The sequence below is a fragment of the Diabrotica undecimpunctata genome, chromosome 4, assembly GCF_040954645.1.
Source record: "Diabrotica undecimpunctata isolate CICGRU chromosome 4, icDiaUnde3, whole genome shotgun sequence".
Lineage (NCBI taxonomy): Eukaryota > Metazoa > Arthropoda > Insecta > Coleoptera > Chrysomelidae > Diabrotica > Diabrotica undecimpunctata.
Genome location: NC_092806.1, coordinates 19,217,686 through 19,361,864, shown reverse-complemented (window position 1 = coordinate 19,361,864; position 144,179 = coordinate 19,217,686). Strand labels below are relative to the sequence as shown.

The following is a 144,179-nucleotide window of genomic DNA, read 5'->3' as shown; positions in this document are numbered from 1 at the left end:
TTATAAAATTATTTAAAAGAGCTTGAAAAGACGTTTAAAATAAAAGGTGGTCCTTTGCACCAACTGTACGTGAGATACGATCAAAAAACGATGGTTTTCTCAAATTTTTGTAAAAAAAAACGCAATAAAACTAACGTCATGTTCACTAGGATTGAAATAAATTGTTTTCCTTATAGAATTCACTTTATTTTGGTTCTTTTTGTATGATCCAGAAGTTTAGACACTTTAGAATATCCAGTTTTTGAAAAAAGTATGATTACATTTTTTTTTGTAAATATTAAAAAAAAATCTTTTTTTTATAACAACTTTAAAACTGTAAAAGATACGTTAAAGATGATGGAACACAAAAAATAGGTTTTTTTTCAACAAAAATTTTAGTTTTATAATTTTTTTTGTAGCTTAAAAAATAACGGAGATATTTGGTTGAAATTTACTTTATAGCGCATGAACCACTGGTTTCGAACCCTTTGACTCTTCATCCTTTAAACATGAAGGACTTTAGAATATTTTAACATTCCTATACTTATAGCCCGTTAAAGTACCTGTAAAATCGTTTTTTTTTTATGCATGTTGTAGCATCAAAATTAACCGAGTTATTGTAATAAAACCAATAGTACTTTTTAGAATAAATTTTGGAGCATGGAAAATTTTTATTAATTTTATATAAATATTATTTATTTTTAGTTTTTTGGAAAATAAAAAATTTTAATATATTATAAACTAGATTTTTTCTATTTATGTCCATGTCTAAGTTGAGGATTTAAGGATTTTATTTTCATCAAAAGGGGTGCTTGTAAGGGTTGAAAAAAGTAGTCTCATTTTATAAGTAAAAAATTAATTTTTGTCTACAAACAATGCACTCTAAAAATGTTTCAAATCTTTAAAAATTTTTGACAAAGGGGGTGGTTGTGAGGGTTGAAATGTTGAAATTATAATAAAATGTTATTTTATAAGCAAGAAATTAATTTTTGTTTAATAAAATGCACTCAAGAAATGTTTCAGACCAATAAAAATATATTAAATTAATTTCAAACTCAAGAAATGTTTCAGACCAATAAAAATATATTAAATTCATTTTTTAAAAATGGGGTTGGTTGTGAGGGTTGAAATGTTGAAATTATATTAAAAAGTTATTTTATATGCAAAAAATTAATTTTAGTTAAATAAAATGCACTCAAGAAATGTTTCAAACTGATAAAAATATATTTTAATTCATTTTTAATTCATTTTTGTCATAAGGGTGGTTGTAAGGGTTGAAAATTTCCAATAAATAAAATATTATTGCATAGCTAGGGTATTAATTTTTATTTGTATTTAAATACATAATTGAAATGTCTCAAGCTGCTACGACTTTTTTTTCATATTATTTTTATAAAAAGTATTAGCTTTTAAGTGTTTTTAAAGGGTTTTAAAGGTTGAAAATTGTGAATAATTAATTTTCATATTAGAAAACACATTACAATATTTACCTTATGCGAATAAACAAGATTTAAGTGCATAAAATAATTAAATCCGTGTTTTTCCCAGTTTCTTCAATAAGGGGTAGTTTTCACCCCTTAAAAACAAAAAGCGCACCTAGAGCGTATATAACTTTTGAAGTGGAGGGTAAGATAAGCCTAATTTAAAATTTTCAAGGAAATCGGTGCAGTTATAAAAAATTCGGAGGTATTACCATATTTTAAGCCTCAGTAACTGGACTATTAGGAGGACCTAACATCTACAACACTCAAGCAGCCCATCGAAGTATCACTAATTGTTGTTAAACTTTGGCAGGGTGGATTATTGTTTTTTTTTATTCTTTTTAATAAATATGTTTATTTAAAATTTGTTTCATTTGCTATCAGCCAAGAGTTCGGGTTCAATCCCCAGTATAAGACAAGATGAACTCACACTTGAGATACTGAGCTAATCAAGGCATAGGCGATAAGCTCCCATGGTTGATTGAGGTATTATTTTAATAATAGTACTTTAATTCTCTTTGGTGGTCTTATCGTTACACATTGGCGCCCCACGTTGGGGGCGCTAGAGTGTTACATTTTAGCAATTCACTAGGTAAGTTCTCTGGTTCTGGTGACATTATTTTTAGCTGACTAGTGCAATTTCTGACTTTCTCAATGTTAATTACGTCTTTATGTAATTAAATACTCATTGGATTGGACATTGTACTAGTTTTAAAATTGGCAGTATTATTACTTCATTATTTCTTCTACATTCCTAACTACCGTCATCCGACGATACCTATATTTTTAAATTGGGATGTACCGATTGTGATCAAATTTTAACATAATAGGTTAGATAAGCTTTAAAGTTGACAGGAGTTGAATACAGGTTACTTTGAGTGGACAACTAGGTACGTTATGTACTCAAAGTAAAACAAAAGGAAGAGAAGATCTAAAAAATATTTTAGAGGGATTATAAAAATTTAAAAACAATTAATTAATTTAAATAAAATTACATTTAATGTTTACAAAAGTGTTACATCATTTTATATATTTTAAACATTTTCTACATGTTCAATTTCCTCAGAATCTTCAAATGTTTCGTCGTCGCCGTTATAATCGCTGATTGCACTACAGCAAGTGCATGATTTTCGATAAGCAACTTTAAAATATTTGTTTTTGCTACCCAAATAAATAAAAATTACAATGAGGCTTCCAAATGCTAAATAAAATGGTACAAAAGAGGTAACTTGTATAATGAATATCATGATATAATGATTTACCATCATGGTACTTAAAATGTCGTAACAATACAGGGGAATCCAAGAGAATACAAACAAATTTATTACAGATAACAAGTAAGAATCTTTGGCTTTCAACTTTTTCTTTTGAATATTACAGTAAATGACAAATACAAATAAAACAAAAAGTAAAACGTGTTCTATATAATTATAGCGAACATAATATGTATAGTGGCAAACAATGTAGTCAAGAAGAAGTTTCATAATACACAGCAAATAAATAATAAGTATAGAATGTTCATAAAGCTTTTGTACAAAAGGTTTCATATTAGTCTTATTCGCTACTAAAAGCCATTCCAGGCCAATACCGAACATACACAAAAACATACCCATTACGCCGGTAACCTGAGCCTGCCTTTCAGCACAGAAAATTTCCCAACTGTCTAACTGGTATACTTTAAAAATTGTCATAATATTAAATATTGGCACCATAATCCACATGAAGAGATTAAATATAGAACAGTGCATTAAGTACCTATTTGCTTTGATTATTTTTAAATTTTTGTTTCTGCAAACTATTACTATAAAATAAATATTTATTCCAAGTACGCTTAAAATGAAGAAGAATCTAATGATATCTATAATAAACATAAAAATGGAAACTTTTGACATTAATCTGTCGAATTTTTCGAAATCTGTTATATCTTCATTTTCAAATACATTATCTATTGGCTCGTCATAGCTGAAGCTTGATAAAGGTGTAGCCATTTTAGATAAAGTGCCTAAAATAAATTTTTGATTATTATTGAGAGTGAAATTGATAATTTCAGAATAATTAAAATCTCGGTAATTAAAAATTATTGTGAAAATAACAAGTTGAGCCCAGTGGCGGCTCGTAACCTCAGTATGCGGTTAGGATGCAACACATATACCTTATGTATATATACAGGGTGGCGCACCGAAAACGAAACAGATGCATTTACTGGCAGATGATTCCTTTAAAAAAAAACGCTTGGACCCGTCGATTTTGTTATCGAGGGGGAAACAAAATTGGCATAAAATCACATTAACATTTGCAGCCCCCTAAGCGGGGGTGGCACCATCCCTAAAATCTTAAATGGAAAGGGGGGTCGAATGATCCATCATTTAAAAGGTCTTTCAACTCCCTTTACAATGATGTAAAATTCATGTAGTTCAATTCAGTAGTTTTGGAGATTTATTGATTTAAAGTTTAAATACATCATCGTAAGAGGAGATCAATACATAGCAGCAAAGTTGTTAAAAAATAAAGAATGAACTGACCTGTCAGCCGAGTAAATGTTGAAAATGACCACCATTACTTTCCATGCAATAATAAAGATTTTGCTAAAAACGTTGCCGGACATTTTGCAATATTTGAGGAGTAATTTGATGGCACTCATTCACAATTCTTTGTCGTAAATCTTCTAAGGATGTTGGCTGAGTAGCATAGATTTTGCTTTTTAAGTAACCCCACAAAAAGAAATTCAAAGGTGATAAATCTGGCGATCTTGGGGGCCATTCAACGGCACCTCTTCTACCAATCCATTGACCTGGAAAGGTCTGATCTAAATAATGCCGAACTCTTAATGCGTAATGTGGTGGGGCACCATCCTGTTGGAACATCAACATATTCTCAACGTATCGACCATCATTCTGATTTTCAATTATATCTGTTAGCGCAGGATCTATGGCATTTTGCAGTAATTCCAAATACATTTCACCAGTCAAATTTCCAGGTAAGAAAAAAGGACCAACCAAATGATCGCCAAAAATGCCAGCCCAAACATTTAATTTTTGTGGCTGCTGTGTGTGTACCTCATGGTAAATTCTGGGATTAGGGTCCGACCAATATCGACAATTATGACGATTTACTTCGCCATTTAAAAAAAAGGAACATTCGTCGGAAAAGCAAATGTTAAATAAAAATTGTTCATCGTTTGTAATTCGTTCACTCATAACTTCACAAAATTCTAATCGCTTATCAAAATCGTCTTCATTAAGTTCTTGTACAAGGTGAATTTTATACGGATGAAAATTATGGGCCTTTAGAATCCGTTGGATAGTACGTCGACTAATACCACACGAGGTTTGCAATTTGCGGGTACTTAATGTAGGATCTACAATAACTTGCCCTAAAACCCCCACTTCTGTTGCTTCGTTCCTTATAGGATTTTCAATATTACGTTTTTTATTGGCGACTGATCCAGTTTCCCGAAATTTAGCTACAAGTTCTAGAACATATTTTCGGTGCACATTATTGTTCTCATGTCGCTCATTAAAAATTTGTGCTGTTCTATTAGTGCACTGATTATTTCCGAAAAATATTTCAATAATTTCAACCCTTTCTGCCGTGAAATATATCATAGTTAATTTATGTATAAAGCAATAAATGATATTTTAACAACAAAGGTTGGTCAAATCAATCGCAAACTAATGTACTATTTCCTATTTAAAATAAGTACGTGGCATTCTCTACTTATCTTTATTCAAGAAACAACTTTTTTTGTCACAAAGGACACTTCAATTGCTATTTTTATTATTAATAAACCATGGGCGTAGTAAATAAAAGCATTGACTTATCAAGAAAATGCTTTTACTCAAATTTCTTCTGAAAGAAGTACAAACTAATTTGATGTACCTATTAAAGTCTACTTTAAACTTTAAATCAATAAATCTCCAAAACTACTGAATTCAATACATGAATTTTACATCATTATAAAGGGAGTTGAAAGACCTTTCAAATAATGGATCATTCGACCCCCCTTTTCATTTAAGATTTTAGGGATGATGCCACCCCCGCTTAAGGGGCTGCAATTAAAGTGATTTTATGCCAATTTTGTGTCCCCCTCGAAAACAAAATCAAATGCCTCTGTTTCGTTTTCGGTGCGCCACACTGTATATATATATATATATATATATATATATATATATATATATATATATATATATATATTGTCGTACTTCTTTTTCTCAGCCAAAGAGAAAAATAAAAATAAATAAATAGACCATTTAAATAAATTTTAGGAGAGAAAATTTTTTAAATTTTTGTTTACCAGGAAGACATCCTGGTAAACAAAATTTATGTATTATATTAAGATAAGATTAGATTAACGGAAAGTTTTGCCTGTCAACAAATGATTTTTAAACACTCGCAGGTAAAATCTTTTTACATAGAATTAGAAAGCCCATACTCATTATAATCTTTTCATTGCTTGTATATGACATAGGATTAAGATATTGTAATTAACCTTGTGTTATAGGAATGAATTATGTATTTGAAACCAAAGGGAAAGGGTTTTAAAGCAAAAATTTTAGTTTCTCTGGAAACAGTAATGGGGTTTTTTCTTAATGATTGTAAACAAAATAAAGCTTTTTGATTGGACAGTTTTTTTTGAATGGGAGAATTGATAGTCGATGTATGAGAGTGTAACGAAATATTTTACCTGCCACATGGGATATTACTATTAGGGATAGAAAATTGGGGACAAAAACTATGGGGGTGGAGAAAGGGAGAGCAAAATAAACGCTACTTGTGCGAACGGCACTTGGGGTTTGTTAGGAGAGCTGGGGTCCTGGATAAGTAAATGACAAGAGGTTTGGATTGGGGCAACTACAAAAATATGAAACAAAAGGTCATGAATCTCTTGGGACAAACAAAACAAAAAGAAACAGGAAACACCTTTAGAAATTTAAAAAGGGCGCCGCTTCGAGGTGCCAAATTATAACCATTACAACAGCTAGTTGTAACTATCGAAATAATTATTAGAAATGTAAAATATATCTTGTTTAAATAAAACTCAAAAAAGGGTTAGTTAAAAAAATAAAGAAAATGAAAAACAAATTAAACATTTATTGTTGTGTCTCCACAAACAGTTACAAAAATAAGACAATGCAAAAATATTACATCAATAGTTGCAAAATACAAAAATACAAAAAAACTTACATGCCATCCATTTACAAACTCTAGGAGTTGGAGATACTACATAAACTTACAAAAAAATTGTTACTGCAAGAGAGGTTAACCTTTTTTTTAAACCGAAACAAACTAATAAAAAATAATAAAGCTAGCTGTCATACGTTCACATTAAATTTAAACAGCTATAACAAATAAAATAACAACTAAAGTCAAAACCCAAAATTTACATTATTTACATTACAATTTTTAAATTTTAAAGAAAGCAAAATATTATTTAAGAAAAATGTCTGTCTTTACTTTAAATTTAAACACAAAAAAGTTACCTTAATTCACCAAAAAATTGCACTAAAATTTCTGGAATCGTAACTGGAACTATAACTGGGGGTAGACATGGGCTTCACTCTCTGTGCAACGAACACACGAACAAATTTATGTCTATACTGCCAAAAAGGGGTGACAACCAGGAAGAAACAAAACGAGGATGGAAACGACTATTCTTCCAATCCTCACTTAAAAATTTAATTAAACCATTAACTTCACACTGCTACACATTTTCTATGAAAAGGAGCAAAAACAGAAAACTTTACAAATTCGACGTGAATTTGGACATAACGCTGAAGACCACCGCTCTTCGTGGCTCCAACGAGAGTGCTGATATTGTCTTTAAAATTAATTCACATGAGTTGGAATAAACAAGACGCTGGGTATAAACAAAACACAACGAAAATTAAGACGTAAATTATTACTTTGAAAACGCAGTATCGGGCGGTTTGAACAAAGAAATATCGAGGAACATACGCAGCTGCGAAATAAGTAAACAACTTTAAGATGGTTTATATTAACTCGAGCCGACCTAAGAAGAAATTGAAAATACTTTTTGCGTATTTTAACTTGTAAGATAGGAACTGAGAAACATTAAAAATATTCTTCGATTTTTCAAACATATTTATGGGGATTTCGATTTATCACATATACGAGGGGATTCCAATATAATACATATACGAGGGGATTTCAAAATACAAATCAAAGTGCAAATCAAAAGTACAAATCAAAATTCAATTCAAAATACAAATTTCCTTCAAGGAAAATGCAAATGCTACAAGAGAAAGTATCAGTTATCAGTTGATCATCGAAAGAAAAGGTCGCGTCTCGATAGAGGGTGTGTTCGTGAGTTTGGAAACCGGCATTGTGAAAGGAAGTTAGAAAAATTGTGGAAGGAGATTACAAGTCGATGAAAAGATATCCTTGGATTTAAAGTGAGCAGATTCTGGAATACGTAGGAAATAGTTTGGCGGCACCAAGTTGACAGAAAGAGCTCCTTGTGTCATTGAGAAGTAGTTGAGTGTTTTGAATAATCAAATTTAAAGTGTAAATTGTTGGAGAATTGAGTCAGGTGTTTCGTATAATTGCTGTAGGAGGATTGCAGATACGAAAAGAAGAAAGCCGAAGCGAATAGTGGCAGATCACATTGCTGTGGAGCGTGGACGATTCTGGGTATGGTCCAAATGCAATCTACGAAGGAAAGGTCAGTGATTTTCTGTTCAGAATTAAAAATTTTGTAACTGTGAATGAAGTTTGTTGACATCATTGTCACTACCATTTTAACTCAAGGGTAGACTTCATTTGTAAAATGTTTTAAATTTTGTTTTTGCAATAAAGTAAACATTGAAAATCAGATAGATAAAAAGTTTTAAAGATATTCATTGAAATTGGCTTTAAATTGGTTTTGTCTTCAAGAAGACTTAAAATATTCTTTTTGTGTAAATTTTATTGTATTCATTTAAGCTGATTGATAAGATAACGGCAAAATTTGATAATTGTTTTATTCTTCTTTAAATAAAAAAAAGAATACCAATTTTTTGTAACATACTATTTTTATTATTATCCTTTTTTCTCTATCCCGATAAGGGACAACTAGGAAATCTTTGGACCCACAACACATAGGTTAATATAAGGAGATTTTTCACCCTGAGAACAATTAAGTTATGTTTTTGATTTGCTCAATTAATCAAGTAAAAAAAATAATAGCACTTCGTGTCCATATTTACGTATCAATTCATCTACAATATATATATATATATATATATATATATATATATATATATATATATATATATATATATATATATATATATATATATATATATAATCTTGTCGATTCATTTGTCTTGGCCAATTGTAACAATTCTGGTTTTAAGTGATGTTCATCAAAATTACCATTGTATTTCTTTAACCAATCTACAATGTCTGATTTTAACCATTTAGCGGAAGGTTCTTTATCTTTATTTTACATCAAAAAATTTTACATCAAAAAGTGGTATTAACACTATTTTGTTAAAAATTGGATAGATAATAATTCTTTTCAAAAAGGGAGGCAAATCGGACACAAAAAATTACAGAGGGATTAATTTATTAAAACAACACTAAAATTAACAACCAAAGTGATAACAAATAAACTGAATGAAATTATAACACTAGCAGAAGAACAACTAGGTTTTAGGTCGGGAAGATCACGCACCGACGCTATTTATAATGAGGCAAGTGCAAGTAATATCATTAGAATATAACAAACTGAAGACTTAATGGACGTTATCCACTCATTATACGTAAGAGAGGTACCTTTACGAATAATCAAAACAATCGAAAATATCTACCAAAACAACACAATAAAAGTAAAAGTAGAAGAAAAACTAACCGACCCTATTGAAGCTGACAATGAGATAAGACAGATGAGATAAAAACAACTTAAAATAAGCTTAAAGTGAAGATGATTTTCAACGTATGCTGCACCAATTCAATATAACCGTCAGAAATTTTAACATATTAATTCCCCCAAAAAAGACAAAATGCATGGTTATAACAGCAAAATTACTAAGATGTAAATTGGAGCTAAAAGGTGAGTTAATAGAACAAGTGATGGAGTTTAAATATCTAGGCGTCACATTATCTAGCTACGGAAAGCTCGAAACTAAAGTGGAAGATCAAGTAAATAGAGCAAACAGAGCCGCAGCTTGCCTGAATGAAACAATATGGAGAAATAAAAATATTGGGAAAGAAATGAAAATAAGAAACAAGACCTGACATAGAGAGGACAAAAAGGATATTAGAAACAGCAGAGATGAAACCACTTAGAACAATTGATGTTAAAACACTATGGGACAGAGCTAGAAGTATAGATATACGACGTATATGGAAGGTGGAGAACATCAAGGGCTGGGTAAGAAATAGAAGAGTAGAATGGAACGATCATATAAGCCAAATGAATAATAAATGGAGTAAGTAGTAAAGACGACAAGAGACAGTTTCCCAATAGGAAGACGATCAGTAGGAAGACCACGTAGACGATGGAACGATAACTTACTGGAGGAATATTGAAAACCAGATAGAGTAATGACTACAGAAAAAGAACAAGAAGAAGAAAAAGAAGAAGAGCATTAATATTTAATGTATTCTATGCTTTTAACGTATTATAATTTTAATACTATTTAAATCATCGAGTATTTAAATGCAACTGTTATTTATAATAAAATAAAAGTTTTCGATTAATGTTTATAATATAAAAATATACAATAAAAATAATATTGTATGCTTTGAAACTAATATTTATATAATTATAAACTTACCAAATTTCTTCAAATTATGTTAAAGCAGTGAATTGCTAAATGCACTTGCTAAATGATTAATTTGCTTATAGGATATGGCTCAATTGCAAACTAATTTCTTAGTTATATAATAACATTTAACTGAAATAGAATACGAATTGAATGCAGACACCCTATATGGGCAAAGCAATGTGCTGATTTGTTATTTGATACTGCAGCGATAAGAAGGATGCATTTGCAAAAATGTAGTGCCGATAGTAAACTAAAACTGTATAACGCATAAAGAAGTGATATAATTCGCGGAGGAGTTCAAACAACGAAAAACAAAACAAACATCAGTCGTATCACACTGAAATTACATAATGTATGTACTACAATTACACCAAAGATACGTTTCAACGATAAATATATTAAAACTATAGGTAAGAAAGGGGGTAAGGTGGCGAACTTAAAGCTAATATCCAAACTACGCTTCGTTTTCGAAATTAAAAATATTTATTTATTGATATTTTGAACTCTACTTGTCACAGTAATCAACCTACAAAATAACATAGCTATCCGTTCTGTGCAGCTGACGGTAGGGGATATACGTCACGTTTAAAGAATTAGTTAAAGTCACAATTACAGATTTAGTATGAAAAATGTGGGTTTGTGTTTGCAACTATCTTAATTTTAATTAGCATGTAGGCATCTTCTTCTTCAAGGGCCATCTCCGCGGCGGAGGTCGGCAATCATCATAGCTATTCGGACTTTTAAGACGGCTGCTCTGAAAATTCATTTGATGTACATCCGTACCACTCTCTCAGGTTGGGCAGCCATGACATTCTACGCCTCCCTATGCTTCTCTTTCCTTGGATCTTTCCCTGGATAATTAGTTGGAGCAAGGTGTATTTCTCTCCACGTGTAATATGTCCGAGATATTCCAATTTTCTTGTTTTAATTGTGTTTAAAATTTCTATTTCTTTATTCATCCTTCTCAGAATCTCTTTGTTTGTGACGTGTTCTGTCCATGATATTTTCAGAATTTTTCTATACACCCACAGCTCGAATGATTCCAGTTTTTTCATTGATGTCGCATTCAAGGTCCACGATTCCATTCCATAAAACAAAGTCGAAAAAATATAGCACCTCGCCAACCTAACTCTTAGTTCCAATTTAAAATCCCTTGTACATAGCACTCTTCTCATTTTGTTGAAATTTGCTCTAGCCTTTTCTATTCTGATTTTGATCTCCCGAATGTAATCATTTGTGGAGCTAATCATTGTTCCCAGATATGCATATTTGTCCACTTGTTCGACGTTGGTTCCGTTTATTAGAAGATTTTCGTTATTACTTTGAGTTTTCGATATTCTCATAAATTTCGTCTTCTTGACGTTTATTGTTAGACCGTAGTCTTTTCCATACTCCGGAATTCTGGTCACCAGTCTCTGAAGATCTTTAATATTTTCGGCTAGGCATACGCTCTACTAATTTTGCATTGATAACGTAACAATGAAGTTTGTTTTATGATTAGAGTAAACAAAACACATAGGCAAATAATGATGTCGAAAAAGAAGTTATAATTATGTAGTACAGTAGCTTTCATTGTAATAATGATCCTTAAGAAAAAAAATCATACACTTAAAAAAAAGCGTTTATGCAAAGGAATATTAAATGTATTGAATAAAGAATTATTAGTAGGTAGAAGAACATTTGGCATATACAAACTTCTACGAATTAATAATAATTTGTTTAAAAATTGTTACGACCATTTGAGAATAACTTCACTTTTAAACCCTATTCATTCTACAAATTCCCAATCGTCGATAGAACCACGTGTAAGCCAAACAGGGTCGTACTGATGTACGACCTATGTATCAAATGATTTTTAAAAATATTTACTTTTGAAACTGTTAGTGTAAGAATTTCTTGAAATTTAATCATTATATCACAATTAAACTAAACTCTAAAAAATAACACGACCAGTAAATAACTTAACAATAACTATAACATAAATATAACACAATATTAACGATTAACTTAAAAATCAACACGATACAATTAGAATTTAAAATGATGGCAAGTTGGGATCTGTAACATGAGAATCTGTCTCGCTTACGGTAATAAATTTTATTTTATAGCCTCTTGACGAATGAGACGGCGAATATCAACACGTGCTCATGTTTACTGATGGGAATTTGGTAAACGAATAAACTTTAGTTAATATTTAACATTAAGTCAGAATCTATGGAGAAGCTATGAGCATATTAACGTGTACAATACTCTTGTTTTTCTTTGCACTTTTAGGTTCATAACAACGTTATGCAGTCAAATAAAGCAAAAGGAAGATGAGGAGATCTAAAAAAATGTTTTGGAGGGATTATAGAGACACAGAAAAAGACATTAGTTTTATTGAATAAAATTTATTGTATATGTTTACAAAACTGCTGCATTATTAGACATATTTTCTACATTTTCCACATGTTCACTTTCCTCAGAATCTTCAAAGGTTTCATCGTCGCCGCTATAATCGGTTATTGCCCTACAGCACTTGCAACAGCTGCATGATTTTCGATAAGCAACTCTAAAATATTTGTTTATTCTGCCCAACCAAATAAAAACTAGAATGGGGCTTCCGTACGCTAAATACTCTGGTATAAAAGAGGTTATCCTTAAAATGAATCTCATGGTAAAATTACTTCCCGTAAACTCTTCTAAAATGTCATAACAATACAGAGGAATCCAAGAGAAAATGAACAAGTTTATTACAGATATCAAGTAAGTATTTTTGGCTTTCAAATCTTTCTTTTTAATGTTGCAATAAATAACGAATACAAGTAAAGCAAAAAGTATAACGTGGTCTATATAATTGTATGAAATATCATATGTACGGGAGCAAACAATATAGTCAATAATAGTTTTGATAATACAGAGCAAATAAATAATAAGAATAGAATGGTCATAAACCTTTTGTATAAAAGGTTTCATGTTTGTTTTATTTACCGCTAAAAGATATTCTAAACCAACACCGAACGTACACAAAAACATACCAATCACACTGGTTGTCTCAAACTCCCTTTGAACACAGTACATTCCCCAACCGAAATAAGAATATAATCTAAACAGTGACATTATAATTGCATATACTGGCTCCGTCAACCACATAAAGATATTAAATATACAACAATGCATTAAGTACCTATTTGCTTTGATTGTTTTTAAATTTTTGTTTCTACAAACAATCACTATAAAATAAATAAGTATTACAAGCGCGCCTAAAATCAAAAAGAATTTAGTGATATCTGTAATCATGAAAAAAACAGAAGCCTTTGTCATCCATCTGTAGAATCTTTCGTACTCAGCTTCATCATCATCTTCAAATACGTTATCGTCATACGGCTCGTCATAGCTGAAGTTTGATAAAGGTGTAGCCATTTTAGATAAAGTGCCTAAAATAAATTATTGAAACTAGTTTATACAATTTAAAAATAATTTCCGAATCATTAAATCTGAGTAATTAAAAATTAATTAGAATGACAAATTGTGCCTATGCAGATAAGGCTCATTAGTAGATTTAGGCAAATATGCAAATTGTCAAATGTCAAATTTTACATATTTTTATAAAAGTGAGCATAAAATGCATATAATTTGAAAATTTGGTGTTAACTATATATTTTTATATTCAAATTTACAGATAGCATGAAAATGCCAATACTTAATTTTGTTTTATAATCACTTGGTATTCAAATTCTTGGTATAGTAACTAATAAAAGACAGCGGCTTATAGTTTTGTCACGTTTTGTCCTGGAATTAAGGGTTTGTGTTTGCCAGTTTATGTCTCTAAGTAAAAATTTTTATTTTGACGGTCCATTTTCGCTTGGTTTCTCTTTTGTTGTAAAATTGGAGACGTAAACAACGTGTATTTCTAATTTTGAATAATTATTGTGCTTTGAAAATGCCGAAAATAAGCAATGTTTCAACTTGGATAAAACCTCACAAAGCGCTATCTATGGATATGAATAAAGTTTATTGCTCATGTTGTGGCAATACCGTAAGTACATACGTATTATTTTTTATTTTATTTTAAAAATTTACACGGTGGTACAAACAAAGATTTTAAAATTGGAGATTATGTTTAAGAAAAGTACCGACACAAGGCTAGTTCGCAAAAAATCGATATATTTTTTCTTTTTTCAAGCATTTTTTAAACTCCTTGTGATAAAAAATAGGATACCTATTTAAAATACAAATCATTCAATAGTCTACTGAAAGGTCGCTAACATTTTTTTCTAACAATAGCATAGTTTGCTTTAATTTTGCTGAAAACAAAAACATATCATATCATCATCATCATCATTGGTGCTACAGCCCTATAAAAGAGCCTCGACCTTTCCAAGTCTATTACGCTAGTCAGTTCTATCCATTGCCAACTGTTGCCAGTTTGCTGCGCCTATTTTTCTACCATCCTCATTGGCCCTGTCCATTGTCGGATGTTTCTAAGCCACGATAGTCTTTTCCTTCCTAGGCCTCTCTTTCCCTCGATTTTTCCTTTCACTATAAGTTGGGCATATTGGAAGAGGGGTAACAGTAGAGAAAAAGAAAGATCTAATATCATTGTTGTACGTGTTGAAGTACGCGTCTCCTATCCACCACGATTATTTTAAAACTCTCAAGTGTACCAATCATATAGATACAGGTCTAGCATAGATTCAAGAGGAAGAGGAAGAGACGGAGTAATACTTTTTTTTTCCGGTCAAAATATTTTTTAGTTTTGTTAGTGCGAAAAACGCCTATACAACATTTTTTTTCTTTTTTCTTTAAAAATATAGCTAATTTTGAAATAATTTTTTTTTTGCTTTATTTTACCTGAATTATTTTAGTTTCTCCTATACAAAAACCCCAAAATGTATTTATGTTACTTTAGAAATTTAGAAATTTATATAACCGATTAACTTTACCCTCAATTATCTCAAAAGTGTGAATTTGTTGTATAGCATGCACAAGTCTTGATGCACAAGACCGACAAGAGTGGAGAAAAATAGTAAACGCAGCTAAGACTCACTTAGAGTTATAGATCCAAGAAAGAAGAAGAAGATTATAGAGATACAGAGAGGACATTAATTTTAGCAAATAAAATTTATTGTATAATATTATGTTTACAAAAGTGTTGCATTATTGGACATATTTTCAACATTTTCCATAGGTTCAATTTCCCCAGAATCCACAAAAGTTTCATCACCGCCGCTGTACTCGATGATTACCCTGCAGCAAGTGCAACAGCTGCATGATTTTTGATAGGCAGCTTTAAAATATTTGTTTATTCTGCCCAACCAAATAAAAATTACAATGGGGCTTCCGTACGCTAAATACTCTGGTATAAACTTGGTTACCCTTAAAATGACATTTATGGTAACATAAGATCTCGATTCTGGTAGTAAAATGTCGTAACAATACACGGGAATCCAAGAAAATACAAACACGTTTATTACAGATAACAAGTACGAATTTTTGGCTTTCAACTTCTTCTTTTTAATATTACAGTAAATTACAAATACAAACAAAGCAAAAAGTAAAACGTGTTCTATAAAATTATAGCGAATATAATATGCACTATTGCAAACAATATAGTCCATAATCATTTTGATAATACACAGCAAATAAATAATAAGGATAGAACTATCATAAAGCCGTTGTGTAAAAGGTTTCATGTTGATCTTGTTTACCACCAAAAGCCATTCTATACCAATACCTAACATACACAAAAACATACCAATCATTCCAGTAGTCTCAAACTCCCTTTCAACACAGTACATTCTCCAACCTAAATATGGATATAATCTAAGAACTGTCATTATATTTGCATAAATTGGTTCCGTCATCCACATAAAGAGATTAAATATAGAACAGTGCATTAAGTACCTATTTGCTTTGATTGTTTTTAAATTTTTGTTTTTACAAATTATTGCTATAAAATAAATATTTATTCCAAGTACGCCCAAAATTAAAAAGGATTTAATGACTTGTGTAATCATTATAAAAGGAGTAACTGTTTCCATCCATATGATGAATCTTTGGAAATCAGCTTCATCAAATTCATCATCAAATACGTTATCTATTGGCTCGTCATAGCTGAGGTTTGATAAAGGTGTAGCCATTTTAGATAAAGTGCCTAAAATAAATTATTGAAACCAGTTTTAATTTTTATACAAAATTAAAAAGTAATTTCGGAATCATTAAAATCCGAGTATAAATTAATCATTATTAATTAATTAATTAATTAAAATAACTAGCTGTGAATATGCGGATAAGGCGATAACCTCAATTTATTTGATCCAATTGCAAAAATCAACTTTTTTTTGCCCAACCAATTCCCTGTACTATTTGTTTGTGTTTTTGGTTCATTCTGAATTAAAAAGTCTCCAAGTTAATTTTCTCCGAAGGTGATACTTTTAAAATATCGAGCCAATATAACAAGACTCAGTAACAGAAAAATTATTCTTTTTGAGTTTAGCCCAAACGCAAGTCCAAGCATTATTTTATTAAGTACAGATAAGTATTTTGTTTTTCTCTATTTTGTTTTTGATTCTCTATTTTGTTTTTGCGTGTGTTCTATGGTGGGTGTGCTTGCTTTAAGGAGATCCCAGTTTGATTTTTTTAGGACGCGTATTTTGCATGAAAGATGTAGGCACCGATGCTTTGCTTTTTTATGACTGGTGGCGGTTGTTCCGGTGTTCTACGGAAGAGGTATGAAGAGTAGAAAACAGAGGGCATACAGGTATAAAAATGCACGCGGCTTCCTATCCATGTGGAAAGCTAGAAGTAAGTTTATTACCTATGACGTTAAAAAAGTAGAATTTCCTTCAGGATTTTTCTGTAAGTCAGGTAGTTTGGCACTGAGAGAGGTCAGCAATGTGTTTAGGAAAGTGAAGAAGTTTGTTTCTCAGGTAACTAACGAATACATTGCCGAAAGATGTGTAGGCAGCTTTTAGGATGTTTAGGGCTCGGATATTTCGGTGACGGATGATTTTTTTGGTTAACTCGTGGTCAAAGATGAAAACCTCTAGTGTATGGTTGAAAAATTTGTTAATTTGTGTATTTGACAGGAGAAAAAGTCTCCTCTTGTTTGTACTTTGCTATACGTACAACAATACTTCCCAAAGTTAGTGGAATAAGTGCGAATCGTGACTAAGTACAGATTAAATGTTTGCTCTACAGTCAATAAGGGGACGTATACACGTTTTGTATTGTGATTAGTGATTTAGCTTGAATTTGTCTGAATTGGCCCCATAAAACATTGAGGAGGTTAACTCTTCGTCTTACTTTATCTAGAGTTGCTCTTAGATCAGGACTCGTAATGTAGATACGAGAGCAATGTCGCTTGTGTAAAGTATTGTCGTTGTGTTAGTCCGTCTATGGTTAGGAAAGTCGCTGTTGTAAATGGTATATAATGTCTTTGCAGGATTGACACTTTGGAATACTCCAGCTATAGGAGTCAAAGTGATGAAAGACTAGTACAACAGTGCAGAAACCTAAAGAAAAGGTCTTGGCGGAGAAAGGTGTAAAACAGCTGAATAGTTGTACTAGCGGTGGAAGGGGTATTCTTATTACCACATAATGTGTCGTTATATATGCGAATACTACATTTCTGGCCCCTAACATGGTTTTTTTTAGGTAAATAATAATATTTACTAAGCATATGACACAAGGAGCTCCACCTGGCATACTGGATGGAGCACATCCAAGTGGATGAATAAATAGCGAGCTGTTGGTCGATGTTATAAAACACTTCATCAAGTTTAGCATCAGTTCAATTGAAAACCCTTCTATACTGATATACGACAATCACGAGAGTCATATATCACGTTGTTGAACTGGCAAAGGATAATGGTGTTATAATACTTGATCCCTTAAAGCGTATTAAAATGCCGCTATAGACTCATTGCTCCTGAGCCATCCTAGTAAACCTACTTCAATATACCAGATAGGTATATTAAAGGTAACATCTACTAATATTCTGTCAGGTTTTAATAAAACGGGAACTTTTCCCTTTAATAGAGATATTTTTTCTGAAGCTGACTTCACAACCAGAGCCGACAAAAAGTCTATTGTGGTTTCCAAGTTATACCATCCTCATCGAAGACACCAAAATCTCAAGTAGTATTGCCAGCAAGAACAGCTGAAAAACTAATAATGTCTCAAAGCTCAAAGTCAATAGTATCATCTGCGAATTCAAGTACTTATGTTCATCTTCACTCACGAGTTTAAAGGATTTTCAAAAGCAGAAAAGAGAAAAGATGTGAAAACAAGAAAATCTACAGCACGAAAACAGAAAAAAAATAAACAAAGTGATATCACTTCATCTAAGGAGAGTGAAGAACTAATCAATGTGGATGATTCTTCTGGCGATGAATGTGAAAATTTACAGTTGGAAGATGATTATCGTATTGATGCTAGTACCAAAATTGTCATTGATAGTTTTGTATTAGTGAAATTTGAAATTTGTATTTTTCCTTTAGTTGAAGATATTGCTACAGTAGCAAGGTCAGACGTTGTATCAGTTTTACCAAAACCAAAAAATGTAGATTAACATAACAAGCGCCTTGCAAATTTGATGTAAAGTTTGACAGTATTAACAATACAGTTTGACAGTAGTAAACAAAATGTCACTGTAGCGCCTTCTGTCGAGAAATAGCAAGCGTTCACTACGACAGAGTGTTAGTTTACATTGTTTTCTTCTTATCTTATAGCGCTGATAGTTATCAGTTCGACCAAAGCAACAGCAGGTACAACTTTGAAAGCAAGGTTACGCCTTTGTCTGGAAGAGCGGTACACATGGTGGCTTTTACCACAAGACAAATAAAATTAAAATTTCATTTGTTAGCAGTGCTTATTATACTCAAACGTGTAGTTGTGAGTGTAAGTTATTGTATTTTCAACAAATTTTATCAAGTTTACTGAAATTGTAGATTACATAAATTAGGTAAGTTAGGTGTCCTCGTTTGAGGCCACTGGGCGGAAGTAGTCTATATAAAATACATGTGATCATTTTTGCAATACCTATTTTTATTTCAGTTTGTTGTGCAACCAGAACATTTAGCACCAATATCTCCAAAAAGGTTTTATGTAAGTAAGTATCGTCATTTAGACTCTGCTTTAAAAGATTTGCTACAGCAAATATTGAACATGAAGTAGACATTGTTATTATACCGCCCGATGCTGACCTACAGACCGATGAAGAGGACTTGGAAGAAAATGATTTAGAAGATGTCGAAAATATATTTCCTACAGACGTAGTCGCTTGAAATATAGTTGCATAAACAGCAATGGTGAAGAAGAAAGTGAGGAGGAAGACAGCTTGCCGCTGTCTGAAAGGTTAAACAACTTGAAATCAAAACAGACCAAAAAATTAAAGATCAGTCAAAAATGGACTAAAAATTTTGTTGACACTAGTATGCCAGCAACTTCCGGTTGGGCTGACAGTTGGGAAATTCTAAAAAATGAATCATCGGAAAACTGTATTCCAGTTTAAATATTTAAAAAGTTGTTCGATGACAAAATTTTAGACCATTTGGTTCATCAAACAAATTTGTATAATTTATCACAAAAAAATAGACACGTCTTCTTTGTTTCAAAAGCTGATCTCAAAATTTTTGTGGCAATTTTACTCCTAACAGGCTATCATAAACTACGAAGCGAACGTAATTATTGAAGTCGTGATGAAGATCTTGGAGTTCCTGTGGTCGCAAAAATTATGTCAAAGAACCGATTCCAGGAAATCGAAAGGTATATTCACTTAGTAAGTAACGATCATCTGGATACCCATGATAAAATTGCTAATTTGCGCCCACTAATGTCTCTTTTAAATCAAAGATTTCAACAGTGGGACGTTTTACATGAAAACTTGTCAATCGACGAAGCCATGGTAAAATTTTATGGTCGGCAATCCAGTAAACAATATATAAAGGGAAAACCAGTGCGCTTTGGTTATAAGCACTGGATGCTGTACAGTTCCACAGGATATTGTTATGCCTTTGATAATTATTGTGGTGCTACAGGAAATCCTCAAGTTTACGATTTACCCTTAGGATCTCGGGCAGTTCTTGATCTTCTCAAAATTGTTATAGTGCCCTCTGATCATGTAATTTTCTTCGACAACTATTTTAGTAGCCATGGTTTACTAAAAATGCTAAGACATGAAGGTTATCGTGCCACTGGTACGATAAGAGAAAACCGAACTCAAAAATGTCCGATGACAAAAGTACAAATATTCAAAAAGAAACAGAGACGATCTTTTAAACACTATTATGATAGTGAGTCAGCGCTTTTTTTATTAGGTGGTAGAACACTGTCTCAATTGTTACCAACTATGACAAACTGCAACCTATTAGTACGGTCAAGCGCTGGTCATCAGTAGCCCAACAGAAAGTAGATGTGCAACAGCCACATATTTTCAGTATGTATTATAAATGCATGGGTGGCCTAAATCAACTCGACCAGGCCGTAAGCAACTACAGGATTTAGAGGTAAAAAATGGTGGTGGGTGCTGTTTACAAACATGATCAACATGACTGTTGTCAATGCCTGGAGATTTTAGAGTTTGATCGAATTATAGTGCACTCTTATTTACCTTGCAATAAAATATCGACAAACCGAAAAACCGACCTGCTGCGCAATTACCACCAACTGTACGACGTCATGAGGGAGGTCATTTTCCAAAGAAAAAAATAGATCAACAACGACGGTGTACCCAGTGTCACAAAAAAGCTAGGTGGAGTTGCTCAAAATGCACAGTGACCCTTTGCATTGAACGAGACTGTTTTAGGTTTATAATTTACGATAATATAATTCTATTAGTGGCTAAAGGCTAAAGTGAAGAGGTTTAAAACCAGAGGCAGACCACGGAAAACCTGGGATGACGAAGTAGGGCAGATTTTGAAAAGTAGGGGAATAGAACGGTCAAAAGCTCAAAATAAGGCAAAAAACAAGAAAGAATGGACAAAATTCGTGCACAGAATAGAATAGAATAAAAAAAAAAATTCTGTATTTTCATTGGATTTGAGATGTAATGTATATCTGTACTCGTATTTGTATTTACCTTACACCTTAGGGTAGAGAGGTGTTCGATTATATATATATATATATATATATATATATATATATATATATATATATATATATAAAGTTTTATGGACCTACTATATTTAAAGCTACCATGGGGTTAAAACAATTCAAAAATTTGCTAAGATTTTTTCGATTTGACGTTAAGGACACGAGGTCTGAACTAAGAAGGAACAACAAAATAGCAGCAATATGTGATGTGTGGAATCAAGTCAACCAAAACTTTCAGCAATACTATTTACCAGGAAAAAACATAACGGCATATAAGCAACTTGTTCCGTATCGAGGTATGAAAATATTTTTCTTCTTTTCTCGGAAACATATTACCCTTTAGGTGGAATACTATATACAGGAAAAAACGAAAACACAGTAGCTAAAGGTCTTGCATCTCAAGTTGTAAAGCAACTGGTTGAGCCTTATTACGAGGGTGGATTGATATAAAACTAGCCTTTGATAGAAAAAACAAGTTTTTTGGAATTAACTCGATTTATTTCTCAACATAGTCCCCTTTTAGCTCGATACACTTAGTAAGACGATGTTCCAATTTTTTTTCCGAATAGTACTTTTACTCGAACTCTTCATAATAGGCCTAAGTTTCAGCGTCGACTTATACGGTGGGTGTTCAACCAACTCATAGCCCAATTCGAGTAATTTTGCCATGGCGACGGCCGATCGGTGAGCTGGTGCATTGTCTTGGTGAAAGAGAACTTTTTTGCGTTCCAAACCGCGGCGTTTTCGACGCAATTCGGCATCGAATCGATCTAATAATGCTGCATAGTACTCACCATTGTTTGTTTTCCCTTTTTCCAAGTAGTCGATGTAGATAATGATGATTTTCGCATCCCAGAAAACAGTCGCCATCACTTTTCCGGCCTAACGTGCACTCTTTGCCTTCTTCGGCGCCCCTTCGCCGCGTTTGCGCCACTGTTTCGACTGTTCTTTGGTTTCCGGTGTGTAATAATGCACCCAAGTTTCATTAACGGTGATAAATCGGCGAAAAAAATCCTTCGGATCGCGCCGTATCATCACCAAAAGCGTCTCCGAAGTGGTCACACGTTTTTTCATTTGGTTGATTGTCAGCAAACGCGGCACCCATCGCGCGGATAGCTTTTTCATGTCCAAATGATGGTGAATGATGTTATGTACGCGTTCGTAGGAAATGTCTAGGACCTCTATTAACTCGCGGAGCTTAATTCGACGATCTGCCATAATCATGTCATGGACTTTGTTGATCATTTCCGGCGTGGTGACTTCATTTGGTCTCCCGGGACGCCCATCATCAAAAACACTCGTACGACCACGAACAAATTCAGCTTTCCAAAATTTTACTGTTGCTAACGAAGGTGCAACCTCACCATAAACTTCGTCCAGGTCGGCTTTAATTTGCACATTCGTTTTACCCTTTTTGTGGAGGAACCTAATCACCGAACTATACTCGACTTTTTCCATTTCTCCGAAAACACAAAATTTGCTTGCTTTTGACGGCTGTAAAAACCAAACTAATTGTTTTTAAAACTTAAAATTTTGACAGACGTCATGTCATGAATGGCAAATGTCAACACCGAAACCAATTCGGTATCAAGTGGCGCCATCTATCAAAAGCTAGTTTAATATCAATTTATCCTCATATAATTCCAAGAGGAATGTGACTTGCGATAACTATTTCACTGATCTTGCTCTTGCACATGAATTACTGGCAAATTCACTAGCTCTTGTGTGTACAGTGGAAAAAAATAAAGAGATTTGTTCCTCGGGAGTTTTTACCAAACAAGAACCGTTTAGAGAAATCTTCAATTTTCGGATTAACTCCAAAAGCATCTCTTGTTTTTTACGTTCCGACAAAACAAAAAAGTGTCCTAGTCCTGTCTACCATGCATCACCATGCTTATTGTGCAGATGATGTTGACAAAAAACCAGATATGATACTCTATTATAATAGTACCAAATGTGGTATCGATACGCTAGACCAAATGGTTCATAAATATATGTGCAAATTTTGCACCTATGCTCATGGAATGAAGGAATTAGAAGAGCGATGGAATCCAGAGGTTTGGAGAAGGATGCCTTGGACCGGGAGGATTGACGAAGGAGAACGGGAATACGGCGATAGCCGTATCCAAAATGTATTGTATTTACAAGCTGGATTAATGTCAAACGTCAATAAACTTATTTTAACCTTCAATTGTGGCGTATTCCCATTAAAATAGTAATTACTTTAAAATTCTACAAGAAAATAGCTTCATAACAATAGATAAGATCTAGATAAGAGAAGGGCGTGTTCCAAAAATGTCGTCAGCCTTACAGCGGCCACCCCACTTTCGGAGTACGCTACATGCGACAGTCAACTGCGCACAAGTAAGAGGGGTTTGTTTTAGTTGGTGTAGGCAGGATAATAGATACCTGAAGCTTTGGCACTGCTATCTTTAGTACTTTAAATTAAACTAAAACCTAAATTTTAGGGACTCAAAATGGAGGTAGCATAAAAAAAATTCAAACCCCTCCCTCAGACAAATTCAGGGTGCGCCATTGGTGCAAAAGATGAACTAACCGTTGGCCTTTTGTATTTTTTATGAATATTTTAGACGTGGCTGGGGTAGCCTCATTTATTACTTGGACAAATTTACATTCAAAGTGGAAAGAAAACAAAAATAAAAAGCGAAGATTGGTTTCTTACGACAGCAGAACAACTAGTGTGGCCTCAAATTTTGAGAAGGAAATCAAGGGGACTACAATGGGAAACAAAACAGTGTATTGAAAAATGCTTATAGGAAGTTGAACCAGACAATAAAAAGCAAAAACTAGAAAAATCTCCAGTTTTAACAAGGAAAAGGTGTCACATGTGCCCAACAAAAAAGGATAGGAAACAAAAACAAATTTGTGAAATATGCAGTAGAAATGTGTGTAACGATCATTGTATAATTAAAAAAGTTTGTAAATATTGCAATAAAGAAAAATAAATGACTAATCTATAGTTTTTTTTATTTTATTGTTTTGTTTTAACCCAATACTTAATGTTAATTTAATTTGTCATATTAATTTGCTATTCTAGTTGGGAATAAGCTAATCTTGTGGCTTAGTCCCAACTAAAATAGTAAATTGATATGACAAAGTATTAATTTGTAAAAGTAAAATAATAATACTCTTTTGACTTATGCTTTTTATTCATTTTGTAAAGATTGTTTTTATCGGTACTTTATACATGAGCTGCTAATTACCATAATCTTTTCTAAGAAGGGTTTTCATATAATAATGAAAGGCAACAACACCGTAATCTTTTTCCAGGGCAACCCCTCTTTTCAAATAAAATCGCTTGGTATATTTACAAAAGTTTTTATTTATTTATTAACTAAGTCTTTATTTGAGTCTCCAAATGTTTATTACTTATATGTTTTCTTACAAAAATTTTCTTGTATTTCATTATTTTGTGCAAATCCTTCAGGTAGATCGCACCCTCAAAGTAGACCGCATACATAGTAGCACCTATTTTTTAATCTAGACAATTTAAATTTAACTTTAATAAAAAATAAAAAAAAATTATTAGAAGTAGATGGGTAAATATGAATTGTACATTCAAGAACAGTGGTGGGCCCAACGGGCCCGAGTTGCCCGGTTACGTAAGTAAAATGTGTTGCCCGGATAAGGGTTAAAAACAATTTCCGCAGTGAAAATCTAAACGTCCAAATTTTTTAGTCAAAAATGTAAATGTCATTACAATCAAATATGATAATAATAATCTATATACCTATAAACCCAATATTTATTATTTTAGTGATATCATATTTAGTCTAAACTATTTTCATGATTTTCTTATTTACAACAAGAATATTTAATATTTTCCATGTATTTATTATGAGTTCCTATTTAATTGTAAACACTGTTCAATAAAAATTTTCGATTAAATATCTATAATATACAATTACACAATAAAATTAATAGTTTATGCTCTAAAACTAATATTTATAATATAAACTTACCAAAATTGTTCAAATTATATTAAAATAGTATTTAAAAACAGCCAAACAATTATAGGTACTCCCTAAATAATTCATTTACTTATATGGTGTGGTTTAATTGACAACTAATTTCTTAGTTGTAGAATAACATTTAACTGAAATCGAATACGATTTGGATGTAGACTCCCTAAGCAGACAAAGCAATGTGCTGATTTGTTATTTAATACTGTAGTGATAAGGATCCATTTGCTCACCCAAAAAATTTAGTGTAGATTGGGGTGACCAAATTATAAAATTATAAAATTGAAAAAACGGCGACACATTCAAGTAGAGGCACACATGGCCTCTAGCTAAAAGGCGGTCAAGAGGGAACTCCGTCGAGACGTAATTATTAAAGCATGTTCTTTTTATCCAATTTGGGATCTATAAATGTTTTTGAATTTACCTATAAAAATGTAATTTAATTTTAATTCTAAGGCGTATAATAAATGAAAACAACAATTTTGCGATAAATACTTATTTAGTAATATATTTTTACGTAGGAGAGACCGGGGCTTGTTAACTAAAAGGGTTAGTTCAGGGCTTCCCAAACGTATTCGTACTGTGACGCCCAATTTTTTTATTAGAAATTAAGAACGAAATCAAAACATAGGCACACAAATGAAAAGGGATATTTATTTATGTAACTGGCTGGTGGATGTGAGGGATGCGCCTGCTTTTTTGAGCACAGCTTATGAAACCGGGGCTCCAGTTTGGAACTTGCCACTCTCATTTCGTTTTGTAAGTTTATGATTGACCTGTACTTGTTTTTAATTACTGCAACTGCAGAAAAGCTCGTTTCGCACAAGTACAAAGTTGCAAATGGTAATAAAAATTTTAATGCAGCAGTGCTGATGGCATGATATTCATGAGAAAGTGAGCTCCAAAATTCAAACAGTTTGTTCCTGTCGTATTGAAGCTTTAGGCTGGAATCACAGGACAATTCTGTTAGTTGCTCTTCTTCCACTGTTGAACGTGTCGATGGCGTGGATGACAGGAGAGGGTTTCTAACCCAGTCGTATTGCTCCATATCTTCCGGAAAATATTTCCCAAAGTGTTCGCTCAATGATAACATGTGTTGTGTAAACATATTTTTTAAAGAGGAATCAAGGATTTCTTTTTTCTTGTAGAATACCTTATAACGTCTAAATCTTATTAAGACCAGGGCGTTAAGCAACACCACTCTGCTGGAAGAAATGAGGGAAGAAATTCTTCGAACACCCCTATGGATATTCAAGAGAAAAACGCCCACCTTTCGTTCCATCCATTAGAATGGTGCTCTGCCCGACCACTCAGCCCTGGGTTCGTTCCCTGTTCATTCTCTCCCCACACCAATCTCAGAAAGGTACAGGAAATAAAAAAAAACTTACGAAGTCATCTTCTTCTTCTCGTGCCACTCCTAGCGGAGATTGGAAATCATCATGGCCACTGCGACTTTGTTAGCAGCGCGCCTAAAAAGTTCAATCGAACTACACCCGAACCATTCACGTAGATTACGAAGCCACGATATTTTTCTTCTTCCCACACTTCTTTTGCCCTTAATTTTGCCCTGCATGATATTTCTTAAAAGTTCGTACTTTTCCCCTCTCACAATGTGCCCCAAGTATTCCATCTTTCTAGTTTTTATCTTATTTAGAATTTCGCATCTTTTGTCTAAAGTTTGGAGTACTTGCGTGTTAGTGACGCGGTCCATCCATGATATTCTGAGAATGCGCCTATAGCACCACATCTCGAAAGCTTCGATGTTTTTTGTGGTCAACTGTTTTAGTGTCCAAGCCTCTACTCCATACAACAGGGTAGAAAGACATAACACCGCAGCATTCGTATTCGTAACTTTATATTGATATCACGATTGCAAAAGAGTTTGCGCATTCTATTAAAGACTGATCTAGCGATTTCTATTCTACATCTAATCTCTTTTGTTTGATCAGTATCGTCTGTGATCCAAGCACCTAGATATTTATAACAGGACACACGCTCAATGGTTGTATTGTCTATTACAAGATTAGCTCTGATGTTCTTTGATTTCGTGATTACCATAAATTTAGTTTTTTTCAAATTAATTTTCAAGCCGTAACTGTTACAGTATATATTGAGACTTTGAACGAGATGTTGTAGTTCTACTAGCGTTCCCGTTAGGAGAACCGTATCGTCAGCATACCTTATATTGTTGATCGTCTCACCATTTATTATCAGACCAAGATCTTCTTCCTCGAGTGCTTGTTCACAAATAGCTTCAAGTGGCGACAAGATGCATCCCTGCCGGACTCCTCGACGGATTTGAATTTCTTCTGTTAGCCTACCCTCAACCTTCACATTTGCTGTTTGATTCCAATATAGGTTGCATATAATTCGAATATCTCGGCTGTCTATATTTTTCTTTATTAGAATTTGTCTTAGTGGTTCATGTTGTACTTTGTCAAAGGCCTTTTCGAAATCAATAAAGTAGGTGTAAATTTCTTGGTTCATGTCTAAGCATCTCTGTGAGAGAACGTTCATTGCAAACAGAGCCTCCCTTGTACCCAGACCTTTTCTGAATCCGATCTGAGTGTTACTGATGTCTACGTCTAATTTCCTATAGATCCTATTATGGATTATTTTCAGGAACAGTTTTAGAGCATGACTCATCAAAGCTATCGTACGATATTCGCTGCATTCCCTTGTATTTGCCTTTTTTGGCAGTAGTATAAAGGTCGAACGGAGCCATTCCCTAGGTATTCCAGTTCTATATATTGTGTTAAATAGATCTAGGAGTATTTTTACGAAGTCATAGTAAAGGTATATATATTTTTTAAATAAAAATAAACAAAATTCAAATTATGAATGTGAAACAAAAAAAAATTTTTAAACTGAGACTCACAGATTCTGCCGGTTGCTGGTATAAAATAATTAAAGTATAAAAAAGTACTCAACTTTAGATCGTTTTGAAGGAGTCGTTCCGTTCTCCAGAAAGGGTTCCGATCTTTGTGGAAGTTAGCCGCTGTCGGTGGTTGTTGGTTGGGTTAAGGGGGTTGTTGGTCTAGATTATAGCAATCATTTTTGTCCGCATGTAGATAAATGGGTTTCAAATTATATTCTGATGCATCAGTGCATGTAAGGTAATATGGGTGGTTGCTGATTGTTTCCCCAAGGTACTGTGATTGGCTGTTGTTTGCTTCCCAAATTAGTGTGGTTGACTATTGCTTGCTCCCCACAGTAGTGTGGTTGGCTATTTCTTGCTCCCCGCGGTAGTGTGGTTGGCTATTTCTTGCTCCCCACATTAGTGGCTAAAAAATTCATACAAAAATCAGTTTTCTCCCAAAAGAAAAGCCTGACCAGAAGTAGAGCTGAGTATTCAGAGAAAAACGACTCAGCAACATCTCTGATCACAGCGTGGCATTGATATTAAAGATAAGATATTAAAGAAAATAAGGTAATATAGGTACATATATACAGTAAAAAAATAAAAGTTAAAATGTTTTCAGCTTTATTTTAAGAAAGAACGTATCTGCTATACAAAAGAAAATAAGTAAAAAACAGAGGCCTAAAACTAGAAAAAGATACTTTCCGGTGTATATGGCCAAGACACTAACCAATTTGTGTGACTATAGTCTCATTGGCAGGATGATTGTAGTGATATGATTGAAAAGAGCTAATAAAAATTTGTATCGGCTTATGCAGGGTGGAACGGCTACTAAAAATATTTATAATTTAGTGAGGTCGCTTTGGAATAATATAGTACGGGGGACAAGTACCAAGTAGAGCTTGGTGTCACGTTTAATTGGTTGATTGAAACGTCACAACCTTGTAAAGCAAGGAAATAGTCAATTTCTTAATCTAATTTTTTCTTCCATGAGATTAACTTCTTCTTAAACCCAGTACTTTTATCTGCTAATTGCAGGATATGAGTATTATTTCCCTACAAAGACTTTTTAAGATCATTTAATTTGTTAAATATGTCACAGAGGTATGCTAATTTTATTATAAACTCTGAATTAATAAAGTTTTGCGCATCATCATGTGATTCTGTATGTAGATATGTGTAAAGTTCATTTCTTATTTCGTATACACGTACGAGTACTTTGCCTTTGGACAGTCAACGAGAAATGCAATAATAAATTAAAGAGGTGTGCTCGGCTCCCATTTCTTTACAAAGTTTATGCAAAAGTATTGAACGGGTCGTGTTTTAATATAGTTCACCAATTTAATAATCCTATCCACCATAACACTTAATTCAGGTGTAACTCTCTTTGCTGCTAAGGCCTCTCTATATGTGTATGACACAAAGCTTTATAACTTTCACATATTTTTCTGCAAAATAACAAATCCTCACGTATATTTCCCCACAATTTGCCCATTAATATCTTCTGCCATGTCATGAATACGGCGACTAACTGTATTGTTTGAAAGAGGTACATTTTTTTATTTCTTTAGCTGCCTTTTCTCCAATCATCACTGTTACCATATCAACCGCTGCAGGTAAGATCAGTTTCTCAGCGATCGTATGTGGTTTTTTTATATTTGGCAACGTAATAAGCTACCAAGTAAGAGGCGAGCAATACTTTGGTAAGAATTGATGCTCTTGAAACAAAAGCCGTGGTCTTATGTTTTAGCTTTCGCAATTTTCTTACAAAAAAGTCTCTTGGCTTACCTTGTAAATAACTGTGAATTGATTCCAAATGCTGTTTCAGTTTAATTACTATTTAAATGGGAATAAGCCACAATTAAAGGTTAAATTACGTTTATTGACGTTTCATTTTTTTTTTAATTTCAATTGAACGATTTACGAAGTGGAAATTAGAACGTCAATAAACGTAATTTAACCTTTAATTGTGACTTATTCCTATTTAAATATTAATTACATTATAATGCCACAACAAAATGGCTTCAGAACAATATTAAGAAATCCGTTTTAGTTTATTAGGAAGCATACTTTCAGTCGCCAACACTTTTTAATAAACAACACATTGTGGAAGTTCTTTATTCCCTTTAGTAAAGCAGGTAAATCCAAAATCCAAATATTGGTCATCATATTTCCTATATTTCTTCTTCTTCCTTAATTAAAATTACTGCTCTCGCCTGATTCTTCACTTCTTTTTCTATTCTTGTGGATATAAGTATCCATTGTGATTGAAAAATTACGCGTGCGTAATAATGTTTAAGAAAAGCTTGACTAAATGACATAACACGCGTGACAGTAGCGAACTTCGGGGAGGAGAGCCGATCGGCGCCCGGTGCTGAATTTCAAATAGACTCAATTTTTCCGAGGTTTCCCATATTTCCCGGCCAGTGAAAACTATGTAGTTATTCACATTTCGACGAGCTACACCAAGTATAAAATAAGAGGCTTCTAGCTACAATGAAAGCCGAGATAATGTAAATTTTTTCTACGTGTTTCAATTTGAAGTTCCGATCTCGAAAAAAAAGCGGAGTTGAAACAGTTATTCCCCTCTTTCCTATGTCGATCTTTCGAAAGTACCTTCGTCTCGAAAGGTTGTAAGTTTCGAAAAACTGGATAAATTTTTTAGCTATAAGTGTCAATATAAAGTTTAGGTTTTCTTTCAAAATTTGTGCAAATTTTACTTCTTAATGTTTATAAACAATGGAGATATGATTTTTTTTTTAAATTTAAAATTTAAGATTTAAAATAGTCACTAACTTAGTAAAAATAGTTCCTATTGATAATAGAAGGTTTTTTTTAATGTGAGTTTTTTTACCAGCTATCCCATGGTGGTACCTACAAGTCTGTAGCTTGAAAAATATAGAAGTTATTACAATTGTTTCTAAGTAAAAAACATGCCCCTTTTTCAAACGTTTATTTTGTAAATAATTTTGATGGAAACGCAATCTGCATTTAACTTCTGAGATAGTTTAAGTCTAAATAATTAAATCTATGAAATTTGCTAAATGTGTCTTAGAGCAAGTTCAATATTTTAAATATTCAGGGATAAACAAATTAAATAACTTTTAAACTATTTGACCGATCGGGGGGAAATTCCTCGATGTTCAAATGTTTTAATAACATTTTATTTTGTTAATAAAAAAATTAATAATATTTATAAATTATTGCAAAAAAACACTTTTTTGCAAATATCTCCGTAAATTATTTATCAATTTGAATTTAAAAAACGGGAAAATAAAGATATTCTTGGTATAAAAAATCATATAAATATTGTTTATGTAAAATATAAAGGAAACAACTTAAAGACAAAAAATCAAATTGTGACCATAAATAATTATTGTTTAAAAGAAAACGCAAGGTAAACATACGAGTATTTGTTCATCTATTCGTCATCTAGTAACCCCCACCTATGTCTTAAAAGCTTCAGATATCTGCAAAAAATTTTTCGACCTTTTTTTTAACCAGACTGGGCTATAGTTATTTTAGAATTTAGCTAAAAATCCACCATTTAAATATTCGTGTATATTTTGTGAATTCTGGTGTTTTATCATTTTATTCATTTACTCCAATAATTTAATTAAATTACAGGATAAAACATTGGAATATAAAAAAGAATGGCATTCAAAGATGCTATTCATTAAATCACATCTAACAGTTGTTAAAATAACAACCGTTGTCCTATATTGTTTGGGATAACTAAATAGATAAATGGATCATTATGTATTTCTGAATAGCAGTTGTTTGCATATGGCCGTTTCGGCAGTTTTATAGTCTGTTGTAAGAGCATGTAAGTATTTATTTATTTCAATGAAGTTTTATATAATATATATTAAATAAAATGTGCATAAAAGTGCAGCATTTTCGTATATACAGTGAGGGGCACAATTATTGAGTATATTCATATTTTTGAGAATAGGCGACTTTGGAGAGAAATACCGAAACACACCGATTTTTATTTTTAAATTATGAATTTTAATATATATATATATATATATATATATATATATATAAATGAATCGTGCCATATACAAAAGGTGGTATGTGCAATTTTAAAAATTTACCAGGAGGCGCATTAATTTGTTTTGTTTTAGCTTACTAAAAAATAAAAAATATTTGTAGCTATTTCTGATATCATTTTAGATATAGGCAAGTAATAAAACACATACTTTAATGGGAACATTGGTAATATATTTGTTATTTGCCATTCATTATCAAAACGTAGTATGTGCCAATAAAGTTGCACATGTGTAGAGGATGGTAAAAATCGTATTTTAAAGAAAAGATGAACATGTATTATCTTTCTGACGCCTTACAACTATACAAAAGAGTTTGTTAAATACAATGTTAATATTATAATGCTAATACAAAACATTTTGTTATAAACTTATAAGTTGTAACTTATTTTTATTCATTTTGTAGGACCTCTTGACTCTCTACCAGTTTTTGATAAAATTCTTGATTGGCGGGTGAAATAAAAGGGACCATGCTTCTTCTTCCTCTTTTTTTTGTGCGACTAGGATTACTCCTGTTTGTCTGCCTCTTATTCTGTTTCAGTCGTTGTTGACTGTACATTATCTTTCCAATTTTTTGGCGGCCTTCCCACGGGCCTTCTGCTATACGCTTGTTGTTTTTACAGATGTTCGCTAATCTATCTGGTCCCATTCGGATTACATATTCGTTACAGTTTTTTTTCTTGTTTTTATCAATCTGTTAATATTTTGAATTTTGCATTGTTCGCGTATACTTCTGTTGGTTTGTCTGTCTCTTAATGATATGCCCGCTATTGATCTTAATACTTTCATTTCGATATTGTTGATTTGTTGTTTCGTTTTTCTTGTATCGGTCCTTGTCTCCGCTGCATATGTTAGGATTGGTCTTGCTGTTGTCTTGTATACTTTCATTTTGCTTTCCGTGGTCAGATATTTGTTTCTCCATATGGTTTCTCGGAGGCAACCACTTACTCTTGTCGCTTTTGATGCTTGCCTTGTGGTCTCTGTTCTTATATCCCTATCACTAGTGATCTCTACTTGTAGGTAATTAAATTTCATTACTTGTTCTACAAGTATTTGTAGAACTATTTCTATTTCTAGTTTGCATCTACGCGGCTCTTTACTGATCACTATACATTTAGTTTTTTCTACTGATATTCTCATAGTAAGTTTGTTGTGTAAGGTGTGGAGCTGCCTTTGTAGGTCATCTACGTTATCAGCAATTAGTACTGCATCATCGGCATAGCATAGTATCGTGATTTTATGCGCTCCCATGTGGTATCCGTGTTGTTTTCTTACTTCGTGAATTATTTGATTCATCACCATATTGAATAACAATGAGCTGAGCGAGTCTCCTTGGCGGATTCGTCCTTTTAATTCTATGCATTCTGTTTCTCCTATTGTCATTATAACTCTGGTCTTGTTGTTCTTGTTAATTTCATTAATTGTCCTTATTATCTGATGGTCTATTTGTTCAGCTTGTAATAAATTTAAGATGTCATTTCGTTTCACCCTGTCAAAAGCACTTTTTAAATCTACAAAGCATATGTATGCTGATTTTCCAGATTCACTATACTTCTCTATTATTTGTCTGATAATAAAAATTGCGTCTATTGTGCTGCAGTTCTTCCGGAAGCCTTGTTGTTCATCTGAAATGTTCGCATTTTCCTCGATTTTATCTTTTATGACTGCCGTTAACAATAATTTTAAACTGCTATTCATCAGACTAATGCCTCTATAATTCTCAGCATTTCTCGAGTCTCCCTTTTAAGTATCGGTAGCCGGAGACTCTGCTTCCATTCCGCTGGTACTACTCCGGTATTTATTATATCGACGAATAATTTTAGGAGCCATTTGCGTAGTGTTGTTTCTCCATATTTTAGCAGTTCATTGTTTATCTTATCAGGACCAGGTGCTTTTCTGTTTTTTAATTTTTTATTCGTTCTTGTAGCTCTTCTTCTGATTTTAGTATTCTATCGTGAGTTTCGTTAATGATTCTTTCTCTGTTCTCTTCTTCTCCTTCTCCTTATAATTTTGTGAAATCATACTTCTAATTTCTTTAATTTTTTCTTTGTTTCATTTACTGTTCCACCAATTCAGTGTTTAAATTTTCAAAATATTGTGGTGTAACCTTTGGTTTAAACACACGCACTTTGCTCCATGGTGCGACCTCCGAGTACGACGTTTTAACTTTAATTTTCTCTAAGTTGTCCTTAGATATTTTCAGCATAACAGTTCGGGAGATGCCCAGGGTGGAGATTACTAGGGTAGTTTTTGCAATTTTCATCCAGTTGGAAAATCTAGTAGTACATTTAAGTACAAATGGATTTTTTATAAAGCGCACTTGCCATTATACGCACCAAATCAATAGGTACTTCAGGCTTAAGACTTTTTTTGGCTTTTTCAATGCAGCCAAAGTCCCGATCACATAATAGGAATGTGTGGCCACTTTGTGGAAACTTATGCCATATCTCGTCGAAACACCCTTTGGCTACCAGGGTAATATAAACAGCCAAAATACCCTGGTTTTTATTCTGCCCTCCGCAGTTACATGACCATAGAACCAACTTTTGCTTAGTAGTATTACGCTGAGCTGTAACGTAATCATGTATTCCCATGTTAATACAAGTAATCTGCCGACTATAGTACATCTGCGTATGAGTCAATGCTCTATGAGTCTTACTAGCAGCTATAGAAATTTTGTACTGGTCGCAAGTAAGACAGGTGTCCACTCTTGGGGCTCTGAAGGCTAAACTGAATTCTTTGTTGAAAATTTCATTAAACTGTAAACTGATGATTTTTGTAATAGTATTAATCTTAGATCTACATAGGTTTAATATATATATATATACATATATATATATATATATATATATATATATATATATATATATATATATATATATACTTTTTTATTTCCTGGGTTTGTCGGTCTGTTGAAATAGAAATACTTATAGATAGATAGATAGATAGATAGATAGATAGATAGATAGATAGATAGATAGATAGATAGATAGATAGATAGATAGATAGATAGATAGATAGATAGATAGATAGATAGATAGATAGATAGATAGATAGATAGATAGATAGATAGATAGATGGTTTATTGGTAATACATCAATACAAAAGTATTTTTTACAAGTAAAAGATAAAATATGTCAATATAGTTAATAAACACATAAATATAAACACAAAACATAAATACAGTGTTTTAAAATATACTTACAACAATTACAACAAATTAAAATTGGAGGTAAAATACTCCTCATACGTAAACTTAACTTATGCTTAAACGTTTCGACAATTTGCCATTTTCAGTAAGCACTTTAGCACACTAAATAAATCGATAAATTTTACAATATTTCTAAAACAGCACAAATTTCAAATACTATTGTACATTAATTCATATTGACAAGAACCAGCAATTTTGAAATGGATGCTGTCACTGGCTGTTTATTTTTACATCTACAAAGAGGTACTATTAAACCTCAGTTCGAAAGCATTATCCACCGAGAACTATTAAAAATCATTCAAAGCTACGACGAGGAAACCCCCAAAGGAGCATAAAAAATATACTTTACCTTTGCTCATTTGAAAGTGCTTGGAGAGGCAATGAGGCCGTAAACTGCAATATTTACTTTTTCCAGAAGGAAATTGATGTTATGGGAGAATTTAATCAAAATCAAAGCAGTTTGAAAAGTTTGGCATAGCAGCAAATGGCTGGTAAGAAATTCATCAAACGAAAATTTATGCTCAGTTAGATTATTTTTGAAATTAATGGAAAAACTGAGACCAAAGATCTTATCAGACAGACTCTTTTTTACCGTTCTCCCCAACTGGGAGGATGGATCTTGGTTCAAGGACTGTCCACTTGGAATCGACATCGTATCTAAGTGGACAAAAATGTCAGCTGAAAAAATTGGAATAGACACGAAAAAACATAAAATAACAAACCATTCTCATCGATCTTCAGCTGTGTCAGCCTTGTTCAAGCAAGGTGTTTCTGAACAGGAGTTAAATAAATTAACGGGTCACTCAAATGGAAGCTCTCTAAAACCATATCTGCAGATATATTCCAGTCACCACCAGAAGTTGATCGAAAATCTCAGAACAACAAATGAAGCTGGATCTTCGAATTCCCAAATGCTACAATCAATTAATAATAATACACAAAATCATGCTTTGGTAGAAAAGAATGATCAAACTACTTAGCTTATAATAATTATAAATTAAATATTGTTAACAAATAAATAAAGATTACATTTTGTTGATATGGTGCATTAATTGTCTCGTGAAATAGTCTTCAGTCAGTTGCCTTTCAAAAGGCAACAAACTTTCATACCAGTCGAAAATATTGCCTGCAAAATTTTATCTCTTATGATATTATTTATACGACAATGTCAAAACATGCTCTCATGTTATTAGGTAAAATTTAATGGACGGCTAAATTATTTTTGACGTGACAACGTCTTAAATTAGGTTGTGGCTCGGAGTCACTCATGAAAAAGTGTAACGCCCGCTCACATCTGTTACGATGAGTCACCGAACGAGAGAGAGGCCCGCCGGACCGGCGAATGCCTTGCGTCTCTCTCCCACTCAAACATGATCGGTCCGCTGCGCGCTCAGCACTAGAGAATTAGGCGCGTTGAATCGGTGCGTGCTTGTGTTTCTGTCTTTCTCGAGCGTTCTTGGCGTTGGATTACACATTACAGCAGAAACACTTCCTTTCATTTCATATTTCTCCTATCATCGTCCTATCCTCAACAAAATCACTCAAATAGTTTAAGTTTACATGTACAATGTTTTAGTAAACAAAATATATTTCTATAGTTAAAATTTGTGCAATTCTTATGTTCATTCAATTCCTTGTTCCTATTGTGCAATTTAATAATATTCATATCAATAAATATTCTACCGAGAAAAAGACGTTGTCACGTAAAATTTTCGCCCGTAAAACCGACTTTACAGGCAACCGATTTTTTTAATGGCTCGATATACATTCAACATTTCTATTTCCAATCGAGATCAGACCAGCCTTTATCTTCCTCACTACTTTTTGGACTCTGATTAAAAACATTACAATCTATAATAAGTACTTATTTTTATTTTAGTTTTACCCAATATGGAAGACACCAGCATGAAAGAATATACAGCGAAGTGGAGCGAGGGATATTTACAGAGAAGGCGTATATATAATTTAATTAAAGATACATTGTCTTTCAAAATGATCACTGATGATTATGTCAAGTTAATTCTGTGCGCAGTAATTTCACTAGCTGACATTTATTTAGCAACAAAAATTTGGAAGAACCGTCCCTTAAGATGCACAAAGGCAATTGAATATATTCTGCATTATATTATCTTTAATTTTTTGTTAACTACATTTTTAGTGATAAAAATTTCTATAGGAGTGCTTTTAGTATTATCCCAGAAGAGGATTATTGTAAGTAGAGAGAATTTCTTTCATCCTGAGAATAGCTGTATCGAAAAACAGCTTGAAGCCACTGCCTTACTATGTTTTTTCCTCTGCGCCTTTGGACTTACGCTGGATTGGCTCATAACAGTGCCCTTGAAACTTATAAAACCTCTGTTTCAGAAAATTATCGACAACCTAATATTAATTATTTATGTCTTAGCTTTAATAAATATTTATTTTGATGTTATTTGTACATCAAATGTTAAACGGATGAAAGTAGCTACGCAAGTTCTTTGCATATGGATAGCAATTTTTGTATTACTTTGTAATTTTAGAAGAAAATCAATATACAAAGAGAGGAATTATTCCATAACTACAGCGAATGTTATGGTATGTTGTTGCGTTCCTCTTTCAATACATGTTCTTTTTAGCGAATTTACAACGACTGCTCCAAATATGCTCCGTTTTCTTCTATACATAACAAATTTCATTCCGCAATATTTAACATACACTAGTTCTATTATCAGCGTCACATGGCTAGCAATAATCAAAAAGAAGTTTAGAGATGATTTGAAAATTAGATGTAACGATCATATTGGCAATTATTACACCGACTGCGAATATTGTAGTGCTTTAAATATTGACCAAAGTGTCAAAGTGTAATAAAGGCCGAAACTTTATATTTTATTATGTTTTTATTTTAGAGAATAGAATACAAATATGTTTTATTGACACTGAAAATTGTACAATTTTATGGATAAAGCTTAAAAAAAGTTAGAAAAATAATAATAACAATTTAAAATTTACTAAAATTACACAAATCGTCAATATCACAAAATAAAAGATAATAGAATAAATAATCCATTGCCATCCATTGACCAAAGTGTCAAAGTGTAATAAAGGCCGAAACTTTATATTTTATTATGTTTTTATTTTAGAGAATAGAATACAAATATGTTTTATTGACACTGAAAATTGTACAATTTTATGGATAAAGCTTAAAAAAAGTTAGAAAAATAATAATAACAATTTAAAATTTACTAAAATTACACAAATCGTCAATATCACAAAATAAAAGATAATAGAATAAATAATCCATTGCAAAATTTAACTAATTTCCAAATTGGTATAAACTAATGAAAACTCAAAAAAGGCGACATTCAAAAGAAAATCATATTGTGTTACCGGAGAGAAATCGTTATTTGTAGAAAGAATTAATTAGGGTTCTTCCATGAGCTGAAGTTGGATGATCATACCTAGAAACTGTGGTATATTTTTTTACAAAAAAGGCTCGTTGACTACAAGCCAGTGCTCTGTAACCGCAGCTATAGGGGAAAATCCTAATTCCTCTAAAAACAAAAATAATTTATCTGTTTTGTATCTTATAGAAGGAATATTAATCAGAGCCATGCTAAAGTTGTCATCACTAAAATAATTTAAGGTTTCTAGTCCCTCAAAACACATTGTATTGTTGAAAAAATTTGTTTTGGAGTCTCAACGGAATAGTAATTTCGGTGACTTTCCCTTGATAGGTGAATAATTCTTTCCGAAGTGAGAAAGGATCTAAAAGCAGCAAGATCAGCTTCCACCTCAGTTGGACCAATTCCATAGACATCGTTAAATTCTAGAACAATTTTTCGTAGATCTTCAGTCTTAAAGGGAAGTTATTCGAAGGCCAAAAAGAGTTTACCGCTTGTGTTGGTAACATACTGAAGAAGGTTGGTCGTGAGGAAATGCAAGATGTTGCTTAATGGCTTTCAAGATCGGTTCCCTTAATCTTGCTAGAAGATGTCTACTGTTTGAGTTATTGGAGTCATTGAGTCAATGGAGGATTTGGATTTTATGACTATTTTGAATGAGGAACCACTTACTTTGTCGACATCTTAAAGGAGGGCATAATATCTAATATATTCCTGGATACTCAGCTTCTCTTTAATAAAGTGAACAACTTGCAAAGGAATGTAAATTGGACTAGACTTGGTAATAACTACATTTTAAGTTCTGTATTAAATAAATGCTAATTTTTTTCTGTATATGATTTAGTATAACACTTACACTCAGGTTTCCCCAGTTGTTTGCATTGACTTTTATTTTTTATATTTTAGTAAATAGGAAATAAGAAAAACAGTTAATCTTTAATTTTAATACAGATCACCACCATTTGCTTATACGTATTTCGTCCTTTTGGAATCATCAGACTTGTGGTAACTTGTGGTATAAGCTCTTGTGGTATATACCACTGGAATCTTCTCAGAAGACTGGTTTAAATCGAGATTTATACCTATACCCAAGATAAACAAAGCAAATAGATGCTCACAGTTCAGATTAATTAGCCTGATGAGCCAAGCCAAGATGTTGAGTAACATTTTCTCAAAATGTTACTCAACATTGTGCATCAACGTATATACAGAGAATGCGAAAGAAATCTGGGCGACAATTTGGATTTCGTATGGGACTTGGTACGAGGGAGACATTATTTGGCCTCCAGATATTACTACAAAAATGCCGAGACGTGTTTCTCTGTTTTATCGACTACGAAAAAGCGTTTGATTAAGTAAATCACACAGAACTCGTAGAAACTCTGACATAACATGATATAGACCATAACACGGTGACCCTTATTAAAAACCTATATTGAAAAATAGACAATCGTATGACAGTAGAAATGTCAATAAAAAGACGAGTTCGCCAGTGCTGCCTACTTTCTCCACTATTGTTTAATATATATTCCGAAAAGATCTTCCAAAATGAACTCGAAAATATTGAAGAATAAAAATTAACATGTAGACAACTTAAGTTACGCAGACGACACCGTCATTATTGCGGACAGTGCTGAGAGTTTGCAACGACTTTTGAATGCCATAACCAGAGAGGGAGATAGCTTGGGGCTAAATATAAACACAAATAAAACAAAAGTAATGGCAGTTACACGTGCACCAAATACCGACATTAATATTCGTATCTACAACAAACAGATATAACCCATACAGAAATTCCAGTATCTTGGTTGCTGGATAACAAACGATCTTGACTACGAAGTTAAAATACGTGCTCGTATAGAGTGTGTTAGGTCCGCTTTTCAAGGAATGAAAAAATTCGTAATAAACTCTACCTTATCGTTTGATATTCGATACCAATTTGGAAAAACATTCATTTATTCTATATTGCTAAACGGAGTGAAAACATGGACTCTCGTAATCACAAGTATGAGATGTGTAGATGCCTTTGAGATGTGGGTTTTTCGAAGAATTCTGAAGATCTCTTGGACAGAGCACGTGACTAACAATGAGGTGCTGAGAAGAATGGGAACTGAGAGAGAACTCCTAAATATTGTAAAAACCAGAAAAACAAGTTATCTAGGACATATTTACAAAGGAAAAAAATACAACTTCCTACGACTGATATTGGAAGGAAAATTGGAAGGAAAAAGAGGTCCAGAAAGAAGAAAATGCTTCTGGCTGAAAAATGTAAGAGACTTGACAGGCATGAACACACATTAGATACTAAGAACAGCTCAAGATAGAAAGCAATTTGTTGTAGTTATAGGTTATAGCCAACCTTCAGTAATTGAGAAGGTTTCTTCTACTGTAGACAATTGGTTTGAAAGAATAGAATTACATAAATTAAGGGATGGTGTCTTGAGTTTAATTCTATGATTTATTTACTGATATATTAATTATAAATATAAGATAAAATGATAAAATTATTTTATAAATGTAAATCAGGTCACATGATTCAATGTAAAGTAAATGTATAATAAAAGTATCAATTCCTCCGCGTCTCGCCATTTAGAACGAAACAATAGCAATCTGTGATACACGCAGTGTTTGCTAATAACGTTGCTTTGAATTTAAGGATAATAATAAAAAACCTATTGAAGGAAAGTGAACAAGACGTCCTTGATTAAGAGACTATTTTATTCCGCACAGAAAGGTGTACCGGTTAGCGCGGTTATTTTCACTTGATTTATCAGCCTTAAAGTTTTGCCGAGATAATTTTTATGTTGGGGTCATAAATTAGAAATTTAAAAAAACACGCGGGATTTATATTATCTCTAATTATATAGTAAAGTATTTAGTTTTATATATGGTGAGTGTTTGTTTTCGAAACCTCGAAGAATCTGTATTCGGTAACAACATAATAAACATATTAAAAGAAAAGTTTCTTCTGCTTGACATTTAAGTAAGATTCGAAACGAAATCCAAATATTACAGAGAAATATAGCGAATATGAATATGAAGCGAATAAATGTAGCGAGTGAAGTTAAAAGAGAATAAGACAAGAAATCAAGAAGAACAAAATTATTTGAAAAAATAAAACTAGGTTTCAACTCGTTTACCCGTTTAGAGTATAAAAAAATGAAAACAATAATATCGGCTAATTAACCAAGAGTATGTAACGATTTAATTTACCTACCACATCGGGTGTCACTTGTAACAATCTATAATTGCTTATAAGGGGCTCAAAGTGGGGACTAAGCAATTACTGAGCTAGATAAGATAAGAAAATAAACTAAAACGTTTGCAAACGGCTACTCTTGTTTTGTTTGGAGAGCTAAGGTCGTGAATAAGTGAATAAGGGAGAGACTGGAAGGGGTAACTACAAACAAAGAAATCAAAAAAGTACTTACAGAGATATCCTGGGCAACAAGCACAAGAAGGTTTCTAAACTATTTAAATTGGACGCCGTTTCAAAGAATCCTCTTGCTGGATAGAAAGAAAGGCTTTTCTTTCCTAAAAAGTTTTAAGGGGTGAAAATCTTCTTAAGGGAAATAATTTTAAACTCCTGGTTTAAAAAGAAACATTACATATTTATTATTATTTCACATTATTACAAATAATATTAACAAAATTTATCAAAAAACTTTACAGTGGCGCTATTTGTAGCAATTTAAACAGTTATTATAAACCAAAATATCCTAATTTTGATCAACGTTACTTACATTGAGCTTAACCTTTACAACTTAACAAAACAGAATTCAAAACTTTGGTTATGTACCAAATGACAGAAATGGATAATACTGACTGTCATATGTCAAAATGAAATATTAAACCTTTTTGAAATATTAATTAAAAATTAAAGTAAACTTTATTAAAAAGAATATGACAATTAGCAGATCCATAAAAGTTATATAAATTTATCTATTTATAATTTTTTAGTTTGTCATGAAAGCAAATCTTTTTATTAATGAAAAATGTTTGTTTTACTTTTAAAAAAATTTGACAAAAAGTTCCTTCCTGTCACTGGCTGGTGTATTTCTTTTAAGAAAGTTCTTAGGATTGAATACAAATCAAAAACACTGTCTCACACAAACTACAAATGGTCTGGGGTGGCTCATGAAAACACAAAATGGACAAACCTTGAGAAGGTCAAACACTGAATCGGGCTTCGGATTATCCTGGATGACAACAAAATTCTCTCATCAAAACTCGGCCGCTCATTTTACTTTGAAAAATTTTAACAAAAAGTTCCTTCTGTCACTGGCTGGTGTATTTCCTTTAAGAAAGTTCTTAGGATTGAATACGAATCAAAAACACTGTCCCACACAAACTACAAATGGTCTGGGGTAACTCATGAAAACACAAAATGGACAAACCTTGAGAAGGTCAAACACTGAATCGGGCTTCGGATTATCCTGGATGACAACAAAATGCTCTCATCAAAACTCGGCCGCTCATTTTACTTTGAAAAATTTTAACAAAAAGTTCCTTCTGTCACTGGCTGGTGTATTTCCTTTAAGAAAGTTCTTAGGATTGAATACGAATCAAAAACACTGTCCCACTCAAACTACAAATGGTCTGGGGTGACTCATAAAAACACAAAATGGACAAATCTTGAGAAGGTCAAACACTGAATCGGGCTTCGGATTATCCTGGATGACAACAAAATGCTCTCATCAAAACTCGGCCGCTCAATTCCTGCTTAAAACCAAGTGGATCTCTCAAAATGTTGGAAACGCTGCTTTACAAACTCCTCACATAGGATGCAGCACAACAAATCGGTGATTAACTAACTCAACAAAGACTGCCAAATAGCATCTTGAGCTCGAATTTACCTGTCAATTCAAAAAAATTGCTGGCTTTTGAAGAACTACAAGCCGAGAGCTTATAGCTTATCTCTCTTCCGAAACCAAACTCCAGGCTGCTTCTTCACCGGCTACTATACTACACCGGAATTTCCGATAACCAAACCAATAACGAATTTAAAAAAATATTCGGTCTAAACAATGGAACCGATTGCTTTGGCGGTCCGTCGTAGAGTGATATCATTCTCCTTCCCGCATAACTTTCTTCCCAACCTAAGTGGAAATATTTATATTTATTTGACGCGCAATATTAGGCCCAATCAAGATCAAAAGAAATATCAATCTGTGTTTTAAAAACAAGAAAAAAAATATTTATATTATCAATCTCAGCGACCCAAAATGATTGAGAATATTTTTCGGTGTTTTAACATATACGAGGTAAATCGAAATGCTACAAGCCTAGCTAGGGTTTCAAGGAGGTTACAAAACAAAATAATCTACAATATTATGAAACGCCTAATAGAGAAAGCGAAATAGAGTAGGTTCCTTGTATTTTTGTTAATTTTCTTACAGCGTTTAACAATATTGTTAAGCAAAATACTACATGTGATAGAGGGTTTGTATACAATATTCGCTAAACTTGCGTCGCTGTTGATATCGGTATTACAGAGAAATATTCTTCAATTTTACATCAATTCAACATTTTTCAAAACTTAGTTTAAATATCAAATATGACATTTAACAGTAAAAGAAATCATAAATATGTATTAACAATAAAAAACATGTTTACTGGACTTGATTTATAATTATTTTCCAAATATGACAAATAAATATATAATTTTTTATTAATATACTATCATTTATACTTTTTGGGGTGAAATGACTAGCTCTACATTAAATGCGGTCGGACCCAAGTCAGGAAAAAGAGGAAGGGTAGAGGAGTAACGTCTTTCTAAACAAACATACGAGTATATCCTAGATGATATCATACTGTTGGGGGTCTTGTCTAGGATACAGGTAAAATTTGTCAGTGGCGAATGACACAATGTCAAGAAGTAAAAGAACTAGACTGGAAAATTTGATCTCTTAAGTCATGCCAGACAATTGGACTAAAGGAAGACCTCCATAGAAAACCTGGATTTCCAGGAGGTCCTGGACAATTGCCCGAAGGACAATTTCCCGAAAGCAATTCCCCGAATGGACAATTCTGCAAATGGACAATTCCCCGAATGGACAATTGCCCGAATAGACAATTGGCAGATAAACAATTGCCCGAAAAGAGAATTGACCGAAAAATGTATTTAAATAGTTATTGCTTTACATGTATTTCCTATATACTAATACGGTAACTTACGTGCTATTTAAATAGTTATTTCTATTTAGATTGTGTTCGACCCAGCTATCTCGTTAATTAATTTATTATTGTAATATATATTTTTTATTCCATATTCCCTTCACACTTTACTCAGGCTTAGGACTAGCAACGTACCGCTGGCGTGTTTAGAACTTGGAATAAACATCCAATTTGTCATTTTTTGAGATTTTTTATTTTTTAAATTTTTTTTACATTTTAGTTAAATTTTTATTAATTTTTTAAATATATTTATGCATATGATCTTTATATGTATTTCCTACATACTAATACGATAAATTATGTGCTATTCCCCGCAAGAATTCGTAAGTGTATGCAGGGTCGTAATTTTTTGCCAGACTTGCAATCCGCTCTGCACAATCTCTGTATCTTTTACGTGTAGGAGGGCCTTCTTATATACTGTTCAATTTAAAGTTCATGTAAGCTTTGCTCCGTCTGAATGCCTTTAATAAATCTCCAAATGTTTGGATGATCTGCGGAAATCTGTTGTTCAAACCCTCGATGCTATCCTTCTATGGAATCGTTTGTTTTTGGTAAACTTTCTTAGACCCCATTATAACAATTCCATAGATCATATGAAAATAAGGGCAAACGACTTTGTCTACCTCTTTGTGGACGCCTGATCCAGGTATCTTCAAAATAATCAATAACTGACTGGACTTCTGCTGGCAACACATCTTGCTCGCCAATCGTTTCAAATGCCTCCACTACGACTGCAGTAGAAACGAATGCTAAAGCCGCCAATAATCGCAGCTTTAAAGCCAAATCTGAATCAGTTTCATATCTTCTGTTTAAACCGTCTGACTAGATTCTTCTAAAGAGACATTGAGTGAAATTAAAAAAGCACCCACAATGTCTTGAGTTGGGATATTCTTGTCTTATAGCACTTATCATACCGCTTTCAAAATCTGTTATTATGATTGCAGGCGAAGCTCCAGGCAAAAGTTCTTTTAATTTTGAAAGTAGCCGAACATAAGTTTCTTCTGTCTTGTTTGGCAGTAGTGGGTATACTAAAAAAATCGCAATATTCTACTCTAATCCGTGGACTGTATAAAGTTGATAAAAAAGGTGAGGTACAGTTTTGAAAGTTCCGTCGGCAAACCAGTGTTGTGACCTTGCCAGAGAAGAAGCAGATTTTATCTTGTTGAAAAAATTAACAACCGATGTGTGTTCTACTTTTTGTTACTACTGCATCTTCTAAGGTTATAACACGAGCTTTACTTGTCTGTCTTGAATGTCTTGTAGTAATCACACTTCCAATAAATGTTTTGCTTTTTTTTACATTTCTGGTAAAGATAATCGTCGATCAATAATTTCCTCTTACCCTTTTCACTAAGTACACAATACAAATCACATTTATATCGGAACACAACCAACAGGTTTTTTATTATTGTTCTGAAGTTATTTTGTGGCATCTTGAAGTAATTACTATATTGACGTTTCAATTTCCACTTCGGAAATCGTTCTCAAAATACAAACATTAATAATTTAAACAAATTTTGTTTTTTGTTACTTGGTGAAAAATTCTTCTAATAATTTAATTTTATCTGACTCATTTATATTGACAACTCAGACATATGTTATACATTTTAAAGTAGACGACTTTAAAACGATATTTCCATACGACATATGTGACATACGACAGTGACCACCCCACTCCACTGTAATTAGTATTTAAGGAAATTGTTTATAAATAAAACTAGTCCGTTTAATGTCCGGCTTTTATTTAAAGTAGCAACGTCTAGAGCACATATGTGTGTATTAGCAAAATAGTGCAGGTTAATTGAGCGAATTGTGTTCAGACTGATTTATTTTCAAAGCGCGGTTAGGAAACCATTTCGCAGCAAACAGTATTCTTCTTAGGGTGTCTGTCCGTTCCGAAGGCTGGCGATCATTCTGGCTATGATAACTTTGCTGGTTGCTATACGAAATATCTATGTTGAGGTCTTTCTATACCATGCTATCAGGTTAGCAAGCCAGGATATTCTTCTTCGTCCTGAGGCCATTTTTGCTTCAATTTTAAGTTGCAAAATGCATTGGATTAGCTCGTAAACAGTATTATACGTATTAAAGTCAATACGGACGCGAAGAAGATGAGAGCTATTTTACTAAAAGCTGTGACGAGGACGCATGTCAGCTTATTTTAGATCTAGCAAGCCCTGACAAACCCAAAGTAAAATCGTATAATCAGCTTCTCGCCATATTGGACGGGTATTTCAAATCCCAGCAGAGTCCGTTTGCAGTGCGATTTAAATTTTATAATGCTGAGAAAGACGCGATATAATCAACTAGCGAGTGGGCTGATGAAGAGACAGATTTTTGTTCGGTTGCGGCAAGGGACCTGTGTTGGACCCATGATATAAGGATACATGTGTTAGACCGGCTTTTAACAACATCATCATCATTTTGGCTTTACAACCCTGTGTGGGTCCTAGCCTCCCCAAGAATTTTTCTCCAGTCGTCCCTATCCATCGCCTTCCTCCGCCAAGCACGTATTTCCATATTTCTCATGTCTTCATCGATGTTATCTAGGAATCTTGTTCTGGGTCTTCCTCTTCTTCTTTGACCAATAGGTCTATCAAGGAGCGTTTTTCTAGCTGGGTCGGTTTGCTCCATCCGCATAACATGGCCTACCCACCTTAGACGTCCTATCTTTATGTGTTTTACGATATCTGGTTCCTGGTATATCCTATAGAGTTCGAAGTTGTATCGTCTTCTCCAGACACCATTTTCATTTACCGCTCCATAGATGCGCCTTAGTATTTTTCTTTCGAAACATCCTAACATGTTTTCATTACTTTTTGTTAAAGTCCAGGTTTCTGAACCATATGTTAGGACTGGGCGTATTATTGTTTTGTAGAGTTTTACTTTTGTATTTCTTGATATAACTGTAGATTTAAAAAGGAGATTAAGCCCAAAATAGCATCTATTAGCCGTGCAAATTCTGCGGTTTATCTCTGCGGTAGTGTCATTTTCAGTATTGACGAGCGTTCCCAGGTATACAAATTCGTTAACTGCTTCGATGACGTCATTTTCTATAACAAGTGGCCGTAGTGTTTGTGGTTGCGTACCTATTTTCATGTATTTTGTTTTGTTGGTGTTTATTATTAAACCCATTTTTGTAGCCGCTTCCTTTAATGCTACGTACGCCTCTCGTGCTGCGTTTTCCGTTCTCCCAACAATATTGATATCATCAGCATATGCTAAGATTTGCACAGATTTGTTATATATTGAACCGGTAGTTGTGATTTGTGACGTACGTATTACTTTTTCCAAAGCTAGATTGAATAGTATACAGGAGAGTGGGTCTCCCTGACGTAGCCCGTTATTTGTTTTAAAAGGTTCAGAGAGTTCCCCCTGGATTCGTACTTTGCATTCAACTTTTTCAAGGGTTAGTTTGGTTAAACTTACCAACTGATTTGGTACTCCTAGGTCTATCATTGCTCTAAACAATTCTCTTCTATTTACAGAGTCGTAGGCTGCCTTGTAGTCTATAAATATGTGGTGCGTGTCTACACCGTATTCCAGTGTTTTCTCTAGAATTTGTCTTAGGGTTGAAATCTGATGAATTGTTGATTTACCACCTCTGAAACCAGCCTGGTATTGTCCTATTATTCGCTCTGCATATGGTGCCATACGATGGCATAGTATATTGGAGAATATTTTATACGCTGCATTTAGGAGCGTAATTCCTCGATAGTTAGAGCATTCAAAGATATCACCCTTTTTGTGTATGGTGCAAAGTATTCCAATATTCCAATCATTGGGAAGGGACTTCTGTATCCATATTTCTTTTATAAGCTGCTGTAGGGCTATTATGATATCGTGGCCACCTTCTTTATATAATTCCGCTGGGAGATTATCTATTCCGGGTGATTTGTTTCTGGCTAGTTTGTTTACAGCGTCTTTAACTTCCAGGATCGTTGGTGGATCCTCCTCCCTCTCGTCTGCTCCGCTTACCTCGCAGCTTTCGTCTTCCGGGTTTTCTTCTTCCTCTATATTAAGTATCTGGTTAAAATATTCCGTCCATCGGTTTAGTACGTCTGTTCTTGTTGTTAAGAGATCGCCATTTAAACTTCTACATTGATTTGTGTTTGCCTTAAATTCTTTTCTGTTGATGTTAACTTTCTTATAGAATGTTCTGAATTCTTTCTCTCTGTTGAGGTTTTCTATATATTGAAGTTCCTTTTTTAAGTGGTTTCGTTTCTTCATTCTGTGTATTTTCTTTTCTTCTCTTCTCTTTGTCTGGTAATTCTCTATACTTGTTCTAGTTCGGCGGGTAAGCATTTTTGCATAGGCTTCATTTTTTTTTTTCTGTGTTGCGTCTTTGCATTCATCGTCAAACCAGTGATTTTTTCGGGTACAAGTTTCTGTTCCTATTTCATCTTGTGCTGCTGACTCAATATCTTCCCTTATCCTGTTCCAGAATGAGTCTATATCTCTCTGGTCTTCTTCGCCTAGACTTTGATTCCTTAACCTATTGGTATCATTTTCCCAGTACTGTTTTGCAACAGTTGCATTCGGCTTTTAACAAACGATCTCGAAAAAATGGTCAGTTTACCAGCCTCCAAGATAGCGGCCATGTGATACGCAGTAACGACAATCGCCTTATAAATAATGTGTTCTGGGAAAGGCCAGATGGAAGAAGGTCTGTGGGACGGCCTAGAAAAAGGTGGAAAGATGCAGTCAAAGAAGATCTAGAGAAAATGGGAGTGCGACAATGGGAATTACTGGCCCAGGACCGACAAACATGGAAGGCAATAGTAAACGCGGCAAAGACTCACAAAGAGTTGTAGCGCCATTGATGATGAAGAATATGAAGGTAGCGGCCAGAGAAAAGGCGCCACAGTATGGACACGAGGAGCACCTGCGAGACCAACCGAGACGTTAAGCGCATGACATGCGCGTACAACATGTGCATGCAGGAACTAATAAAGAAGAACTGCCGGGACAGATCCATAAAATAAATTATTAAATTTATTAATGTTTGTATTTTCAGAATGTCTTCCGAACTGGAAATTGAAACGTCAATAAACTTATTTTAAACTTCAATTGTGGCTTATTCCCATTAAAATAGTAATTACTTTAAGATGCCACAAGAAAATAGTTTCAGAACAATAAAAAATAATTTTAATAAAAAATACAGATTCTATAAACATGAATCTGTGTTAAAAAAATTTAGTCCCGTACTGACGTATTATGGGATGGGTCGAACAATCCTCTAATGCAATAGCTAAAGATTTGATCTTTTAATATTTCTTCATAAATAAATATATTATGATTAGATTTCGGTTGTGGCGCCCATGGGTTGGCCTATTGAAATTGAAGAATTTTAGTGGTATACGTTTGACGTTTGTTGCGGTAGCTCACGAAAGTGAAGGGAATCCTGCGAATGCAAATGATAGAAAGTAAAAGATTTGAGCAAATTATTTTATAGTACAGGAATTATCGGCTATCTTCTTGATGAAAACTCAATTTCAGTTATTCTATGCATTCATCCAACTTACATGCCTTATTTCCACCTTTGTCTTCATTTCTTAAACAGCTTAAGCTTTTTAGTGCGAACATAACTGAAATAAGTTTATTGCGGCTCATACTCAAGCGATTTGCAACATTATTTTATGCTAGGATACATGACAAATGCAAGGTTGAAATTACAGATAAACAGTTGGACTTTGTAATGGATTGAGTGCCAAGAAGGCTATATTTGGAATCATTATTGGTTAAAAAAATGAATTTAATTAAGGCAAACATCATTTTAAAGTTATATTAAATACATCCCTGGCCGGTCTCAGCTTTTGTGGAGGAAGAGTTCTGAATTAAGTAGGGATTCTTCAGCATTCCGCATAGACAGACAGGATTGGTGCAAATAAGGTTCGCCAAATAAGTACCCGCAGATCAACTGAAGACATGGTATAGGACAACAGCTATGCCATTACTAACTCCAAGGCTAGATAAGAATGACTTCTTAATATTCTTGGAATCAGATACTTATAGGCGACAATTAGATATTGGTTTAATCGGTTGTAATACTGCAGTGTGTAAGGCAAGGAGAAAACAATACACTAAATATTCTCAAGATATTATGACTATGGCAAGTTATGGAAAACAAAAGGCCCCTAGTCCATGGCAGACCTTAGATGGTCAAGGGGTGCTAAGAATCTCCATGTTAAATGCTAGGAAACACTTGAAAATGAATGCAAAATCTCTCTTTATACCAGGAAAATCTCATAACATCGTGAGAGAAATGAAAGAATAGGAGTCAACATTCTCGGAGTCATCACCATGTGATATACTATGCTGGTAATGACGATCCTCATCATTACAACGGAGTGGCATTTATAGTTGACGAGAAAAGTAGAAAAGGTGTAAAGAACTTTATACCTATATCTGATAGAGGAGCTATGCTACATATTAATACCACTCCTCGAAATATAGTTATTCAATTATATGCTCCTACAGGAGAAAACCAGAAAGATAAATACGAGAATTCTACCAAAAAATCAAATAGCTAATAAAGATCGCAAAGAAAAATGCTGTAAACATTATTATGGGAGATTTTAATGCCAAAGTAGGTGAAGGTGGACCGAAGACGTAGTCGAAAACTTTGCATTGGGCCAAAGAAATGATAGAGGAAACATACTGGTCCAATTTTGCAAGAAGAAAATCTAATGATCGCAAACACTTGGTTTAAACTACCAAAAAGAAGATTATATACATGGAAAGCACCTGGAGATAATCAAAACCACATAATAAGAAACCAGATTCATTATATATTAATTGACAAGCGTTATAGAAATGGAATCAGAGCAGTTAAAACATATCCCGGGACGGATATCGGTTCCGACCACAAGCCTCTTATCGGTAAAATCTCAATTAAACTGAAGAAAATCAAACGCAGAGAGAAGATTAAACCTAGCCTTAAAAAACTTAAAGATCCAGCAGTACAGGCAGAGATAGAGAAAATACTCAATGATACACTCAAAGAAAAATTCAGTGAAGCAACCGCAGTAGCAAAAGAATCAATAGAAAGTATTTGGCACACCTTCAAAACAACAATCACAACTATACAAACAGAACAACTACAAGACAACACAAGAAAAACAAAGAATACATGGATGACAGAAGAAATCCTAGAACTGATGGACCTAAGGAGATCTTACAAAAACCGTAAGAAAGTAAAATATAAAGAAACCATCCATATTAAAAACCTATATTTGGATCAAATGGCGTCGATTAAAATAGACAATCGTATGACTAGCAATAAAAATCAACGGAGAATATGTAAACAACTTAAGATACGCAGTCGACACCGTCATTATTGCGGACAGTGCTGAGGGTTTGCAACAACTTTTGAATACCATACCCAGAGAGGGGGATAGCTTGGGGCTGAATATAAACACAAATAAAACATAAGTATTGGCCGTTACACGAGCACCAAATGCCGACATTAATATCCGGATATACAACAAACAGATAGAACCCGGACAAAAATTCCAATATCTTGGTTGCTGGACAACAAACGATCTTGACTACGAAGATAAAATACATGCTCGTATAGAGTATGCTAGGGCCGCTTTTCAAGGAATGAAAAATTCTTAATAAACTCTATGTTATCGTTGGATATCCAACGATAACATAAAGTTTATCATACTAGTTTGTAAAAACATTCATTTATTCCATATTTCTATACGGAGTGGAAACATGAACAAATATAATTATCACGTTACAAAACTAGTCCAAAAGGGTAAAATAAAAGCGCAGCAAACTCCCAAATATAAGTAATACAAAGATATGTTCAACCATTACATAAAACACGGAGAAACCTAGAATAAGAATAGAAAACAGAAAGATTTTAGAGAGATTTAATTAGGGAAACCGACTCCAATTCCAATACAAAGGTTAAAAAAATGATGAAGTTATACTTTCAATTCATCTTAAATGGTACAATGATGGAATAGTTATGTATATTAATCAGTTATAATTTCCAATTATTCTTAAGAAAGTTACAGAGTAACAAAGCCTTTTGAACGACTACTAAATTGATTTTAGTATACGTATGATCGTACATAATTCGTTTCGTCGTACAATAAATTACAATAATACAACACCGGACAAGTGAATAAACCATCTGCCTAATGAAATAAAATTGGTATTCGCTAGTTAAGTGTCATTTGGTTTAAATTCTTAATGACCAGAACTGGCTTATTCGATCAAAATAACTCGAGAACAGATAAAGAACAAAAGGCCGGTGTGGTCAATAATAGGAATAATTCAAAGGCATTAAACTTTCAAGGTATTCCGCTACCATTTACAAATTCTCTTCGGTCTGTCGACATTGTTTTTGTTGGTTTTTATAAAATTAACGACGACGGTAGACGGAAACCAGTATGAAATTTGTTTTAATATTCGAGTGTGTTTTTGACAGTTTTTTTCCGAGAATTGTCATTTAACACTTATAATAATAAATGTGTTTTTCAAGAGGACATTTCTAAAGATTATTTTGGTGAAATAAAACTATAGAGCGAATACGTTACAGGTTATTGGTCTTTCTTCTTTTTGTAGTCGTATTTATATATTTTAATTTTAAAACAAAGTGGACCTTCGAAGTTATCATACAGTTTTTAAACAAAATTGTATAAAAACTAGCGAAACAAAATTTCTGCGAAAAAAAAATAGATTGAAAATAATATAAACTGCAATTCTACTGTAGAAAGTACCAGTAATTCATACCCAGGCCACGAAGAAATTCATGATTAAATTAACTCAACGCTAGCTATTTAAAACGAATTCTGGATGGATCTAGGATACTATGCATAACTATAAATACTACAATTATTCTCTAGAAATCCTTCACTAGAAGGATTATACTTAAGAAGTGAGCAAAAGTATTTAATATGATCAAAGAGCTTCACAACTGGAAATCAAAGAACTTTTGATGAACTGGCTTCTAGTACTAAAAATAAAAGTAAATAGAGGTCCTTCATAAAGGTCTTCCATAGAGGTATTAATCCGCCAATGAACAAGCAGGATTACTTATAAAAAGGAAGAAGAAAAAGTTTTAACAGATGAAGTTGATCCAGAAGATAGGTTTCTTTATTTCTTTGTTTCTTTCTTTCTCTTCTGAAATTTACTTGAGCTTTCATTAATTCGGCCCTGATAATTTTCTCAATGGGGTGTTTAGGGTATACATTTTGCATAGCTTTGATTGCGCTGAGAGTGTCAGAAAGGACTAGACAACAAGGGATGTTTTTAATATTTACTTGTTTGGTGGCTTTGAGCAAACCAAATAGTTCTGCAGTATAGATGCTGGAATTTAGAGGAAGTTTAAATTGAAAAGTATCATTTGGGGTTACCACTGCTACTCCAACGCCAAGTTCACCTTTGGATGCATCTGTATAAATTTTAATCCACTCATTGTATTGTTGATCTAGGATTGAATTTAGTTTAACTTTAAAAATAATAAGACTAGTTTCATGTTTATTATATATACTTAACGCTGTAATGACTTTGGGCTGTTAGATAGTTCAAAGTAGATAGTTATTGGTATTCGTTTGAAATACTGTTGGGAATTGAATGTTCAGTTTGGAGCTATATAATCGGATTTTCTCGTAATAAGGTTTGGGGGCACGGGGCTTATTATTGTAATAATTAATATATTTGTTATTAAAAGTATTACAGTAGAGGGGTTTTTTTTTATATTTGAGGCTATAGATGTAGCATGCGCTAGAGCTAAGTATATTCTTCGGTAATTTAGAGGTGGTTCGTCGGCTTCACTCAGTATGCTTTCGGAGGGAGTTGTCCGGAAGGCTCCGAGTGCAATTCTAATACCAGCGTTGTGTATGCTGTCAAGTTTTTTAAGTAGTGTTTTTGAAGCAGATGCATATGCAATTGATCCATAATCTAATTTAGATCTGATTAGTGTTTTATATATTCTCAACAGAGTTTCCTGATCTGATCCCCAATTTCGGTTTGCCAATGTTTTCATTAGATTCAGTCTTTTATGACATGTTAAAATTGTTTGTTTTATATGTTCTTGCCAAGTAAGTTGTTGATCAAACCACATACCTAAGAACTTTGCCGTTGGTTTAAATGGGAGCATAGTGTTGTATAATTTTAATGTAGGGGGCATTGATGAAACCTTTTTGGAGAAGAGCATACCTGATGTTTTTGTTATTGAAAATTTGAATCCGGTCGTTAGAGACCATTGTTCTAATTGGTTTAGAAAACACTGCAAAGCGTTTGTCATTGATTCGGTGTTTAGCGTTTTATTGCTTGATGTAATAAATATCGTTTCTTTCTCCGAAACTTGTGTAATACCCTAGGTACTTTAAATGACACCTGTTTCAGAGAATAAGCGCCAGTTCCTGTTTTTTCATACGAACTATTTACCTTCAAACGCCATAAGTTTTGTCTGATTTGTTGATATATTTATATTTAAAGTCTTGCACACAAGATACAGTGTGTAAATGTCTCTGTGTAGCTGACTTTCGGTACAAAAGAGGCCTCCACATCTTCGAAGTTCATGTTTATTTGGCCTGCTCGTCTTGCTTTTCTAATCTTTGATGTAGAGTTTAAAATAAGAAAATTGATATGTATTTTTGCAAAATCACGTACATATCTTCGAGTATGTCCCCAACTTATGGTTTCACCTTATTATCATTCTTAAGAAGTTCGTTAAGAGAGTGTCACTGTTGTTATCTTTTATCCGGTTAACGTAATTTCTACGAATGCTCTTAGTATTCGATATACGTTGAGTTCTGTTTATTTTCTAAGTTATCGCAAATATGTAATTTAGTAACGCACAAGGTTAGCTAGATATATTTTAGTGATTCATTCCGGACGACATTTTAACACAACGTTTATAACCATTGCGAAACTTTTTTTGCTAGATTTTTTATATTGAACTTGCAGGTTAGGAAAGTACCCTTAGTTAAAGAGACCTCTTATGTTTTAGATATTCTGTCTTATGTCAATGACATGTATCTTATTTATTAGTACTAACATTCATTATAAACTACACCCATGTGTGGTTTATAATCAATGGTACTAATAAATACATTTATACTATTAACATATCACTTATTTGGCGATGAGTGTAGTCAGATCTATGTGCCGTGGAAATTACAGATTTAATTTTCTAATTTTTAGCAGTTTAATCCTAAAAGTTATGACATATGCTCATTATATTGAGCGCATGGAGGAACTGTTTGAATGTAATATGGTGGAAACTAATAGAACAGCTTCGATGTTCCTCACTTTTATGGGAGGAGAAGCGTATAATGTCTTAAAGGATTTGTTAGCACCAGAATAACCACGGATGAAAACATATTAGCAATAGAAATATGCTCTTCTTTCCATTATAGTCCAAAGTGACTAATTATTGCAGACAAGTATAACTTTTATTTAAGCAAACAGGAGCAAACATTAGTAAATAAAACAAATTTTGTTTTTTGATGAAAAAAAAAACAAAAAAAACAAACAGGAGCAAAATGAACAATTAAGAGATTATACTCAAAAGTTAAAAAACCTTTCCAAACACTGTCAAACTTCTTAAATCAAGCCTTACGGAATAAGTTCGTTTGTGGAATGAAATCAGTTTAACATTCGAAAGAGCTTTCAAGAAACCCAAATTATGGCAGAGGTAGAACATCAATCCAAAGTTTTGGAGTCAGATACAGTGTTATCAAAGTTGGGTGTAACAAAAAGCAAAAGTTTACCAGAACAATCGTTATCCGAACAAGTGCCCGTGAAAGTAAAAGGAATCATAGCCCAGAAAGTTGTCCTGCAAAGAATTGAGAGTGTTACCATTGTCGCAAAAGAGACCACACCCGTCGTGCATACAGGAAAAGAAAGTCAGTGAACACAGTGCAATATGATCATAGTGAGAAATATTTATTCACATAGATACAATATATGCTCATGATATATCTCGCTCGCTCTATTATTTCTTTTTAATTTCTAACGATTAGAGGCGCTAGCTCTCATCCAGGTGTTAATACTAATTCTTTAAGGATGGGCCTACTACGGATGGGCTTTCATATTACCAGATGTAACTAATGTTTCCACTACTAAAGCCGATCTATTATAATTAAATCCATTTAGTTTATCAATAGCTCAATCTGCAGATGAATGATCTCGACAATCAATTAACGCATACCCATCTCTTTTTATGAGAATACTTATACAGGAGAGAGTCTCAAAAAGTTGTTTTAGCTTATTTTCGTTGATTTTGTTTAGCAAGTTTCCAACGTAAAGCTTGCCCATTATTTTCAAGGCTATTGTTGCCACCAGGGTATAAGAATAAGGTCAAAATTGTCAAATTCATTTGCAAAATAAGTATATATCTCACGTTGTCCTTTTAATCAGTCATAGTTTTTTTGTGTAACATTACATTTTCTATTTTTATTTATAAGTTGTGAATCGAACTTATGGCGTTTGAAGGTAAATAGTTGGTATGAAAAAACAGGAACTGGCGCTTATTCTCTGAAACAGGTGTCATTTAAATTACCTAGGGTGTTACACAAGTTTCGGAGGAAAAAACGATATTTATTACATCAAGCAATAAAACGCTAAACACCGAATCAATGACAAACGCTTTGCAGTGTTTTCTAAACCAATTAGAACAATGGTCTCTAACGACCGGATTCAAATTTTCAATAACAAAAACATCAGGTATGCTCTTCTCCAAAAAGGTTTCATCAATGCCCTCTACATTAAAATTATACAACACTATGCTCCCATTTAAACCAACGGCAAAGTTCTTAGGTATGTGGTTTGATCAACAACTTACTTGACAAGAACATATAAAACAAACAATTTTAACATGTCATAAAAGACTGAATCTAATGAAAACATTGGCAAACCGAAATTGGGGATCAGATCAGGAAACTCTGTTGAGAATATATAAAACACTAATCAGATCTAAATTAGATTATGGATCAATTGCATATGCATCTGCTTCAAAAACACTACTTAAAAAACTTGACAGCATACACAACGCTGGTATTAGAATTGCACTCGGAGCCTTCCGGACAACTCCCTCCGAAAGCATACTGAGTGAAGCCGACGAACCACCTCTAAATTACCGAAGAATATACTTAGCTCTAGCGCATGCTACATCTATAGCCTCAAATATAAAAAAACCCCTCTACTGTAATACTTTTAATAACAAATATATTAATTATTACAATAACAAGCCCCGTGCCCCCAAACCTTATTACGAGAGAATCCGATTATATAGCTCCAAACTGAACATTCAATTCCCAACAGTATTTCAAACGAATACCAATAACTATCTACCTTGAACTATCTAACAGCCCAAAGTCATTACAGCGTTAAGTATATATAATAAACATGAAACTAGTCTTATTATTTTTAAAGTTAAACTAAATTCAATCCTAGATCAACAATACAATGAGTGGATTAAAATTTATACAGATGCATCCAAAGGTGAACTTGGCGTTTGAGTAGCAGTGGTAACCTTAAATGACACTTTTCAATTTGAACTTCCTCTAAATTCCAGCATCTATACTGCAGAACTATTTGGTTTGCTCAAAGCCACCAAGAAAGTAAATATTAAAAACATCCCTTGTTGTCTAGTCCTTTCTGACACTCTCAGCGCAATCAAAGCTATGCAAAATGTATACCCTAAACACCCCATTGAGAAAATTATCAGGGCCGAATTAATGAAAGCTCAAGAAAATTTCAGAAGAGAAAGAAAGAAAGAAAGAAAGAAAGAAACCTATCTTCTGGATCAACTTCATCTGTTGAAACTTCTTCTTCCTTTTTATAAGCAATCCTGCTTGTTCATTGGCGGATTAATACCTCTATGAAAGGTTGCCACTCCATCTTTTGCGCCGATACTTCTTCTGCGGATTGGTGACTTACCTCTTGCTATTTTCACGACGCGGGTCTCCTCCATTCTGCTTATGTGGTTATTTCATTATATTTTGTGTCTATTCATTTATACAATGTACCTTACATTTTGTTCTAATGTCTTCACTTTTCTTTCGACCTCTCAGCGTATTTCCTATAATTCTTATCAGTACTCTCATCTATGTAGTTTCCAATAGCCTTTGCGGTGTGGCTGTGTCGGGTATAGTTTCTGAGGCATATGCCATTATTAATCTTACACTGGCTATATAAATTCTTGACTTCATCTCAGTGTTAATGTGTCTATTTCGCCATATAGTTATTAAGGCATCCTGCCAGTCTTTTTGTACTTGATCTCTCACTTCTTTGTCCAGGTCTCCATATCTTCTCCATATCTAGACAGCGTAATTCCCAGGTATTTTATTTCCATTACTTGTTCATTACTAATGCCATAAATTTATATTTTACATCTGGTTGGTTCTTTGCTGACTTCTATTGTTTTAGTTTTCTGAGATGAGATTTTCATATTAAATTCTTTTGTTCTTATGTTAAATTTGTGGACCAGTCTTTGCAGACTATTTTCATCCTGGTCTATCAATATTGCGTCGTCTGCGTAACAGAGTTTCCCATTCTGTATCCTCTTCCTTTGTCAACGCTTTTGATGATTTCATCCATGATCAAATTGAAGAGCATGGAGCTCAATGAATCCCCTTGTCTTATTCCACTGCCCATTTCTATAGGTTCTGTAAGTTATCCATCTATTCTGACTTCCGTTTTGTTGTTTTGGTAGATGTTATTATCTCTATTATCTGTAAACTTATCCTCTTATTTACTAGCACTTGTAAAATTTTAGTTGTAAGTTTTAGCGTAGTGTTCAACAAGTTTATACCTCTGTAGTTTTCTGGTTATTTCTTATCTCCTTTGTTGAATAGTAGAATTAGTTCGCTCGTTCTCCATTCTTCCGGTATTTTATTGTGTTCTATAATTTTATTAATTACTGTTGTTAATTGTTCTGTCATTGCTGCTCCACAATGTTTCAGTAATTCGTTTGGTATCCCGTCTTTACTTGCTGCTTTTCTGTTCTTTAGGTTTTCAAGTATTTTTCGAACTTCCTGTACATTTATATTAAGTTCTTCATTTGTGGTAATTTCTGGTGTTTCCGATTCTAGCGTCGTTTGTTCTTCCTCTGCATAGAGCTTTTTCAGGTAGTCAATCCACGTATCCTTTTTTATGTCGGTTGAAACGGTTGTATCGGTTGAAACTGGTAAAGAATACTCCCGGAAGATCAAGTTATAGAAACGCTGACATAGAGCGTAGATATATATATATATATATATATATATATATATATATATATATATATATATATATATATATATATATATATATATATATATATATATATATATATATATATATATATATATATATATATATATATATATATATATATATATATCGAGAAAAGGAGTACGACCGTCAATCCAATATAAACTAAGGAACACTCGAAGAGTGGTGGGTTTTTTCGATCAAAGTGGAGAAATAAAAGACAAAGAAGGTGGCTACTTCATCTATTTATTGAAGACGTTTCGCTTTTTAATCAAGAAGCATCATCAGTTCATCTAAAAAGAATAATATGAATAACCAAACATCCATGGAAAAGTTATATTAAATGGGTTACCTTAAAAACTGACACTATATATATATATATATATATATATATATATATATATATATATATATATATATATATATATATATATATATATATATATATATATATATATATATATATATATATATATATATATATATATATATATATATATATATATATATATATATATATATATATTCCTGAATTCAACTTCGATCTGCAGGAGTTAAAATTGATGTTTCAGTAGAAGCTCAATCGACAATACCTATTTACGAGTAGTTTATGATTAGTAGGAAAACTGTCGTTTTGACAGCACATTAAAAATAAAACTACGTTATTTTCTATCTTTCTAAATGCTACTACGATATCCTTCATTTCTCTATAAGCAATTACACCAATTTTATTCCTAATGTTACTTTGTAGTCAAGTTATTATTTTCGCAATAATTCGTTATCGCGCAGTTGTCTGTGAATATATTGACTCAAAACGACTAATGAGAATAAAAAGGCACTTTTTGGCACTGGTCATAAGATAGCAGCTCTGTACAACATTAGAAACCCCTTTGGTCATTAGATCCGCATTGGCAATAATGCCCGTCTTTCCCCTACTATAATGTTTTTAGTCGCAAGGATTCTGTAATAGTCAAGTTATTTTATCTAAACAGAGATGGCGCTTTTGAATTCTTCTGTTGGAGATGACTACTCTACCTCCATTATAGTTTCGTTATAAAATCTTAGATGGCAGTTATAACTAATTATGTAAATATTTTGAAATTAATTGACATTCAAAGCTAATTAAGTCGTAACATAAAAGTCGTATTTTAGTGCTACATATGCCTCTCGTACAGCGTTTTCCATTCTCCCAACAATATTGATATCATCAGCATAGGCAAGTGCACTGATTTATCATATATTAAACCAATGATTGTGATTTGTGACATATGTTTTACTTTTTCAAGAGACAGATTAAACAGTATACCTGAGGTCTTCCTAGGAGTCTAAGGAGAGATGGTCTTCCTGGCGCAGCCCGTTATTTGTTTTAAAAGGTTCAGACAGTTCCCCCTAAATTCGTACTCTATATTTAACTTTTTTAAGAGTTAGTTTGGTTAAATTTACCAACTGATTTGGTATTCCTAGCTCTTTCATTGCTTTGAATGTTTCTCTTCTACCCACAGAGTCGTAGACTGCTTTGTGGTCTATAAATATGTGATGAGTCGTCTTCTTCATGTGCTATCTCCTTTAAGAAAGTTGGCAACCATCATGGCAATTCGCACTTTCGATACCGCTGCTCTAAAGAGGTCAGCAGAAGTGCAGTTAAACCAAGCTCTCAAATTGTTTAACCAGGAGATGCGCCTTCTTCCGCGACTCCTTATACCCTGTATTCTTCCTTGTATTATTAATTGCAGCAAGTTATAACGCTCGCCCTAATGACATGTCCCAGATATTGCAGTTTTCTGACTTTAATTGTATTTAAAACCTCTTTATTTTTTCCCACTGTTCTCAACACCTCGACATTTGTGACTCTATCCACCCAACTTATTCTTAATATCCTTCTCTAGGCCCATAACTCGAAGGCTTCTAATATGTCCAAACATCTTTCTTTAATGTCCAACAAGCCTCCAACCCATAAAATAATACGGAGAACACGAAACATGTGATGAGTATCTATGCCATATTCCAAAATTTTTCTAAAATTTGTCTCAGGGTTGCAATCTGATGAATTGTCGATTTACCACCTCTGAAACTAGCCTGGTGTTTTCCTACTATCCGTTCTGCATATGGTGCCATATGGTGACATGGTACTGTGAAAAATATTTTATACGCTGCATTCAGAAACGTGATTCCTATGTGGTTTATTTTCTTTACCGGTGTCTTATTACTATTTCTGCAACTTTTCTTAGCCCATGCATGCACAATAAAAGCAGCATTATTTCGTTGGTCAATTGTTTATAGTCTTTTTAGGTAGCTATATGAGAACTTCTTCAGTTATTAAGCCAAACTGAAAAACTTTCATAGTGTTGATAATTTATTTAATTGTAAACGTTACTTGTTTAATAGCCAATTAAACAAGCGCTCTTTAATTGCCTGCATTTAAGTGTGAAAAAATCACCCAAATCAATATGAAAAACTATAAAATGGTTGTACAAAAAATGCTTAGAAGAAAATAGCAAAAAATACATTGCTGTATAATCCAAGTTGCAGAAGAATGTAAGAGGAGTGAAGTAAATTAACTTTAATATAACAAAAATATCAAAACCATGGTACAACACCGAAATCATAGATTTGCCCCACGGAAGAGAAATCATAACTACAAAAGTACTGTAGAAATAAAACAACTAAAACAAAACAAACAACAATATAAATATACAAGAACCAATATCAATTCTAAGATAAGAAACATAAAAAGAAACTATTGGATTTGATTCACCAAAGACATGGAAGACGATCCATACTAAGCGCAAAAAAAAATGGAAAATCCTTATATCCAATCTGTAATTAAATGTAAATTGATAGAAAATGAAATCTCACAATTAACCCATAGAGGTGCCCTCTATGGGTTATGTATGTGTGGAGAGGTTTGCCTTCGAACTATGTTAATTAGCCACAGATCTTATCCCCTCTAGGGGTTACTGATCCTAAAACTAGACTGTCAATAGTCCTCGAAAATAGTTCTAGAATACTTTAAACAGAACTTCTAGCAGTCGATTTTTGTGCTCGTGTCCCTGCAAAAACGATTAATTCATTCCAACATATTTATTTCCTCAGACAACTAGGTTTCTGAAATCTATAACTTATGAGTTGGAAACAGATCGAAACTACAAGCAGTTCTTTCAACTGGAAGGCACAACAAAGTAACTTTGTTGATTTTCTTTATTTGCCAGGGCATATTGAAAATTTTGGTAATTAAATTGCAGATGGTCTTACCAAAGAAGGAGCAATACTCCTCTTACCGAACCAAAGTCATTCTGCAGTGTACCAAAAATCTGTATGCATTGGTATAGTTATATAGTCACTGCATAGTGAAAGATGTTCAAAATTTTCGCCGCGAATGTCTTGGCAACATACTTATCTTAAATAGAAATTTCTTCTAATGCTACTCAACATCTTAAGTGTGACCGATCTAATCTAAAGCGTTATTAGTCGTTTTAAATCAGCTAAGCCAAGGAGTTTTTTTATTTTTTTTTGTATACAATATTTTGACACATCACCAAAAAAAAAAGTCTTATGGCGTCAGATCAGGAAGATTGTGCTGGACAATTCCATAGATCTTCGCCTACCTATTCACCGATTTCGAAATATTTGATTGAGGCACTGCTGAACATTGATTTAGTAATGCTGTAGTACTCCATCTTGTTGTATATCATATTTGCTGAATATTGTAGGTTTGGTGAATCAGGATATAAGGTGGTCAAAGTTGGTATGACATTATTATGGAAAATTGCTAAATAATTATCGCCATTTAAATTGCCATAAATGAAAAGGAACCTGTGATATGATCTCTAACAATTCCTGCCATATATTAACCTTTTCAGGAAGTTGTGAATGTTCTTCTGTCATCCAGTATGGATTTTCAATTTACCACTAGCGGCAATTCTGACCATTTCCTTGGTTGGTATCATTTAATAGGGATGCATTTTATTTTGTTTTAATGTTTGAATAATCTATGAATAGCTAACATCAAACACTTGGGCTGTTTTTTGAATAGAACTGTGTGGGTTTTCCTGAATCTCAAGCATAATATTCAATTTGGCATGATCACTTATTACATTGGTAGCTTTATTTTTGTCTGCCATCTGCCTCTCATGTATACCAACTTGCGAAACTCTTTTTCGTTTCATAGTACGCGTGGACAAAACTAGTCTGCAGCGGGTAGCATGTGCCTACAGGACTGTGTTAGCTGCCGATCTGTGGGTTATCACTGGCTGTGTTAATTTACATGTGCTGGCGGAACATTGGAGAATGAGAGACGACTAAGGTAAGACTTACCGAGAGATTAGTTTTAATCGGTCAGTGGCAGGAAGAGTGGGAGGCAACACGTGATGTGGCGGAGTGGACGAAGTCACATTATTATCTGACGCAAATGCTCACAGGTCATGGCTGTTTCCGCAGCTACCTTTTCAGGTTTAGGAGGGCTCAGTCCGATCAATGCCTTTACTGTGTTCTCTCGAATACTGTGACACACACGATGTTGGAGTGTGAGCGTTGGGGGAATGAAAGAGAGAAGTTTGAAAGAGAGTGTAACTGCAGAATGTTTGATTCCGTGAGAGAAATGGTGGAGAAAATGATAAGGGATGAGTGGTGGTGGACACGGATCCACAAATTTATCCGGGAGCTGCTCTCTTCAAAAGAACGAGAGGAAAGGGAACTTTCAACAGATTTTTAAAACGAGCAAGTAGCACCTCGGTGAGGTTTGAACTGTCGCAAGCCGAAATAGGAGTGAATGGCAGCCTCGCTAAGGCAGGAGGTTGAAAGGCTTTGGTGGTTAGTGTGGGTGTCATTTCACCGATGAATTTGTGAGAGAAAAAATGGGAATCGGGTGATAGCTGGGCATCAGGAGAGATGTTTTGCCTTTCTGATGTCTGGAGTGACAGACAGAAAGATGTAAAAAAAATAGTATGCTGTAGTAAATTTTAAAATAAATCTGAAACCATTAATATCTCAGAAATAATTAAAAGATAAGACGAGATATGTCTAGAATATTTCGAGAAATTCAAAAACTAAACAATATACAGGGTGTATTTGAAATATAAAAGTTTATATTGGCCACTGTTACATGGCACACCATGTATGAAGAGTTTTGTTACAAAAATGCTTCTGTATATACCAAAGAATAAAAAACGTATATTTTTTCTTACAATTTAAAAAGTTTTTATTCAAGATTTAAATATTTTTTATAACAAAATATAGATAAACGACAAACGAGCGGGAGTTTAGGTAAAATTTTGATGCAAATAGAAATATTTACAAATTTTACAATATTAACAGTGATATATGATTCCTTGAACAATAGAAGATGTGCATATTAATATAAGCTCAATAATTAAGAAAATAGGTTTTTAAGTAACTATTGCTAAGCTATTATTAAGGAAAGTCTCCGTCAAAAATACATTTTATACAGTACATTTTCCAATTTTTCACAGATCCACAAGTCCTAAACTCACCCACTTTAACAATTTTTTATTTTATTTCTACACTAATAGACTCAGAACCAATCAGATGCTTTTTTACACTTTCATGTTCATATTTTAATGAATATAACAAGCAATTTAATAGTGTATTCCATATTAATCATTCTAGAACTAATGTTTGCCTTTTTCTTTCAGCAACTGGCTGGATCTAAGACTATGAAAGAGAAATTAATTAACTTCTACCACCAAATCTTCTTCCCGTTCTAGAAGGGGTAGCTGGTGCTGGAGATTCCTCTGCTGCTGGTTCCGGGCTCTTTTCTTTAGCATTGAATCTATTCCTCCTACCGGATGATGCGCTCTTCTTGGATGATTCTTTTTCAGAGGCGGCTGCTGGTGGAGCACTCTGTTCTTCTGAGTTGGATTGCACTGGTTTTGCGATCTTATCTAAAAGTTAAAAATATTTTTGGCTTATTGACATTTAATAAAAATCATAATAGAATATTATAAAGTTAACAAAGGCAAAAAAATGTAGCTATACTTTATAGCTGCATTTTTTTAATATAGAGATACTAGCCCCTTCCCATCAGTTGGCCCACCTATGGAATTTGCAGTTTAAGTCGATTACCATAAACAAATTATAATCTGTGTTTTTATAAGTTTCTATATTAATTAATATGGCATTTTTATTAATATTTAATAAAAACATTACCCTTATGGTTTTTTATTTATTTTAAACAATAAAAAAAAGTTCACTAAACCCTGGCTACGCATTCACTTATGTCAACATATGTTGATTATTTCATAATTATGTTAAATCGGAAAAATGACATCAAAACAATAATATTATCAGTTAATATCAAATGTATTTTTTAGTATTATAAAGCTTTTTGCCGTTTGTAGATTGTACAATGGGACGAGGTAATGTTATCAATGAGAAAATTTGTTTAATCATTAGTAGATTTTTTAATTCTGGAAAATCCAATTTGGAAATCGCGAATATGTGCATTAGGTACAACAAAATAAAAATAGACTAAGATGGTCAAATGACTATAACGATTGGACTCAGTCGCAATGGGATTCAATACAATGGAGTGATTAGTCCAAATTTGAAGTGTGTGTTGCAGATAGTAGGAGTCAGGTCATTCGCAGGAAAAATGAAGCTTTCCATCCCGGTTGTCTGAAGAGAAAAGTCAAATTTCCTCCATCTGTCATGATCTGGGGCAACATGTCGTCTAAAGCTGTGAGAAAGTTATATTTTATCGATTGGATTGTAAACACGGATAAATATTTGAATATTTTAAAATAATCTCTTTTACCGATTATGGAACACCGTTTAACATGAGCTGAAGATTTTGTCTTCCAACAGGACGGCGCAGGTTGCCATATCTCAAAAAAGAGTTTAAAATGGATTGAAGAATATGGCATTCTGACCCTGCCATATGACCACTTCTGAAATGAGTTTCTAACAGTCCCGACTTGTCTCCGATAGAGACTTTGTGGCGCGAAATGAAAAAAGCTTTGAGAAAATATCCTGCAAGGTCCGTCAACGAATTGAAGGAAAAATTACAAGAAATATGGGATTCGTTTACATTAGAATTTTGTCAGAACTTGGTAAAAACTATGCCTCGAAGAATTGTGGCTGTCATTAAAAATAAAGGGGATGTAATTTAATGGTAAACTTTCACATTTTTTTTCGGTAATATTACATATTCTATGCGTTTTTTTAAATTGATTATTATTCTGTTTACTCAATAGTTTTCATTACATTATAAAATATTTTCTATAATTAAGAAATTCAAAAATGTTCTAAAAACTTCTAAAATTTACGCTGCGCTTTTACTTTTGTTCTCTAAAATTTCATTTTCTTATCAATCGAACGTTGAGCCAACTGATATGGGAAGATGCTCTTATATAGTTAAGTTTATTTGACATACATTTGTAATTAGTTAAGTTGTCATAAATCATATGTACTTTCTTTTCTTTTTTTATATAATCTACTTATTGCTGGATAGGGTTAGAGCACTACGAGTGAAGGGATAGAGAAGAAAGGGGACGCCAGCACATTAAAATAAAAAATAAATACTAATAAAAAAAATTAATTCAGAGAAAGGCAAAATTATGTTCATTCTGACATTACAAAAAATTAAGTAAGTACAGTATAGGTTTAAACTATTATACTATTTAATAATTCTAAATAATATGATTGTGGCGATAGGTACTGTCAAATGCCAAGTAAAACTTATAATAAACTTCTCAGTACTAAATAGAAAATACTTCAAAAGAAAATTTTATATTACAAATAACCACTCTCAGTTATTTGACTATATTCAGTCGAGACCTATATTTTGTCTTTAAAGCGCCCACTGCAGAAAATCCAGCTTTGCAAAGGTAGGGTATTGAAAGTGACAATAATGTACGAAATGTCCTTGTTTTCTGTAAAGAAAAAGCATCATCCACTTCCGCCCAAAATTCAAAGAGAAATTTACAACTAAATTATCTCTTTATTTTACCGCTTGCAATAAAATCTATGAAGATTTCTTCTTCTACAATAGAGAAGCCTTCGGTAACCAGCTACCAATTTGGCGTTAGCAAAAAAATAAGTTTTAAAATTCTCTGCCAACTAACTAAATGGCTTTCTACTGTCACAAAAACAATTTTCATATACTGTTCTTTTGTATGGTTTGACCATCGAGCCAAACGACAAAAGAGGGAATCTAATCGTTATGAATAGGAGACCAAAATTCATAAAAGTGGTCTCTTAATATGGCGGACACATCCGGAAATGCAAAGGCGCCAAATTTAAATTTTACGACACTTCACAATAATCAGACAGTGGTGTAGGGGTTCTAATTTATCTAATGGAATTAGTACAAAGTTTGAATTTTAATATAATGATTGTTTTAATTTAGAAAATATTTCATGTTTTTTTATAAGGTCATAAAGAGTAGCTATAAAATATTTTTTAGAATGTGTCTTAGACGAGAAAGTTTTATTTAAATAATAACGATAATAGTCTAAAATGTGACACAATTGTTAAAAAACTTCAATATAAATAAGCTTTCATGTGACAGTTGGAACAAACAATAACATAATCCAACTAAATTTGATTTCTTAAACAAGGAAAGAGACTCTCTTTCCTTGTTTAATGTGGCCTCTCAAAATGGCACTTCCCGTCTAACAATATTTTTGCCCCCACTACCTTTACATTCCCTCTTCTGTCTTTTTGCTCGATGGTTTTGATACACCCAGTCACTTGTTGTTTCATATTTCCAATCCAAAGCTTTAACATTCTACAAAAAGTCCTAAGCTTATCATTGGTATCCAACATATGTGTGTTTGCTACTTGAAGTTGTAGATTTAAGGTATTTAATTTCTTACATATGTCGACCTTCTTCTTCTTCCTCCTCAGGTTTTCCCTTTTCTGGAATCGCTTTACCTTACTCTTCATCGCCACCCATTTCTGTTCATCGGGTCTTCTTCACCCAAGCCTTTCTCTCTTAAGTCCTTCGCCAAACAGTCCTTTTATCTTTTTCTCGATTTTTCTCTACCTCTTCTTCAATCAACGTTTAACAGTTCTATCCTTCATCCCACATAGCTTTTATCTCTACGTCTGACATGGCCAAACCATTGTAGTCTTTGTTCTTGAATCTTTTTTTGAGACTGTAGTCACCCCTGCTCTTTTCCTAATCAAGTCGTTTCTGATCCTGTTCCTAGTTTTACCCAACATTTACGGTATCATTTTCATTCCAGCTACCTCCATTCTCCATTCTTCTCCTGAATCTTCTTTACAGGCCACACTTTACCGCCGTACACCAACGCAGGTTTCTACACTGTTGTATATCTTTCCTTTCAGCCCTTCCCTGATTTTTCGATCACAAAGAACCCCGCTCATGTGTCCCATTTTACGTTGTGCTGGAGCTAAAATCTTTAAATTCTCCTACTCGTCCTATTTTTTCTCCAAGCAATTGTGTGTCGCCAACCAATTTTCTTCCCCTCAACCACGTATACTTCGTTTTGGACCTGCTAACCATAAGTACTCCCTATTCAATAGCCCTTCTCTAACACTCCGACTTCTGCTCCAACAGTTCTTTGTTCTCCTCTACTAACACGATATTATCAGCAAAGAGCGTTGACCAAGGAGCTCCCTCCCTTACTTGCTCTGTCATTATATACAAAACAAGATTAAACAGGTAAGGACTTCTCTCATATGTCGACCAAATAACTTAATTTCATCACAAATATAGCATCTCAAAAATATACGACATTCGGGCGGTTGTCCTATGCTAGAAAAGTAATTTCCCCTTTTAAATCATAAGCACCTTGTAAAAATTTCCCATAAGACAACCATCATTCATTTCTTTGCAAAGTGCATTAAAGTTTTTGATTTTGAGGATTCTCATTTTTATATAATTCACTACAGTTACAATCGTCGTTAACACTACGTTGAAACCAGGACTTCTTTGGAAGCCGAAGCCTTCCTGTGGATCATGCAATGGATCCAGACACATTGCGGATATTTTTGTTTCACATGTGCGTTTGGAATGAGAATAGAATCAAAATGGACAAAACAAAGTTTATGATCATTAGCAGACAACATAACTAGGCCCAAATATTAGTAGAGAGGAACACTTTGGGTATGTAGTTCACAAGTTTAAATACCTTTGAAAGTATTATAAATGGCAAACTAGATAGTAATGTATGTAACTGATGTAAAAATAAAAATAAAAACAGAGAATAGTGATCACAAGATCGGCAATGGTAAAATTCCAAAAATATTTACAAGAGATTCTCTGAATGAAGAATTTCTGAATTCGTCGAAGATTTCTTTAAGCTTAAGTCTACGCATGGTAAAATGTTATATGACCTACAATAACCTACGGAATACATAGAGGTATTCAAAATGTGGATATTTCATTATACTATTGCGTATTTCATGGGTTAATCATGCGACTAATGAGGAATTGTTTCCTATTTGGGACCTATTCGTATAATAATAAATATGAGATATTAAGATTGAGGCGGCCTGCGTAGCGCAAGCGGTAGGATGCTTGCCTCGCATGCCGGTGGTCCGGAGTTCGAATCCTACCGCCGGCAAGAACAACTAGACATCTTTAAAAATGTCTATAGGCCCAGGTCGACTCAGCCTGAATAAAATGAGTACCTTGGATAAAACCAGGGGTAATAATAGGCGGTTGAAGCGTAGCACTGGCCATGTTACCTTTCTTGTATACCGTAGGCCCTAGATATAGCAGACTACCCTGCTATACTCCCAAAGCCACGAAGCGGTATAAAATGGGAGACTATTATATTATAGATTGATTTTAATGGGTAGGATAGATGAAGGAAGCGTACGGAACTTGAAGAAGAAGATGCCTGAAGAAGAAGATAGAAACTTGTACGTGAATATAACACTTAAAAATTTAATAAGCAAGAGAATCTTATCTTGTCTGTTGTTTATGTATAGAGAAAGTAGAAATGTTGTATTTAGATATTTTGAGATTCTGATGACACTGCTAATTACTTACGGCATACACCAAAATTCTCGACATTGTATATGTATCTTGTATACTAAATAATGAATATAAAACTTACTGTGGACTACTTGCTCTCTCCTTTTTTTTAAAGCTGCCAGAAGTTCGTCATTGCTTCTAAATGGCCTAACTACTCCAGTTTTAAGAAAATTTTTCTTAGGGGCTTCCGTTGTCGAACTTGGCTCTTGTTCGGCCGGTAACTCCTCATCGTAATCTTCTTCGGCAGCTTCTTCTTCTTCCTGTCAGAAAAAACATATTTTAATGTATTAACAGATAATAAATATCACATTGTAAGTAGTGCCAAGTATAAATAATATTATTCATACGTTTGTTTTAAAAATTACTAAAATAAAAAGAAGTCAAAAATTTCAAGCAGAGATTGTTAGTTAACGTTATAGTCTTTTCTTCTAGAAGGAAATATTATTTAACGAATTTATCAGTCATTTTTTTGCTTTTTTATTAACAAACAGAAAACTTAAAGCAAAAAACAACACATCTAATGCAATTAAGTTCAATTGTTTTTATTATTACATTTATTAATTCATAATATTATTATTAATTCATACTTATTTGACATATGAGATGACATATTTAAACTTTTCTGGGTGTTGTGTTGGTTTTTTTCTTTCTAACAAAAAAAAATATGCTTTTTTATATATCCTTTTCAACTTACTTCTATACTGAATATCTTAGCTCTACAATTCAACGTATTGGTAATACAATTATTATATTAAATAGGGATATATTCTGGCTAACTGATCTTTTCTTTAATTCAGCCCTGAATAAGTGAATAAACTTTATATTTATTCACCACACCAATATTTATAACCGACGATGTTCACCTCGGAAGCCTGTTGAGTTTAATATTTATTTTTATAATAATATAATTTATATAATAATAGCCAATTTGGCTGATGCGATTTTGTTAATAAAAAAAGGAACCATCAGTCTATCATTATAGAAAATATACAAAATAAAAATGCTTACTACTTATTATCAATAGCTTAAATAAAATGATAAAAAGGTTGCCAATGTGAGTCCATAATACTGGTGTATAGGAGATTGGCAATTGTGCCCTACAATTTTATTACAATAAAAACTACCCAAAATTGTGAGAATTGACTATCTCCTATACAGCAGCAGCTTAAATAAACTTACTGTTGCAGATCTTAATTTAAAAGAAAAGAATAATCATGGAGAAACAGAGTAGATATTATATTCATTAATTTTGGTTAAAAATTTTCTGTAGCCAGAATCACAATGAACAGAAACAGATTCCAAATTCTTTTAAGGTTGACACATTTTGATAAAAATAAATATGCTTCATTGATTACCAGAAACCGTTCGACTATGTTAAACATACAGAAATAATAAAATTGCTACAACATGGATTGATAGACCAGAATGACATAAGGTTCATTAAAAACGTGTACTTAAATCAAACAGCATAGGTAAAAGTCTGGAATGAAACTACACAGAACTTTCCAATAGAGAAACGCGTAAGACATGATTACGTTTTGTTACCCTTACTATTCAATCTTTACTCTAAAGCAATGCTTGGAAAGGCTTTGAGAGATAGATAACAATTTAGTTTAAAAATTAGCACAGATGAAACGAAAGTAACACAAAAATCTAGATGAGGTCTCATTGTCCTTTGTCTGTTCTGATATTGCTGGGCATTGGCCCCGCAACAGATACCTGTATCTACAGTGGCACTCAACCTGTTAAGTTGTAGTTAAGTAGTTTTTAGTAATTTTTTTCATCACGTAAACACGTTGCTTTGTCAGTGACTAAGCCATCCCAATATTTACTTTTCACGGTATTTGTTCATTCGTGGAATACTTCTGATATCTTACAAAAGTAAACAAAAGCTTACCACTGGTGCTTGCGTAGTTGTAGTGGTGCTACTTGCAGCTTTTCCATTAGTTCTGCCGCTTAAAGGATTCCTTCTGCTGGTTAAAGGCCTCGCTGGTTTTTTTGGTGGAGGTGCTGGTTCTTCATCGTAGTCAGCGTCATTCTCAGCTGGTCGGGCTGAGCAGAGGGCGGCAAACGTGACTAGACCAATGAATAATCTAGAAAGTAATAATTAGATTTAGTATAAGTTTGATTGTTTAATATTGATTGATACACGGTATTCCAACGAAAATTTATACCCCATAAAATTCGGCAAAACAAATGTTTTGACAAAAATCTAAGAATCGGTCGATTTTTATATCGGAGAAAACCAATTTCTATAAAAAAAAATCTTGCATCTTTAACCCTGTACTAAAGATTGTAACCGTCCACAATTTGTTTAATAGGACAATATCAGACGAACCATAATTAGGGAGGTTTTTGCATTAGTTACACAACCGTTCTTAGCTTTTTAAAATCGATTAATTAGTTATTAATACAAGCCCAAAAAGGTTTAAACTAACGAAAGTATTGTTTGAAATGATCCCCACTAACTTCCATGCAATAATACAATATTCAAATCTAGATTTTACATTTCGTAAGTCCTCAAGAGTTGTTCTTTGACATTCGACAATAATTATTTGTCGCAGTTCTTACGTATTTTAGGATTAAGTTAATTTTAGATGATCCCAGAGAAAAAATCCAATATATTGAAACCTGGAAATACAGCTGGCCAGTATATTGCACCTCTCGAATCAATCCACCGGGCGGGAAAACGCTCCAACCATACGGTCTCCCAAAATTCCGACAAACATTGAGTTTTTGAAGGTGTTGAGTATGAGTTCCCAATGAGGAATGGTATTGCTCCAATAACGACAGTTAATAGTGTTTACTTCTGCATTTAACATAAAGGTTCACGTGTCCGAAAAACGTATATAGTAATGGAAATTTGGTTCTCAAAACTGTAGGCGTGGATCAGGATAATATTCATTTAACTATTAATTAATTAACATACTGTATTTTTAAAATTCTATAAATTCTAGTGTGTAAAACAGTAGAAGCTTTAGATATTTTCTAATAGAGTGAATGGAATCTTGATGCACGGATTTGAGCTTGATATTATTATAAAGAAGAGAAAACACAACCTTAAAACTGTCACGATGGATGGAAGTAAAGTTGGATGAAATACAGAGGTTAAATATCTAGGTCTTACCGCTGGTAATAAACTCGGAAATAATCATAAAAATTAATTAAACCTCTCCTCATATATCTCTTTTCAACCTGCTGCACCCTAACTCCATTATAAAGAAGAGAAAACACAACCTTAAAACTGTCACGATGGATGGAAGTAAAGTTGGATGAAATACAGAGGTTAAATATCTAGGTCTTACCGCTGGTAATAAACTCGGAAATAATCATAAAAATTAATTAAACCTCTCCTCATATATCTCTTTTCAACCTGCTGCACCCTAACTCAAGAGGGCTTTAACTCAAAACACAAAGAAGATTTACAACTAACATAAAGAAACTAGATATACTAAACTTCCTAGGAGAAACAGGACCGTATAGATTTCTGTAGTTTCCAGAAAACCATCAGAAAAGCTAACACAAAGGGGAACCAATAGATATTATAGATCATAACATGATCGTATATAAAACGGCGAGCGAAATGGGGAACAAAAATAAAAAGATATTTTTATAAAGATGTATAATTTATTAGTCATTACAATAATTTAAGGGTTGGAAAATATGTATACCATAACGGAAAGTAAACAAAACTAAATAAGTATATAAGAGTATATTCTAAACATTATTTCATAGCAATAAAATTTTATGGCAATCCTTTTAATATGGCCATAATATAAAGAATGTGCACGCGAATGATGCGCCCAAATTTGGTCTCTCATAAACCTCCCACTTCTTTTAATTCCAGTGTATCTATCGGATGTACTTTATGAGAATTTTTTTATTTTTACGGAAAATGTATTCAAATCCCTCAAGTTACGTCAATGGTTATAGTGCTCAGAGAATGACGTTCCCGCATTGCAAAACAAAAAATTTAAAGCGAAAAACGAAAGACGTCGCGTGCCTAAAGCTCAATGGCGCCAGCAGGCTCTCATCATAAGAATTGACTCAACACTAGAAAGTTGAAACATACATACCTAAACGACCCACGTAGATGCATATTTTTGATAAATTTTGGGTGCAGGTTCTCGTTAACAAAACACAAAAATTACAATTGTATAATGTACGCTTGATTTGCGTAGGACAGGGATTCTCTTTATGAAGGAATGTAATGTTTTATGTGTAAAAGCTGTTTTTATTAAGACGTTAAACTCTCCAAACAGTTTTGAGTATGTAAGTACACAATTTGTTTTCTTGTAATTAGAAAAAAAAAATAACAGCATAATTAACCAGTCATAAATAGAAAAATATAACAAATATTTGAAGTAATTTTAAGCAAAAGAGAATGAAAAAAAAAACAGAAATAAAAAAGCTATCATTTTACATATTCTTATCAAAACGTCCATTAAACAACAATTGCAACGTTTGCACTATTCTGGCAGAAGCAATATTTATGTTCCCTGTGCTGCCCTCTATTAGTGCACATCTCTGTACTTCAATTGGTGTTAAGTCTGGACTATAAAAGTAAATTTAGCTAATAAACTAAAAGCTTTGAAAGTATCAACTCACAAACTGTCACCGGTGGCCTTAGTCGTGGATTAATACGTACCCCGATGAGCATTGCCCCTCCTTAAAACATCGGCGTTTTTTTTCTATTGGCCTAGTGATCTGAAAATGAAACTCTCGGACAAAACCAACAACCCTTCTCACCTTGTGGCCAACAACCAAGTCATAAATTCAAACCAACAGAAGGCCAACGCTTTCAAAACTCACCCTCAACGATCCTAGATTTGACCATGCGCTCCGGGCAAGGATCGAGAAAGACATAACACGACGACCCGCCACCCCCTTCGACCCACAGGGACCACATGATCATCCTATCCTGGCACCTGTGGATCAACAAACTCTCGAAAATTTTTGCCAAGTCGGCAAATCGAACTCACCAGGACCTGACAATATTGCCAGGAACTGCGTGAAACACCTCCCACCGAGCGTCACTTTCTACCTGACGAACATAGTCAATGCCACTCTCAGACTCTGCTACTTTCCATCTCCATGGAAAGTACCCAATACAATTATGCTCTTAAAAAAGGGCAAAACCCGCACCGATCTACACTCTTATATGCCGATTTCACTTCTAAACGTTCTAGCTAAAGTCTTCGAGAGGATCCTCAAGGAGAGACTCGTTGACTTTACTACCAAAGAACATCGAGGCATCTTCCTCGATGTTCAAAAAGCCTTCGACCAAGTTTGGCATGCTGGACTGGTCAGCCAGTCAGAAAACTGCAATATCTGGCACATGTCATGGGGGACGAGCGTTATAACTTGTTGCAATTAATAATGCAAGAAAGAATACCGGAAAGAATTAGTCGCGGAAGAATACGCATCTCCTGGTTAAACAATTTGAGAGCTTGATTTAACTGCACTTCTGCTGACCTCTTTAGAGCAGCGGTATCGAAAGTGCGAATTGCCATGAAGGTTGTCAACCTTCATGACAATTCTAAACCTAAACCCAAAATCCCTTTCCTACCCACAATATTACTGGACCTCTCCAGCAACGAGCTCCCTGATGAATACATTGACATCCTGGAGACAACTCCCCTTTATAACCGTCGCAATAATCAGTAAATGCTCACTTCGAGCTTGCCTAGACAGGGAGGGATCTGTATTCTGTGGTTTTTCAATATCATTGCACAATGATACCTGCCTATTGCAGAGGATACAGCCACAGGTGCCCTCACGCGAATCGCGATTCAATACATTTATTATTTATCAAATTGTATACATACAAATTCACATATTCATAAATATTTTATTAGCAAACAAAATTCTGAAAAGGACCATTTACTCAACAACACTTTCACCTCTGATTGTCCAGGAAGCTCCTCCTCCGAAAAGTTACGAAACCTACCACCAGTGAAACCACACAGCCAGAAAGCCAACCAAACAAAAACAAACCACGTCCTGAAGAGGTAAAAAACCTATAAAAGGACACCAAAACATAAAACAAAGAAAGCCAACCAACAAGAAAGAACACCGAGACAATGCAGTAACTCTCGGCCAGTCTGGTTTCGGCTCCCAAATAGGGTCTCCTGTACCCTGAGAGTCCAATATCAGGGCTTTGCTCTGGTTCTATGAACATTGAGACTCTGTGACTGGACGTTGTCCTCCTCCTAAACTGCGTTTTATTTATCTTTCATGTAAGAAAGATTTTGTATCCACCAAAGATGGAATATACGCAAAGGGCACTTCGAATAAAGTGGTCGAAGTCCCTCTGTAAGGCACCGTGGGAATGGATAAGTAGCCGTAGTTTTGTAGGCCCTTCCTTCCCATCTGATGATAAAACAATTGATAAAATGACACTGGGCTGACAGAGTAACCAACAAGGAAATGATAAAAAGACTGAACGAAAACAGAGCATCTTCATGACAATTTAAATAAAAAATCTACATAGTTTATAAATTCTTAAATTTTTCTTAATTATTTAATACTAGTCTTTCATTTCTATCTTTCAGTATTCCCGGTTTTATTTTTCTCTTATTTTGAGTTAATTTTATAATTTTTGTGTACTCTGTTTACGACTATTTGGCCAAAAACCAGGTCACAGTCATGGAGCGTCTACCCTTTTCGCCAGATTCAGCACCCTACGACTTCTACTTGTTCCCAGGTAAAGGAAATTAATGACTTATTCCCACGGAATACGTCATTAAAAAACGTAAAACAAAAATAGGTTCATCTACTCAACAGCTTGTGGAATGATGTCCTGCAGCACTGATTCGCGAGATTGAAGCTTTGCATGAAGCGGATTACACCAGGAGTAAGGAGAGCACATTGAAGGAAATTATAAAAAGTCGATAAATAATAAAGTTATACTAACAAACTCGGAACTTCAGACAATATAATGCTTAAGGCTCCAAAGGTGTTTCTCCGTGTTTCTTTACCCCACGATAGCATTTACTGGTCTTGTACTACTCTTTAATTTCGACGCAAGAGGATACACTGTCTCCCTTTTCCTCATATAGTTGGTCTTTATTCTAGCGATATGACCTAGTCATTTTAATCTCTATTTTTAAACCGTTTATATTGCTGGTTATCTGTGCATTTCCATAACTCCGTTATTTGTACTCTTACTCTTGCATTTTTTCTCCAAAAGTTCTTTCCATCTGTCTAATCTAACATCTAATCTAAATACATCTTTATTGAGAATCATTCTCGGTTATATAAAGGGCTGTTGGTAGAAAGTCTTTAATATATTATATACTTTTCTTTACTTTTATAGATACTTTTTTAGCTTCATAATCTAAATATAAAAAGTTCCAGCACTTTTGATAGCTTTTCGTAATTCCTAGTTTTGTCATATTTTTGTTTTTTAACATTACTCTTAGGCAGTTAAAATAATCAACAAAATCAAAGATGTATTACTTGTTTTCCGGACTATACGAGTATATTTTATAACCAATATTTTGTTCTTTGCCTCATAGTTTTCATATATTTATACCAGTGTCTACCATTTTCTACCAGTTTAAAAACGGTTTGTTGCTCAATCGGTGTTCGCGTTAATAAAATTAAGTCATCCTCTTATGCAACAAATTGGCGTATGTGTTGGTAGATAGAGCTGTTGGTGTGGATTTCTATTTTTCTTAAAAAGTTTTCCAAGACGAGATTGAAGAAATTTGAAGAAAAATCTGTGTTGATAACGGAACTCTTACGAATATGACCCTCAATCATATTTTGTTCTTTGTGAGACTTTATATACCCATATTTGACGCCTAAACACACCCAAAATAAGGAGATTGCATATTAATAGCGTATTTATTAAATTAGGATAATTAAAATGCAACTCATTTATTTTAGCTCATTATAAATATGTTCTTCCTGTAATTTGCATTACCATAACACTTTTGTTCGATTTATTTGAATTAATTGTCAATATATTATCTAAGACACATAAGTTGCTGTTGACGTTTGAAGAAAAACGAGTTTTTGTCATTATTTAGAAATGATAATTAAGTGTTTATCCCAATAACGTTACTAGGAAATTGACAAAATGGAAGAAAGCAAGGTAAACTTCTGTTTTATAAGAAACCAGTGTTGAATAATTTCTTCGTGATACTGTGCCTATATCACGATATATTGTTAATAAATTCGTTTAGTAACCATAATCTTGAGTTAATAATTCAAATAATAAACTATTTCATTATATTAAAAAAATTATTAAAATTTTATGAAATTTATATATTTAAAAATTGCAATAGACAAATCTTGGATTCTACATTATGGGTCTGTAATAATAGGCGAGTGGTTTACCCCTCTAAGCAGAGCATTAATCCACTAATTTTTTTTGCATTCCTTCCGCAAAAAACCTATATTTTTTTAGTTTTTCCAAATGGGGCCGAAATTATTAACAAATAACGTATAACAAAAAAACAATTCCCCGAATCGCTTCGAGTAAATTTTTTTATATGTATCTCATCGAAATAAATACTTTTTCTAACTTGGTATTTTTTCGAAAAATGTTTTCTTTCTGAGTTATTTGCAATTTTTTATTAAAATAAATGCCTTAATTACTGATTTTTGGGATTTTTTTTTTAACTACTAAATTAATTACAATTCTATAATTCTCTAAAGCTCTAAGAGCTTAATCTTTTAACCTTCAAGTACAAGTAAGAATATTTTGACAAGGATACATGGAACAATATATCTCTGTATACGAGTATTATGATAACTAAGCGTGTACGGTTGCGGCGACACAGGCCCGCAACACGTACGACAAGAAATCTTTGTAAAAACTATGTTTTTAGCTTTATAGAAACAACTTATCATTGTCAAAATATTCTTATATGTGAAAGTTTATTGATTATAAAGATTTATGTAGAATTGTAATTGATTACGTAGTTTTTTAGAAAAAAAAATTCGAAAGATCATTAATTAAGGCATTTTTAACAAAAAATTGAAAATAACTCAAAAAGAAAGCATTTTTCATCAATTCAAAGCAATTACCAAGAGAGAAAAAGTTTTTACCTGGATGAGATACCTCAAAAAAAAATTTACTTGAAACGATTCGGAATTGTTTTTTTGTTGGTTATAAGTTATTTTTTAATAGCAATTTCCTGCTTACTTGAAAAAATTGAAAAAAAATACATTTGAATTTAAAAAAATATAGAATATATATATATATATATATATATATATATATATATATATATATATATATATATATTCCGTTTCTTTGTAGGGGTAAACCTATAGGATATATAAGAAATACCGGATATTAGTGACTGTCAATATAAACAAACAACCAGTTTATTAGGGCTGCATTGCTAAATGGCGTGCCCTCCAAGTAAAGACCTGGCAGGACCCTGGGCTACCTATCTTTCGACATACGCTCTTAACTAAACCTCTGCCCCTACGAGTCCGACACCAAAGTGAAGGTGCCACGCCACGTATGCAAAAATAAACGTTTCGTGGGGCTCCACCTTCCCTGTAGTACCTGTGTTGCGAGTACCTCGCCTACCCGTTATTCCCACACCACGGGCGGGTAGATTCGGCAGGCGGAGGAATTTCCACCTCGCACGTAGACAGGTCGCCGCCGAGGATCTCTCCTCTACCACTCTTGAATCTCCCGGTGGGTACGTGCCCGGGCACCCACACCACGCCTGACACAAGGTCAGGAGAGGTATGTACGGGCTCAGCTCGTTCAACCTCACCAGGCTCTTTTGGAATGAGAGTAGAGTGGTCCCACGAGAGTCTCGTCTCGGATACTAGGAATGTAGACCGGTGACCGTGTCGCTGAAGCGACCGTGTGCGTTTCTACCAACCCGACACCTCAAGCGACGGCTCTCCACCTCCCGATTCCTACCCATTAGTCGCCTCTTACGACAGGCAGGGCTTTCTGACCCCGGCCGTATTATTATCTCCGAGAGCCGGACGTCAGAAGGTTGGCCGGGATGTTAAAGAAACACTCTTTTGACTTTTTGTCTAGCTTTCGGAATTGTTTTACTCCTTTTTCCAGAGGCTGTAATATAGATAAAAAGAATATGTAAATATTTACAAAATATCACAATTCGTCAGTGCAACTTACTAGTCGTTGAGATTATTTATAAGCTTTGAATAACACAAACATAAAATAATGGACAAAATACATTCTAAAATTTTGGTAAGGATAGTAAAATGTTTGTTTATTCTATGACATCTTCTGATGGTGTGTTTTAACTCTGACACATAGGGAACAGAAAGAAAAAACAATAAGATTAAAATGTAATTAGGTGTTCTTGATATTTTATTTCTTCTCAAAAACCAAGAGGCCCATACTGGGTAATTTTTAATTTTTAAACCTGTCTTAATGGTATGCAACCTGTTATTGTGAAGTGAATATGCATAAGTAAATACTTATTTTATTTTTGATGTTTTTCCAGTAAATAACAATAAATGTTGCTCAGTTTATCTATGTCAGACTTTTTATGCAAAACGTACTAGATTTTATGAAATACATTTTCAAGACAACACGTTTTGAATGGTTTTTTTCTTTTGCCAAAATACAGGAATCTTCGAAATTATACTCATGTTTCAAAGTTAATGCATGTTCTGTAAGTGCACATGCATTTATTTTATTGGTTTTTATGTCACTACGATGTGAGATCACCCTACTGTGGAAATTACGGGATGATTATCCGATGTATACGTTGTTACAATTGGTACACGGTATAGAATAAACAACATTCGAAGACTCCTGTATTGTGAAAGGATCCTTTGTTTTTATGTATAACTTAGATACCGTTTGCACATTCCCAGTTGTAATTTTTAAGTCATTAACATTTTTGAAAATGTTAATTATGTTAGGTGTCAGAACTGAAATGTAGGGTAAGGAACCAAAAGTTATTTTAGATGGTATTACTGATGTGTTGTATGTCAATGCCAATTGTCGGACCTAATTATTATGAAGTATTATTATGATTTTTAGTCCCTTGTTCAGGGACAAGGGACTAAAAAAGTTGAGATCTGTACTACTAGAGAACTCCTATCCCATACGGCTTTTAAATAAACTCATTTTCGGTTCTCCTTTTCCTTCGCAATTTTCTGACAAACAAACTTTTCATAATATTGAGGTCTTGAAGATGGAAGGAGTCAGGGATATGTGGCAAATTTAGTGGGTGTAAATCAGTCGACAATATCACGAGTGGTAGTAAGGTACCGAGAGACTGGTCTTTATGAAAGACTAGCTGTAGCAGGTCGGCCAAGAGCAACTACGCATGTGGACAATAGATTTTTAGTCCTTCAGGCTTTGCATCGAAGACATGTGACTGCAAGTCGACTTCAACATGACTTAGCCGAGACTCGAAATGTACGTGTGTCTTCAGAAACTGTTAGGCACATCTTAAGACAGTCTGGAATTAGGGCCAGAGTAGATGCAACTGCCCCGAGACTTACAAGGGAACACCCTATAGCACATCTAACATTTGCAAGAGAGCACGTAAACTGGAATATCGACGACTGGGGTAACATACTCTTAACGGATGAGTCAAGATTTTGTTTATACATGTACTCATAGGTACATTAGAGAAATTTTGGAGATGCATATTGTTCCTTACGACCCATTTATTGGTAATGACTTTGTTTTAATGCATGACAGTGCGTGCCCACACGTCGCAAGAATCGTTACCGAGTACCTTCAAGGGGTAAATTTACAAGTTTTGAATTGGCCAGCGCACAACCCGGACATAAATCCAATAGAACATGTTTGACCTGGTCTTCCCATCTGCACTTCGGTCCTTCTTTTGATCCCGTGTTTTTTGCTTTTTACTCCACTCCTTTCATTCATTCATTCATTTTCTTGATTAGTTCACCATCTTTTGGTTTCACCAAAAGAACTTCGTCAGAAAAAGCTACTATATAATTTTAAATAAAATTAATAAAAAGAACGATGTTCTTTTAAACGATGCACAAATATACAACAGACCGCATACCTGATAATTCACTACAAAATTATTTGTTTATGTTTCGGTCGATAATTAAAACAGTTTTGCTGTATATGTATATATATATATATATATATATATATATATATATATATATATATATATATATATATATATATATATATATATATATATATATATATTCCATTATATTTAAACCTAGAAAACAAATACGTTGTAAAATTTTATGAGGCTAAAAACATGGAATATCTGTTTATGTAACTTAGCGTTGGACTGAATTAATAAAGAAAGTAAAAGTATCAAAATGCCGATATCCGGAACGGATTGCAAGGTTACGGTGTCACCGAATTCAAGATCAGGTATTTCACAAGTTTCTGGTATTAAATGAACCAATTAATTACTGCGAAAATAATTTTAAAGGCGCAGTACAGGTAGCGATTCGAACTAACTTGATTATCCCGGATAATGAGTATATTTAGGTGTGAAATACTTCTACTTTATAACATTACAGGAAGACGGAAATGATATTCTTAGTTGTTAATCTTACTTAAAGAGATTGACAAATAATAATGGAATCGTTATTAGCTGAACTATTTTGACCATAAAGATTCACTTATAAAGGCTGTAGGTTTAGCCTGCTACACCCGAACCATCGTGTTATACGTCTGTCCTGTTGTATTGTGGTTAAGCCAGGATATTATTCTACATCTTCTTATATTTTGTCTTTCTCGAAATGTGTCTTACATAACGAGTTGTAATAATGTACCTTCTCAAGTTTAAAATTATTCTGTAATAAGTGTCCAATATCAAATCTTCAGAATTCATATCCGAAATTGGACAGTATAATTTTATCACCCAGTAGACCGAATGAATTTATTTGTTATTAAATACACACACGTAGTTAATTAGGTTACATACACATTTGGTCAATTATCAATAATATAATTTGGACATCAGTCAAAAGTGCTGACAAAATTAAACAATTTACATAAATTAGATACACATATCACGCGAGGTCCGCGAAAATATTGACCCAATTAAAACTTATATAAAACTAAGATCTCTTGCCTAGAGAAGCATTCAATCAATATTCACTCAACAAACTTGATAGTCTTCAATGATCAACTTCATCAGTCTCTACTCAAAGTAATCCCGGGTCAACACCCATAGTGTACGTCTCATCAATAAACTCTGCTACTATTATTTGGTGTTTCCATTACAACTGAACGAACATCTTCACTGAGCCAACGAAGGGGATTTGTTCACTAAGTAGTCAAGTAAGTTTTGGTACTTTGACGAATATTATATCTGGTTTATTTCCTATGCTTTCTATTACTTCTTGATATATCACTTTTTTTACGATATTCGTTTGATTTATTTATAACCCAAATATCTCCGTGTCATAAGAAGAATAGAGAACACGTACCGCTATAACATCCTTACATGTAGCTTTAACCTTATTTAAATCTTTCAAGTTTAATAAATAATGTATGTGACCCCTAAAATCGTCTTGAATTTTTTGTTTGATTGAGATTTACATCTGATGTTATCGACATTCCCAAGAACTTGTAGGTGCCCATTCTCTCAATTACAATATTTTCAAATACCAATTGAATATTGTCAACTGTTGATTTAGTAATCAACATACACACAACTTTCTTCAAAATAATACATAAATGTATTATTAGATCGTGTGAACATTATGAATAAATTATGCATTTGATCATGTGATAATCTTTTGCAAAGTTGTTGTGTATGATCCATCGAGCAAAAGACAGTCTTTTCCCACAAAGATTTCTAAGTTGGTACGACTAATTTTCGACATATAGATCCACTGTCATTCCAATGAATTTCATATATTGCCGTGCCAGTTCATGTTGATTTAAATTGAAACTAAAACAGCGAACGAATGATGACGTTTCAAATTGTGGGTGACATAAGAATTTATGTAAATTGTGAAATTTATGTCTGAATTACATTGAACAGACAATATTGTGCGTATTTTTTATATTTGAGAGCGTTTTTTCAATAGTTTTGTGCATTTCATTGTGAGTTGATTTAATTTAGATAAATAATTCATTCGGATATCGTCGTAAGTGGAATTAAAATCGATTTCAATTCTCGAATATTGATTCTTTTTACCTCAAATTTTCGTCAGCGAATTGATGATCACTATCAATATTAACATTGTAAGAAATTGGTCGATATACACCTCAAGCATGAAAGAAAAGAACATTACGAGGTTCAGAATCAAACAAGTACCGAGTATTCAGGCTGGAAAATCTTCGAGTACATACCATCTGAATCATCTGAACAACGAGAAGTGATATTAGAAACTGATGGAATACGTACTACTCAGGCTCGTTAGTCTGAGACAACTGAACAACTGGAAAGAAGGCTACAAAATGTTCGAATAAGCACCGCTTGATCCAGACAAACACAGCATGCTGACTTAAATCTTGGAGCATTCCATTGTGACAGTAATAATGATTAGTCTTCATCTAAGTGGCTTCATTGGAAAAATAGATAAAATTTGCATGTATTGTAGCGTTCTCAAATTTAAGAACGAAACGCAAGGAATGTGCTGCGCCAGTGGAAAAATTAAACTGCCAGAATTACGTTTAGGTGGTACAGGCAAGACTTTTCTTTTTTCACTAATTTTTAGGAACAATACGATCACAAAATAATATTGCGCTGGCCATTTCATAATCTGGAATTACAGCAACTCTTTTGGATGGTGGCCGAATAAAGCATTCGGCATAGAAGCTGCCGTTGAATTTGCAAAACACTCAGGCACCAACATGCATAATCAGTTAAAACTCTGGAATGAGAAATGTACTCCAAACGTATTCCTCGAGCTCGAACTCTTTTCTAAAAATCAAACATATATATATTGTCATACTTTTTCTTTCCCAACCAAAGAAAAAAATAAATAAAAAGATCCATCGGAATAAAATTTTAAGATATCATTATAAACAAAATGTATATAGTAATTTAAGATAAGATTTAGTGTAGATAAGAATAGAAATTTGTTTGTCAAACGTCTTTTTTCCGTTTCAAACGAAATTATCAAAAAACCTTTGTTTAGAATTAGAAGACATTTTACCTGTAAGTTAATCTTTTCATTGTTTGTATAGTCGAGTATTAAATGACCATATTCTAATCTTTTGAAATATGTATAAATTGTGTATTGACAAAACCAATTTTAAAGTAAGCTATTTAGTTTTTCTCTGAAACCGAAATTAGGCTTTTCCAAAATCATGGTAAACACAATTTGAGCTTTTGATTGGACGGTCGTTTTTAAATGGGAATTTTGTGAGCCGATCATGAGACCGGAGAAGTTAGTTATAATTTGGTCATTGACAGAAACAGTCGTTTGTCTCAAGATAGAGTGTGGTTCGTGAGTTTGGATACCGGCGTAACGAAAAGAAGTGAATAGTTCTGCAGAAGGAGATAACAAGTAGATTAAAAGAGGTCCTTGTATCTACCGTGGGCATTTTGTAAAGTATATGTGAAAGTATTCTTACGGTATCAAGTTGACAAAAGGAGGTCCTTGTGTCATAAATAAGTAGCTGAGTTTGGGGAGAAGTGAATCAGGTGTCTTTGTGTAGTCTGCAGGAGGTTTGCAGAGACGTTAGGAAGGAGCCGGGGTGCCAAAGAGGAGAGATCACATCGTTGAGGAGACTGGATTTTTCTGGGTATGTTCCAACATACAACTCAACAAGAAAATAAGCTGTAAGTGTTTGTACAATTGAATTTTATATCTGTGAAGGATCGGTTTGACATCATGGTCATTAGCATTCAAATTTAAGAACTAAGGTTTTGGTAGGATAATCAAAAGTTTAAAGTTTTGTTGTTTCTTTTTTTTAAGTAACGAAAAATTTAAGTAAAATTGGTTTTCACGTAATATAAATGTATGTAGATTTAAAATCTTATTATTATAAAAATTTGAGTTATTTTCTTGTATGCTGATTGATAAGATAACGACAGAATTTGATAATTGTTTTATTCTTTCATATAAAATAAAGAAACGTAAATTTTTGTAATATAATATTTTTTTATTCTTACCCTTTTTTCTCTCCCGATAAAAGACAACTAGAAAATCTTTGAATCCATAGATCACAGGTAATATAAGGAGTTTATTTTACTTTTGATAACATATAAGTTATATATTTTTTTTATTGGCTCAATAAACTAAGATTAAAGTCAAAATAAACAATCATAGCAAATGGCCCCCAACGTGTAAGGCGTAGAAAGTATTTCTAGTTAAAATTTAAACGGATAGAGAAAGAAAGCAGATTGATTGAAATTTATTTACCGATGGTTAAAGTTTATAATATTTGCTTTTATGACATTACATTTCAAATTCTCTAGGTACAAATTTTTACATGATATAATTTATGATATTTGATTGATTTTTACAACTGACAAAAGTTTTAAAATTTTATTGCATTTATTTGAATTTATTGCATTTGGGATAAGAGGAAAAGTTTTCGTCTTTGCAACATTACTCGAATTTCATATTTGGCGGGGATATTATTGCACAAATTTCAAAGATTCATATTTGGCGGGGATAAATATTCTAACGAACATGTCGACCACAAGGAGTCAAAGCAAAACGCAAGAAAGGAAAGAGGATAAGATAGAAGAGGAAACAATTATTGATGAAGGATCGGATAATGAAGGAAATGCTACAATAATGGAGGAAAGAAAAAAAACAGGGATGCTGGAAAAATTATTAGCAATGATGCAAATACAGACACAAACAATAGAGAAAAACCAAATTGAAACATCAAAGAAAATTGATAGAAATCAACTGGAAACAAAACACATAATGGATGAAACAAAACAAAAAATGGATAGAAATAACAGAAATATAGAGCAGCGTCTGGAAAACTATGAACAGGAAATTAAAGGATGTGTTGAGGGAATAAAGAAAGAACTGATACAACAGATAGAAGAAATAACCCTAAAGAATGCAAAACAAGAGACAGAGATTAAAGATATCCAAAACACAATGAAGGAGATACGAAATTGTCAGAAAAAGGAATTAGAACAGTTAGAAGAAAAATTTGAAATGGCGCTACAAGAAGACAGGAAAGAAGTAGAAAGGAGATTAAAGCAAAATGAAAAACAAATGGCAGAAATTGAACTAAGAGGAGTAGAGAGAAAAGAAGTTATCATCCATGGAACAAGCGAAGCGAAATTACAGTTTGGCGGGGATGTAAGAAAACTGCACCCCGTACCGTTCATGAATAATCTAAAGAAGAAGATACAATACATGGGAAACTTTGAGACAGCTAAGGAAATGATCAGAAATCATCAGCAATATATATATATATATATATATATATATATATATATATATATATATATATATATATATATATATATGTGTGTGTGTGTGTTTGTGTATATATATATAGTATAGAAAATTATGTAGTAATGGTATTTGTTTAATTAAAAGATTAGATAAAAAATATGTGAATATTAGGAGTGGCAATCAATAATTTTTTTACCGCAAGGAATTTTTTTATAACATATTTAACAATAAACGGCCGACCTACGCAATTTGCACAACCTGTATCAAATTAATAAAGTGTAAATAGAGCAATATGAATTAAGTTTCCTTTTACAACAACCTTGATAAGAAAAATGCGAATACAACATGGCCACTTGCATGAAAATGATAAACCTTGGATGTGTGTAACTTTAGTCTCGATCGATCGATAATTACCAGCTATGGATTTATCAGTAATTTTCATTAAATCAATGATAATTAATTTCCGTTTAACTACTGCATTAAATAATTTATAATGGTCTGTTAAAATGTTATCATAAAGTTGTTATTAAATCCCATCCTTAATATTATTTTTATTACTATAAAATATTATTCAATAAACATTTAAATATGTCTATTATTCACAAGTGGAAAATTGAAAACAGGCAGCTGAATAATTATCTATTTATTTATCTTTATATCTAGCATTTTTTTACCCAATATAGTGCACAGACCTCTAATTTCTTTTTCTCTCATTCTGTTTATTGCTGTATTCATCCACTTGTCACATATAGTTTTTTCTATGATCTACTTACTTGTCTTCTTACCTTTAGTCTTATACTTAGCATATGCATATCTATTGCTATTTGTATTTTCTTTACTATATCAACATTTGCCTTTGTAAAAGTAATGAATGAGTCAAAAATGAGAACTGGAGTCCTCGTGTATAAGCGTATCATGGAAAACTTTGGATTTGGTGACAGACATGAGAAAAGTAATAGGTTTATTGACTTCTTACAGCAGGAGAATTTCTTTGATCAACTCATTTTTCAAAAAGAAGCCCCAATTAGGTGGACATAGAATGGTCCGAACGAAAATGAGATTGATTTCGTAATACCAAAACAAAAAGATATAGTTTAGAATGAAACAGTATTGAATAATTTTTCAACATGAAGCGACCATAGATTGATTAGAGCAAAAATCAGTTTCAACATTAAAGTAGAAAAAATAAAAATGAAGGAAAGAAGAACACCTAAAGAAAATAGGATTATAACAAAAATTAACTAAACATCTTGAACAAGAAAATTATAAATAAGGTTAGAAAGGATCTGGGACGGTACAACACGATGAAAATATCTAGAGTAATAGAAGAAAACAAATGTACTTAGACAAAACATGTCCACTGGAAGAATAAACATCCATAAACTACGAAATAGACAAATCATTGAAAATCGAGATGAAATTATGTACACTGTAGAGAATTTTTATAGCCAACTGTACAAAGACAAGCAATACATCCCTAATCAATCATTACCAAAGAGAATTTTTACTGGATATATTACTCAAATGAAGTTTGAAAGTCAGTGTAAGAAATGAAAAACAATAAACTGCCCTAAGGCGATAAAATAGTGACGGATGCTTTGAAAGTGTCTGGAAAAAGAATATGCCATGTCCTTGCGAAACGATTCTATAGATGTCTACAGGAAGCAGTCAAATCAACTCAGTGGCATAACGTAAACATTCTTCTACTTCATAAAAAAGGCCCGACCTACATATCACCGAAACTCTTTTGAATATGTAAAATGGAAAATATGACCAACAAGAGTATAAATGGAAACGGAGAAAAAATTAGGCATCTGCAGATAGAAAAGTTTTGCAAATACTGTTTTAATAGCTGATAGGGTAGATGAAGCCAGAGAACTTCTAATCAGGAAAAAGCCCATAAATACCTAGGTTACGAGAATCGCTTAGGAAAAGATAACCAAATAGCCTTCGGAAAGTTAAACCATGTTTTCAAATCATCCGAGTTCCTAATATCTCCGCCGTTGCCTGGTCCCAAGTCCAGGATGAGAAAGAAGGGGAGTTAACCAAGGGACTAACTATTCCTTCTTGTAAAAAAAATATAGTTATGAAAACGAAGCCCATGCCTCGGATAAGGACGGATCTTTTAAGACGACAAAAGCGACGACAAAGGACAATGAATATAGGAACCTGGAACTTACTAAGCCTATATCGGCCTGGAGCCCTAACTCAGGTGGTCAAAGAACTTGAATCCAGAAACATGGACATAACTGCTTAACAAGAGATTAGATGGACTGGAGAAGGTACACTAAAAACTAATAAATCAGTAATATTTTTCAGCGGAAGCAAACGGGAACATCAATTCGGCACTAGTTTTATAGTCAGGGAAAGTCTTGTGGGGTCAGTCTTAACGTTCAAACCCGTTAATGAAAGACTCTGTTATATCAGACTCAAAGGACAACTAGATAACTATTCTCTAGTTGCTGTCCATGCACCGACAGAGGAAAAGGAAGAGCATGTAAAAGATAACTTTTATGAGAAACTAGAGGAACTGATAAATAATCTACCCAAACAGGACATGCATATTATCCTAGGGGATTTCAATGCAAAGATTGAGGGCAGGACACCTCAGAAGACATTCTGACGAACGAACAGCAAGACTGATGTGGGAGGAAGTCCCAACTGTAAAGAGACCCGCGGACGCCCTCGTCTCCGGTGGCGAGATAATATAGCAGGAGACCTAAGCACTATGGGCGTGGAGAATTGGATGGAGGTTGCTTGAGACAGAAAACAGTGGAGGCATGTTGTCGAGTCGACTAAAACCCACGAAGGGTTGTAACGCCACGGAGTAAGAGTAAGTAAGAATTCCTAATATGTCTTAAAAAATTTTTTAATCAATGTGTGTTGCCAGTGTTTACTTACGAAGATGACCATGACAAGGAGAACAGTATAGAAGATTTGTGTGGCTCAACGGGCGAAGGAGAGTGCTATGTTAGACGTTTCTCTACGGGACAAGTTTACAAATCGCCAGATACGATGAAGATCAGGAGAGGCTCATACTGTAGAGAGAATAGCAAGACTGAAATGGAGCCGTTCAGGTCACGTAACTAGTCGTAGGGGGCAGAGCATTGGAGAGCGAAAGATGGCTGAGATAAGGCTGGCCGAGAGATGAGTTTCAATCGGTCAGTGGCAGCAAGAGTTTGAGCAACACGTGATGTGGCGGAGTAGATGAAGTCGCAAATCCCGAACATTCGAAGCTGGGTGGACTATGGGCATAGGTAGCTGGATTATTATCTGACGCAAATGCTCACAGGCCTTGGCTGCTTCCACAGCTACCTTTTCAGGTTTAGGAGGGCACAATCCGATCAGTGCCTTTACTGTAGTCTCTCGGATGAGAGACAGATGACGCGAGAGAGATGGCAGCCCCGCTAAGGCAGGGGGTTGAAAGTCTTTGGTGCCACGTGTGGGTGTCGTTTTCCGGATGAATGTGTGGGAGAAAGAATGGGAATCAGGTGATAGCAGGGCATCAGAAGAGATATTTTGCCTTAACCAGCCCTTCCATCCTGATGTCTGGGTTGACAGAGTAGAGGTTTTTAGTTGGACGCCGAGTGATGACGGTATGAAGTATCAAAGGTCTAACTCCCTCCGGTATCTCGTACTGGCACAACTTCGTTAGGGTATTAGTAACCCAACACTACCTGAGTGAGGCACAGGTGTACCGAACCACGAACACGATGAACTAACGACATAAAACATTGTCAAAAAAACTGGATGCAAGAGGCACAAATTCAAAACAGAAAAAAAATATGAGGGAGATGTCCAGCAGCCGACAAGGAAAGATTGAATGATGAGAGCGTTATAGTAGATATTAGATATTAAGTACACCGTTCTATCAGAAAACAGAAAGATAAATCAAGTTTATAACTATGAAAATATACAATTATGGTTTAATGTAACAATTATAGCATACAATGAAAGAATGCTTCGTCCATACTTATTTGATTTAAATATATAACGTAAGCCCTGGTGTGTTAAATATTAATCCGATTATACGCTTAGAGGTTTTAAACGACAATTTGGATTAATTAATTTTAATTTAGTAGATTTAGATGACAAATTAATATTTGAATGAGATAGGAATTATTGTCACCTTAAAATTATACTATTATTCGAGAATTTATTTAACAAATTGAGTAAAGTTATAATAGTAGTTTGTGGTTTTCGGTAATAGCACCTGACCTTGCGTATAAAAAAAAAGTTAATCATGTCATGTCAATTATTCTTAAGAGGATTAGTTATATGTGTTTTGCGTTTCTTATATAATTTTGTGGTGTATAGCAATAATTGCAGATTAATTTTACTTCATTTTTTTTTGTTACGTAAAAATAATATAATGCTAAATATCATTGATGATGGATATTGCGCTGAACCAAAGAAATAATTTACAATTAAATTTTATATGCTTAGATAACATCAGTTTTATATACTTTAATAAGCTCACTGAATAAGATTGGCTAATTTGGACTATCGATATATCATCCATAACCTTTTAAATTGCTGAGAGCCAGTATGCATTCTATTGTATTACATATTTATAAATTATGCCAGCACACTCTTTTTATATAAAGAATGAAGAATTGCTAAATAGTAGATGATACCAGTAGATATTTCTAACGTATTATCTACCGTAAATTATTCTATACATGTTTGGACATTCTACTTCCACGTACAGCTAGTTCCTAAAAAACTGATCTCGACTCTTAAAGCATATTTTGTAGAAAAGTGAGCAGTGTATTTTGAAGGATAAATACTCATTATTTACTTACTGTCACTGTTACTGCCAAATCTTAAAATTTGTCAGATAAATTATTCTGTTCAACCTCAAAAAATGGCTCCACATGCTAGCAAAGAACTAAAAGCAAGAATTGTAACGAAATTAGAAGATGGATGGTCACTATCTGTCGTAGTGAACCATTTTAACGTAAGCAGAATAAAATTTTTTAATATTAATAAAAGATGAAGAGAACAAGAAACTCTCGAAAGAAAGCAAGGTTCTGGAAGACCAAAAATATCTAGCGCCCATGAAGATCGTACACATTTGGAGAGATTGGAAGAGAATCCTTTTGAAAATGAGAAAACTGCAAGAATTATGTCACAGTTTGCGAGAAGAAAGACAACAACTAGGCGCAGAATTAAAGCATGGCGTGTTAGGTACCGAACTGCAGCAAAAAAAAAGCTCTTACACCACAACAGAAGCAATCAAGACTTATATTTGCTTTGAACCATCAGCTACAAAATCAAGATTTTTAGACAAGGTAATATTTACAGATGAGAAAATTTTTCAATTTTCTAAAAAGGGCAAAATTGGAGTATATAGTCCAGATAATAATAGATTTAACCCTCTATATGTTAATAGATATCGAGCAGCTGGTCATTTTAGCGCCAATGTATGGGGATGGATTTCATCTACAGGAATGGGAATGGTATGGCGTATTGATGGCAGGTTTGTTGGACAGACTTATCTGAATATTCTAGAAAACATCATGTTTTCCAGTGTAGAACAGTTGTATCCAGAAAATAATTTTATCCTCCAACAAGATAATTGTCCTGTTCACATTGCAATGCAACAACATCGAAACCTTACCATGGCCCAGCTACAGTCCAGATTTAAACCCAATCGAGAATGTGTGGGGATAATTATAAAACGGTTGTATCGGCGTAATTTTATACCTCAAAATGCTGAGGAGCTGTGGCACGGTATACAACAGGTTTGGGAAGAGCTCTCTGAAGAAGACAATTTCATAGCTCCTTTCACGCAAATGGACCGAAGACTACAGCTGTTATTAATGCTGATGAAGATATTACAAAATATTAATTTTATTTTTACATACCTAAATTAAGTATAGTTTTTGTCTTCTAGACCCTCGCTTTCTTTCGAGAGTTTCTTGTTCCCTCTATGAGGGAACAAAATGATCAAATTTTACTGAGAGTCGTATCAGTTTTTTAAGAACCAGCTCTACTTCTACTTAATATAACACATTTCTTTGTTTTGCAGTATTTAACAGGTGTCTCTTTCCTCTAGCTCTTTCCAATACGTTTCCGTTGACAGAATGCGGAAATGTGGAAACATGCAGACTAACTACAGGCTATATGTAACCAACTCCAATAGAAAAACTTCATAGAGATGCCGGCTTAGCTATTCCCAATAGCCTCAGAAAACCACTCGAATTTTTGAAACAGACCAAGCAGATAATTGATGAATACCAAATGCGAACTCCAAGTCGTCAATATGGAAAACACTGAATCGAATAAGAATCGGAGTGGCACCAGTGACAACCAGTCATATAAAGTGGGCTTAGATATGAAACAGATAATTAATGCGAAAGAGATACCATACAAAACATTGAACATATACTGACCTGCCCGAACTGCCCTAGTACCTACGACCTCGATGACTTATGGCTTAACAAGCAGAAAGCGCTTGAAGTAAACCCAATACTGGGCGAAAAACTTAAAATTTCTAGAAGCAAAAAAGTAAAGTAATTCTGCAGATGATTGGTTATGGATGTAACACAGGAACATAAATAAAAGTTGCTTGCTTGTTTCATAAAAAATTTGCATTTTCAAATTTGCCGCCTACATCTTAACATACCAAAAACCTGAAACAATACGACCACATTTTTTAAGATATTCCTAAACAGACGCAAGCAAAGAAAGGAGTATCTATTACAATACATACAAATTGAATCAAAATGTAATTTCATGGGTAGCAATCTATGAAAGAATAATTAAAATTATCGTGTGTATGTTTGGAACCAAAATTATAATATTTTATTAACATACAATACAAATAGACTGACTGCTGCCATACAGTCGCGTTCTCCAGTTCGACACATAAAACTGACGCAAAGCGGTAGTAGACCATGTTTTACCTTGTTCAAGCTTTAAGCCTCTTTAAGGAAAGGTTGCTTCTCTTTTTATTTGGTAGATTAGTGCTGACGGATAGTATCTGCGCTGGTATTGCAAGGATCAGTCTATCTTGTATTATATGTCTATGGATAAACCTAACCTAACCTTGTAGCATTTGAAATTTATTGGAATCCCCTCGTATATGTGTTAATTGAAATCCCCTTATATATGCATTATAAGAACGAAGAATTTTTTTCAATGTTTCTTAGTTCGTCTCCTTTAATTTAAAACCCAAATAATCTTTCGTTCTTTTTAGGTCGCCGCCATCGATAATAAATCATTTTATTGTTTGTTTATGTCACAGGCGCAAATTTCTTCGGTATTTCTTTGTTCAAACCGCCCGATATTGCGTTTTCAAATTAAGAATTTACGTCTTAATTTCCGTTGTGTCTTGTTTATGTGTCTTAAACCCAAAGTGTTTTGTTTATTTCAACTTATGCGATCAATTTTTTAAGATAATTTCGTCACTTTCGTTGGAGCCGAGGTGAAGAGCGGTGGTCTTCAGCGTTATGTCCAAATTTTACGTCAAATTTGAAATGTTCCTCGTTGTTCGTCTTTTTTTATAAAAAATATGTAAAATATAGTCGCAGTTACAGTTTTAAGTGAGTTTTGAAATGTTGCTATTGTATCCAGTTGTACCTTTTCCTGTTTTTAAGAAGCCAAGTCCAGTTTAGTTTCCAAGGTTTGTGTTCCAGTGACCCATTTTCCTTTTTGTTCGTGTGTCAGAGATTCCCAGCCATTGTTGAGTTTTTAAGAAGTCCAGTTTACAGCGCAAGTGTAATTTTTGTGAAATCCAGGTAACTTTCAAATTTTAAAGTAAAGACAGACATTTTTTTAATAATAAGAATTTGCTTTCATAACAGAAAAGATTTGTAATAATTAATAAATTGTAAAATTTTAGGGTTTGACTTTAGCTGTCAATTTATTTGTTCAGTTTTTTTTTAATTTAATGTTAACTCACGACAGCTCGTTTTATTATTTTTGATTTTAGTTTGTTTTATTTTTAAAAAAAGGTTAATCTCTGTGCGGTAAATTTTGTAAGTTTATAATAGTATTTCCAACTCCTGGAATTTGTAAACAGATGAAACATGTAAGTCTTTTTTGTATTTTTGTATTTTGCGACTATTGTTGTATAATTTTTTCACTGTCTATTTTGTAACTGTTTGTGGTGACACAAAAATAAATGTTAAATTTTGTTTCTTAACATTTTGTTTATTCTTTTTTTAACTAACCTTTTTTTTGAGTTTCCATTTTAAAAAGATATGTTTTTTATGTTTAATAATTATATCTCAAGTTACAACTAGTTGTTGTAATAGTTATAATTAGGCACCTTGAAGTGGCGCTCTTTATAAATTACTAGAGGTGTTTCCTGTTTCTTTTTATTTTGTCCCAATAGATTCATGACCGTTTGTTTCATATTTTTTGTAGTTGCCCCAATCCAACCCCCTTGTCTTTTACTTATCCACGACCCCAGCTCTGCTACCAAAACCTGAGTGCCGTTCGCATAGTAGCGTTTATTTTGCTTGCCCCATCTTCGCCCCCATAGTTTCTGTCCCCAATTTTCTACCCCCAAAATCTTACCCTATGGTAGGCAAAATATTCTCGTTACAACCTAACCTAACCTAACCTAACCTTACTTGTAACTCTAAAGGATACGTTTTATTAACAATTAAATAATAAAAAAATTAAAAATTAATTGTGAAAAAAAAAACCGTGGCAGTCGCTAGAATAGTAAATTTTAAGACAAAAATCTTCTGTAGAGTTTTATCAAAACCCTGTTTCTGTCCTTAATCGGTGTTATGTTTGCTAGGAGGGTTATCTGGCCCTAAGCATTACGGCTGAAGGAAAATTTGAATATAATTAGATGAGTTTTGGAGGTGTTAATTGTAAGCCTACATCTATTGCACCATCCATCAATTCTATTTTAATAATTTTGAGCTCTTTCAAATACAGATGGTTGTCCCTGCGTCGCTGTGTATGAGCCCGCAATAAGGAGCACAGTATCGTCAGTATATAGCAATGGAGACTCTCGTATAGTTTGAGGGTGGGGAATGTCACTGTTGGAGACTGTGTACAATATTGGAACGATTTCGCGCGTGGAACTGACATTTAAAATCACCGGTCGCGTCAAACCTTGTTTCTGAGATACCGGTTCATTCTACGCAAAAAGTGCTAATAAACATTTTTGTTTAAAATTATCTCAGCTACATTTTTTATTTAAAACATTTTTTTTACGGCGTACAGATTCTTGGTAAATCGATTTTTTTTCGTTTTTATCCCCTACGTGGGGGCTTTTAGGGGTAATCCCGGGGGTAAAAGTAGTAAAATTTTTTGCATCTTTTTCGGGGTTCCAAAATTTATATTCTCGACACAATTCAGCTTGTTCGTATGATTTTTAGAGGTCAAATCGCTGACGACTGGACTAATATTCACGTTTATAAATTCAATGTTTACATATTTTTACAGATACTTCAACAAAACATGTATATACTACGTAAATGAGGCTAATAACAAAATAAATCTTATTTACCGAATTATAGTAGGTACCTGATAGTACCCGTTGACATTTCACTAAGAACAATCCCTAATTGCTTCTACTATAAATAACTAAAAAGTCATCGAAGGTGGGTCTAAGACAACTGAAAGGTGAAGGTGACTTCGTCGTGCACGAAAGTTTCATACAAAACTCTTTTTATACAGGTCGACGTTGTTGAATACATATTAATTATTTAAATAATTTCGGTTCTGTGCAAGAATACAAAATCGTATTATAAAAAAGAAAACTAAAGAGATAGAAACTGTTGAGAAATTGCAGCAGAATTTCTCTGCATCCACTAAAATGGATAAAAAATTCTAGTGATGCTATCCAAAAATCTAGGTAGAAAAATTTTAACATACACCAATATATTATTTTTAAATTGCGAGAATTGTAACACTACAGACAACACAACAGAGGCGGATTAAATAAAAAAAAACAATCCATAACATATTTTTAAAGCACAAAAAGTAAACGTAATGAACGAGACTTGATAAACCAAATAGAAGTTATTGAATAAGCGAATAATGACATAATAAGGCCACTAAAAAAACGGAAAGGAGTACTGTTCGATAGTTGTGTCCCATAAAGAAAAACTAAGATTTTTCATCAAACTTTTCACAAAAATTATCAAAAAAATTACTGGAGGCTTAGACTTCTATCAGAGCAGAGAACAAGCTGAATTTAGATCAGGATACAGCTACAGCTCTAACGACCATTTACTAGTGATAAAGAATCTGAGAGAAGTCTGCAAAATACAACAAACTATTGGCACAGATATTTTTGGACTACGAGAAAGCATTCGATACTACAAGCCAGTGAAAAACGCCAATAGCATTGACAGAATGTCGAATAGACCATCGTTTCACTAAGATAATCAAACATATCTAGCAAAATGTTCTGAATAAGAAATAAATAAATTCTGTATACAGCGAAGAGTAGGGCATGGTGACACCCTCTCTCCAAAGCTATTCACAACACTTTTAGGACATACTTGTAAGAAAGCAGATCTGAAAGAGTATGGTATCAACATAAATGTAAAGAAGCTCAGTCATTTAAGATTCGCAGGTGACATCGTTCTTATAGCCGATCGTATTGCCTATAATATTGAAAAAATTATATCACGCTTCCTTGGAGATCTTAGTAAAAATCAACATTATCAAGACGTAAATAATGACAAATCTGTTGCTAAATCGTAAAATTGCTTCTGATAGAAATTATATTGAGCAGCCTACGTCATGTAAATACTTAGGGCATGAAATTCGGTTGGCAGAGATAACCAGACATGTGAGCTCCCACGTCGCATAGTATTAACCTGGGCAGCGTTTGGTAAATTAAATTATGTATTTAAATCGAACCTAGGAGATTCTAAGAAGATTGTCCGAGATTCTAAGGATCATGAGATGAAAGGAAGTTGCTATTAAACAAGATTAGCATGAGTCACTGGGCTATTGAGCGCCAAATGTTGGGTTTAGAACAGCCATACTCACTACGCGGCCCGTGAGCCGCATGCGGCCCTCAGAGCGATTATTGGCGGCCCTCAGACTGCTAGGCAGTAAAACAAAATTTGCGAGTTATAACACACAGTGGTACTGGCCGGCCATTAAATATATTTCAAAACCTTGTGGAAGGTTTTTTCTGTGTGTACTGATGGTTGCCCATCAATGTTGGGGCGAAATATAGGGTTTGTTCAGCTGTTGAAAAAACACTTGGGAAATAATAATTTATTGAGTGTCCATTGTATTATTCATCAAGCCGCTAAATTTGGTGAAAATTTCAGCTGTGTTATTAAAACACTTGTAAAGATTGTGAATGTCATAGGATCAAATGAACTAAACCACAGAGAGTTTCAAGAATTTTTGAAAGAACTTAAGTCGCAATATGAGGACATTCTTTACCACACAGAAGTGAGATAGCTGAGTAAGGATAAGGTTTTGGAACGTTTCTTCAGCATTCGCCATGAGATTACTCTGTTTTTGGCTACAAAGAATAAAAATAGTTTCCTAATATTCATAATTTTAGTTGGTGGCTTAAAGTAGCGTTTCTCACTGATACAATGAGCATTATGAATGAAACATTGACCAAATTGCAAGGAGACTACAATAACATTGTAACGAAAATGATGAGTATTATATTTTCACAGGAGCAGAAACACTGAATATGTATATTGAAGAATTGTCAAATGAAGATTATTCCAGCTTTCCTTCCGTTAACGCGTTGATTGAATTTTAAAGCACTGTTTGATGAAAATCCAGATGAAAGTCAAGAGATTTCTGACCTATTGAAGCTATTAGTAGACCTAAAGGATGAAATGTCTGTGTGGTTTAGTGACTTCAGGAAGTTCCAAGAACCATTTCACTTGGTGGAAAATCCATGGGCAATAACAACAGCAAATATAGCTCATCTTTCTATTTTTGGAAACGAAGCTAGAGATTTAAAAAATGAGTTAATTGATCTTAAGAACGATACAGAGTTCAAAAGTATTTTTGAAGAAAAAAAGAAGGAAAAAGCTCACTATAAGTTTTGGGAAGCAGTTGAAAATGACAAATTTCCTAACTTAATTGAGTGTGCTCAGAAAATTTTGTGTATGTTTGCATCTACATATGTCTGTGAATCTACATTCAGTAAGCTGAAGTTCATAAAAAACAAGTACAGACCAACGCTAACTAGTGCGAACGTTAACAACATTTTGAGAATTTCAGTTTCTTTCCAACCTGCTAACATAGATGCCATTCTAGAGAGCTGTGAAAGATTTCGCCCGTCGACTTCAAAGAATTAACAAATTCAGGACTTGACATTCCTGGAGTTAAGTAAAAGACATTTTCCTACTTTTTACATGCAAAACAGTCCATATAATTTATAATTATATTGTTTTTACGTAACTTGTAATAAACTTATGTTATAGTCATATAGTTTTAAAGTTATTTCATACCACCACTTGTACTTGCGGCCCTAAAGAAAATTTCATTCAAACTATTAGGCTCTCAAAGGAATCCTAGTGAGGATCCCTGGTTTAGAATAAAGTAGAATGCCTTAAAACAAAAATAACAGGCGCAATCGAAAGAATTACGTCGCTAAAATGTAATTGGGTAGGACACGTCGCTGGATTATCAGACAACCGATGGAAAAGACGTATTATTGAGAGGAGGCCAAGACAAGAATCACTAGCGAGCAGCGGCTGTCATTCAACCAGATGGACTAATAACTGCATGACTGATTTAAATCAAGAATTTGCCAAAAAACTGAAAATATACAATTCATCTTTTCCCAAACTTTACTGCTTACCAAAAATTTATAAAGTAGGGATACCACTTAGACACATTGTAAGCTCTATAAATTCAGTAACATATGACATCCAAATTTCTTGCTAATATTCTCAAAGACGCTTTTGACGAAGTGATCAACTATAATGCAAGGGATACATTTTCATTTGATAATGAAGTCAGAGAGTTGGTTCTACCGAAAAATTATGTTTTAATTTCGTTAGATGTTATATCATTATTTACTAATATCCCAATAAATCTGGTTATCAACATAATACAAGTCTGATGGAGCTTAATTTAGAATTATACAACAATCTCTAAATATAGCTTTTTATTGCTTTTAAGATATGTTTTTGACAACACCCATTTTAGCTTTAATGATAAATTCTACAGCCAAATATTTGGAGCACCCATAGGTAGTCCACTCAGTCCCATAATATCAACTATCATTTTGGATCATTTACTTGATACCGTAATTCCACAATTGCTTTTCTCTTTGCTCTTTATTAAAAAATTTGTAGACGACCTTATTTGTTCTTCTTTACAAATTCAAAACACCTTCAACATTTTCAATACTTTTATACAATTTACTTTAGACCATTACTTTACTCATTAATGACCATACTCTCAATACCATCAAATTAAGAGTGTACAAGACAATTATTCGTCCCACAATAACGTATGGAAGCGATACGTGCACTCTGAACCAGCGGGAAATGACAAGATTACTGGTACTGAAAAAAAAGATACTACGGACTATCTATGGGCCTTGCAGAGAGGAGATAACAGGAGAATGGAGGAGAATACACAATGATGAACTCCAGACAGTATATGGAGATGAAAACATAGTAAGCTACATTAAAGCAAATCGAATAAGATTTGCGAGCCACGTACTAAGATCGAGTGACGAAAGACTCCTGAACGCCACATTCTGGGAAGGGCCCGATGGCAGAAGGTCAGTTGGTCAACAATGGAGTCAAATAGTAAACGCGGCCAAGACTCGCATAGAGTTGTAGAGCCAAATGATGATGATGATGAATTTACTTTAGAGATTGGAAGTGAATGAATTAATAAGAACTGAACAAAACAAAACAATGTTAGATTGGTATTAAAAGCCAACACAATTTGGAAGATTTTTAAACTATTTTTTAAATCATCCTACTCATCAAATGTTTAATACAGTAATTGCGATGAAAAATAGAGTAAGGCATATTAGTGACGAAAAGTTAATGAACATAAACTTAAACTTGCTATTAAACATCTTTGAAAGTAATGGATACTCAAAACATATCCTCAAAAAACTGATATTTAACTCGGACATTTTTGACGGTGCCACTGATATCGGAGCAGTACAGTCAATTCAATATTAAAAAACAGCCACTAATAAAGCATTTAACCCCTTCTATGACTAGATTATTTAAATAATTTACTAATATAAAAATTGTTAAATATAATGTATTGGAAAACGGACAACTGCTTTCAAAAGTAAAAGACAAGGCTCTGTAGAAAAGTAATGGTATCTACAAGTTCGGCTCTTATGTCGGACAAACCTCACAACGGCTCAAACAGAGAATAACACAACACAAAAGTGATTGTACAAAAAAGAAAGATACGTGTGAGACAGTTGACCACAATTTAAAAACTGGGCATCATTTTGACTACCGAAATGTCAGGGTCGTAAGGTAAGAAAATAGTTACAAGCAAAGATTGTTTTTGGAAATGAGCCACATCAATAAAGAAAAAGAGTCAATAAATTACAAGACAGACACAGGACAATTAAGCACTATTTACTGTAATATTCTAAATAATTTAAATTTATTTTACTGTATAAACAATAAAATATTTTAACCATTCTGTATATTTTTAACATGTATAAAACTGGCTATTTCTATTGTTTGTTTAATATGTACTTGTGTTTTTTTATGTTTGCTTTTTGTGTTTTTCAAGTGATATTGTCTGTCAGTACTGTTTTGAACATGGAAATGTTAAAATACCCTTAATTCTGTAAGTTCAGTACTTTGTAACATCGTCATTTTTATTAAATTTATTTAAAATTATATTGTATTTTCTCCTGATGAAGCTACCAAATAATTAGCGAAATATAGAGATGTAAAGAGTTTTTAGAGTTTTATTTACAAATATACATCAGTCCGCATAAATGGTAACTTACTACAAAATTATTTGTTTATGTTTCTGTCGATAATCCAAATCAGTTTTGCTATATATATATATATATATATATATATATATATATATATATATATATATATATATATATATATATATATATATATATATATATATATATATATATATATATATATATATATATATATATATATATATATATATATACAGTGTGGCGCACCGAAAACGGAACAGAGGCATTTACTGGCAGATGATTCCTTTTTTGAAAAAACGCTCGGACCCGTCGATTTTGTTTTCGAGGGGGACACAAAATTGGCATAAAATCACTTTAACATTTGCGGCCCCTTAAGCGGGGGTGGCATCATTCCTAAAATCTTAAATGAAAAGGGGGGTAGAATGATCCATTATTTGAAAGGTCTTTCAACTCCCTTTATAATGATGTAAAATTCATGTATTCAATTCAGTAGTTTTGGAGACTTATTGATTTAAAGTTTAAAGTAGACTTTAATAGGTACATCAAATTAGTTTGTACTTCTTTCAGAAGAAATTTGAGTAAAAGCATTTTCTTGATAAGTAAATGCTTTTATTTACTACGCCCATGGTTTATTAATAATAAAAATAGCAATTGAAGTGTCCTTTGTGACAAAAAAAGTTGTTTCTTGAAGAAAGATAAGTAGAGAATGCCACGTACTTATTTTAAATAGGAAATAGTACATTAGTTTGCGATTGATTTGACCAATCTTTGTTGTTAAAATATCATTTATTGCTTTATACATAAATTAACCAAGGTATATTCCACGGCAGAAAGGGTTGAAATTATTGAAATATTTTTCGGAAATAATCAGTGCGCTAATAGAACAGCACAAATTTTTAATGAGCGACATGAGAACAATAATGTGCACCGAAAATATGTTCTAGAACTTGTAGCTAAATTTCGGGAAACTGGATCAGTCGCCAATAAAAAACGTAATATTGAAAATCCTATAAGGAACGAAGCAACAGAAGTGGGGGTTTTAGGGCAAGTTATTGTAGATCCTACATTAAGTACCCGCAAATTGCAAACTTCGTGTGGTGTTAGTCGACGTACTATCCAACGGATTCTAAAGGCCCATAATTTTCATCCGTATAAAATTCACCTTGTACAAGAACTTAATGAAGACGATTTTGATAAGCGATTAGAATTTTGTGAAGTTATGAGTGAACGAATTACAAACGATGAACAATTTTTATTTAACATTTGCTTTTCCGACGAATGTTCCTTTTTTTTAAATGGCGAAGTAAATCGTCATAATTGTCGATATTGGTCGGACTCTAATCTCAGAATTTACCATGAGGTACACACACAGCAGCCACAAAAATTAAATGTTTGGGCTGGCATTTTTGGCGATCATTTGGTTGGTCCTTTTTTTCTTACCTGGAAATTTGACTGGTGAAATATATTTGGAATTACTGCAAAATGTCATAGATCCTGCGCTAACAGATATAATTGAAAATCAGAATGATGGTCGATACGTTGAGAATATGTTGATGTTCCAACAGGATGGTGCCCCGCCACATTACGCATTAAGAGTTCGGCATTATTTAGATCAGACCTTTCCAGGTCAATGGATTGGTAGAAGAGGTGCCGTTGAATGGCCCCCAAGATCGCCAGATTTATCACCTTTGGATTTCTTTTTGTGGGGTTACTTAAAAAGCAAAATCTATGCTACTCAGCCAACATCCTTAGAAGATTTACGACAAAGAATTGTAAATGAGTGCCATCAAATTACTCCTCAAATATTGCAAAATGTCCGGCAATGTTTTCAGCAAAATCTTTATTATTGCATGGAAAGTAATGGTGGTCATTTTTAACATTTACTCGGCTGACAGGTCAGTTCATTCTTTATTTTTTAACAACTTTGCTGCTATGTATTGATCTCCTCTTACGATGATGTATTTAAACTTTAAATCAATAAATCTCCAAAACTACTAAATTGAAGTACATGAATTTTACATCATTGTAAAGGGAGTTGAAAGACCTTTTAAATGATGGATCATTCGACCTCCCTTCCCATTTAAGATTTTAGGGATGGTGCCACCCCCGCTTAGGGGGCTGCAAATGTTAATGTGATTTTATGCCAATTTTGTTTCCCCCTCGATAACAAAATCGACGGGTCCAAGCGTTTTTTTTAAAAAGGAATCATCTGCCAGTAAATGCATCTGTTTCGTTTTCGGTGCGCCACCCTGTATATATATATATATATATATATATATATATATATATATATATATATATATATAGTGTGTCCGTAAAGTATGGAATAAATTCGATATTTCCTAAATGAAAACCCTTTTTAAAAAAATCTAAAACACGTCGATTTTTAAATTTAATGTTCAACATTTTACAATAAAATTTCATTATACAAGGTGATACACATTACAGTGATGACGTCATCGGCTCTTTTTTTAAATGTAACACCATGTATTTTAGGACATTTTTAGATTGATAAAAATGAGCTCTAATTATTCATTATTCATTTGTAGATCTTTAATATTAATTTGCACCTTCATTTTTAATTAATTCGATGCAATTCTATATGATTGCTTTTTTTTACAACATGGTTGCAACTTTTACAACAAGTTTTAAATATTCTTTATATGTTGGTGTCTTTATCTTATTATTTCTATTGTCCTCTATGATGTATTCTCCCTCTTGTAGGGTTTAGTTAGATTTATTATAATTTTTTGAAGCGAGTTTACAATATTGTTTTCGCTTTTGACTATTGATCTACATTTATTTTGTCATATTTTTAGGTATGTAAATAGGTTAGTACTATCTTATCTATTCTGGTTTATATCATTTAACAATTAATCCACCGATTATGTCTTGTCTGTTTTTACAGTACTTGTTTGCTTGTTTTCTTTGTCCTTACTTTCATTTTTGGTGATTTTCTTTTCTAGTTGCTATCTATTTATTGGTTTTAAATGTTTTACAATATAATAAAATTAATTTGTTGCAATAAGTAAAAGTTGTCACACAAACACCGATCGTCCTCCAGACAGTCTTATTCGAAGAAAAAATTGTTATATTAGCAGCGATTCCTAAAACTTCGCGAATTATAATGCTAATGTGGTTCTGTAATAAACAATTATATTTAAATAATCACGTTGTGGAAAATTTACATTTCTTAAAATAAAGGTTAGTTTTATATATTGATTGTTTTTGCCTAGGGAGATGTACAGACGTTTGGTTATATAACCGTAAAATTAATCTTTTACGAGTAGTGAGTGTATACCGAATTGAAAATGGGTAGTGGTTTTATGTCTATATGTGACTATATCAAACGATTTTGTTTTTTGAATTACACATTTAAACACATCTTTTTAATGTAACTTTAGTTCATTATCTAATAGTATCTAATTTTAGCTTGAATTTCAACATATCGATGCTTCTTAAAATCTGAAATATCTGGAACAATTGCATCAGCTGTTTAAAAATGTTAATATTGTCAAAATTAGAAAGATCAAAGCGTTATGGTATGAGGATTTAAATTAAAATGAGTATTAAATCATTAAATCATAACGTTTTAAAATCCGTAAACTAATTTTCGAAACCAAATTCAGAATTCGCTATTTGCGTCTATACGAAGCCATGTTAGAGTTGCTTACTAAGACAGAAAAGATTTATTTTCACGTTCAGAGCGACTGCGAAAGCAGGTCTGATGAGGCCTATTAGGCCGAAATACGTATAAGCGGATGCGCAGGCGCCCTGTACGTGAAATAAAATCTTAACTATCCTTTCCTTTTTATTCCGATATACTCTGTACGAGTACTAGAAACCAATTCGCTAAGAATTTTGCTTAGTTGAGGAGATATGTTGTGGAATGCAATTTTTAGATTCCCCATGTCTCTAATAACATCTTTATCAACGTCTGTTTTGCCTTGCAATTCTTAGAAGGCACAGATTAAAGCGAAATTCTGAATTTGGTTTCAAAAATTAGTTTACGGATTTTATTATCAGATGTCGCTATTTGCGTCTATACGAAGCCATGTTAGAGTTGCTTCCTAAGACAGAAAAGATTTATTTTCACGTTTAGAGCGACTGCGAAAGCCGTTCTGATGAGGCCTATTAGGCCGAACTACGTATAAGCGGATGCGCAGGCGCCCTGTACGTGAAATCAAATCTTAACTGTCTTTTCCTTTTCATAACGTTTTACTTTAACAAATCTATGTCAGCTTCATTCGCCCAATATTCTCCATTGTTGTTTTTCGTTATTATAACTTTTATATACCTTAATCATGGTCATTTAATTTATAATAATCCATTTGTTGAGTGATGAGCAAATACAGACGGATTTCCGCATCTTTAGGTAGAACATAAATATGTATTTTATCAGTCAAGCGACATTATTTGGGTGATGTCAAATTAACATTAAATTGAAATTGTAATTTGTTTCATTTTTAAGTTAAATTCTTCATGTTTATCGAAGTTATAGTATTAATTATCAACCACAACAAAGAGTTTTACTTTTAGCCCATTAAACCTAGAGCTAACATTATTACTATTACAAGAATTAATATTAAACTCAACAGTCTTTCGGGTTGAACCGAATCGATTATCACTGCACCGAGCTTTCGACATTCAGAGCTTCCGAGGTCTCAGTCTCCCGAGTCCCCAGGCACTACTACACTTATCACTAAACCAGTAGTAATGCAGTAATGCATTGGTTGACGAAATTAAACAGCTATGTCGAAATAATTGTAAAATTCAATCTGATGATTATGAAATATTGTAAAAAATGTTTTCAACATTTACAGAAAAGAATTCGGTAGAAATTTCTCCAAACCACGAACAACAAAATATTTTAAACGAAGAAATAAAAGTTTTAGAAACAACTGAAGTAATTTTCGAGATACAAGAACGTGACCTTGATAGCAACCGAGAATGAAATTTTGAACATGCAAGGAATATAAGACCATACAAATCAAGCTCAATCAAATGTGACGAAAACGTTTAAAGAAAATTTGTCCAAACAACCCGTGAAAACCCTAAACATTTCTGAAAATATATCTGTAAATGCTACAAATAAATCTATTGCTACTAACTTAACTTAATATGGCCAGATACTCCAGCACAAAAAGGCAAGAAGCAAACTCAAAAGATTCCATTTGTTCTAACTTCATCACATAGAAGAGATATAGGAACAGACAAAATGGAAAAAAACTAAAAGAGGAGCCTAAAAAAGAACAGAGGAAACTCAAAAGAAAGAAAATCAAAAGGTCGGACATTCTCAAGCATTCACCTACACTAGAAGCGAATTTAAGATTATCTCCAAAACTACTTCTTGCCCACACTAAATCTCCAAGCCATGAGAAAAAAATTGTACCTAAACATGAGAAAATTTTTTGATAATAATACAAAACATTCCTTAACACTAATACAAAACAGTAACTCCGCCTCCGGTAAGTGATGGGTGGATTGAGTAGCTCAGTAAACGCCGGTGCCGGTCCCAAGCCCGGATAAACGAGGAGGGTTGAGGCGATGGGCTAGCAACTCATCCCTTGTCAAAAGAAATAAATGATAAAAATTTCGACCAAAAGCTTCGGAATACAAAGGATGGATCAAAACGAAGACGACTAATGCAACGGAAAAAGAAAATGATATTGGCTACATGGAATGTACAAGGACTTAGAACCAAACAAGCAGAAGTATTCAAAGAATTAGCGGAAAGAAAAATAGATATATGTATTCTCACCGAGACCAAGAAAAAGGGAAAAAGAAATGAAGAGATAGGAGAATATAATATCTACAGTGGAGTGAGTAAAGATAACAGAGTTAAGAGAGGAGTATCTATTGCCATTTGAAAAAATCTTAACAAGAATATTAAATCGTAGACTGAAGTAAATGAACAACTGTTAATGAATGAGTCTAAGAGATTTTTGTGAGACAATGTCTCTTAAAATTATGGAATTATTACTAGGAATCTGCGCTCCATAATCGACTATGTAATCCAATGTCAAATTTCCCAGCTGAAAACAACTGACGTAAAGGTATACCGTGGATCAGAATATGGATCCGACCATCGTTTACTTATGGCCAACGTGATAGTTAACTATCGCAAAAACAGTAACACTCAGGTATGGAATAAAGAAAATGGACAAGAAATAACATCCCCTAAATATAACCTAGAAAGCTTAAAAGAAGATTCAACGAAATTTCTTTACAAATTACGACTGGCCACAAAATTACAAAATGTGGATCGAGAAAATATATCAGCAGAAGAATTATACCAGCAACTTAAAAATGCATTTATGAAGCTGCAACTGAGGCTTTGGGGTATAAAGACAAACATGAAACAAAAAATCAAGAATGGTGGTCGGAGAATATGGTCGGTTAGTAAACCAGAATAAAACTGCTTATCAGAAATGGATGTCAACGAGAAATGAAGAAGATTACAAGTTATATAAAAAACTAAATATAGATGTAAAAAGAGAAGTAGTGAAAAGTAAAAATGAGATGTGGGGTTGAAGATGTGCAGAGGTGGATAGGTATATGGGTGGAATAAGAGTTGGGCAAGCGTGGAAGGTGATAAAGTCTCTCCGGATGGAAGAAAAGGAAAAATCTAACTTACAGTTAATAGATCCGAAACAGTGGAAACACCATTATGAGGTCTTACTGACAGGATAGATGTAAATTCCAAGAGATCAAAATAAAAGAAATATCCAAACATACACAAATAATTAAGATAACAACCAGAGAGTTAAGCGATGCCATCAAAAGTTCGAAAAACGGTAAAGCAGCAAGACCTGGAGACATCCCAATTGAGTTGGTAAAGTATGGACCAAAAATATTATATGAGATGTTGGTTCAACTATTTAACAAATGCTTAAAAGGACAAAATATCCCTGATGATTGGACTGATGGATACATTAGCTCAATATTCAAGAAAGGGGGATAAACGCAAATGCTCTAATTTTAGGGAAATAACTGTTATCAATGGTATCATGGTATATTCGTTCTGCAGCAAGTAATCGAAAAACGGTAGACAAGGAATCTACCTACCCACCTATTGTTTGTAGATTTAGAGAAGGCATACGATACGGTACCTTTGAAAAAACTGTTTCATACATTGACAAAAGTAGGTCTTAGTAGAGAGTATGTGGATGCTATCGCAAATATGTACAAAAATGCAAGAAGTGTCGTTAAAGAAGGAAACTTTATATCTGAATCATTTTCAATAACAAAGGGGCTTAAACAAGGATGTTGTATATCTCCAACCTTATTTAAAATATATATTCAATCATCGCTAAAGCAGTGGAGGAAACAAGTATCCGGAATGGAAATAGACATAGGCGGTGGTAAATGTCTAACCACTTTATTTTTCGCCGATGATCAGGTAGTCGTACCGAATGATCAGGAAGACATGGACTACATGTTTAGAAAACTAAAGAAAGAATATGAAAAGTGGGGCCTCAATATGAATGTGTATACGACAGAGTATCTTAAAATAGGAGATGATGAAGAAGATCCAGAGGTAGAAATTAGAAACACAAGAACATGCAATGAATATAAATATCTTGGATTTATAACACAGCAGGGAAAAAACTATCAAAAACATCTGCCCAAACAACAAAATGGAAGTCAGTATAAGATAAGGAGATTGAATGAGCCCCATGATCTTTAATTTTATCATGGATGAAATCATCAAAAGCGTTAATAAAGCAAGAGGATACAGAATGGGAAATAAAGAAATAAAAATACTTTATTACGCAGACGACGCTATATTGATAGCCCAAGATGAAGATAATCTGCAAAGACTGGTCCACAGGTTTAACATAAGAGCAAAAAAATTTAATATGGCAATCTCATCTCAGAAAACTAAAACAATAGTAGTCAGCAAACAACCAACCAGATGTAAAATAGAAATTAGAAAAGCAAATAGACTTAATAATACTATATGGCGCAATAGACACATTAACACTGAGAAGAAGTCAAGAATTTATAAAGCGAGTGTAAGACCAATAATGACATATGAATCAGAAACACAACCCGACACAGCCACAACGCTAAGGCTACCGGAAAAGGTAGAGATGAGAGTACTGAGAATAATTACAAGAAATACACTGAGAGATCGAAAGAGAAGCGAAGACATTAGAACAAAATGTAACGTACAGTGTATAAATGAATGGACACAAAATAGAAAAAAGAATATAATAACCACATAACCAGAATGGAGGAGACCCGTGTCGTCAAACTAGCGAGAGATAAGTCACCAATCGGCAGAAGTATGGGACGACCGCGCAAAAGATAGAGTGACAACCTTCCTTCTTCTTTAAGTGCCATCTCCGCGACGAAGGTTGGCAATCATCATGACTATTCTGACCTTCGAGGCAGCTGCTCTGAACAATTGCCTTGAGCTGCAACCAAACCACTCTCTCAGGTTCTTCAACCGGGAAACGCGTCTTCTTCCTACGCTCCTCCTACCCTCTACTTTTCCTTGAATTATGAGTCTCAAGATGTTGTATATTTCGCCTCTCATCACATGTCCGAGATATTGCAATTTCCTTTCTTTTATTGTATTTTCCATTTCCCTCTCTCTGCCTATTCTCCTTAACACTTCTGTATTCGTGATTCTATCTACCCATGGAATCCTTAATAATCTTCTAAATGTCCCCTTTTCAAACGCGTCGATTTATTGTATTCCGGTTTAATGTCCATGATTCAGCTCCATAGTAGAGTACACTGTGTACATAGCATTTAACTAGCCTTATTCTGAGGGCCAATGTCAGATCTTTGCTGCATAAAATCTTTTTCATTTTCACGAAGTTGGCACGTGCTTTTTCAATTCTGACTCTTCTTTCTGCAATATAATCGTTATTTTCTGTGATTATCGTTCCCAAGTAAGTATATCTTTTTACTCTCACAATCTGCTGGCCGCCTACCGTTAATATTTCGTTTGTATTGTTGTTCTTGCTAATTTTCATGAATTTGGTTTTTTTGATGTTAAGAGAGAGTCTGTATTCTTCACTATATCTTAATATTTTGTTCATTATTCTTTCTAAGTCTTCCAAGTTGTCGGCTATTATGACTGTATCGTCGGCATACCTAATGTTGTTAATTAAACTTCCGTTCACTTTTATGCCGACTGTCTCGTTTACCAAAGCTTCTTGTATAATTTCTTCATAATAAGCATTAAACAATAACGGCGACAGTATGCAACCTTGCCTGACCCCTCTCCTTATCTCCACTTCTTCTGACACTTCTCTTCCCATTTTCACATTTGATCGTTGACAACCTTCCATAGAGGTATTAATCGGCCAATCAACAAGCAGAAATGCTTATAAAGAAGGAGAAAAAGAAAAAGAAGAAGAAAAAAAAGAAGAAGAAGTACTGAAGCCCTTTGATGTACGAAACAAGTGGAATAGTACCTGAAGAATATAAACATATAACTAACTGGAAAAACAAAACATTATACAGTTCGTTCCAAAAAAAGATGCTTTTATATCTTATGAATACTCTGTTGCTACTTTTATATTAAAATTCTTTCATTTCGTTATATTGTAGCTGCACAAAATCTATATAAAATTAAAACAAAGCAAATGAGTAGGTAATAAATAAAAGATTTTGCTACATCACTAAAAATAAATGATCTTTTGTACTTTTCAGAACTATAAAATTAATCTGTTCCGCTATAATAAACAATTCCTTGAACTGATATATATCTATGTATATCAATATTGATTTTTTTTATCCGAACGTCCTCAGTCTAATGAAATGCATTCCGTAAGTCCTACATGTGTTAGTAGCAGTCTACACTTTCCGCAATTTTTAATACCGTATGGTGGAGGTCACTGACGGTAACTGACATTGCGATTGAAAATTGAAAGTAACACTAAAAGCATGTCTATTAATTAGTCACCTGTTTGTCGAGATTGTAAAAAACCTATTCACATTCAACTTAATATGTTTACAAAAGGTAGACAGGTGTAGCTTTGTCAAAATTAAGTGATTGTTCTTATGCTCAAGAGAAAATATTTACCCGGCGCCGCAATTAATTAAGAATAAGATTTGGGAGACACTTTTATAGCAAGCATCTTTAACTATTTATTAATGTCTTTCTAAATTAATATGAAAATTTGGCCAAACTGTTCCAAATTGCATTATTGGAAAGGAAATGTGGCGTACAAAACCGAATCTATATAAAAAAAATTACAAAATGTACCAAATATAAATCAGACGTACACCCGGAAAGAAAAGTACTATACGGTGACAGTCTGGGAATGGCTCGCGGCTAGACAAAACAGTGGAGATGGTCGTGCGGTCCACATAACAAAAAAATCCGAAGTTATATCAGGGGCGCCAGGTAAATTGGCCCACAGCCTTCCCTACGTTGCTATTCAATAAACCACCAACTTACCAATAGGTTTACTACTAAAATACTAAGTAACAGTATACAACCTGAATAAATAAAAAAATAAATGAAATTGTCAGATTAGAATTTAGTCAATTTTAATAAATAGATTCCCAAGATAGTTGAAAATAAATACATACATATTACATATTACAATATTATTTAACTTTACCATAGGCTTAATAAAAAAATAATATAAAAATGCGGCTTCTGCTTGCCTAACAAAAATTCATAAGTTATTTCTATTTAACAGAACAAAATGAAAGGTAGGACGTATCAAAAGTACCGGACGCTAAGGGGTGTGCGGTTCAATACCAACCAAAAAAAATAATTAACGCAAATAGGACACCACGTGAGCTCAAGTGCGTGCGCAGAAAATAATATAAAAAAATAAATCTCAAATATATAACCCCCCCCCCTTAGACGCAGTTTACAAAATTAAAATAGGTATGTGTAAGTATTGAATTAATAAAATAAACCGCAAATTATCTTTAAAAAAAATCTGTAAAGTATTTGTAAATATGAAAATAAAAACTAACAGCAAATAATCTTTAAAAAAAAACTATTGTATTCCGCAAACCAAATTAGACGGCGCTTAAATCTTCCGTTGAAAATTAATTATCGATCCATACCTCGAATTTTCATATACTTCACCGCGTGGAATTCCAGTTATAGTTCAGCGTGTCTTCAATCCAAAATCCCATACGATTGCCGATGTACATAGACTTGTGTGACAATGTTGAAAAGTTGGAAATTACAGCCAGACGGAAAAATACGAAGAAGAAGAAGCAGAAAAAAAACAAACAAACCAACCAACCCTGAAGCAAGAAAACATTAATTACCATCTGTGTCTAAAATAATTATTTGGAAATAAATATATTGATTTTAACACTTTGTTTATCTGCCTTTTGGCGATAATGGAGCAATACAAAAAAAAACTTGTCTCCGAACTTGAATGTATGAAAACTGGTAAAAATGTGAATAGCTTTTTAGAGATGGGATAAAAAAATAACTACAACTTTTTAATTAATTAAAAACGAAATGTTCTAACACTCACCCTTCTTAGCCAGATTAGGGGTTTGAAATATCCCAAATTGGACCGAAGCGTAGCCGGCTATTTGGACTCGTGATTAAGGCTAATTTCTTGATCTAAATACGACTCCCGGTATTCACGTGTACTGTAGATCCGCTTTTTTTAGCGAAATTGTGGATATTCCAAAAAAAAACCCTTCCACGAAGGCAGCAAATCCCCTTGAATATCCACACGGTTCGGACTAGTCCAGATCCCACATGGAACAGCAGCAAAAGCAAAAAAAACAAAATGCCGTTTTTAATCTAGCCCAACCTTTCAGTTACACCGTCAAACCTGGAATCACTTTCTTTCCGTCGTCTTTCCGAACACTTGACAACTTGACACACGGAGGTCACCGAATAATACCGAGATTCAAAAATTTCAATTTTATGATCCCAATTCTTCCAAGATAACTCTAGAAAGAACGATCTAAATTAGTTTCTTCACAAAAAAGAGGACGTGTTCCCTTAACTTCAGCACAATTTGCCAGACATTACCCCTATTTGAAAATTACTAATTTTATTTTCGCCACCTTGCTTATAATATATTATAGGCAACCGCTCTTACACGTCCTGAATTATTTAAATTTTGATAAAATAGAGGTGGGACTTTCTACTTTAAATTTGGAACGTAACAACACTTCCCTTTCCCAGAGGAAAATTTACGAGGAAAAACTAGACGAAGAAAATTTTCCCTCGCGCTAGCGACACACTACCTAAACTCTGAGCGAAGTCCACACAATCATCATCCACACCGTCTTCACCATGCGCAAGTACTTGGACAACGAAAGACATACCAATCTCAAACCACACGCACAAAGCAACAACTTACTTACAACACTTACTCCACTTCCACACAACAGTCATCTCTCATCGTATGAGATCAAGTAGAATAGTTTCAAATTCCAACGTCAATCTGACAACACTGATTTGGTCGGTTACTGGATGTTGCCCTTATTCGCGACCTCCCAGCTCTGGGGCATCGCTAGTACTTCACTATACCTCGCATAACATGAGTCCATAAGAAACTCTCCACCATTCCACTCTTACTGATACTGCGAGAAACATCTACCGAAACAGTAGTGTAATTCCAATTGTTCATTAAAATAAAAATGAGATAGGTCTTTCAGAATTTAAATCCGTATACAACGAAATTTAGTGAATCATCCAAAACTAAGCTATTATCCAACAAGATTCACCAAAACATAATTATGTGGCTTCGAAAAAAATCCCAATTAAATAGAATGGCTTACTAACATCAAAACAAATCCCAACGCCATATCATCGAAGACAACATATTTCTGACCAAACCTAAGTGACATTCAATTCCATAAATCAAAAGAAATTAAGGCTACCGCAACCCTACGACTTCGTATTGGCTACCTAACACAAAAAAAAACGAATCGGTTGACCATCCAAATACATCCTAAGAACCGATCATAGCCAACACTCAGTCATCCTTCACGGACACAACAAAAAAAAATAAATACAACCAATTTCAGAAGACTAACTAAATTTACTTAGACTAGACAAAACTTTGCTAGTCCGTTCTACTCCGACCTAAATCCTATCGGGATCACCAGTCGGGTTACTAATCCTTAAATCCTTAATATTCCAAATACCTTGATCCTTGCCATTTTCATCCTCTAAACTATATGTCCAGGGGGAAACTTTCTTCTTCACGAAGTAGGGTCCTATCCATCTAGGAGCTAACTTTTTCGTGAAATATTTAGCGGCATCTGACAACACAAAATTTCTCCGCCATACTGACTGATGGGGCTGAAATTCCTCTGGACGTCTCCGTAGATTATAGGTCTTCTCACACTTAGCCGAAGCTTTATCTAAACGTTTTCTAACATCAACAAATAATTCCTGGAGTCCACGCGATCGATTATATCCCATTTTAGCTACTTCGTCCTCCGGGTCTCCGAGTTTGTCCTTTCGGGAAAAATCTCGTCCATCCACTACCATCTTCCGACCGAAATTTATGAAGTAGGGATCTTGACCAGTCGACTCGTGGTATGCAGTGCGCGTAGCACATGCTAGTTTGGCCAAATTTTCATCCCACTTCCTATGGTTGTCAGCTATATAAGTTGCCATCATTGTTTTAAGGGTTCGGTTATAGCGTTCAGATGGATTGCACTGTGGATGATACAACGCATTATAACGAACTGAGACACCATAGGTTTCCATCATTTTCTTGAAAATACCCGAAGTATACTGGACACCATTATCACATAGTAACAGACGTGGAACTCCAAATACGAGAAAAACTTCTTCTTCTATTTTCTTAACGACATGCACGGCTTTTGAGGATCGCAACGGAAATACCAAAGAAAATTTACTAAACACATCCATTACCACTAAGATAAACTTATAGCCTTGAGTTGATCTTGGGAAAGGTCCCATAAGATCGGTTGCTACTATCTCCCATGGTTGAGTAGCTTTAGGTTGAGGAGTCATAAAGCCTTTGGGCTTACCTTGTTCCACCTTATGCATGGCACACAGTGAGCAACGTCCAACGTAACGAGACACATCACTCCGCAGTTTCGGCCAAAAATACTTCTCGTTAATACGCTTATAAGTTTTCAGGATCCCCATATGACCTGCTAAAGGACTATCATGACACAACTTCAGCACTTCCAATCGTTGACCCTTAGGAACGACTTCCTTCCAATTGTCCACTTCCTCGACCAAAAATCCATGACTGGGACGGATGTATTTATAAAGTTTGCCACCAGACATTCTCCACTGAGGATACTTCAAGGGATTAGACTCGATTTTTCTACAAAGTTTATCATACCAACTATCACCACTAGGAAGCGGTACAACCTCTTCAACCATATCAAGCACGGGAACTGAACGAGATAACAAATCGGGGACAACATGTTCTTTTCCTTTCCGATGCACAATCTTAAAGTCATATTGTTGCAATCTTACCGCCCATCGAGCTAATCTTCCAGTAGGATCCTTCAAATTTTGAAGCCATACGAGGGATGCGTGATCAGTCACGACCGTAAAAGGAACACCCTCCAAATAAGGACGCAGTTTTTCGACTGCCCATAACACAGCTAAACATTCCCGTTCCGTCGTGGAAAAATTCCTTTCTTGACGCGTTAGTGATCTGCTCAGGAAACTAATTACTTCGTCACCATCCGGGCCTGGCTGCAATAACACGGCGCCCACTCCATATCCTGAGGCATCACATTGGACAACAAAAGGCAAATTGTAGTCAGGACAATTAAGTATCGGAGCAGAAACTAGACATTCTTTTATTTTCTGAAAAGATTCTTCACAACTCGGGGTCCAATTGAATTTTCTTCCTTTCTTCAATATCGCTGTAATTGGAGCTAGTAGTGTCGCAAAGGAAGGAATAAATCTTCGATACCAGGAAAATGTGCCTATGATGCTACGAACTTCCTTGACGGATGTGGGTGTTGGGATACGTAGCATAGCCTTGACCTTATCACCATCAACATGTAGTCCATTCCTATCAACCACATGACCCAAATACTTTAGTTCCGGTCTACAAAATTGACATTTATCCCAGCTAACGGTTAACTTAGCTTCTCTCAAGCGTCTAAAGACTTCCTCTAAGATCCTTACATGTTCTTCAATAGACTTTGTCACGATGACCACGTCATCCAAGTAAGTAAAAACATAGGGTTCCAACTCCGGACCGAGGACACGATCTATCAACCTCTGCCATGTAGCCGGGGCATTATGTAATCCAAAAGGCATTCTGCAAAACTGAAAAAGACCTCGACCAGGAACCGTAAAAGCAGTATAAGGCCTGGAAGCCTTAGCAACAGGTACCTGCCAATACGCCGACTTAATGTCTATGGTGGAAAGATAATGCGCGTTCTTCAATTTATTTAAAATATTAGAGATGTACGGTAATGGGTAGCCATCCCTCTCTGTTACGGCATTAAGCTTTCGATAGTCTACGCAGAACCTCCATTTTGGTTCTTCACCTTCTGGAACCTTTTTCTTCACCAAGAGAATCGGGGACGACCAAGCACTATTCGATCGATCCACTACTCCTTTCGCCAACATATCTTCTAGCTCTTTATCAATATGGCTTTGGATTACTGGGGATACAGGATAGTAACGTTGTTTTATGGGTGCAGATTTACAAACAATCACATGCTCAGTGACATCAGTACAACCAAGAGAAGTGCCCATTAGTTCACGACTTCTATTAATAACTTCATCCAATTGCGACTTCTCTGCATCGGTCAAAATAGTTTGACCTCGGAGATGATCCACTGAACCTACCATTGCTGGAGCGTCCGAAAAATACCATTCGTTATGCCTCAAATCTGGAACGATACCCATAACACGCCAAAAATCAGATCCTAAAATCAGAATGTGCGGTACGTCCAAAATAACTAATACTGGCAAGACACGCAAGCGATCCCTAACCATGAAAGGTACTAAACATTCCCCCAATGATTCACACATCTGACCATTCGCCACTCTACAAACGGTCTTCTTCGAAGTATCCAACTCTAAACCCAAGTTTTGTAAAAATTTCCAACCAGTTCTTCCTACAATGGTCTTTGAAGCACCAGAATCCAATAATCCCAAAATTTCCTTTCCTAAGACTTTAACTTTCAAATATGGACGTTCATCTCCTTCGGAATGATGTAAAATAAAGTCTAAAATAGGACGTAGGTTGGTCGAGTCAACGTCGGCAACACCTCTTCGACCAGTTAGGTGCGCTTCCTTCCGTTTCCCGAATTACACGAAGGACAAGTTCTGACTGTAAACCCTTCTTTCTTACACTTAAAACAGTGAACAGCCTCCTTCTTCATTAAACACCCTACTGCCTTATGGCCTGACTGATTACAACGATAACAGATTAAAGTCCTAAACTTTCCTCTAGCGGACTCCGATTCGGATGAAGCAACAGGACCCTCACTAACACTACTACAACTTTCAGCATCCACACTGATATAAGCTAGGTCCTTTTCCAAAGTATTCATTTTCCTACTATTCGGTTCAACATAGTTCCTAATACAATCACGTCTTTCCTCCATACTGCGACATAGAACACGAAGTTCCTCCAAGGTAGCTGGCAAAGGATCACGTAATCTATCTTGATAGAACGGATGCAAATTCCTAATAACTATAGACAATTTAACTTCCTCTGGAACATGACAACGCAAGCGATTAAAGTAACTATTCATTATTGCCAAGTAAACTCCAATAGTCTCAGACGAATGCTGAGTTCTCCTCCGAAGCTCTTCAAAAAGCGCTTCCCCATGGTGAGCTGACAGGTACTCCCTACGAAACTCTTCAACTAATTCAGCCCAACTCCCTACACGTAGACGAACATCTTTATAAAACTGATAGGCTTTATACGAAAATAAATCTATACCTGATTCCAAAAGTATACTATCTGGTACATGACGAGCGAGACTCAATTCATTCACCATCTCAAAAAATGCAGAAATAGACATACCCCTAGCAGAACCTGAAAACTTTTCTATTCCCCATTTATGAGGAAGTATCATCCCAGAAGAAAAACTAGAGACAGACCCTGAAAAAACATTATTACCAGCTTGTGACATCGCTCCAGGAGAAGAAGCATGAACTTGTCCTACCCCTGCCTGAAAAGACTGATTTAAAACCGAAATCACATCGAGCGCTACTGGTACCGAACCAGATCCGATTGGATGCTGCTTATCATGTAAATCCTGTGACAACTTCAAAATCTCAGCAAGAAAGTCTGACTTAACAACCTGGGCTGCGTCTGCATCGTCACCTGTTGGCAATACCATAAGATCAATTCTCCCCAAGACATGGTTAATCTGTGTCCGCAATCTCAAGGACTCAGCACAAGTAGGAGTTCCGGCAAACTTTCCAACAGCCGTATTCAGCTCCGCAAGTTTAGTCTCGATTGCAGTTTTATCCTGTGAAAAGGTGAATGGGTGCTCAGGATATCTAAAGCTTTCATTTGCTGCCTCACGACTAAGTGCATCAGACAGACTAGACCTCATAGACTCAACAGTGCCAGTAGACACTCCACGAATTTTGAGTTCATATTCCAGTTCCTCTTTCCTTAAGTAGTTGGGTACAAGTTTTCGCACCATCTTGCCAAAGTTCAAAATTAAAAAAAATGTATCAACCGAAAGGAGCAAATATTCAAACAAAATCAAGATATAAGTAAAAATATTAACACACAGGTACAGTTTACTTTATTAATGGGAGCAAACCAAAAGCAAAATAAAAGTAATAGTCGCTTTATTCAATCTATAAAATTTCACAAAAGATTTTCAAAATTTCATTGTTTCAGAACAAATTACAAGTCACAACATAATCTCAAAAAAAGATTTTACATTCCCTAACATAAGTAAGTTAAACCACAATGTAGAATTTCGAAGTCCAACTTCTCAAAAAAATAAATTTGAACTCCAACTGAAATAGAAATATTTCAAAGTCCTAATATATCCATAATTCTTCTAAGTTCCACAACACCACTTCAAAGTATCTTCTTTTAAGTTACATTTTTGGCTTCTTCCAACTTCACGTCACACAAAAAAAAACTAGTAAGCACTTCTTGGCATACACTTCCACTAAACACGAAGTTCTAAGACTACTACTAAGTGCAAAACCAGTGGTAAAGTAAATAAATCAAAGTTAGTCAATTAAAGCCCAAACACGTTAGGTTAACTAATTAAAAGGAATCTAGACAAGGGGTTGACAAAAAAAGGTTAATTAATTAAGGGCCCCACGTTGGGCGCCAAAATATGTGGCGTACAAAACCGAATCTATATAAAAAAAATTACAAAATGTACCAAATATAAATCAGACGTACACCCGGAAAGAAAAGTACTATACGGTGACAGTCTGGGAATGGCTCGCGGCTAGACAAAACAGTGGAGATGGTCGTGCGGTCCACAAAACAAAAAAATCCGAAGTTATATCAGGGGCGCCAGGTAAATTGGCCCACAGCCTTCCCTACGTTGCTATTCAATAAACCACCAACTTACCAATAGGTTTACTACTAAAATACTAAGTAACAGTATACAACCTGAATAAATAAAAAAATAAATGAAATTGTCAGATTAGAATTTAGTCAATTTTAATAAATAGATTCCCAAGATAGTTGAAAATAAATACATACATATTACATATTACAATATTATTTAACTTTACCATAGGCTTAATAAAAAAATAATATAAAAATGCGGCTTCTGCTTGCCTAACAAAAATTCATAAGTTATTTCTATTTAACAGAACAAAATGAAAGGTAGGACGTATCAAAAGTACCGGACGCTAAGGGGTGTGCGGTTCAATACCAACCAAAAAAAATAATTAACGCAAATAGGACACCACGTGAGCTCAAGTGCGTGCGCAGAAAATAATATAAAAAAATAAATCTCAAATATATAACCCCCCCCTTAGACGCAGTTTACAAAATTAAAATAGGTATGTGTAAGTATTGAATTAATAAAATAAACCGCAAATTATCTTTAAAAAAAATCTGTAAAGTATTTGTAAATATGAAAATAAAAACTAACAGCAAATAATCTTTAAAAAAAAACTATTGTATTCCGCAAACCAAATTAGACGGCGCTTAAATCTTCCGTTGAAAATTAATTATCGATCCATACCTCGAATTTTCATATACTTCACCGCGTGGAATTCCAGTTATAGTTCAGCGTGTCTTCAATCCAAAATCCCATACGATTGCCGATGTACATAGACTTGTGTGACAATGTTGAAAAGTTGGAAATTACAGCCAGACGGAAAAATACGAAGAAGAAGAAGCAGAAAAAAAACAAACAAACCAACCAACCCTGAAGCAAGAAAACATTAATTACCATCTGTGTCTAAAATAATTATTTGGAAATAAATATATTGATTTTAACACTTTGTTTATCTGCCTTTTGGCGATAATGGAGCAATACAAAAAAAAACTTGTCTCCGAACTTGAATGTATGAAAACTGGTAAAAATGTGAATAGCTTTTTAGAGATGGGATAAAAAAATAACTACAACTTTTTAATTAATTAAAAACGAAATGTTCTAACACTCACCCTTCTTAGCCAGATTAGGGGTTTGAAATATCCCAAATTGGACCGAAGCGTAGCCGGCTATTTGGACTCGTGATTAAGGCTAATTTCTTGATCTAAATACGACTCCCGGTATTCACGTGTACTGTAGATCCGCTTTTTTTAGCGAAATTGTGGATATTCCAAAAAAAAAACCCTTCCACGAAGGCAGCAAATCCCCTTGAATATCCACACGGTTCGGACTAGTCCAGATCCCACATGGAACAGCAGCAAAAGCAAAAAAAACAAAATGCCGTTTTTAATCTAGCCCAACCTTTCAGTTACACCGTCAAACCTGGAATCACTTTCTTTCCGTCGTCTTTCCGAACACTTGACAACTTGACACACGGAGGTCACCGAATAATACCGAGATTCAAAAATTTCAATTTTATGATCCCAATTCTTCCAAGATAACTCTAGAAAGAACGATCTAAATTAGTTTCTTCACAAAAAAGAGGACGTGTTCCCTTAACTTCAGCACAATTTGCCAGACATTACCCCTATTTGAAAATTACTAATTTTATTTTCGCCACCTTGCTTATAATATATTATAGGCAACCGCTCTTACACGTCCTGAATTATTTAAATTTTGATAAAATAGAGGTGGGACTTTCTACTTTAAATTTGGAACGTAACAGAAATTAAAAAAAAAGCACGTTCTAATTTTAGGAAAATGAAAAAGGTCCTATGTGGCAAAGATTTAACATTAGCTCTTAAAATACGCCTAACAAAATGTTACGTATACAGTGTACTATACTGAAGAATAGGTAAAGAGAAGGAAGTTGAACTTACAATTAAAGAAAGAAAGCTACAGTATCTCGGACAATTGATGCGGGGCGAGAAGTATGGCATCCTGCGACTCATAATGCAAGGAAAGAAAGATGGCAGAAGAAGCATCGGAAGAAGACGAATTTCATGGCTTAAGAACCTGAGAGAATGGTTTGGATGCAGCTCAAAACAACTATTTAGAGCTACTGACTCAAAAATTAAAATAGCTTTGATGATTGCCAACCTCCGTAGCGGAGATGGCACCTGAAATAGAAGAAGAGGAAGAACAAAATGTAGGGTGATATAATGAGGGTAACAACTACATTGTGATTGCTTTAATAAAATTGAATACACGGAATATACGAAGTGGATCTTCAAAATATTGGAAATGTAAGTGCATATCGGATTACTGATCAACAAGATTTTTTTTAATTAATATATATGGTATGTGGCAGTTAACTTGCCATTTATGCTACAGCTCTATTAGAGCATGTTGACCCATGAGGACACGACGATTTTTATTTATTATTCCGAAGAAGAAGGCGTAAACCCCGATCTAATAGATACAGTGCAAGATGCCAGCCCTTCTGATTTCTTTTGTTTGTTTTTTGATAAAGAAGTGGTACCTATCCCTGTTAGTAAATCAAACAAACAATGGATTAATTAACCTTTTTCAAATGTTTCAAATACGAAACATATGCACATAGTACCTAGGTTGTCAGATTCTTTTAATAATTATAAAATACATTCAATTATATATATTAAAAAAAACTACTCAGAGTAAGTATACAAAATATCCAGGGTGTAGTAGGAAATGTAGTAGGAATATTGATTTTAAATTCTGACAATTTACAATAGAATAGAATAGAAATATGCTTTATTGTCAATGAAAATTGTACAATTTTATGGACAAAGCTTATATAAGTTAAAAAAAAAGTAAGAATAACAATAACAATTAAAATTTACTAAAATTAATCAAATCGTCAATATCACATGAGAAACTCTTCCACTGAATAATAAGGTCTTTCAGATAGATAGGCTTTTGTCAATTTACGGAACTTAAGGAAAGAAGTTGTAGATTTAAGTTGCAAAGGGAGATGGTTGTAAATTTGTTTGCCGATTATAATATAATAATAATAATAATATTCTTTACTAACTCAGTGGATGGGATCGGTAAATACACATCAAAGCTTGAATTTCTAGTGGAGTAGTCATGACTAGGTGTTGCTGGAAAAACATGTAGGTGTTTACGAATTAAGCAAACGGTTTCTAGAATCTATAGAGAGGGAAGAGTTAAAATCCCGTGATTTTTGAAGTAGCTTTTGCAATGAGGCCAAAAAAATACCGTATTGCTCTTTTTTGTAATTTAAAAATAACATCAGATTGGGCAGCTGTACTAGAACCCCAAAAAGGAAGGCCATATCTAAGATGAGACTCGAACAAAGAAAAGTATGTTATTTTGAAAGAAGCTAAATTCATTTCTTTCGAAACAGATCTTATTGCATAGCAGCCTGAGGCTAGTTTCTTACGTAAGAAATCGATATGAAGGGACCATTTAAGGCTGCTGTCTATAAAAATACCAAGAAATTTTACAGAATCAATTATACTGATTTGGCTGTTATTAAGAAGAAAGGGTTGAAGAGCTCCTTTATAGGATAATGCTTCTGTCTTATCCACGTTAAAAGAGAGTAAATTAGAGTCGGGCCAGGTTTTTGTTTTAAGTAGATCAGAAGGTATAATTGCATGAAGCGTATATGGTTCTTCCAGGTAATACTGGTATTATCAGCAAAAAGAAAAATGTTTCCATCGATTTTTAAGTTAGTGATGTCATTTATAAAGATAAGGAAAAGTAGAGGAACCAGTACTGAACCTTGTGGTACTCCACATAAATGTCATGATTTACACATAATTTAGTGATACTTTTTGGATATGTTTTTCTAGGTACCAGGTAGGAATAAATAATTCTGTATTCTTGATAAGAAGTTTAAATGAAGATAATATAAATGGGTTCCTACAAGGAGATTCTGATTATAAAGTAAAGCCATTTTTAAGAAGTCCACTAAACAATCCAATTTCTATAATGAATTTCATATTTGATCTAGATATGCAACATAACTTTTTATGTATTGAAGAGAAGGTTTAGGTACTATTTGATCCAGTGGAAGTGGCTCTAAGGTTGGAAAGATTCAACCGTTCTAATCTACAGCAACATTCGACCAGTATAAACTAGCGAGAGATCAAAATAAGACAATTTTGAAGATGAATTGCCAAATGACAGTACTGAACTTTTTGAAGTTGAAGATGTTTGAGCTAACCTTATATAATATTTTAGTGTTGTGGAAAAACCTGAGAAGAATCATATATATATATATATATATATATATATATATATATATATATATATATATATATATATATATATATATATATATATATATATATATATATATATATATATACGGGGCACTGAATAATGATTTTGGAAATAATTGCGTTTGCCATATGCACATATTTTAAAATATTTCAAAATATCTATCTTAGATGGTAATAAAACAAACCTCTTCGCAATATTCATTACATCTAATGATTAATTAAATGACGCTGAATATATACAATTGTCTTGCAGATAGTAATAGCGGTATTATAAATTATTATATAAGCATAAACATCTTGTATAACGATTCATACATTTCATCTTAGATCATATACTTTCATTAGAAAAAAATTATAGTTCAAGTTCATCCGTGATGTAATATATTCAGTTTAAACCCTATGCCAGCTCCGTACTAGATAGTAGTGAGTTGTAAAATGTTTAATTAGGCAATTACCAAAATTGCAGTATTAATTGGTTATTCATCTGTGGAATTTTATGAAACACCTACGCTTAAATTTTTAAAAATACTGTATGTCTACTTAACACCTTTCTTTATTTTAGATAAATTCTTTTACGCAATATTTGTATATATATTATATACATATCTTCTACTTTATTCAATAATTGTTTCATCACTTGTTCTTTGGATATATCTTTTTCTTTCATTGTGGTGCTGTGGCCAGATCCTTGATCTGACCCAACATATTGAAGATAATTTTGAATGGAAGGAAATAACGGGTGTAGCGTTCGTGGACCTTTCCGCAGCGTACGACATCGTAAACCATAAAGAACTGGTCTATAAGGCAATTTCTGTCAAAAGACATCAAATTAATCATCAATACATCAAACTTTATGTAACACTCCAAAGTCAAAATAGCCGCTGGAGAATCTAGAAGAATGAATTAGTCCAGGGTAGTGTGCTGGCTCCCTTGCTATTCAATATCTACATAAATGACCAGCCAATATATCATGAAACAAAAAAATTCATATACGCAGATGGCACAGCCATTGCTGCGCAAGAAAGATCATTTCTTAGGTGAAGAGCAAATATCTTTAGATAAACTAAAAGTTTAATATGAAGCCAAACCCATTAAACACATGTATGTATTTTCCATTTAAATAATAAAAAAGCTGACAAAAAGGTAAAGTTGTGTGGTCGAGTCAGGAATCTCATTACATTCAAACATCACTGTCAAAACACAAAGATGAAAGTCACATCAAGAAACAATATCCTGAATAAACTGACAGGTACAACTTAGGTGCTCACCCGCATGTCTGTAGACTCTGAGCACCTTGCAGGAGGGCACTGCTCTAAATGGGACAAGTCGAATCATTACAGAGTGTCTTAAACATACCCCAGTGATTAAAATCTACTCCATTGCAGAAATTGCTCCGCCTAAGATCAGAAGAGCTGTAATTGCAAAGACCGAGAAAAAGAGACTAGTAAAAGACCACCTACTTGCCGGATCAAACTTACTTTTCTCCATGTAGAAACCTCTAGACCGGCAGCCATGTAGTGACCCGCTGCAAGTAAAATCTAAAAAAGTGGGGTTACGCTAAAGATGATCTGTGTGACTGTGGCGTTGTACAAACCAATGGTCATCTGCTGATGTAGGAAAAAACAACAAACCTGTACCCAAGAAGACTAACATCAAGGCAACGAAAGAGTCCTGGATGTGGTAAAGCACTGGGTGCTTACAATTTGACAGAAATAACGAACGTAGCTGTATGTTTATTCTTCTAATCCACTCAAATTCCTTATCTTTCAGTCTGATATTTACAAATGCTTTTTATATTCCGTTTTATAATCTGGATTCTTAGGAATGTTTTTACTATTTAGGTTTATTCTTTTTACGTTTCTATTGGTATGTCAGTTCTGGAATTATGCATTTTTTTATCACTTATATTTTGATTACTATTTAACTGGGAATAAGCCACAATTAAAGGTTAAAATACGTTTATTGACGTTTCAATTTCCACTTCGGAAATCGTTCTCAAAATACAAACATTAGTAAATTAAACAAATTTTGTTTTTGTTACTTAGTGAAAAATTCTTCTATTAATTTAATTTTATCTGACTCATCTATATTGACAATTCAGACATACATTATACATTTTAAAGTAGACGACTTTAAAATGATATTGCCAATATTGTTGAGTTGCGTTCCTGGGACGACTTTACTTATAAGATAGTTCATTCGATTACATGAAATCAACTTTAACTTGAGAATATCCGTCAGAAAAGATCATAACATGTAATTCGTCTTTAAAAAGACAAATACATGCCATGATGACAGTAAAATTCTCCTGTTAGTGATTCCATAGTAAATTATGAGGGAAAAACCAGGAAAAAAACCTCATAATACTATCCCGACATGGTAAGTATTTGATCTTGCATTTATTTTACCTTCAATAAATACCAAATTCCGATTTTATATGTTTGTTATTTAAAAAATATAAATGATGTATTCTCTATATGTTACTGACTTACCAATACTGGTATTTTCTTTTTAATAACTTCCTCTTTCAATATGGGTAACCAGATCCTACTACATTCTGCCGAGGAATTCGCGACACAATTGGTCTCATTTAGCATAATTAGAGCCGCTTCTTTGATTTTTTCAACAAACACGTTGAGATCTATTTTGTCCAAAACCAAACCTAACAATGAACAAGAAAGGACAAAGAATTGCATTTATAAAATACCTTGTGAATGCGATCAGTTTTATTTAGGTGAAACATCAAGGCCATTAAATGTTAGAATAAGTGAACATCAATCCTATATTAAAAATAGAGAATTTGATAGATCTCAAATATGTAAACATGCATGGGATAATGAACATAGGGTTCAATGGAATGATTCAAATATAGTCCTAAAAGAAACGGATGGTAAAAAGAGAAAAATCAAAGAAGCGGCTCTAATTATGCTAAATGAGACCAATTGTGTCGCGAATTCCTCGGCAGAATGTAGTAGGATCTGGTTACCCATATTGAAAGAGGAAGTTATTAAAAAGAAAATACCAGTATTGGTAAGTCAGTAACATATAGAGAATACATCATTTATATTTTTTAAATAACAAACATATAAAATCGGAATTTGGTATTTATTGAAGGTAAAATAAATGCAAGATCAAATACTTACCATGTCGGGATAGTATTATGAGGTTTTTTTCCTGGTTTTTCCCTCATAATTTACTATGGAATCAATAACAGGAGAATTTTACTGTCATCATGGCATGTATTTGTCTTTTTAAAGACGAATTACATGTTATGATCTTTTCTGACGGATATTCTCAAGTTAAAGTTGATTTCATGTAATCGAATGAACTATCTTATAAGTAAAGTCGTCCCAGGAACGCAACTCAACAATATTGGCAATATCATTTTAAAGTCGTCTACTTTAAAATGTATAATGTATGTATGAATTGTCAATATAGATGAGTCAGATAAAATTAAATTAATAGAAGAATTTTTCACTAAGTAACAAAAACAAAATTTGTTTAATTTACTAATGTTTGTATTTTGAGAACGATTTCCGAAGTGGAAATTGAAACGTCAATAAACGTATTTTAACCTTTAATTGTGGCTTATTCCCAGTTAAATAGTAATTAATTTAAAATGCCACAAGAAAATAGCTTCAGAACAACTTATATTTTGATTTAAAACTTGGGCAGATATTAAGAAAAAGTATGGTCTAGAAAGAGACTCAGAAATTAATCTTCCCAACCGGTACTTTGAAGGGCACAGCAAAGCAGCTTTGGCACAATTTACTATTGTTGTGAGAAAGTTTGATATCGTCTTGATACAATCCCTTTGCTTTTATGGCCAAATAACAGGTCTAAGTGAAAGATTTACCGCGTTAGATGACTCTTTTGAAATGTTCAATCTAAAATGGTGTTATCAATCACTTAACTGCTATCAAAGTATTAAATATAGAAAAGCGAAGAAGAATGAGTTAACAAAAATGTCATACTTGCAATACATTGACTTTATAACAACCTTCCCAGATTCATCTATGATGTAATATGTTCAATTTAAACAATACTGATAAAATGTACGATCAAATAAATATTTTATAGCAGTTCCGTCACAATCTATATCTAATCCTCAGCATTGGTATCAAACTTTACAAGCAGGGCATCGGAACTCATCTGAAGGGACATTATTTATTATAGAGCATGGAAATATTATGATTTTCTGAACATTAAAACGACGATAAAAGCTAAAGGTAATGTATGAATAATTTAACATAAGAACTAAGGTATATTAATTAAACAAATTGCCTGCCCTTTAGATTTAGATTGGCATTCCTTATTTAATTGTTAATGATAAATATAAGACAAGATAAAATCATCTATGTCTTCTAATAGTGTCTAACCCACTGACCAAATAAAATATACAAGAGAACAATAGCAAGTTTGAAGGAATTAACGCTCAGCGTACCTATACGGGTACGGCACATATAATTTTCAACTGACGCCATCTGTGGTTAAAAATCTTAATGTCTGGAGTACAAGGCGCTTCTGCATAGTCTCATCTCTCAGACGGTGTAACAGATTACTGTATTTTTTCACGTAGTTTTAAGATAAAACACTTTGAAATAGTCATTGCACTTGTGATTTACAGGTTAAATGTGGTAAGTGAACATTTCTATCAATAACGTTGTGTATTCATGAATTTTTCTCCAAATCACGTTCACCAAGAATATCATAATATTTATTATATATAAACAAGCTTTATAAGACGTGACCGTGATTTGATATCTGATATATCTGGTCACTAATCACGGTTATCGAAGTTAGCAAGAAACAAATCACGGTGACTGAACCACCGTTGGTGAAATCACGTCCCATTACTACTACTAAACGGATGAGGAGGATTTTGACGAAGATGATTTGATAACAACCCAAATTCCTAACGATGTTCTGGAGAACTTGAAGACATTATTGACGGGTCCGAAGATGAGGATGACTATAGAACGGTGGATGATCCTAACTATGATGATTTTGGTAATAGAGATGACCCGAATGAAACAGATGATGACATTCCGCTGTCCAAACGAATAAAATCATCAAAGAGGGAACTGACAGCTAACAAACTTTCAAAAAAGAACTTTTTTTGAAAGACCGGATATTCCAAATGGAGTCGTAAAAGGGCGAATACGGGCATGAATGGTAACAATGGAAGCTATAAACGAATGGAAAGGATAAAAGCGGTGCTTGCAGAATTGTTGAAAAGTTATTTGATGATGAAGTTGTGAATCATATAAAGGATATAAGTATTGGAATTTTGATGAAGATCTGAATGTTCCATTTATTTCCAACGCAATGAGCAGAAATAGATTTACAGAAATTAAAAAGTATATACATTTGGCAGACAATACTAAACTCAACAAAATTGTTAAAATGTTTAAATTACCACCGCTTATACCTCTACGCACTATACGTCTCATAGTTTTACACAAGGAAATTATCTAATAGCAAAAACTGCAAAGAGAAATACATATATAGAAACTCGAATAAAAGAAGAGATTTAAACTCCACAAGGAAACTAAATTCATGTAGCTGGCTGTATACCATGTATCACAAAAAATTATTTAAAGTTCCTTTATAAAATGTATAATATTAAAAATCCTATCGGGCTACATCACAAAACGTTTTCGGAATTAATATTCCATCGTCAGTGCTATCCTAAAAGTATAACCACTTTAAGTAAATCAAACATAAGAGTTAAAATTTTGACCAAGGTCATTACAAAAAGTGTGGTTACTACTTACTAGATGTACATGTTTAAAGCCACTAAATATATGGGTAAAACCCCTTTAAATGTTGTTAAATTAACTTTGAGTTACAAACATTTTGGAAATGAGATTTTAACAGTTTGGAATTATCATGACACAAACACACCAAACAAAATACAGTGAAGAAATTCAAAAAAGAACTGGAATGGCTGTAATTAACTCTTTGGATGGATAAACTGATAAAAGGGCGGCCAAGGAGCGCAAAAATAAGATACGTAAATTAATGTGATAAAACCGATAATTACGTACTCCCAGAAACGTGAACATTGAACAAAAAGGAACAAAAAGAAATACAGAAATACAGAATGGACTATGGATAATAAACGCACATAAGGGTCTAAAAGAATTATGTTAAGAACCTACTGTAATAGTTTGTGTCAATAGGAGAAAAAGAAAGAATATATACAGTTGAGTAAATGGTTCTTATCCGAGCGTCATTAATGCCTGACAAGTTAAAACACATACTTTTTATCTAGCATCATTGTCTTCCGACTTCCGCCTGTTATTAAGTAAACACACGTGTTATTTTTATTTTTTTTAGTTTTTTTATTTTAAAAGAAAATATTTTAATGATTTTTTTTAGATTATACCTGGAAAACTATTACATCACAAGTACAAGACCTCGTTTTAAATTTAATCGAGTAATTTGAATTAGAAAAAAGGAATGAGGGACCGTTGGAACCGTTGTCGTCTGTTCAAGAAGTACAAAAAGTAAAATTTTCAAATGTGCGCTATTATAAAGCTTTAATGATAACAAGCATATATATTACTAATATTACTTATTTGACAACTTCATTGCATAACAAAATATTTTATAATTAGGAACTTTTTGCTTTTGGTATTTTTTAATTTCAATTAATATTATTGATAATACTTTAACTTTGTTTTCGAGGGTAGCAGCTGCACTTTAATTGACGAGAAAAACAATATACAATATACGAAAAAGGAAAGAAAAAAATCCTGTTTTATCTTCTCCGGGAAAAGCAGACCTTGTTTTAAAACAAAAACTACTGATTTACCTGAGGGCGATAAAATGTTAATTCGAAATACAATATGTACCAGGATAGTAAATTAACCAATTTTCTGTTGAGAATTACAAGTAGGACTTAGCATGTTAGAGTAATATATTAAAATAAATAACTTTTTAGAGAAACATGTAACCCGTGAAGCGTTGATCAATAAGCTACAGACTAAAGAAATTGTTTTTACAATTAAAACATCTTTGAGTAAAATATTAAAAGATTTAGGCCTTAATTTTAAAAAAGATGATCATCGAAGAGCCTTAATTTAAGAACTTATATCGCAGCACAACGAAAATGTTTCTTAAGTAAATACAAAAAAAAAAAGAAATAGTACATATCCACGAGGTTGTATTTTTAGACGAAACGTGGATTTTTTTCTAGGGGAAATAAAATAATGTGGCAGGATGGCAAGAGTAGATGTGTACGTAAACCAGGTGGTTATGATCGAAGAAGACCAGTAAAAATCAACCGAGACATAAGACAAGAAGACACAATATCTCCAAAATTATTTACAGCTGCCCTAGAAGATATCGTTAAGTCAATAGACTGGGAAAATAAGGGAATCCCTATTAACGGAAGATACTTAAACCATCTAAGATTGGCAGATGATGTAGTACTAATAGCCGACACGTGGAATGTACTGAATACGATGATTGAGGAGCTACACACAGAATCCCTAAAAAATGGACTGAAAATGAATTTCAGTAAAACTAAACTAATGTCAAACAAAGATGACAAACGTATGATAAACATCCAACGGACGAAGATATAACACGTAGATGAATATACATATCTTGGTCAAAATGTCAAGGTAAGCAAAGAAAATCAGACTACCGAAATAAGCAGACGTGTAAAAATGGGAAGAACAACTCTCAGCAGACGTGTAAAAAAGGGAAGATCGGAAAACACAAAAGTGTTTAATTCCTGTATACTACCTGTACTTACATATGGAGCTTAAACCTGGATATTCACTAAAATAAACATGGAGAAGATCAGAAAAACTCAGAGAGCTATGGAACGACAGATGCTAAAATAGAACAAAAGTAAAAGATGCTCTCGAACAGGCAGCTAAACTGAATTGGAAATGGGCTGAACATAACGAACGTTTTAAGGATGGCCGATGGAATAAAGAAATCGAGAATTGACGGCCATATGAAGCCAAAAAGACGACGAGTAAGACCGCAAATGCGCTGGAGCGACGATATTAAAAGAACTGCAGGGCCAATGTGGAAACGTCTTACAAACAACAGAGATGAATGGAGAGAATTAGGAGAGGACTATATTCGGCAATTCGAATAGAGGAAAGCGCTTAAAAAACGGAGATAATATACCTGAAAGCTGGTAAGAAGGATAGATTACACTCATTCATAAAAAATAGTATAGGTAATGGTATATATATTTTCGTACAGTAGATTGTACAAAAAAGTTATGAAAACCCTAGTAGAAAACGAATATGAACCACTTGAGCTGGAACAGCAAGCAGGATTTCGAGCTGGACAATCTTGGATCAACCCCATCTACACTTTAACATCTAAATGAAAAAAGATTGGTTAGGGATAGACAAATTCATCCATTATTTGTGAACTCGACGAAAGCTTATGATACAATACCCCTATGTATGACAAGTACTGCAAAGCTGACCTATTAATAATATTACACTTGTAAAAGAGCAATACAACGATTCTACAATGATCTTCGATCAAAAATAAAGATTAACAATCAGATCTCCAAAAACTTAAGGGGAAGTAAAGAACCAAGGCAAGGCTGCAGTTTATCTTCAACACTCTTCAAAATCTACCTGAATAAGGCACTGAAGAAATGGAGATCATTTTCTGGAATGAGTTTACCATTCTAAACAACCCTATATACGCTTTATTTTGCAGACGATCACATAGTCAGACCAGAAGGATCTGCAATTCATAACAAACCGATAAATACATGTAATGAGGAGCGATGGGACAAAATGTTAACTCAAGAAAAACGAAAAACACGTGCCTAGGAGGAGGTAAAAACGATGAACTAAGTTGAAGAAGATGAAAATGTAATTTCGACATGTTTCGACTATATCTATTTAGGAGTGAAGAAGGAAACAAATAATAGGCGCACTGAACTCACTACTTTGGTCAAAAACTATCTTTAACAGTAAAGGAGACAGCCATATAACAGCATTTTTAAAACCGTTGTACTTTAAGGCAACTTACTAAGAAAAATAAAAACAATTATTTAGGGTGCTTAATATACAATGGTGTTCAATATTTAATGTATCATCAAACATCGTATTCAGTAATTTTCGGCAAAAATATAATACAATCCTCTGATAAATCAGAGGATAAGTTTAGCAGATGAACAACAGGGTTTTCGTAGTGGAAGATCGTGTACAGATGCAATATTCGTTATAAAGTAAATTACTGAGAAATCCCTAGAGTATAATAGACCAGCATTTCTGTGTCTGATTTCTAAAGGAAGCGTTTGACAGAGTAAGACTCAAAGATGTAATCTATCTTCTGTATAATAGATAAGTTCCCCTAAATATTATAAAAACTATCGAAAACATCTACCAAAACAACAAAATGGAAGTCAGAATAGATGGACAACTTACAGAACCTATAGAAATAGGCAGCGGAATAAGACAAGGGGATTTATTGAGCCTCATGCTCTTCAATTTGATCGTAGATTAAATCATCAAAAGCGTTAACAAAGGAAGAGGATACAGAATGGGAAACAAAGAAAAAAAAATACTCTGTTACGCAGACGACGCAACATTGATAGCTCCAAATGAAGATAGTCTGTAAAGACTGGTCCACAGATTTAACATAAAAGCAAAAGAATTTAATATGACAATCTCATCTCAGAAACCAACCAGATCTAAAATAAAAATTAACGGCATCAGCATTGAACAAGTAATGGAAATAAAATACCTGGGCATTACACTGCCTAGCTATGGAGACCTAGACAAAAGACTTGAGAGATCAAGTACTAAAAGCAAATAGACTGACAGGATGCCTTAATAACACTATATGGCGAAACAGACACATTAACACTGAGATGAAGTCAAGAATTTATAAAGTCAGTAAATTTATAATGACATATGCATCAGAAACAAGATCCGACAGAGCCACAACGCAAAGGCTACTGGAAAATCCAAAGATGAGAGTACTGAGAAGAATTACAGGAATACGCTGAGAGTTCGAAAGAGAAGTGAAGACATTAGAAGAAAATGTAACGTACAGTATATAAATGAATGGACACACAACAGAAAAAAGAATGGAATAACCACGTAAGCATGGAGGAGACCCGTGTCGTCAAAATAGTAAGAGATAAGTCACCAATCGGCAGAAGAAGTATCGGACGACCGCGCAAAAGATGACAACCTTATATAGAGCAGTGACAACCTTATATAGAGGTATTAATCCGCCAGTGAACAAGCAGAATTGCTTATAAAGAGAAAGAAGAAGAATAAGAAGAAGAAGAAGATATAATACAATAAACAGATTTGGGAAGCAATAAACTATTTTGATTTTCTGCAGAAAATACAAAGACATAGTAAATGTCTGTTAAGTGAAACCAAGAGCAGAGGTATCATATAAAGTCATGTTTTTATGTTAAAGCTTTAACATTAACAGAGGTCTTTGACAAGGTGTGTAGGTGTGTGTGTGTGTGGTTGAGATATTGACTGCAAAAGTCATGGCTTTATTCGCCTACAGATACTTCGACAACGTGATCCAGGGTCTACCGTATTTTTCATTATTTTTTTTAATAAGTATAGAGTATCATTTACGCTTATATAATTATCGTAGCATTACCTATACGAATAACATCACAAGAAGTAGAAGAGATATCTGGTCCAGGAAACATCTAACTAATAAAATAGCCTTACTTTTCCAAAATTGCATTAACGGCGAGAAAATCCGAGAAAAATGGATGACGTCATTCATATCTACCATACATAAGAAACGCAGAAGGTGACAGTGACAACTATAGGGCCATCGGTAGGTAGATCAACTATTGACCATTTATTCTGCCTTACACATACTGAAAAGAAAGTTAACTAAAAAGCACATTTATTGTATAAAGACTTTTGTATGAGAAAATCGTATGACAGTATCCCACAAAATAAGCTACCTGGGAAGAATTAGAGAAAACATAATTATATAGACATGAATTTAATACAAGCAACGAAACAAATGTATGCTAATTCTAAGGTAAGGATAAAAATTGGAAACAGCCTATCCAAGGGATTCCAAAGCAGTTAGGGTCTTAAACACGGCTGTTGTCTCACCGACATTATTTAAGATTTACCTCGAACAAACTCTAAAACTTTGGAAATGCAAATGCAAAGATATGGGATTGCCATTAAACAAAAATACTATATAAACATTATTTTTTGCACATGAACAACTAGGAATAGTGCAACAGTATGAAGTTATTGTATATCTGACAAGGAAATTAATCGAGGAATATAAAAAGTGAAGAATTTAAATAAACACTAACAGTAACACAGAATATGTGTGTGTCTGTGGGGCCTCGCATTGGAAGATGGGGAAATAATTAGACATTGCGATACATATGAAGAGGTAGATTCCAAAAGGGTTTAAGTCATTTTTTTTCATATTTGGAGGTTTTAGTTGGATCTGACTCTAGAGCATCATTTCTAACATTAGAAAAACAATTCATGCCATAACAGCTTAAGTCAAGTATACTATACAGATTACAAATCAGTAATGTTCTCCAAAAGTGCTTTAGTCATGCCTTGTTCTTTTCCAAACAGGCTTAAGTCAGCTGTTGACCTCTGTGGGACCTCGTATTGGAAGATGGGGAAATAATTAGACATTGCGATACATATGAAGAGGTGGATTCCAAAACGGTTTAAGTCATTTTTCTTTCATATTTGGAGGTTTTAGTTGGATCTGACTCTAGAGCATCATTTCTAACATTAGAAAAACAATTCATGCCATAACAGCTTAAGTCAAGTATACTATACAGATTACAAATCAGTAATGTTCTCCAAAAGTGCTTTAGTAATGCCTTGTTCTTTTCCAAACAGGCTTAAGTCAGCTGTTGAGTGTTTGCGCATGCGCGATTCCAGATATGTTGGCTGTTTGAGTTGAAACAAGTGAGTAATCGAAAACGTGTGTTATAAGTATGAAATGAGTTTAGATTTGGTAAAAAGTGAGTTTTCAGTATCTGTAAACGACATTAATAGAGCCAAGAAAAGGGCGAGAGAAAAATGAAGACCTGTGGGACAAAAATCTCAAGAAATTCGCGAGAAATAGTAAAAAAGCCCATCCAGATCCTCGCATTTTTTGTGCTCATAAAGGTGATATTTGTAAGCCATATCTAGTGACTCCTAATGATGTAAGTAGCTTTTATGATAAACTCTACTCATATAAGACTGCTGCTAATCAGAACAACTTCTTATTCAAATACCTTCCCAATACTGTGGTGATTCTAGTACTTTTAAAGTTATAAAAAAGGATGCAATTTGCTGGGAGTGTACAGTACCATTAGTGAATCATGTAAGTAAAAAAAAGAAAAAAGGTGTGGAAAACCTTCTTAAATTTATTTCATTATCGGAAAGTTCAAAAGACTTTTATAATACTGCACTTACCAATGTGCAGAATGGTTCCAACGATAATAATACTGTAGTGTATGATGAACTAGAGCCTTTTATTTGAAAGATTTTTCAACTTTACTTTTCAAAAGGTATATAATTAAAAAAAGACCCTTTCGGGCTACATCACAGCAGAACGTTTTCGGACCTACTAGTCCATCACCAGTGCATTTACCAGGTATATATGAGACAATCCACTAAATATGTGATAATTAACAAATTTTGTACTATTTTAAGGGTTTTTACCCGCATATTTAGTGGCTTGTCTCATGTATACCTGGTAAATGCACTGAAGATGGACTAGTAGGTCCCAAAACGTTCTGTTGTGATGTAGCCCGAAAGGGTCCTTTTAATTATATGCCTATTATAAAATATTTTTAAATAAAACTTTTGTGATTTATGATATACAGGTAAAATCTTAAAAACGAGATCTAAAATCTTAAAAATAAAGTTACTAAGTTACTACGAATATTATATAGATAGCAACGGAAGATTTTTAGAAAGACATTATAGAGACCAACAAATAAGATAATAATGCAATTATATGGACAATCAAAAATAGCAACGATTGCAAAAGTTCAGAGACTAAGGTGCTCGAGCGTGTAGCTATAATGCCGAAAGGGAGATTCCCTACAGAACTAATTAAAATCAAAGCTGACAAAAATCGAAAAAAATGGATGGAGTCGATACAGTCAAAGATTGAAAAAGTCCACAAAACAAACACAATATATATATATATATATATATATATATATATATATATATATATATATATATATATATATATATATATCAAAACATATAATTTAAAACAATAAAGTGAATAAAAATAATTATAAGCATATTTTTAAATTGTTCTAACTGTGTAATAGAATAATCATTTGTAAAGGTTTATGCTTTATGACATTCTTTAAAAAAATTCAAAGAAACGCTTTTCTCTCTATAGGTGCGTCGTATCCTTCCAAGGTTTTTTTTCTTTCACATACGCTCACATATACCTCGATCCGGTACTGGTTACCACACCAAAAAAATCGAAAGTGAAAACCGCCACCAGCGAAATTGCTTAAAAGTTTACAACAGGCCATCATGACCACAACAAATGTAGACCAAGAATTAAAAAAAAATGTAAACTTACACAAAACTAATCCGCATTTTTTATATAGGGATGGTGCTATATCACTGACTCGATTCTAACCACTAGATTCTGCAATCGATTAGTACGTATATTTATAAATTCTGATGTTAATTTCCCCTTCACTTACAGTTGTTCTTCTTAGTAGAAAGTATAACTGTAGGAAAGATGTGATTCTTCGACTTGGCTGGGTTGGCGGCTTGTGAATACAGATATTCGCAACAAATAAATTTTTGACATTTTTACTTGAGTTTCTCATACCATCTTAAGCGCATTTAGCTTTATGACGTGTGTTGGTAAAAATTCAGGTGTACTGATTGTCCCCAAATGCACAGCTTTCCTACAGTATGGCTCCAAAATTAATGTACAGATATTTATTTAAAACGCGTCTAGTTCCACACGTAGTATGTTTGTGATATGAACTTAAGGTTTGACTGTAACGAAGATAATTACAAACCAAGTGTGCCCTAATTACTTACATTACTGATCTATTTCGCAATCAATCAGTATTCGTATGATAAAATTCACAAAATAAATATATTTTTTATCAGATGAAACTTTTCTATCTATGTTATAGATGTATACACGTTTGATGTATAGTAAAATGCCTCCCAGATATAGTGGTATTAGAAAGGGTACACGTAAACTCATCACCAATTACCATAAATACCCTCGTACATACTACAAACTCATCACCGCCATAAAAGTAATGTTTTCAAAATAGACCCTAAGAGATTGGTAAACTGATCACTAGCCTACGTGCATCCCGGATCAGGTATAGACCATAAAATCCCAGCGAACGGCTAGTTTTTGGTAATTTCACAAAATAATCCAAATCAAAATGTCTTAAATGCAACTGCAATTTATTGGTTTTTATTTGGGAATTTCACAAAATTCTATTGATAGCTACCTAAAATCATGGGAAAAGAAAAATTTCTCTTCATTTGCCCTTGTTTCTTCAACATGGATAGTGAACTGCTAATTGATTACGTCCTGAGCCAAAAATGATGGTTATCAATAATTTCAAATTTTAATTGCGAGAAAGTCTAAAAAAATCGAATTGCCTTTTGTGAACTTGTGCGACGAAAGGGTGTAAGGCTAAATGTCATACAACTGGTAAGTAGAAATTTTATACCGTTTTTGTTTAGTTCTTTCGCCCTGGTTTTCGCGAATCATCCTGATCAAACAGAAAAAAATCAGCGTAATTAAGTTCTTTAAGTTAACTGTATAAGATGTTTCTTGTAGGCAAGGCATAATATTACTTTGTTGCTGTAGATTACCTTTTCCGATATTACATTTTGAGATTTCTAATTAAATTGTTAAAGTCACATTGTTATATATATATATATATATATATATATATATATATATATATATATATATATATACATATATATATATATATATATATATATATATATATATATATATACATATTATGTTACATAAAAAGTTTTGAATGATCTAAAACCTAGAATACAATGATCAGATATTAAATTTTTTTGAGTTGTATACGCGGTTTGTCAAAAAAAATGAATTGTGGATATTCTCAAGTCTCAATGAAATTCATGTTGTTAAACGAACCGCGTAAATGACTGAAGAATACTAATATCTGATTCTGATGATTGAAGTTCTAGATCATTCAGAACTAGAGAATAAATTTTTTTTATAAAACTAAAAATTAAAAAAAAATTTCAAATGCTACCGACTTCGACTACAAAACACAACTACATATTTGGGTGTGCACCCTAAGATAGGACAAAGAAGTACTCTTTTTAGTCTACCAAGCTTTCGCAAATCTTTATATGCATCATCAGGGTGCTACAATAAACAAAATTAGTACAAATTACACAATAAAAATTATTTTGTATCTTACACTAATTGAGGTTAGTTGTCATGATGTTTATAAAATGAAATGAACAACTCATCTGACTCCTACAAATAATGGCGAAAACTAACCAAAAAATGTAAAAAACTTGCTTTTAAAAGCACTCTAATTGTGGGATCTTTGTACAAGTCATTGAAAGATAAAGTACAGGAAACTGTACTTAAGCATTTTGATGTATTCTGTCTCAATAAATGAATTGCTGATTACTTTAAATTTAAAAATTTCCGCCAATGATGCCATAAAATGTAAAGCTTTGCACGTGTAAAAAATTAAGTTTTCTTCGATTTCGATGCACTAATAGCACACTCAAGTTTTTAGCTTTTCCTATTTTTTAGGTATTTTATATTTACTAACTGTCCAAAATCGTCTATTATTTTCAAGATAGTCAAATAACGCCAAAACGGTAAGACTTAGACCGAATGTATGCTTAACAAATTATCTCGAGAATTCAATGATAAATATAAAAATACAATGAAAATCAAATAACGAAGTTGGGACTACTTCCGATATAAACAAAAATAGCACATATTGACAAATATTTTCATTTTAAAGTTCACTATCGAAATCCTATGCAACTAAATTTTTAGATCTCAAAACCATTTAGATTGGCAGATACGTCTAATAGGACACACCGTGAGACATATTAATATCTCAGTTAAATTTTAAAGCAACTTGCTTAAAATAATTTCTGAATTTATTAAATTATCACATAAACGAGAAGTATAACAGGTAAGAGGCAACCTTTCGCATTAGAAACCAGGCAAAAATCCCGGTGATGAGTTTACCTATCTGCGGTGATGAGTTTACCAATCTCCAAAGGATGCCGGTGATCAGTTTACTATATCTCCGAGGGTCTAATAATTTTATGGGGGGCTATATAGTGATGAGTTCATACACGTCAATTAGAAAAATGGAATAACCAGTTTTAGAGACGGTAATTGCTTATGAATCAAATAATACAGGCACAGTGGTAACCATAGAAAGTCTTTTGAACTGAGATATAGAAAGTAAAGGGCAACTACTGCATTAACTCTCTTAATAAAATCATCGTGCAAATACATTAAAAAGCTTTACACTCTTTACGTAAGACCCATTCTTGAATACGCTGAACCAACGTAGTATACTGATTTGGTTCGAGACAAAACTTTGTTGGAAAACATTCAAAGAAAAGACACTCGAATTTCTTTCAGGCCGAGAAGACCTTCTTATGCAGAAAGACTTAGTATTGTAACCTAACTTCTTTTGAACTTCGCCGACAATGTGGAGACTTAATTACAACATTTAAAATATTAAATAATTATGGGTACAGAAGACAAACTGGAGAGATGGAAAGAATACATACAAACTCTTTTTGACGACGATAGACCTTGTTGTCCACCATCCACAGACAATCTAATAAATGAAAAAGGCCCAGAAATAACCAAAAAGAAGTGATTCACGCAGTAAAATCTCAGAAAGATGGAAAAGCCACCGGTCCAGACCATATCAATGTCTAAATACTAAAACTAATTGCAGATTACGAAAGTAAAAGCCTAGATTTAATAACAGCACTATTCAATAAGATATATGACACAGGTAAAATACCAACAGACTGGCTAAAATCAACATTCGTAGCATTACCAAAAAAATCGAATTCCTCACAATGCGATGATTATCGAATATTAAGCTTGATGTCTCATGTCCTTAAAACTTTTCTCAGAATTATCCATACACGAATTTACAAGAAGTGCGAGTTCCAGATGAGTGACACTCAATCGGATTTCGAAACGGATTGGGAACACGAGAGGCTCTTTTTGCTTTAAATGTGTTAACGCAACGATGCAGAGACATGAATGTAGATGTATATGCATGTTTTATTGACTATCGAAAAGCATTTGACTGCGTTAACCATCAAAAGATGATCGAAATTCTGAGAACAACTGGAGTTGACGAACAAGACTTGCGAATTATCTCAGAACTATACTGGCACCAAACGGCAGCAATTGAAATAGAGCACACAACATCCGAAGACATACAAATCCGACGAGAAGTGAGACAGGGTTGCGTCTTATCACCGCTACTCTTTAATTTGTATTCGGAGTCTATATTCAGAGAAGCATTAGACGAGGTCCAAGGCGGAATTAAGATTAACGGAATCAGCATAGACAACATCAGATATGCTGATGATACCGTCTTAATAGCAAGCAACGCACAAGAACTACAAAATATAATAAATGCGGTAGTTCACCACAGCGAAATGTTCGGTTTACATCTAAACGTTTCCAAAACTAAAACTTTAGTATTTTCAGACACCAATAAACGTACAGGTGTATGCCAAGGGTCAAATAATAGAACAGGTAAATTCCATAAAATATTTGGGAACAAATATCAATAGTCAGTGTAATCCAAAAAAAGAAATCCTATCAAGAATCGAACAAGCAAGGAAAACATTCATGAGCATTAAAACATTTTTTACAAGATCAGACCTTAGTCTACAGCTTAGAATCCGAATGATCAGATGTTACATTTTTTCTGTCTTACTGTATGGCTGTGAAAGTTGGACAATGGACTCTGAAATAGAAAAAAGAATAGATGCCTTTGAGATGTATATATACAGACGAATGTTGAGGATTACATGGGTACAAAGAGTTACTAATGTTGAGGTACTTCGTCGCATGTGTAAACAAAAAGAATTACTAAGAATAATCAAAGAGAGGAAAATTC

General features: G+C 33.6%; 2 protein-coding genes across 3 annotated transcripts; both read right to left on the bottom strand.

The window, feature by feature from the left end:
• Positions 1-12,611: 12,611 nt before the first annotated feature.
• Positions 12,612-25,520, bottom strand: LOC140439269 (uncharacterized). 2 transcript variants are annotated; one of them, XR_011950606.1, is made up of 2 exons: positions 25,291-25,520; positions 12,612-13,647 (listed from the first exon to the last, which is right to left on the bottom strand). XR_011950606.1 is itself a non-coding variant. In XM_072529082.1 (2 exons), the coding sequence occupies exon 2, from the start codon at positions 16,351-16,353 to the stop codon at positions 15,355-15,357; it is 999 nt and encodes a 332-aa protein (XP_072385183.1). In that variant the 5' UTR covers positions 16,354-16,367; positions 25,291-25,520; the 3' UTR covers positions 13,654-15,354. The 2 variants fall into 2 exon arrangements, 1 of the variants encoding a protein (XP_072385183.1); XM_072529082.1 differs by lacking the exon at positions 12,612-13,647 and adding an exon at positions 13,654-16,367.
• A 39,850-nt stretch (positions 25,521-65,370) lies between these two features.
• LOC140439268 (uncharacterized) lies at positions 65,371-139,744 on the bottom strand. The gene is made up of 4 exons (XM_072529081.1): positions 139,592-139,744; positions 73,062-73,257; positions 71,247-71,424; positions 65,371-66,098 (listed from the first exon to the last, which is right to left on the bottom strand). Exons 1-4 carry the CDS (start codon positions 139,606-139,608, stop codon positions 65,887-65,889), a joined length of 603 nt encoding a protein of 200 aa, XP_072385182.1. The 5' UTR covers positions 139,609-139,744; the 3' UTR covers positions 65,371-65,886.
• Positions 139,745-144,179: the final 4,435 nt, after the last annotated feature.

What these genes read in the sequence shown, in the direction of transcription:
- LOC140439269 (XM_072529082.1), bottom strand. Translation starts at nt 16,353, where the DNA reads ATGGCTACACCTTTATCAAACCTCAGCTATGACGAGCCAATAGATAAC.
- LOC140439268 (XM_072529081.1), bottom strand. An exon ending in CAACTACGCAAGCACCAGTG is followed by an intron (nt 71,425 to 73,061) that starts GTAAGCTTTTGT and finishes TTTTTCTGACAG; the next exon opens with GAAGAAGAAGAAGCTGCCGA. An exon ending in GAGAGAGCAAGTAGTCCACA is followed by an intron (nt 66,099 to 71,246) that starts GTAAGTTTTATA and finishes TTTAACTTTTAG; the next exon opens with ATAAGATCGCAAAACCAGTG.